Below are 110,866 nucleotides of genomic sequence, written 5' to 3' on the forward strand. Positions count from 1 at the left end.
GGACATTAGGAAAAAGTTCCTAACTGTCAGGGTGGTTAAACACTGGAATAAATTGCCTAGGGAGGTTGTGGAATCTCCGTCTCTGGAGATATTTAAGAGTAGGTTAGATAAATGTCTATCAGGGATGGTCTAGACAGTATTTGGTCCTGCCATGCGGGCAGGGGACTGGACTCGATGACCTCTCGAGGTCCCTTCCAGTCCTATAATCTATGATTCTATGATCTCTTGGCCTCATCATTTGAAGGATACCTGCTGAGCTCAAACATCTTCCTCATCATTTAACCATCGAGGTGGGGTGGTGTAGTCTTCCTGATGCCACTCTGGTATGTTATGCTTTAAATTACCTTCTGAATTCAAGAATTTCATTGCTATTGATTTCAAAGTCTTTCTGGCCTGTTTACTTGCTTTTGTTTAATGCTCCCCCTTTCTAATGTCCTTTATTTATCTAATGAACAAGTATAGTGCAGGAAGGGTCAGCACATGCTTTGTCTCATCCCATAAGCGAGAGCTCAAATGTGCAGGTCAGATTCCATTATCATTCTACTCTCAGCCATCAATTTATTCCAACTACATTCAATGGTGGTGGTAGTATTGTGTGATGTGGAAACTTGTCTGTTGGAACAACCAACCCATTTCACTAAACAGACAGGGTTTTGGTCACCATCACAGCGTGACTGGGCCCTGGGATTAAAGTAGGTCCAATGCCCTTGCGCCAGAGCAGGCATTCCCATTTGAGATGGAAGGTGATGCACAGACTCAAGCTGCAGGGAGAGAAGGTCTCCTGCAGTGGTCCCTGAGGAAGGGGGTTGGGTAAGAAGACTCAGCTGAAAGTTTTTTGGGGGGAAGGCAAAGAAGGTGGGACAGGCCATGCACCTTCTCCAGCTGCTCAGACAGTAGGAAGGAACAGTACCTGAGAGAGGAGTAGCTGTACCCAACTTTAAGACGGGGTGGAAGATTATGTTTTTTGTAACTGTTACAGAACCAGGTACCAAGAAGGCCTGTGATTGGATGAGAGATTCAAGTTATTACAAAGAATGAGGCAATCTCTGGCCACAAGGTGGTGTACAGGACGCTGCTACAGTCACTAATGGCCTGTATTAGATATTAAGAACCGGTAAACTGTTAGTGAAAAACTCCCCCTCCCATTGCTACTCTGGAGCCATCCAGTCCCTCACTAAGGTGATATTTTATGTATAATCCGGGGTGGCTCTAGGTACCAGCACAGCAAACACGTGCCTGGGGCGGCAAGCTGCGGAGGGTGGCCTGCTGGTCACCGTGAGGGTGGCAGTCAGGCTGCCTTCGGTGGCATGCCTGCGGGAGGTTCGCTGGTCCTGAATCGGCCTGAATGTAGAAAAAAATGCAAAACTATAATTTCAATTAGTATTCTATTATTGTTTAACAGGGCCAATAACTGATTAATTGTGATTAACTTGAGTTAATTGTGTGAGTTAACTGATTAATTGACAGCCCTACTAGGAAATGTAAATGTATTATATGTTAAGTGAAGATGTTGCATGCAGCCTTAATGCTCCACAAACACCAAAACATTAGGGTAATCTTTTTTTTTTTTTTTTTTTTTTGCTACCACTTGCTTTCTCATAATCTCACCTACCACAATCAGAATTTGTTTGTAACCTAGATGACTTTTGGCCAGGGACTGATTATTTTTGGTTACTTTATTATTTACAGGAGTGAAATGAGTGTTTATAATCTAAGGCTCCAAGCCCCTATTGAGCAAAGCACTTCAGCTTTGATCCAACCTCCCCTGAAGCCACCAAAGACTCCCATGGACTTCAATCGGCTTAGTGTAAGACCCTTAAGCAGTTGTTTAAGTCCTATTGAAGTTAAATACTACAGAAACCCCCGAAGGCCAAACACTGGAGATCAGGGCTGGAGTTCTAAGAGCATCTTAAAAGCAGTAACTTGTTTATGTTTTTTAGTGCAGGTGTCTCAAACCGTGAGTCAGGACCCCAAAGTGGGTCACAACCCCCTTTTAATAGAGTTGCCAAAACTTGTGTTGGCCCTGGGGCACCAGCAAGTCTGAAGCCCAATCCCCACTGCCCTGGGCTAAGGTTACAGGCTCCCCCATCCAGGGCAGAAGCCCTGGGGCTTCAGCTTTGCCCTCCCCACCCCCCAGGGCAGTAGGGCTTGGGCAGACTCAGTCATTGGTGTCCACCCCACCACCCCCCATCATGGGGTCATGTAGTAATTTTTGTTGTCAGAAGGGGGTCATGGTGCAATGAAGTTTGAGAACTGCTCTTTTAGGGTAGTGTGGTCTTGAAATCAGTCAATACCAGCACACTCTAGTGCATTGGAGCTGCTCTTTGGACCCGTACAAGAGGGGATATGGCCATAGCCTACTCTCCCCACTCCCATTAAGGTGTCTTGTGCTAGAGAGATGAGAATGAAAGGAGTTGCCTGCTCATGAGACTACAGTCGTGCCTAACTACTGTGCATCTGTACAGCAGATGGGTACAACCTGGTCCTATGCCAAAAGGTCATCTCAGCAATCTTTCAGTGTCAAGGAGATTTGCCACTTACTTAGCACTGCTTTTTAGGGCCCTGAGCAAAAGCAGCAGAGTGTGCTTGTTTCCAAAACCCTCAGGGTATGTCTACACTGCAGGTGGGAGTATGCTTCCCAGCCCAGGTGGATGGGCATGTGGTAGCTCTGCTTGAGGTACCATGCTAAAAATAAGTGTGGCTGTTGTTGCACAAGAGGTGGCTCAATAACCACCCAAATAAAAGCCTGCCTGACCCTCAGAGGCCTGGCCCATGCCACAACACCCACACTGCTATTTTTAGTATGCTAACTTAGACAGAAACGCACTAGCCCTGCTTATCAGGTCTGGAGGCACACTCCCAGATGCAATGTAGACATCCATACGGTCTTCCTACAAACTCCCTTTCCACAAAGCAGCTGGGCTCCCATGCTCTCAAGCAGTGGCCTTTGGAAAACAAAGACAATGGATCCCTTTAAGTGAATATTAAAGCCTTCAAACAATGACCAGCATCTCTGAGCCCTTCTTTTTAGGGTGAATTGAAAGCCTGTTAAAATAGGCTGGAATTCACAAAGACCTCAATACTTTTCTTCCTTCAGAGAAAGTGCCCTAAACAGATTTGAAACAATGGTTAAGGTTTCTTCTTCCCCCAGGAGAGATCCCAAAGCAGCCTCAAAGGGTTTGAGTGAGCAACCAACCAACCCATCCTCATAGGGCACTCTATTCCTTCTAGTAGCTTGACTGTCTAGCCTCTCCAGCAATCCCTAGCTGCTTTCCTTACAAATAATCCAGGCAGGGTTTCTGGGAGGCTGATGAACCTCAGTTGCTCCTGAACTCTGTCAGTTAACCCTTGCTTCCCCAGCCTGGAGTCCTGTGGCTTTGTAACTCAACTGCACTCCTTCCTCACTGTGCCAGCAGCCTCTGATGGATAATACATCCAGTCACACACACCAGGAAAAATGGAGAAACAAAAACCACAAAACAAAGGGAGTTAGTCAGTCCTCTGGGCTGGGGAGTTATAAATTCAAAAACTTTTACAATATCTTGAGTATTTAATTTTCTATATAAATCTTATTTTTCCACCAAGTGTTTATACGGATAGAGGAAATATAGTGAGTTTACACACACACTCCCCACAACAGGAATATACCTGTATTGATAGCTATCATGGACCCATTAAATTAATTTTATCTAATTTATGAATTTCAAGTGAGGATTCTCCTTTGACTCCTTATCTCTGCACTGTTTGGTAGTTGAGTAGATATCAGGTTAGAAGGACAAATCCTTCTGTCAGCTACACTGGTGTAAATCCAGAGCAGCAGCACTGAAGTGAATGTTTCATAGTTTCAGGCCAGGCAAGTCCAATATGATTACATAGGCATAACACAACCTCACCCATAAATTCCTGCATCAAGCCCTTAATCTATGCTCTAATTCAATTTGATCTTTTAGAAAGGCTTAAATCTTAATGTAGATCCACAGCAAATGAACTAAAGTTAATGCTGTTACTCCCGATTTACACATGGGTGACTAGGAGCATGATCTGGCCCAAAGTTTTTTAGGCCTCAATCATACAATCTGATCCATGCAGGCTGGTTTATGCCCATGTGAAGTCCCATTTTGGGACTCCATGTGAGTGCCAGATGGCAGGACTGGAGCCTTAGCCCTGGTCTACACTACGAGTTTAGGTAGAATTTAGCAGCGCTAGATCGATTTAACCTTGCACCCGTCCACACGATGAAGCCATTTTTGTTGACTTAAAGGTGTCTTAAAATGGATTTCTGTACTCCTCCCCGACAAAGGGATAGCACTGAAATCAACATTGCCGGGTCGAATTTGGGGGTAGTGTGGATGCAATTTGACAGTATTGGCTTCTGGGAGCTATCCCAGAGTGCTCCATTGTGACTGCTCTGGACAGCACTCAACTCAGATGCACTGGCCAGGTAGACAGTAAAAGCGCTGCGAACTTTTGAATTTTATTTCCTGTTTGGCCAGCATGGCAAGCTGATCAGCAGAGGTGACCATGGAGTTCCAGAATCGCAAAAGAGCTCCAACATGGACCGAACGGGAGGTACTGGATCTGATCGCTGTATGGGGAAGATACTCCATGCTATCACAACTCCATTCCAAAAGATGAAATGCCAAAATATTTGAAAAAAAAAAATCTCCAAGGGCATGAAGGACAGAGGCTATAACAGGGACCTGCAGTAGTTTTGTGTGAAACTTAAGGAGCTCAGGCAAGCCTATCAAAAAAACAAAGAGGCAAATGGCCGCTCTGGTTCAGACCCCCAGACATGCTGCTTCTATCATGAGCTGCATGAAATTCTAGGGGGTGCCCCTACAACTACCCCACCCCTGTACATGGACTCCTGCAAGGGAGTCTCATGTGACAGGGATGAGGATTTTGGGGACAAGGAAGATGAGGAGGTTGAAGATAGCGCACAGCAGGCAAGCGGAGAAACCGTTCTCCCCGACAGCCAGGAATTGTTTATCACCCTGGAGACATTATCCTCCTAACCTGGGCTCCCAGACCTTGAAGGCAGAGAAGGCACCGCTGGTGAGTGTACCTTTGTAAATGTAATACGTGGTTTAAAAGCAAGTGTGTTTAATGATTAATTTGCCCTGAAAACTTGGGATGTATTCACAGCCAGTAAAGCTACTGGAATGTAGTCAAGCAACATCTGTTCTTTATCTCTCTGTGTTATCCTCAGGAGAGTGATATCATTCATGGTCACCTGGTTGAAATAGGGGAATTTTATTAAGGCGACATTCAGAGGTGGCTGTTCCTGCTGGGCTGTGTGCCTGTGGCTGAAAATAAATCATCCCTGCTGTTAGCCATGTGGTGGAGGGAGAGGTGAAGTGATCATCCCAGAGAACTGGGTGTGAGGGGAGGTGGTTAGTTGGGGTTGTGCTGCATGTTAACCCAAAAACCACAGCCCCTCCTTTTAAATGGCCAACCCATTTTAAATGGTCAACTCAACGCTCCCTTTTTTCCTCCCGCAACTGCAAATGTTTCAACGTTCCTCTATCATCTCTGTCCCAGAGGCCAGTGCAGATAAGAAGGCAAAAACAAAAACGCACTTGTCCTTCCCTTCTCCACCACCCCACCCAGTGCTTCCCTCCTCCACTACCCCTCCCAGGCTACTTTGGCAGTTATCCCCCCATTTGTGTGATGAAGTAATAAAGAATCCATGAATTTGAAACAACAATGACTTTATTGCCTCTGCAAGCAGTGATCAAAGAGGGAAGGGGAGGGCGGTTGGCTTACAGGGAAGTAGAGTGAACCAAGGGGGTGGGTTTTCATCAAGGAGAAACAAACGGAACTGTCACACCATAGCCTGGCCACTCATGAAACTGGTTTTCAAAGCTTCTGACGCACAGCACACCCTACTGTGCCCTTCTAACCGCCCTGGTGTCTGGCTGCGCAAAATCAGCAGCCAGGCGATTTGCCTCAACCTCCCCACCATAAACGTCTCCCCCTTACTCTCACAGATATTGTGGAGTACACAGCAAGTAGTAATAATGATGGGAATATTGGTTTTGCTGAGGTCTAACCAAGTCAGTAAACTGCGCCAGCGCGCTTTTAAACATCCAAATGCACATTCTACCACCATTCTGCACTTGCTCAGCCTATAGTTGAGCAGCTCCTGACTACTGTCCAGGGTGCCTGTGTATGGCTTCATGAGCATTAAGGGGTAGGCTGGGTCCCCAAGGATAACGATAGGCATTTCAACATCCCCAACGGTTATTTTCTGGTCTGGAAAGTAAGTCCCTTGCTGCAGCCGTTCAGACAGACCACAGTTCCTGAAGATGTGAGCATCATGTACCTTTCCTGGCCATCCCACTTTGATGGTGAAATGTCTCTTGTGATCCACCAGTGCTTGCAGCACCATTGAAAAGTACCCCTTTCGGTTTATGTACTGGCTGCCTTGGTGCTCCAGTCCCAAGATAGGGATATGCATTCCGTCTATCGCCTCACCACAGTTAGGGAATCCCATTGCAGCAAAGCCATCCACAATGACCTGCACATTTCCCAAAGTCACTACCCTTGATAACAGCAGCTCAGTGATTGCATTGGCTATTTAGATCACAGCAGCCCTGTGACAATGTGGTTCTGGCGGAACCCAACTGAGAGTGCCAACTCAGGGCAGATTGCTTAAACAGGGCAGTTGCAGCCCAAGGCTGGGGTATTTTCCACCTCTAAGACAAACCAAACCAGCCAGACTAAGGGAACTTCGGTCTCACCCCACTGGCTAACCGCAAGTCTCTTAAGCAATCTCCTTAGACACTCCAGTTTCCCAGTATAACCACCAGTGCCACTCATACGGGGACAAATGGTTATGAAAACCAGTACCCAAGTAACAGAAAAAGGTTCTCCTGATCCCAAAGGACCAAGCCCCAGACCCAGGTCAATATACAATTGAGATCTTACCCATAAATTACGCTGTTGCCAATCCTTTAGAATCTAAAATCTAAAGGTTTATTTATAAAAGGAAAAAGATAGAATTGGTTAAATGGAATCAATTACATACAATAATGGCACAGTTCTTGGTTCAGGCTTGCAGCAGCGATGGAATAAACTGCAGGGTCAAATCAAGTCTCTGGAATACATCCCCCGCTGGGATGGGTCCTCAGTCCTTTGTTCAGAGCTTCAGTTTGTAGCAAAGTTCCTCCAGAGGTAAGAAGCAGGATTGAAGACCAGATGGAGATGAGGCATCAGCCTTATATAGTCTTTCCCAGGTGTAAGAACACCTCTTTGTTCTTACTGTGGAAAATTACAGCAAGATGGAGTCTGGAGTCACATGGGCCAGTCCCTGCATACTTTGCTGAGTTACAAGGCGTATTTGCCTTCTCTCAATGGGTCCATTGTATAGCTGATGGTCCTTAATGGGCCATCAAGCAGGCTAGGCAGAGCTAATCTCAGCTTGTCTGGGATGTCACCCAGAAGCATAGCATAAGTTTGCCATACAGACAGTATAGAGCCAATATTCATAACTTCAACTACAACACTGATACACACATATAGACAGCATAATCATAACCAGTAAACCATAACCTTGTCCTAGACACCCCATTTGACCCCCTTTATACCAGATTTGGGTGCCACTACAGGACCTTGGTTGCAACAATGATCTATACGGTTCCAGTTTATGTCAATAACGTCACAAGCCCACAGATTTGCCCACTCCAAATTGATTCCCAACTGACCGGTAGCTGTCTGGCGTTGCAAGGATGCAGAGGGCTATTGCCACTCACTTGTGATCTGTGAGGGCTGCCCTTATCTTTGTGACTTGCTTTCCCCTGCCCTGAAGCGCAAGAATATCAAGTTCCATGAAAGTGCCCTTACGCATGCGAAAGTTTTGCAGCCACTGGGAATCATCCCAGACCTGCAGCACTATGCAGTCCTACCAGTCTGTGCTTGTTTTCCAGGCCCAGAATCGGCATTCCACGGCATGAACCTGCCCCATTACCACCATGATGTCCAAATTGCCAGGGCCTGTGCTTTGAGAGAAGTCCGTGTCCATGTCCTCATCACTCTCGTCAGTGCACTGCCATCACCTCCTCACCTGCTTTTGCAGGTTCTGGTGCTGCATATACTGCAGGATAATGTGCAAGGTGTTTACAGTGCTCAGAACTGCCATGGTGATCTGAGTGGGTTCCATGCTTGCCGTGGTATGGCGTCTGCAGGAGAGCAGAGTGGCAGCGGAAGCGTGCTGATGGTTTGCAGCCCTACTGCACCATGTGCTGCCAACAGCACCCAGGACACAACAGTGGTGGTGGCTGAGCTGAGCGGGCTGCACGCTTGCCGTGGTATGGCATCTGCACGGAAAAAAGATGCGAAATGATTGTCTGCTGTTGCTTTCACAGAGGGAGGGGTGACTGACTACATGTATCCCAAACCACCTGCGACAATGTTTTTCCCCCTTCAGGCAGTAGGAGCTCAACCCAGAATTCCCAGGGATAACGGAGACTGCAGGAAATGTGGGATAGCTACCCACAGTGCAATGCTCTAAAAGTTGACGCTAGCCTCTGTACTATGGACACACTCCACCGACTTAATGTGCTTAGTGGGGATACACAATCGACTGTATAAAAATCGCTTCCTAAAAAAAAAAAATCAACTTCTATAAATTCAATCTAATTTCATAGTGTAGACATACCCTTAGTTTAATCATTCCATGATTTCTAGGTCCTTTAGTCAGCCAAGAGACAGAGAGCAGCTTCTGTTTTTAGAGTCCACAGAATAGTTTCTTCAGTGTGAACGCCTACCACACTGAGGAAACTATTCTGTTTGCTATATAATTTGTTTCAGAACCACCAGAGGGAGTTCAACCATTGGGTATGAGTTACTCTTACACCAAAAAGTGGTTACTTTAAAAAAAAGAAAAAAAAATCTTCTCTAGTCTTATCAAGCTATTTTAGGGCTAAATTCTTCTTTCGGGTACATGCATGAAATACAGTTTACTGCTTTCTGCATGAGAGCTGCATGCATGCGCATCTGAGAACAGAATATGGCTCTATTTACATGACTGTATCTCCCATTGGCTGTCTAAATGAGGCAGACTAGAGGCCAAAACAATTAAGAAACAAATACAACTAATTTTATATATATAGTAGCAAAGTGAGACTCACTGGTGCAGCACCTCCTGCTGGTCATCTTGGGAATTAGCTCTCCAGCACTCCAAGCACCCTCTGCAGGCCAGTGACTCACCTGCCTCAGGCCCCATGTCCCACCCGGACCCCAGTGCCCTTTACCTCAGGGTTCTTCCCCTGCAGTACCCCTGCTCTGGGTCTCCCCTCCCATCCTCTAAACCCACCTTGCCTCAGTGGCTACTGCCAGTCATCATCCAGCCCCTGCTCATTGGGGCAGACTGCAGTCTATAAACCACTCATCATTGGCAAGGGAGGGGTTGAACCTGCTACCTCTGCCTAACCCCAGGCTGCACCTTTGCAACCCCTTTTCCTGTTTTAGCCTTGAACAAGGCCTGAAACCTGAGCATTACCAGGCTGGAGCTCCCCAGTCCTGCTCTCTTCCCTGAGCTCCTAGACAGCCAAATCCTTCTCTCGCAAGAGCAAGAGAGACTATCACAGCTGCAGGCCCCCAGCCCTCTTATAAGGGCCAGCTGGGCCCTGATTGAGCTGGCCACATCTGTGGCTGCCTTCCCAATCAGCCTATTCTTATTGACTCTCACCCCAGCCCTCTCCAAGGGCTGGCTTTTAACCCTTTCAGGGTCGGAGTGAGGTAACTACCCCGCTACTATATAGATATATATATATATAGAGAGAGAGAGAGAGAGATTAGATATAGATAGATTTTCTGTAAGAAAAAAAAAAGCACACTTCTAAGTAAACAGCAGAATCTAATATTTTAATATGGTCAGCTGTATTTTTATTATGGATTTGTCTTACTTCAGTTTTATTAGGAAATTAGAGCAATAAAACTGCCTATTACAATAATGCATTTACATATTATTCACAACAGATAATATAAAGATATTCATAGAATCATAAAATCATAGAAGATTAGGATTGGAAGAGACCTCAGGAGGTCATCTAGTCCAACCCCCTGCTCAAAGCAGGACCAATGCCAACTAAATCACCCCAGCCAGGGCTTTGTCAAGCCGGGCCTTAAAAACCTCTAAGGATGGAGATTCCACCACCTCCCTAGGTAACCCATTCCAGTGCTTCACCACCCTCCTAGTGAAATAGTGTTTCCTAATATCCAACCTACATCTCCCCCACTGCAACTTGAGACCATTGCTCCTTGTTCTGTCATCTGCCATCACTGAGAACAGCCGAGCTCCATCCTCTTTGGAACCCCCTTCAGGTAGTTGAAGACTACTATCAAATCCCCCCTCACTCTTTTCTTCTGCAGACCAAACAAGCCCAGTTCCCTCAGCCTGTCCTCATAAGTCATGTGCCCAAGCCCTCTGATCATTTTTATTGCCCTCCGCTGGACTCTCTCCAATTTGTCCACATCCCTTCTTTACTGGGGGGCCCAAAACTGGGCACAATACTCCAGGTGTGGCCTCACCAGTGCCGAATAGAGGGGAATAATTATTTCCCTTGATCTGCTGGCAATGCTCTTACTAATGCAGCCCAATATGCCGTTAGCTTTCTTGGCAACAAGGGCACACTGCTGACTCATATCCAGCTTCTCATCCGCTGTAACCCTCAGGTCCTTTTCTGCAGAACTGCTGCCTTTTCTGGAGAACTGCCAGTTGGTCCCCAGCCTGTAGCAGTTCATGGGATTCTTCTGTCCTAAGTGCAAGACTCTGCACTTGTCCTTGTTGAACCTCATCAGATTTATTTTGGCCCAATCTTCCAATTTGTCTAGGTCACTCTGGACCCTATTCTTACCCTCCAGCTTATCTACCTTCCCCACAGCTTTGTGTCATCTGCGAACTTGCTGTGGGTGCAATCCATCTCATCATTCAGATCATTAATAAAGATGTTGAACAAAACCGGCGTCACGACCAACCCCTGGGGCACTCTGCTGGATACTGGCTGCCAACTAGACATCGAGCCATTGATCACTACCCATTGAGCCCAACAATCTAGCCAGCTTTCTAACCACCTTATAGTCCATTCATCCAATCTATACTTTTTTAACTTGCTGGAAAGAATACTGTGGGAAACCGTATCAAAAGCTTTGCTAAAGTCAAGATATATCATGCCCACTGCTTTCCCCATATGCACAGAGCCAGTTATCTCATCATAGAAGGCAATCAGGTTGGTTAGGCATGACTTTCCCTTGCTGAATCCTGAACACCTTCCTCTCCTCCAAGTGCTTCAAAATGGTTTCCTTGAGGACCTTCTCCATGATTTTTCCAGGACTGAGGTGAGGCTGACCGGTCTGTAGTTCCCTGGGTTCTCCTTCTTCCCTTTTTAAAAGATGGGCACTATATTTTCCTTTTTCCAATCGTCCGGGACCTCCCCCAATCACCACAAGTTTTCAAAGATAATGGCCAATGGCTCTGCAGCCACATCAGCCAATTCCCTCAGCACCCTCGGATGCATTAGAGCTGGACCCATTGACTTGTGCATATCCAGCTTTTCTAAATAGTCCTTAACCTGTTCTTTCACCACTGAGGGCTGGTCACCTCCTCCCCATACCGTGTTGCTCAGGACAGCAGTGTGGGAGCTGACCTTGTCTGTGAAAACCGAGGCAAAAAAAGCATTGAGGACTTCAGCTTTTTCCACATCATCTGTCACTAGGTTGCCTCCCCCATTCATTAAGGGTTCCACACTTTCCTTGACCTTTTTCTTGTTGCTAACATACCTGTCAGGTATTCAAACCCTGCCAGGTGAGCTTAGACAAGTCACATCCCTGCTCTGTACCTCAGTTTCCCCATCTCTAAAATGGGGATGATATTAACCTACTTTTGTTAAGCACTTTGAGATCTACTGATGAAAAGCACTATATAAAAGCAAGGTATTATTTGTAGTTTATCCATCTCTTTGGTGCCTGCTATTTTAGTAGCCATAAAGATAAACAATGGTGAATATAAAACAGAGATTTCTATATTGCTTCTGAAGCCCTGAGAAAAACCTACATTAAATGAATATCACTCCATGAATTACAATAGATGCTGTTGAAAAAGGAACAAATTAGTTTTTGTTTTGACGTTCAATGAAGTTGTGTAACTATATGTTTTGCATTTTGTAGTAGGACAACATTAAACTAATTTCTTTATCAATTTGCATTTTACCCAGACTCGCAAGTGTGTATTACAGGGTATAGTTGCTTTTAATATGTACCACTGTGTGTCACTGGGCTTGTCAGACTTCATTTCCCTCTGATAGTTTAAATTGTATTTAGATGAATTATGAACAAAGGCAGGCTTGTCTTTCTGAAAATGAAATTAATTTGAATTTAAATTGTCTATCTATATGCAGGAGAATTGGGTTCACTGTCTATTTCCAATCTTGGGTGCAATCCTGCAATCAGATTCAGTACTGTGGACTTCTGCACCCATTCGGGGGCCATTGAAGGCAATACTGTTCCACAAAGGTTATGCTGGTGGTCCCGGTTGTAGGATCAGGACTTTAGTTTTCTATATGACGACAGTATAGAATCTCAGCCTCAATTCTGTTTTAGCACTAGTTCAATAGTCAATAAGATAACTGTTAAAGTTTCATAGTGAAAGAAAATGTCTAATATTAAAACGGCAAAACTCTTCTTTTAAACTGGGAGCAGCTGTAGGTGAAAAGGCTACAGAATAGGGCAGGCAATGCAACCTAGAAGGAAGAGATTTGCCTCAAGCCTATGATGAGAGCAAGGATGAGTTCTGCTTTGGAAGAGCAGGCATGCAGCATTTAAACTGCAAAGGTGACTGCCTAAACTCGCAATACAACAAGGAACAATGTGGATATGCAACATGCATTTAGAGTTACTGTAAACTAGTGCATGAAGTCTCTTTTACTGTCACAGTTATGAAGTGGTTCTCAACCTGCGGCAAAATCAGCACCCAGCTGCAGTCTATGTGACATCCTCAGTGCCATACAGGTAGTATATATATATTGTGTGGCTACAGCCCACATAACACATAGAGAGAATCATAGAATAATAGAATATCAGGGTTGGAAGGGACCTCAGGAGGTCATCTAGTCCAACCCCCTTCTCAAAGCAGGACCAATTCCCAACTAAATCATCCCAGCCAGGGCTTTGTCAGGCCTGACCTTAAAAACCTCTAAGGAAGGAGATTCCACCACCTCCCTAGGTAACCCATTCCAGTGCTTCACCACCCTCCTAGTGAAAAAGTTTTTCCTAATATCCAACCTAAACCTCCCCAACTGCAACTTGAGACCATTACTCCTTGTTCTGTCATCAGGTACCACTGAGAACAGTCTAGATCCATCCTCTTTGGAACCCTCTTTCAGGTAGTTGAAAACAGCTATCAAATCCCCCATCATTCTTCTCTTCTGCAGACTAAACAATCCCAGTTCCCTCAACCTCTCCTCATAAGTCATCTGCTCCAGCCACTTAATCATTTTTGTTGCCCTCCGCTGGACTCTTTCCAATTTTTCCACATCCTTCTTGTAGTGTGGGGCCCAAAACTGGACACGATACTCCAGATGAGGCCTCATCAATGTCGAATAGAGGGGAACGATCACGTCCCTTGATCTGCTGGCAATGCCCCTATTTATACAGCCCAAAATGCCATTAGCCTTCTTGGCAACAAGGGCACACTGTTGACTCATATCCAGCTTCTTGTCCACTGTAACCCCTAGGTCCTTTTCTGCAGAACTACTTCCTAGCCATTCGGTCCTTAGTCTGTAACAGTACATGGGATTCATCCGTCCTAAGTGCATATGTGGCCCTCAATGATAAATAGATTGAGAACCACTAGTTTAGAGCAACTGTGCCTGTATTTTCCCTCAGCAGTCCATCAAACGCACCCAGTCTCAAGCTTCTAGCTCCCCAGCTCTCTCCTTCGGCCCAGACCAACGTTTCACTCTCTTCTGACCAAGGTATGTCCAGGCTGATTAATTCTCAATCCCTGCCTCTGCTATGTCTTTCCCAGCAGACAGGTTGCCTGAGCGGACCTGTGTGCTTTCTCTTCCAAGAGGAATAACATAGTGATTGCTACAGACATTAAGTTTCCACATAGCTCTTTCTAAGCAAGCCTACTTCATTCTTAAGGGGGAAAGCATTACAGAAAAACCATTAAAGACAATAAAAGAACCTACACACATGCTAGTGAACTTATAGAGTTCATCCTAACATGGATTCTGGAAGGTCTAATCCTTACAATTCTACCCTAAGACCTATGGCCCTCAATGAACCAGGAGTCCTGGCTGTTGACTAGATCAGGAAGAAGGCCCTGAGTTAGTTTAAACTGAGGCTATTTATCCAAAAGTCTTTGTCTGTTAGTCTCTAGAGAATCCAGTTTGAACTAGCATGTACATATCTCTGGAGGGCCAGGGGAAGGGGGCTTCAAAGGCTGTGTGGTGGGGTGTGCTACACTCCCCACACTGGCCCTGCAAGTGCTGAATTGGGCAGGTGGGTCCAATTAGCTAGTTAAGCTGCAAATGAAGGAGCTTTAGGCTGCTGGCAGCTAATTAGAGAGATGCTCACCTGTGAGGGACAGGCAAGGGTTCTACAAAAGACAGGAAATTGGAAGCAGAGAAGAAGTCTACAGTCACTCTTTGGAAGGTGGGCTACAGAGATGAGTTGCCTAAAGTTCCTCCTTGGGAGGAGGGAATGAAGAGACTGGCAAACCCAGCAGAGTGGAGAGATCAAGGAGGCATAGAAGTGGTGCACGGAAAGGACTTCGGCTGCTGTGCAGAGGGTCCCTGAGCCAGAACACAGGTTAGAGGGTGGGCCTGGGTTCCCTTGCCAGGGAGTGGCACTGTGAAGCAATGAAGTGGAAGACTACCGGAGACTGCTGGAGAGTAGGAACATTGGTATTCCCCCTCTTCTCCCAAAAGGGAAACCATCCATAGTGACCTGGCTGGAGGGCTGAGAAGAGAATACTGTGGTTCCTGGAGTGAGAAAGGGGCTGTAGAGGAGAAACTGCTGGGATGTAATTGCTGGAAGGAGCATTGGCCTGACCAAGTTAATTCCCAGAACCGCCAGGAGGAGGTGCCATACCTGCAGTGAGTAGAGCACCTGGTGACAAGCTGATAATGGAGGAAGTACATTAGCATCCCCTTCCCTACTAGAAAAGGTACATAATGCTACAATACCACAAAGATTATCTTTAAAATGCAATTGGATAACTTAATTCAATAAAGTTTAATTCCATAAGGTTTATTTAGGTTATTGTCTGTCACACTTAGCATGTCCACTCCCACAGTTTATCCTGCAAGCTGACCTTCCAGGATCCTTTTCCAAGTGGAAATGAGCCACCTGTGTCCTGCTCTTGGAACTTAGGAAGAGGCAAGCAAGGCAAGAAAAGAAACCAGTCCCAGATGAGTCACCCACTAAACTGTAGTAATTACAAAAATATGTATGTGGGCATTGAACTTCAAATGACCCAGTGTTTAGACCTAACCTTTACACCTCTTTTTAGAAGAGCCTCTCACCTCAAGGGGTCCAGGTGAAGTTTTTGCAATTGAGCATCCTCTCTGGTCATTGGGGTTCCACGGCAATCTGTCATTTTCCATAGCCTAGCCCTCCAGCCAGGTCATTACTCAGCCCAGTCCCCTTCCTGGGTAACAAAAGAGTCTCTAAAAGTAACTCAAAATCTAATGACTTTCAAGCTCATTTTCCTAGCGTCTCTTAACAGCCATGCACCTCCTCCAGGCTCCAGCCCAGGAATCCTGTTCTAGGCAGATACAGATTGTTTCTTCAGTCCCTCTGCCACATCCCTGAGCTGCTCCTACCTTCTCCCCATTTGTTGACATCTTCACCAGGTCTCTCAACTCTGTTATCCTGGATCTGTAGTTTTTCCCCCATAGACAGTTAAGAAGGTGCTTTCTTGAAGATTGCTCCCAGCCTTTCTCTGCAGCACCTAGGCAGTATTGCAAGCAGTCCTCTGTCTCACACCTTCAGAGCAATTGATATCTCCCTCTTCCAAACAGGAGTTCCCCTCAGCCTGGGGTTCCTATCTCAGGCCACTTGCCTTAGAATAGTCAGCTGCAAGGCTTTTGCCAGCTCCCATCAGCTGAACATGCTTTCTAATTAGCCTTCCAATCTGGAGAACTCAGCTGGCTGCTAACCTTCTCCCGTCAGTAGCAGTCCTTGCTGTGAGAGCAGAGGCAGACTTCATGCTGATCCGTTTTTCCCCAGTGCATTTCCTGACTGGTCAAGGAGGAGGGGAGCCTTGCACCATCCACTCTGCTGGGCTCCTGATCCCAGGCCTGTAAAGAAACTGTGCCTTTCTCCCAGCCACTTCTTATTCCTGGGACTGCTTCCGCTCTATATTTATTGGACCCTATTGAACTATTAAAGGGCATGCCAGGTGGCAGGGTGGATTGACCACTAGGTGATACTACCCTTAAGTCCACCACATCACACTCCAGTTTAAGGCAAAAATTGCCATGTCATTATTTTGTTGTTAATTAAATATGCTTATGCAGTGAGCATATTCGTTTCTGAATTTCAGATTAAAGCATTACATGCAGCTGCTTGCCCATATGACTGAGTTGGTATACATCCAGTATATGATGAAATATACAAAATATGGCAGTTTTAGAAAATGAATGATAACGCATGATGGAATAGATGTTTGGGTACTTGCTTAAGCTCCTCTCACCCCAAACATGACGGTGCAAATCCACCCTGAGTAGTAGTATCAGAGGGGTAGCCGTGTTATTCTGAATCTGTAAAAAGCAACAGAGGGTCCTGTGGCACCTTTGAGACTAACAGAAGTATTGGGAGCATAAGCTTTCGTGGGTAAGAACCTCACTTCTTGCATCTGAAGAAGTGAGGTTCTTACCCACGAAAGCTTATGCTCCCAGTACTTCTGTTAGTCTCAAAGGTGCCACAGGACCCTCTTTTGAGTAGTAGTAGTGACTGAAAGTTGTTAGGTTTCAGAGTAGCAGCCGTGTTAGTCTGTATCCGCAAAAAGAAGAACAGGAGGACTTGTGGCACCTTAGAGACTAACAAATTTATTAGAGCATAAGCTTTCGTGGACTACAGCCCACTTCTTCGGATGCATATAGAATGGAACATATATTGAGGAGATATATATACACACAAACAGAGAGCATAAACAGGTGGGAGTTGTCTTACCACCTCTGAGAGGCCAATTAATTAAGAGAAAAAAAAAAACAAGCCAAGCTCTAAGATATAACCGCATTTGCTCCAATCCCTCGGATAGAGACAAGCACCTACAAGATCTCTATCAAGCATTCTTAAAACTACAATACCCACCTGCTGAAGTGAAAAAACAGATTGACAGAGCCAGACGAGTACCCAGAAGTCACCTCCTACAAGACAGGCCCAACAAAGAAAATAACAGAACACCACTAGCTGTCACCTTCAGCCCCCAACTAAAACCTCTCCAGCGCATCATCAGAGATCTACAACCTATCCTGAAAGATGATCCTTTACTCTCACAGATCTTGGGAGACAGACCTGTCCTCGCTTACAGACAACCCCCCAACCTAAAGCAAATACTCACCAGCAACCACACATCACTGAACAAAACCACTAACCCAGGAACCTATCCTTGTAACAAACCCCGATGTCAACTCTGTCCACATATCTATTCCAGTGACATCATCATAGGACCTAATCACATCAGCCATACCATCAGGGGCTCGTTCACCTGCACATCTACCAATGTGATATATGCCATCATGTGCCAGCAATGCCCCTCTGCCATGTACATTGGCCAAACCGGACAGTCTCTACGCAAAAGAATTAATGGACACAAATCTGACATCAGGAATCAAAATACTCAAAAACCAGTGGGAGAACACTTTAACCTGTCTGGTCATTCAGTGACAGACCTGCGGGTGGCTATATTACAACAGAAAAACTTCAAAAACAGACTCCAACGAGAAACTGCTGAGCTAGAATTGATATGCAAACTAGACACAATCAACTCCGGTTTAAATAAGGACTGGGAATGGCTGAGCCATTACAGACATTGAATCTGTCTCCCCTTGTTAGTATTCTCACACTTGTTATCTAACTGTCTGTCTGTACTAGGCTAGCTTGATTATCACTTCAAAAGTTTTTTTTCTCTTAATTAATTGGCCTCTCAGAGGTGGTAAGACAACTCCCACCTGTTTATGTTCTCTGTATGTGTGTATATATATCTCCTCAATATATGTTCCATTCTATATGCATCCGAAGAAGTGGGCTGTAGTCCACGAAAGCTTATGCTCTAATAAATTTGTTAGTCTCTAAGGTGCCACAAGTCCTCCTGTTCTTCTTTTTGTGAAAGTTGTTACTGTACCATTATATGACTGTTTGGAAAATAAGCCTATGGGAAACAATGTGGGTTGGGGGGTCTTAGTCCAGTTGAGCTAGATGACCTGATATATCATTCTTTTCTATTTTAAATTCTATGATGGAAATGTTAATATACAATGATTAAACCTATTGCCAAAATACTGTAAAGAGCTTGTTGGCTTGTGACTGGTCGCTTCAACCCTTGAGATAGAAGGTACTGCTTGAACCACAGTAACCAACAGTGGGAAATGACCACATAGGTAAGTGGTAACCAGGAACAGAACCCTACAGAGAGGGCTCTGTGTGAGCAATGGGCTGAAAACAGTGATTCATGAGGAATGGGTGACTTGGAAGTGTATGGTAAGAGAGTCAAGAATGACACAAGTTTGTGACGTGGCCATTGAAGTCTAAGGGAAGTTGGAGCGGTTTCTAAACAAGATGCTTCTTCATCTCCCTAGATCTAAAATTTTGTATCTACTTACCACAAATTGTACTATCCTACTTTTAAAATGCAACTAAAACAGTTTAAGATAAACAATAATAATATTTCAGGCTTGGACTGAAGCACCAAAAATAATGTCATGGAAATTTTTTATATACCTTTATAGCATATATCAAATTATTTCTGTTTCTCTCTATAGGTATTGCACCCTGCAATGCTATTCTGGTGCTACAGGACAGATGTCATTTCCTTCTCTATTCCTACTCCTGCCCCCAATTTTAAGTAGACCTTTCAAAGTATCAGTTCTCCAAATCATAACTATTTAAAGAGAAACAAGTAGAGAAAGCAATGGGGGGGAAAACAGCAACACATGTCAGCAAAACACCATTTCTTTGTGCAGTATTACTAAAGCATGGCCTCTATATTACTTTTCTGCATTTTTACTTACTGCACTTGGCATTGTGTAAAAATTGTTTGAGGTCTTATTGTTCTAGCCAAATGAACATGAAGCTCTAGTTGAAAAGAGAAATGAAAATACATGGGAGGATAAGGGAGAGAGACAAGAGGCATATAGCAGGAGATATGCATACACACAGACAAATTAAAATGTGTATTATGCACTACTCATTTTACTGTGTTTGCCTGAAAGGTTATCATTTAATATCATATCCTTTGGAGAGAACAAAATAGATGCCTGGCCTTTAAAAGAGACATAAAATATAATATGACCACATTATTATCCAAACAAAAAGCATAGCATTTATTCAATATAGTTATTATTAATTTTGCAAAGTGATTGTGGGAGAGAGTCTTACTAGTCAACATAGATCACTCGTCTTAGATACGTTTTATAAAATAAAGGTACAAAGAAAATCAAAAAGGGGTAACACACCAAAGATAAGGAGGCAAAACCTACAGGGTAAGGCTGAAAAGGGAGTTGATTATGAAAGAATGAGGTCGGCACCTCATGCAGAAGGAGTGGATAAATGTTGGGATTTTATGGTGACAAATATGTTGGAGAGTTCTAAACAAGTTGTGTGTGAATCAAATGGGAAAACTTTTTATTCAAAAAGAAACTTGATGGTGGAACAAAGAAGTACAGGAAGTGACAAAAGATCAGAGAAAAAACTCTGGCAAAGGAGTAAGAGCAAATGAGGCACAGAGGAATATAAGGATGTGAAGAAATTGGCCTGGAATGTAGTTGCAAAAGTGAAAGCGAAGAGCTCAAGGAGCTTAACAGAAGACTTGTAACAAAGGAAGGAGCAAAAGAAGTGTATAGACCGGTGAAAACACAGGACAGAAGTACTAAAGACATAAAGGAAGTGAGGTTCATCAAAGAGGAAACTTTTATGGTATTGACTGATAATCACATAAAGGATCAATGGAAAAGGTATTTTGAACAGCTTTTAAATGAAGAAAACCTAAGAGAGCAATGCTACTTCAAAATGCTGAACTTTGGTGTATTGGCGCTTATAACACCAAATGAAATATCAAATGCTATAAGAGAAATGAAAAATAAGGTTCTTCTTCGAGTGCTTGCTCATATCCATTCCATTAGGTGTGTGCGCGCCGCGTGCACGATCGTCGGAAGATTTTTACCCTAGCAACACCGGCGGGTCGGCTGTGGAGCCCCCTAGAGTGGCGCCTTCATGGCGCTGAATATATACCCCAGCCGACCCGGCGCCCCCTCAGTTCCTTCTTACCGCCCCTGACGGTCGTTGGAACTGTGGAGCGCTGCTTAGCTGTTCTCCACTCTCCCTAGCTTAGTTCGTTATTCGCAGTTATAGTTATAGTTATAGTCCTAGTGTTTATAGTTAAATAGTTTTAAGAGTTGTCTAGTTGTTATAATAGTTCAGGGGATTAAGGGGGTCGTCTCCCCCTTTCTCCCCCGGCCGCGGGGCCGGGCTCATGCCCAACGCTCCCGGCTTCAGCTGTGCGCCTCCTGCGCTAAGCCTATGCCCACGAGCGACCCGCACGATTCCTGTCTGAAGCGCCTGGGAGAGTCCCATCAAACAGATAAGTGCAAGATCTGTAAGGCCTTCAGACCAAGGACCAAGAAGGAGCGGGACTTTCGGCTCCGGCAACTCCTGATGGAGGCGGCACTTAGTCCGGACGCTCCATCTACAAGTCAGGCCCCGGCACCTAGCGCCTCGGTGCGCAGTGCCCCGGCGGCACCGGCCATGACGACCACGCGAGTGGCGTCAGATGAGCCTTCCCGGCACCGGACCTCGTCGGCACCGAAAGCACAGCAAGTGCCTCGGCGCCGGTCATTATCCCCAGGGCATAAGAAAGCCCATAAGACGGGGACCTCCGTGCCGAAGACGCTGGCTCCCCCAGTGCCGGGGGTAGAGCCGCGTACGCCGGTGGAGCACCGGAAACAGGTGCCTCCAGCACCGTCGACTCCGGCGCCGAGGCCGTTGAGTCCGGTGCAGACGGCGTCTCCACCGAGGCAGGCGGTGATACAGTGCCTCCCGTCGACGCCAGAGACCTTCACGGCGGCGAGAGACTTAATAGCTCTCACGGAGCCGGCACCGCCTCAACCACCGGCACCGACGGCACCGTTGCCTCGCCCGGTCCAGTAGAGGGGGAAACCTGCCTTGATGCGCCCTCCATCGCAAGGGCTGGAACCTCGGCACCGATCCAGGTCCCGAAGCAGGTCCCCACGCCGCTCGCAGTCCCGGCACCGAATATCACCTCGGCACCGGTCGTACTCGCGGCCAAGATCTTCTTCGCGGCACCGCTCTACGTCTCGGCACCGCTATGATCGTCGGCACCGATCAACGTCGAGACGTAGTTCTCGGCACCGCTACGGTCGCCGCTCGACGTCGAGAGGCCGCTCCCGGTACCGGGCATACTCCAGGTCCTCGTCGAGGTCCAGATCCGACTCCCGGTACCGACGAGGTCATCGGCACCGGTCGCGGTCCCGGCACCGATCGCCGGCACCGCGTGGAGATAGATCATCTCCAGACCGGCACCGTGCGGCACCGCAGCCCACGGGAATCGTCTCGACGCTCTCGGCACCGCCATGGCCATCGAGATCGGGGTCTCGCTCCTCGGAGGACCTCTCGAGATCGGCATACCCCCCTCAAGGGCAAGCCGAGGAACAGGACTTGGGCCATTGGCAGAACATAACAGAGGACCATTCTCATGGCCCATCTCACTGGTCGTTTTGGACCCCGTGGGCGTACCATCAGGCGCAAGGGGCTCCAGTTGCTTCGACCTCTCGCTCCGGTCACTCCGTCAGAAGAGCCCCGGAGTCCACCATCTCTCGGCCTCCGCCAGGGGGCATGGAGGCTTCTGTGTCCGCACCACCTGACGCCCTGGTCTCAAGCGCAGGTGATGCTCCGGCCCAGGAGCAGGGAGCCCAGGACCCTCCCTTGGATCCTGTCCCACCGGAGGCATCTTCCTCTTCCTCTCCGGATGAGGCGGTGGCGGGCACATCGTGCACAGGTCCACCTCCAATAGATCTTCGGGCTCACCAAGATCTTCTGCGTCGGATGGCCCGTAATATGGACCTGCAGGCGGAGGAGGTAGTGGAGGTGCACGACCCCATCGTGAATATCCTCGGAGCGGATGCCCCATCGAGGGTGGCGTTACCCCTGATCCGCACGATACAAGCCAATGTATCTACGATATGGCAGACTCCTGCCTCTATCCCACCCACAGCGAGAGGGGTGGAAAGGAAATACTTTGTTCCGTCTAAAGACTACGGGTACTTGTATACCCACCCCCAGCCGTGTTCACTGGTGGTGGCATCAGTGAACGCAAGGGAGCGCCACGGTCAGCAGGCCGCAGCGCCCAAATCGAAGGAGGCTAAGCGCCTCGATTTATTCGGCCGTAAAGTTTACTCAGCCGGAGGGTTGCAACTTAGAGCGGCTAATCAACAGGCGCTCTTGAGCCGCTATAGCTTTAACTCCTGGAACTCTATGGGGAAGTTCAAGGAGTTGGTTCCCCAAGAGTCCAGGGAGGAGTTTGGAGCCCTGGTGGAGGAGGGTAAGAAGGTGGCTCGGACCTCCTTACAGGCCTCCTTAGACATAGCGGACTCTGCTGCGAGAACCCTGGCCTCAGGTATCGCTATGCGGAGGATCTCCTGGCTCCAGGTTTCGGGTCTGCCTCAGGAACTGCAGCAAACCCTGCAGGATCTGCCCTTTGAAGGACTAGGGCTGTTTTCCGAAAAGACGGACTCTCGCCTGCAGAGCCTCAAGGACTCCAGGACGATCATGCGTTCCTTGGGGATGCATGTTGTGGGCCCTCAGCGCAGGCCATTTAGACCGCAGCCTCAGCGCTTCTACCCCCCCCCCCGCCTCGTCAGAGACAGGACTCGACCCGGAGGCGAGGGCGAGGTGGTAGAAGAAGGTGGACCGGCCCTCAACCTGGTCAGAACCAGGGGCCACCTAGACCACCTTCAGGCCCCAGGCAGAACTTTTGAAGGTGCGGTCGAGGACGGCGCCCCAGTCATCCCACAGGATCCAGCCCCATCCTTTCGGGATCGCCTTTCCCATTTCCACCGGACCTGGTCCCTTATAACTTCGGACCGTTGGGTCCTTCGCACGGTGGACAGGGGATATGCTATCCAGTTTTCTTCAATCCCCCCTTCCTCCCCCCCTTCCCCGTCCCTCTTCAGGGACCCTTCTCACGAGCAACTTCTTATACAGGAAGTTTCCACGCTCCTTGCTATGGGGGCCATAGAGGAGGTTCCAGTGGAGTTAAGGGGCAGGGGATTCTATTCCCGTTACTTCCTCATTCCCAAGTCCAAAGGAGGTCTGAGACCCATCTTGGACTTGCGCGGACTCAACAAATTCGTAGTAAAGTTGAAGTTCCGCATGGTCTCTTTGGGGGCCATTATCCCTTCCCTTGATCCTGGAGACTGGTTCGCCGCCCTCGACATGAAAGATGCATACTTTCACATAGCAATTTACCCGCCTCACAGACGCTTCCTGCGGTTCGTGGTAAGCAAGGTGCACTACCAATTTGCAGTCCTTCCCTTCGGCCTATCCTCGGCCCCAAGGGTGTTCACGAAATGTATGGCTGTCGTGGCAGCGTACCTTCGTCGGCAAGGGATACAGGTGTTCCCGTACCTAGACGACTGGCTGGTACGCGGTCGCACCAAAGAACAAGTTCGAGATCACGTCCACATAATAGTGCACACATTCAACAAGTTGGGTATCCTACTCAACAAGGACAAATCCACTCTAGAACCTACCCAGAGAATAGAATTCATCGGCGCGGTTCTAGACTCCAGACGTGCACAAGCCATCCTGCCAGACAATCGCTTTTGCACCATCACGAGCCTCATTCAAGGACTCAAGGCCTTCCCAACTACCACGGTGAGGTCGTGCCTCACCCTGCTGGGTCACATGGCTTCCTGCACGTACGTAACCAGGCATGCCAGACTTCGGCTTCGCCCACTCCAGACCTGGGTGTCATCAAGATACCGCCCACATCGGGACAACCTGAACATGGTGGTCACGGTCCCGAACTCGGTCCTGACCTCCCTCACATGGTGGCTAGACCACAAGGTGGTTTGCGAGGGGATGCCGTTTCACGCCCCACAACCCTCTCTGCACCTGGTCACAGACGCTTCATCCCTGGGTTGGGGCGCCCATCTCAACGAACACCATACCCAGGGCCTGTGGACTGCACCCCAGATAGCCCTGCACATCAATGTTCGGGAGCTGATGGCGGTGCGCCTGGCGTGCCAGGCATTTCTCAATCTCCTACGTGGCTGCTGTGTGTTAGTTCTCATCGACAACACCACCGCCATGTTTTACATCAACAAGCAAGGAGGAGCACGTTCGTCAATGCTATGCCAAGAGGCCATTCGCCTGTGGGACTTCTGCATCGCCCACTCAATCCATCTCACGGCATCGTTCCTCCCTGGAGTCCAGAACACTCTGGCGGACCGACTCAGCAGGTCCTTTCAAACACACGAGTGGTCTATCCGTCCGGACATCATACATTCCGTTTTCCAGAAGTGGGGGTTTCCCCAAATAGACCTGTTTGCATCTCGAGACAACAGGAAGTGCCACGTGTTCTGCTCCCTGCAAGGTCGAGCTCCGGGCTCCCTCTCGGACGCGTTTCTCCTTCCCTGGAAGGACCACCTGTTTTATGCCTTCCCTCCGTTTCCTCTGGTCCACAAGGTACTGCTCAAATTGCGCAGAGACCAGGCACAGGTGATTCTGATCGCCCCAGCGTGGCCGAGACAACATTGGTACACCACGCTGTTGGAGCTCTCGGTTCAGACACCGATCCCGCTTCCATTATGCCCGGACCTCATCTCTCAGGACCACGGCCGCCTGCGTCACCCCGACCTGCAATCACTCCACCTCACGGCGTGGCTGCTCCATGGTTCACCCAGGCAGAGCAGCAGTGCTCGCACTCTGTCCAACAGATTCTGCTGAGCAGTAGGAAGCCCTCAACACGGACCACATACTTGGCCAAGTGGAAGCGGTTCTCCTGTTGGTGCGAACAACGAGCCACGTCCCCGTTGCAGGCACCTATTCCTCTCATATTGGAATATCTCCTCTCCCTAAAACAGCAAGGGTTGGCGATATCTTCAATTAGAGTTCACCTGGCCGCTATATCGGCCTTTCACCCAGGGGAACTCGCATCCTCGGTATTCTCTAACCCGATGGTCGTTAGATTCCTCAAGGGCTTAGACCGGACGTACCCACAACAACGTCAGCCCGTTCCGACGTGGGACCTCAACCTGGTTCTCTCCAAGCTCACAGGTCCTCCATTCGAGCCACTGGCCACCTGTTCACTTCTGTACCTATCCTGGAAGACAGCCTTCCTCGTAGCCATCACCTCAGCAAGGCGCGTTTCTGAACTCAGGGCGCTTACATCCGAGCCCCCTTACACGGTTTTCCATAAGGATAAAGTGCAGCTTCGTCCACATCCTGCCTTTCTCCCTAAGGTGGTTTCTCCTTTTCATATCAACCAGGATATATTTCTCCCGGTCTTTCATCCTAAACCACATGCTACTCGCCAGGATCAACGTTTGCATTCTCTGGACGTACGCAGGGCCCTGGCCTTCTATATTGACCGCACAAGGCACTTTAGAAAGACGACGCAACTCTTCGTTGCAGTGGCCGACCGAATGAAAGGCTCACCGGTCTCCTCACAACGCCTATCCTCCTGGATTACGTCTTGCATCCGGACTTGCTATGACCTGGCAGGTGTCTCAGCACCGCACCTCACCGCTCACTCCACGAGGGCCCAAGCTTCCTCGACTGCTTTCCTGGCGCAAGTTCCGATCCAGGACATCTGTAGAGCGGCGGTTTGGTCATCAGTCCACACGTTTACAGCTCACTATGCACTAGTGCAGCAGTCCAGGGACGATGCTGCCTTCGGATCAGCGGTTTTGCACACAGCAATATCTCACTCCGACCCCACCACCTAAGTTGGGCTTGGGAGTCACCTAATGGAATGGATATGAGCAAGCACTCGAAGAAGAAAAGACGGTTACTCACCGTTGTAACTGTTGTTCTTCGAGATGTGTTGCTCATATCCATTCCAAACCCGCCCCCCGTCCCCACTGTCGGAGTAGCCGGCAAGAAGGAACTGAGGGGGCGCCGGGTCGGCTGGGGTATATATTCAGCGCCATGAAGGCGCCACTCTAGGGGGCTCCACAGCCGACCCGCCGGTGTTGCTAGGGTAAAAATCTTCCGACGATCGTGCACGCGGCGCGCACACACCTAATGGAATGGATATGAGCAACACATCTCGAAGAACAACAGTTACAACGGTGAGTAACCGTCTTTTTTAGGCCCAAATGGAATCCCTATTTCCATCTGCTGACATCCCTGCCCAATTCAGTCATGGCAAAACTCCCATTGATTTCAGTGGGAGCTTTGCCTGAATAAAAACTGAAACATATGTATATGGAGATGGCCACGGCTGAGGAAGGAATCCAGCTGGGAGGACTGCAGTAGCATCACCGGGGAGAAGGAAACGACTCCTTCACATAAACAGTGCTCCATCCCTGCTCCCAACTCACCATCCATAGAGATTTAAAAAAATGGTACGCAGCCCTGGCACCAAGGGATGAGGAATCTTCCCCCAAAGATGGAGGAGGAGAAGCCATGTACCCCGAAGGCTGAGAGGATCGTGGCCACTGCTCCCAAGAGGAAATGAGGCATCCCTCTGCTGGCCCAATATGGCACCCCAGGAGGTATGCTGCCTGCCTAGGCCCATATCTGAGGCATTATGCAAGGATTGCCACGGATCATCCAGCCCTCTGACTACTATCCTGTGCTGCTCATCCATGCGGGCACTAAAGATACTGCAAAGTATGACCCTGAGCAGATCAGAAGTGATTACAGGGCTTTGGAAGTGAGGATGAAGGAGTTAGGGGCACAGATGGTGGTCTTCTGTTCAAGATAGGGACCCAGACAGAGACAGACACATCCGGGAGGTTAATGTGTGGCTACGCAGTTGGTGTCTCCAGGAGGGCTTTGGCTTTACATATAAAATGATGGGGGTTTAAATTAGCTGTTACCACTCAAGAAAGTGATCTTGGAATCATTGTGGATAGTTCTCTGAAAACATCCACTCAATGTGCAGTGGCAGTCAAAAAAGTGAACAATGTTGTGCATCATTAAGAAAGGGATAGATAATAAAACAGAAAATATCATATTGCCTCTATATAAATCCATGGTATGCTTGAATACTGTGTGCAGATGCGGTTGCCCCATCTCAAAAAAGATATATTGGAATTGGAAAAGGTTCAGAAAAGAGCAATAAAAATGATTAGGGGAATGGAACAGCTTCTATATATGAGGAGAGATTAACAAGACTAGGACTTTTCATCTTGGAAAAGAGATGACTAAGGGAGGGATATGACTGAGGTCTATAAAATCATGACTGGTATGGAGAAAGTAAATAAGGAAGTGCTATTTACTCCTTCTCATACCACAAGAACTAGGGGTCACCAAATGAAATTAATAGGCAGCAGGTTTAAAACAAACAAAAGGAAATATTTCTTCACACAACACACAGTCAACCTGTGGAACTCTTTGTCAGAGGATGTTGTGAAGGCCAAGACTATAACAGAGTTTGAAAAAGAAATAGATAAATTCATGGAGGATAGGTCCAACAATGGCTATTAGCCAGGATGAGCAGGGATGTTGTCCCTATCCTCTGTTTGCCAGAAGCTGGGAATGAGCGACAGGGAATGGATCACTTGATGATTACCTGTTCTGTTCATTCCCTCTGGGGCCCTTGGCATTCGCCACTGTCAGAAGACAGGATACTGGGCTAGATCGACCTTTGGTTGGACCCAGTATGGCTGTTCTGATGTTTCTCGACTATGGGATGCTGTTCCAAGAAGGACTGTTGAGCAGAGATGGAGCCACCTATCAAGGAAGGGAAAGAGTATTTTAGGATGCAGACTGGATAACCCAGTGAGGAGGGCTTTAAACTAGATTTGACAGGGGCATGAGGCAAAAGCCCACAGGTAAGTCTAGAACAGGGATCGGCAACCTTTGGCACGCGGCTCACCAGGGTAAGCACCCTGGTGGGCCGGGCTGGTTTGTTTACTTGCCACGTCCACAGGTTCAGCCGATCACGGCTCCCACTGGCCGCAGTTCGCCACTGCAGGAAGTGGCGGCCAGCACATCCCTCGTCCCGCTCTGGGGGAAACATGGGCAATCACAGCAGGGACAAAGGAGACACGAGGGAATATAGAAGGGCAATCTAATGCACATATTAAATGTCTGTATACTAATGCAAGAAGTATGGGGAATAAACAGAAAGAACTAGAAATACTAGTGAATAATCAGGATTAGAATATAATAGGCATCACAGAGAGTTGATGGGATAATTCACATGACTGGAATATTGACATAAAAGGACAGACAGGGAAAAAGGGAGGAGGTGTTGCCTTGTACATCAAAGATGGATATACTTGCATTGAGGTTAAGATAGAAGTGGGAGGCAGACCTGTTGAAAGTTTCTGGGTAAGGATAAAAGGGGTAAAAACCTAGGGTGATGTCATGGTAGGGGTCTACTACACCACCTAACCAGGAAGAAGTGGATGAGGCTTTTTTAAAACAACTAAAAAAATCTTGCAAAGCACAGGACTTGGTGGTGATGGGGGGACATCAACTACCCAGACATCTGTTGGGGAAATATACAGCAGGACATAAGCAATCCAACAAGCTCTTGGAATGCATTGGAGACAAGTGTTTGTTACATAGGGTGGAGAAACTTACTGGAGATAAACTGTTCTGGATTTGATTTTGACAAATAGGAAGGAACTGGTTGAGAAGTTGAAGGTGGAAGGCAGCTTGGGTGAAAATGATCATGAGATAATAGAGATCATGATTCTAATGAATGCTAGGAGGGAAAATAGCAGAATCTAGACAATGGACTTCAGAAAAGCAGACGTTAGCAAACTCAGAGAACTGGTAGGTAAAATCCTATGGCAAACAAGTCTAACAGAAAATAGCGTTCAGGAGAGTTGGCAGTTTTTTAAAGACATTATTAAGTGCACAAGGGCAAACTATCCTAATGCATAGGAAAGATAGGAAGTGTAGTCAGAGACCACTCTGGCTTACCCAAGAGATCTTCAATGACTTAAACCTCGAAAAAGACCCTTCCAAAAAGTGGAAACTAGGTCAAATTATGAAGGATGATTATTAAAAAAGACAATGCAAGCAAGTAGGGACAGAATTAGAAAGACCAAGGCATAAAATGAGATTAAACAAGCTGGGGACATAAAGGGTAATAAGAAAATATGTTACAAATACATTAGAAGCAAGAGGAAGACCAAGGACGGGCAGGCCCATTACTCATTGAGGAGGGAAAGACAATAGCAGAAAATGCACCAATGGCCAGTGTTAAATGCCTGTTTTTGTTTTTTCACCAAAAATGTTAGCAATGATTGGACAAGTAATCTACTGAACATTAGTTTAAATGGGATAAGATCTGAGGCTAAAATAAAGAAGTTGAGAATTACTTAAACATGATAGATGTCTTCAAGTCAGCTAGGCCTGAGAATATACAAACTAGAATACTTAAGGAACTGACTGAAGAGATCTCTTAGCCATTAGCGATTATCTTTGAGGACTTAAGGAGAGCTCCCCAAGGACTGGAAAAGGGCAAATGTAGTACCTGTCTATAAAAAGGGGAATAAGAACACCCAGGGAATTATAAACCAGTCAGTTTAACTTCAGTACCTGGAAAGATAATGAAGCAAATTATCAATTTGTAAGCACCTAGAATAAAATAAGGTGATAAGTAATAACCTACATGGATTTGTCAAGAGCAAATCATAACAAACCAAGCTATTATTTTTCTTTGACAGGGTAACAAGTCTTGTAGATGGGGGGGAAGTAGTAGATGTGATATATCTCAACTTTAGTAAGGGTTTTGGTACTGTCTCACAGGACCTTCTTATAAGCAAACTCATGTTTTGTTCCAATTGCTAAATAAAACACTTTGTTTTAAGAAGGCTGTTGGTCACTGTATCACTGATCACCGGTTCCCGAAGGAAGGAAATGCAGATGCCTGAAAGCCAGTCAGATCTGCAGGGTGATAAGTGTACACAGGCTAGTGTACTAAGGTCCTGGTCTAAGAGTAGAAGAATCAAAAGATTCAACCCCGAAACAGATAAGGGCAAGAGACTGAGCATTTAAGATGGCTGCGTTTAGAATACCAGAAAGGAAACTGAGGCACAGTTAACCCCTAACCATGGCAAAATGTAATTTCCAGGGAAGGAGCTATGGTGTGTGTGTGTGTGTGTGTGTGTGTGTGTATTAAAAAAAAATCTAGGATCAGTGAAGAAAACTCCACTCTTACTGGGATTCAATTTCATAAAATATTTGTTTCTTGATCTAGCAAAACTCCCATTTTTGAAACCATCAGTAATTATAGACTTAATTTTAATGATCATTTAAAAGTTTCCATTTTTTAAAATAAAATTTACACAGGATGATATTCCCTCGTGTGCAGAGAACTTGGCCATAGGACCTTAACATAGTGTTTAAATGGTACCCAAATGAAACACAAGTCTTGGGTGGGACCTTTGCACATTGGTGGTTTTCATCCATACTGTGTTCGTTGCATTTTAGCAATATATAGAGGGAGCCAACTTTCACATCTTTACCGAAGAAAGTTATTCTTCTGAGTAAGCAAGAGGAGGACTCAAGCACACACAATGCTTTGCAGACCTCACTCATATGAAATGGCATACCCAGCTTTCTTGGAGTCATGGCACACCTGATGGATGCTGCATGGACACTGCAGTTGTTTGCTTTAACAGTAACACATACTGACGAGAGAGACATTATGCTGAAACATAGGTAGAGCATTTCTTGGATGCTGTGAAAGAATGGAATATTTAAGAAAAGGTAACAACAATTAGTACTAATGGTGTGATCAAAACTGTGATTAATCACGATTAATTTGCTTTGACTTAATCGCTGAGAATTGCAATTGACAGCCCTAGTGCACACAATGTTATTGCAGGCACTAGAGGATCCCATGTCCAACTATGGTTTCTGTAAATCTCAGCTGGGTGACCAGGCTACAAAATGGCAGATGAAATTCAGTGTAAGTGCAAAGTAATGCACATTAGAAAACATAATCCCAACTATACATACAAAATTGGGTCCAAATTAGCCGTTACCACTTAAGAGATCTTGGAGTCATCGTGGGTAGTTCTCTGAAAACATCTGCTCAGTGTGCAGCAGCAATCAAAGAAGTAAACAGAATATTAGGAAAGGGATAGAAAATAAGACAGAAAATATAATACCACTCTAAAATATCCATGGTATGCTCCCACCTGGAATACTGTGAGCAATTCCAGTAACCTCATGGCCAAAAAAGATATACTGTATTAGATTTGGAAAAAGTACAGAGAAGGGCAACAAAAATTATTAGGGATATGGAATAGCTTCCACGTGAGAAAAGATTAAAAAGACTGGGACTGTTCAGTTTAGAAAAGAGACAACTAAGGGGTGATATTATAAATATCTATTAAATCATGAATGGTAGAGCCATCCCTTAGGTAGGGCAAATTGGGGTGACCACTCCAGGCCCTGCGCTTTGGGGAGCTCTGTAGGCTGGTGCGATTGGTCGGCGCGGTCGGTCCCGGAAGACATAGGCATGGGAAGTAGGTGAACACGGGGTGCTGCAGCACCCCCGGGCTCCCAGCTGCCAGCCCCGCACCTGGGGTCTCGGCTGCTGGCCCCTTGCCTGGGGTCTCGGCTGCCGGCCTGTGTACCCGGGGCTCCGCTGCCACCCCGCGCGTGAGGGTCCCAGCTGCCACCCTGCACACCAAGGGTCTCGGCTGCCGCCCTGAGCACCCAGGACACTACTGCCGCCCCGTGCCCAGGGTCTCTCCTGCCACCCCACACCCGGAATCTCTGCCACAGGGTCTTGGCTGCCATCCCACGCGCCTGGGGCTCTGCTGTCCCATGCCCTGGGTCCCAGCTGCCGGCCCCACGCTGGCTTTCAGCACCCCTATTAAAAATGTTCCAGCGCCACTGCCGAAAGATGAACCCGTCACTTCCGCAGTGCCCACCATCTTGTTGGCAGTTAGCGGAGACAGCACCCAGCTCGGCCGTCTGCCTTTCAGTGCAGCGAGTCCCGCGCCCCGGCCGGAGCCCTGAGCTGCCGTGGCGCTATGGCCAACAATAGCCCCGCAGTAGATATCAGCGACTGCCAGCAGCAGCAGGCGGCCCAACACCAGGCCGGATCCGTCCTGCCAGCCCAGCCGCTGATGCAGAACGGGGCCCCCAAGCCAACGGGGGCTGATTTGTCCCAGGCCCCGCACTCCCCTAGGGACAGCCCTGATGAATGGTGTAGAAAAAGTGAATAAGGAAGTGTAATTTACCCCTTCACCTAACACAAGATCTAGGGGTCATCCAATGAAATTAATAGGCAGCAGGTTTAAAACAAACATAAGGAAGTACACAGTCAACCTATGGAACTCACTGCTAGGGAATGTTGTGAAGGCCAAGACTATAACAGGGTTCAAAAAATAACTAGATAAGTTAATGGAGAATAGGTGCATCAATGGTGTTTAGCCAAGACAGTCAGGGACACAACCCCATACTCTGAGTGTCCCTAAACTTCTGACAGATAAACGCTGGGTGTGGATGACAGGGGATGGTTCACTCAGTACACTCTCTCTGTTCTGTTCATTCTGTCTGAAGCATCTGATTCTGGCCACTGTCAAAAGAAAGAATACTGGTCTAGATGCACTATTGGTCTGACCCAGTATGGCCATTCTTATGTTAGCAGTACTTATATCTTCTTCTTCTTCTACAGGTGCACTGAAATTCATTATCAGTCATTAGGTACTTTTCTGATGTCTGTAAATGTAACAGAGCATTGCTAAAACAAATAAAGGGAGAGGACTGAAAAATCTCAGTGAAAAAAAGGGGATTCTGTGGTACCATGAATTTCCAGCAGCTTCAGGTGGGCTGTTAGCACTTCCCACATTCTCTCTAGATTTTTAGCATCTCCAAGAACATTAATCATAATTAATAGATAACATGCTGCTGCAGAGAGATCAGTTGTGTGACGGAGGAAAATGATGTAAGGAGATTTGGGATGGAGTGTATAAGCCATACAGTGGGATTTGAGGGTAGAGAGAGAGTCAATCCAAGGGGACAGAAGAGCATAAGGATGGCCACACTGGGTCAGACCAACGGTCCCTCTAGCACAATAGCCTGTCTTTGGACAGGGCATGCATCAAAGGGAGTGAACAGAACATGGCAATTATCAAGTGATCCACACTGTCATCCAGTCCCAACATCTGGCAGTCAGAGGGAACTTGGGAGGTATGGGAAAGAGTAGCAATGTACTGAGATTGGGGGCGCAATAAAAGATGTACAGGGATTTGTCGGAGGATTCAGGAGGATGGAAGGTAAATTGGATTTGGGGACAGACTGGTTGCAAGAAAATTGCGGGGGGGGGGGAGGGCTGGGGTATTTTGGGAGATCTAAGAGATGCTGGGGTATTGGGGGAAAATTAGAGATGCGGGAGAACTGGGGGCCACCAGGGGGATTTAGAGAAATTGTGGGACATGGGGATTTGGGAAGGACTTGGAGATGGAGGGGCACTAGAGGCCAGGGGCATTTGGGGAGCGATTAGAGAAGCAGCAGATTGAGGTTTGGGGGGTGGGGTGGCGGCGGGGGTATTTGGGGAGAGCTCAGAGGAGCAGGGGTATGTGGGGAGGGCTAGGGAGAGGCCGGGATCAGCAGGGAGCGCGCCAGGCCCGACGGACGGGGACTCCCCCTCCCTCCTGCACTGCGCGCCGCGCCTGGCCGCCCGGGGAAGCCAATGGGAGCGGGGGATGTTAGCGGTCGGGGTGGGGCCGTGTTGCTACAGCAGCGGCAGCCGGAGCCGGAGCGCGCCATGGAGGAGCTGGAAGGTGAAGGGTGGGGCGCGAGGATCAGAGACCGCAGCGGGCCCCCACCCCGGGCCGGGCCTTTGTGTGTGTCCGGGGGTCTGGGCGGGGCGCGGGGGTGGGACGGAGGGACCGGGGTTCCTGGGGGAGGGGAATATGAGACCTCAGCTCCGCCTTGGGCACCGCATCCCCCGCCCCCTGTATGGAGCCGCGGAGTCGGGATGAGGGGCCTGGCAGCCCGGGCTGGCTGGGCTCCCTGTCAGCCGCCTCCTCGTTCCGGGACAGCAGAGCCCGCGGGCCGGAGGTGCTGCCTGCGCCTGGGCGGTGCCGGGCAGCGAGGGGCACTCTGCCCGCAGCGGGGATTGTCCGCGCCCAGGGACACAACCAGCAGAACAGCCTGGTTTCCTACCACTGAGAGCGACTTAACATCCGCCGGGGTGGCACCTTCCCCCCGTGAGTGCGGTTTGGCAGCCAGGCTGCGAGTGCTCTTCTCAGTAGCCAGGTCACCCCTGCTTTCTCTCTTCCCCCCCAGTGACCCTGTCGGGCCAGTGCTGGCTTCACAACTGAGCGCTCAGTGTTTGTTTCTAGTGTTTAAACATACCAAATCTCAAAAGTGGAGCAAGCCCCTGATTATCTCTGAAGCCTTTCAAGTTCCCAACATAAGGCTCCACCTTGCTGATGGGGATGACTACAGCATTGTTTTAGGTGGTGCGAGCATCCTTGTCTATCTGCTTTTTTTAACCAGAGGATTGTGCTGGATTGTATTACAAGCTTTAAATACTCACTTCGCAATTGCCACAGTGGCTAAATATTTCTCAGATATTGTAAATGGTTGATTATGCACTGGGCTACACTACAAACGTATGTTGATATAACTATGTCCACACTCCTGAGCAACATAGTTAGACTGAACTAACCCCCTGGTGTAGACAGCGCTAGCGCTATAGTTACTGCCTCTTGGGAAAGCAAAGTACCTACACCAATAGGTAGTGATCAATGGCTCCATGTCTAGTTGGCAGCCGGTATCAAGCGGCGTGCCCAAAGGGTCGGTCCTGGGGCCGGTTTTGTTCAATATCTTCATTAATTATCTGGAAGATGGTGTGGATTGCACCCTCAGCAAGTTTGCAAATGACACTAAACTGGGAGGAGTGGTAGATACGCTGAAGGGTAGGGATAGGATACAGAGGGACCTAGATAAATTAGAGGATTGGGCCAAAAGAAACCTGATGAGGTTCAACAAGGACAAGTGCAGAGTTCTGCACTTAGAATGGAAGACTAGGGACTGAATGGCTAGGCAGCAGTTCTGCAGAAAAGGACCTGGGGATTACAGTGGACGAGAAGCTGGATATGAGTCAACAGTGTGCCCTTGTTGCCAAGAAGGCTAACAGCATTTTGGGCTGTACAAGTAGGAGCATTGTCAGCAGATCGAGGGACATGATCATGATCATTCCCTTCTATTCGGCATTGGTGAGGCCTCATCTGAAGTACTGTGTCCAGTTTTGGCCTCACACTACAAGAAGGATGTGGAAAAATTGGAAAGAGTCCAGCGGAGGGCAACAAAAATGATTAGGGAGCTGGAGCACATGATTTATGAGGAGAAGATGAGGGAACTGGGATTATTTAGTCTGAATAAGAGAAGAATGAGGGGGGATTTGATAGCTGCTTTCAACTACCTGAAAGGGGGTTCCAAAGAGGATGGATCTAGACTGTTCTCAGTGGTACCAGGTGACAGAACAAGGAGTAATGGTCTCAAGTTGCAGTGGGGGAGGTTTAGGTTGGATATTAGGAAAAACTTTTTCACTAGGAGGGTGGTGAAGCACTGGAATGGGTTACCTAGGGAGGTGGTGGAATCTCCTTCCTTAGAGGTTTTTAAGGTCAGGCTTGACAAAGCCCTGGCTGGGATGATTTAGTTGGGGATTGGTCCTGCTTTGAGCTGGGGACTGGACTAGATGACCTCCTGAGGTCCCTTCCAACCCTGATATTCTATGGCCTAGTCTTCACTTACCGGCTGGTCCGGCGGCACGCCATCGATGTTCTGGGATCGATTTATCGCGTCTGGTTAAGACGCGATAAATCGATCCCGGATCGATCCCGGAAGTGCTCACAGTCGGCGCCGGTACTCCAGCTCGCCGAGAGGAGTACGCGGCGTCGACGGGGGGAGACTTCCGGCCGCGTCTGGACCGCGGTAAGTTTGGACTAAGGTACTTCGAATTCAGCTACATTATTAACGTAGCTGAATTTGCGTACCTTAGTCTGAAGTCCGGACTAAGTGGGGACCAGGCCTATGATTCAATAGGAGAAGTTTGTACATAGCATTTCCACTAAGCATTACAGTTCTGTAGCAGCATTTTAAGTGTAGACAAGCCCAAGCCTTGTGGAATATTTGCACCTTTTTATCTCCTACCGATAGATTAATGCAAATAATATTTTTGTGGGGTTGTAGCTTTTCACAGATAACAGAGGTAAGCAAATAACTTCACTAATGCAAGAATGACATCTGTAAAAGTTTATAATGTTGCTAAAAATAACATGAACAGAACTGTTTTGTGTAAATATCTGTAAATGATCATTTAAAAAAGCATTCATACTTTGTTTGTCATAACCAATTGAGTATTTAAGATAAGAATGATATGGGCAATCTAACCTCCTCTTCTTTTCACTTCTACTTCAAAGAACTAAAGCAATTAAAATATTTTTTATTGTATAGCAATTTTTATCTTTATAGCTAGGCAAGTCAGTCAATTGATTGGCTATTACTTGATCATGGTCAAATATTGTGAAATTTTCCAACAAGAGGTAGGCAGTGGCCTACCTTTTTGATTCCATCATGATGCCATTCTTTCATTTTTAGAACTTCATTTCATTGTGCTTCACATTTTTCTGTGTTATAATAACTCAGGCCTGGTCTACACCTAAAATTTAGGTTTACCTAGCTTTGTCACTCGGGGGTGTGAAAAATTCATACCTCTGACAGACATTGTTAATCCAGCCTAAGGCCTGGTGAAGATATTGCTGTGTCGAAGGAATAATGGTTCTATTGATCTTGCTTCTCAGGGTGAATTTACTACAGTGATGGAAAAACCCCTTCTGTTGTTGTACCTAGTCTCTACACTACAGCGGCATAGCTGCAGCACAGCAATTGGCCACTGTAGTGCTTGTAGTGTAGACACATCCTCAGTTAAGTAACTTATTTTTTGTAAGTAGGCAGAAGTATATATCTAAAGCCTATTGGAGACTATATAGTCTTATTTCAGAGTAGCAGCCGTGTTAGTCTGTATCCGTAAAAAGAACAGGAGTACTTGTGGCACCTTAGAGACTAACAAATTTATTAGAGCATAAGCATTCGTGGGCTACAGCCCACTTCTTCGGATGCATATAGAATGGAACATATATTGAGGAGATATATATACACACATACAGAGAGCATGAACAGGTGGGAGTTGTCTTACCAACTCTGAGAGGCCAATTAAGTAAGAGAAAAAAAACTTTTGAAGTGATAATCAAGATAGCCCAGTACAGACAGTTTGATAAGAAGTGTGAGAATACTTACAAGGGGAGATAGATTCAATGTTTGTAATGGCTCAGCCATTCCCAGTCCTTATTCAATCCTAAATTGATTGTATCTAGTTTGCATATCAATTCCAGCTCAGCAGTCTCTCGTTGGAGTCTGTTTTTGAAGTTTTTCTGTTGTAAAAATAGCCACGCGCAGGTCTGTCATTGAATGACCAGACAGGTTAAAGTGTTCTCCCACTGGTTTTTGAGTATTGTGATTCCTGATGTCAGATTTGTGTCCATTAATTCTTTTGTGTAGAGACTGTCCGGTTTGGCCAATGTACATGGCAGAGGGGCATTGCTGGCACATGATGGCATATATCACATTGGTAGATGTGCAGGTGAACGAGCCCCTGATGGTATGGCTGATGTGATTAGGTCCTATGATGATGTCACTTGAATAGATATGTGGACAGAGTTGGCATCGGGCTTTGTTACAAGGATAGGTTCCTGGGTCAGTGTTTTTGTTCAGTGATGTGTGGTTACTGGTGAGTATTTGCTTTAGGTTGGGGGGGTTGTCTGTAAGCGAGGACAGGTCTGTCTCCCAAGATCTGTGAGAGTGAGGGATCATCTTTCAGGATCGGTTGTAGATCTTTGATGATGCGCTGGAGAGGTTTTAGTTGGGGGCTGAAGGTGACAGCTAGTGGTGGTCTGTTATTTTCTTTGTTGGGCCTGTCTTGTAGGAGGTGACTTCTGGGTACTCGTCTGGCTCTGTCAATCTGTTTTTTCACTTCAGCAGGTGGGTATTGTAGTTTTAAGAATGCTTGATAGAGATCTTGTAGGTGCTTGTCTCTGTCTGAGGGATTGGAGCAAATGCAGTTGTATGCGATGGTCACATAAATACCACCCTATACCTGAAACCTACTGACCGCTACACTTACCTACATGCCTCCAGCTTCCATCCAGGACACGCCACACGATCCATTGTCTACAGCCAAGCTCTAAGATAGGATTTGTCATAGAATCATAGGACTGGAAGGGACCTCAAGAGGTCTTTTAGTCTAGTCTCCTGCACTCAAGGCGGGACTAAATATTATCTAGACGAGCCTTGACACGTGTTTGGAGATTTTAAAGAGCAGATTAGACAATGACAGAGATTCCACAACCTCCCTAGACAATTTATTCCAGTGCTTAACCACTCTGACAGTTAGGAAGTTTTTCCTGAAGTCCAACCTAAACTGCCCTTGCTTCACTTTAAGCCTATTGCTTCTTGTCCCATCCTCAGACTTTAAGGAGAACATTTTTTTTTCTCCCTACTCCATGTAACATTTTATGTATTTGAAAACTGTGATGACCCCCCCCCCATCATCTCTTCTCCAGACTAAACAAACCCAGTTTTTCAATCTTCCCTCATAAGTCATGTTTTCTAGATCTTTAATCATTTTTGTTGCTCTTCTCTAGACTCTCTCTAATTTGTCCACATCTTTCCTGAAATATGGCACCCAGAAATGGACACAATATGCTAGCTGAGGCCGAATCAGCGCAGTGTAGAGTGGAAGAATTACTTCTTGTGTCTTGCTTACGACACTCCTGCTAATACATCCTAGAATGATGTTTGCATTTTTTCAACGGTTTTACACTGTTGACTCATATTTAGCTTGTGAACCACTATGACTCCCCAGATCCCTTTCCACAGTACTCCTTCCTGGGCAGTCATTTCCCATTTTGTATGTGTGCAACTGATTGTTCCTTCCTATGTGGAATACTTTGCATTTGTCCTTATTGAATTTCATCCTATTTACTTTAGACCATTTCTCCAGTTTGTCCATATCATTTTGAATTTTAATCCTATCCTCCAAAGCACTTGCAATCCCTCCACAAACTTTCAGTGTACTCTCTATGCCATTATCTAAATCACTGATGAAGATATTGAACAGAACTGGACCCAGAATTGATCCCTGCAGGACCCTACTCAATATGCCCTTCCAGCTTGACTGAACCACTGATAACTACTCTCTGGGAATGGTTTTCCAACGAGTTCCAATCAGTTATGCACCCAATTTAAAATAGCTCCATCTAGGTTGTATTTCCCTTACTTGTTTATGAGAAGGTCATATGAGACAGTATAGAAAGCTTTAGTAAAGTCAAGATATACTACATCTACTGCCTTCCCCCATATCCACAAGGCTTCTTACCCTGCCAAAGAAAGCTATTAGGTTGGTTTGACATGATTTGTTACTGACAAATCCATGCTGAGTGTTACTTACAACCTTATTTTCTTCTAGGTGTTTGCAAATTGATTGCTTAACTATTTGCTTCATTATCTTTCCTGGTACTGAAGTTCATTAAGACACTTGAAAGATTATGTCTGTTGTGTTCACTCTTAAAGTATTGCTGTAATTCTTAAATATGATCCTGGTGTTTGAAAAATGAGTACAACCAAAAGATGGTGTCTTATGCTTTATCAAATGATGCCCTTTTGGGCACTAAAAAACTCATTAATAAGGCTAAGATTTTGTCATGGATATTTTTAGTAAAAATGGGCAATAGGTCATGGGCAATAAAGAAAAATTCACAGAAGCCCGTGACCTGTCCCTGACTTTTACTAAAAATATCCATGACAAAATGGGGAGCTGCTGAAGGGGGCCTGGCTGGGAGCTCCAGAGGCCTCCACCACCTGTGGGGGTCTCAGAGCTCCAGGGTTCCTCTTCCCCTGCGGTGGTGGGAGCTGCGAAGGCTGGCCAGGAGCTGTGGGGTCCCCCACCACGTTGCTTAGAGCCCCCCCAGTGCCCGCAGCGGCCGAGAACTGCGGGGGTCCCCCCCGCCACCCACAGTGGCCAGGAGTTCGTGGGAGCAGCGGGGGTCCCTGCTTCTGCCCACAGCGGCCAGGAGCTCCGGGGGTTCCCCCCTCTGCGATGGCTGGGAGCTCAGGGGGTCTCCCCCAGCTGCCTGCAGTAGCCAGGAGTTCCTGGGAGCTGTGGGGGGCTGCTGCCATTTGGGAGGGGGAGCTCCGGGGTCACCCCTGCTGCTCACGGAGGTGGGCAGCTTCAGGATGCCACCTGCAGTGATGGGGAGCTGTGGGGGGCGCCCCGCCGCCCACGGCAGCTGGGGTAGAGGGAGTCCCCCTGCTGTCCACAGCGGGGAGTTGAGTGGTACCCCTGCCAGGAGCTTGGGGGGCATCCTACAGCTCCCAGCCGCCTGCCATCTGACGTCGCGGAGGTTTTTGTGGGTCATGATTCCGTGACTTCTGCAACCTCCGTGACAAAATCGTAGCCTTACTCATTAAACCTTTCTCACAAATACTTCTATGGCCAGATTCTGTCTGTACTTACCCCTATGGCAAATTTGCACCTTCCTAATTTGTGAGCCAGTTGGGGGTTTCATGCAGTGTTAATCATGGCAGAACATTGCCTACTGTCCTCTCCATCCAAACTAGTTTGGGGTTAACCTGAAACAAAAATGTTTCGAATTTTTCAGTGACTTGGAAAAAGAATGATTTAGTCTGAACAAAATATTTCATTTTAGAGTTTTTTAATTTGTGTTTTAAATGCAGTTGAACCAAATTTCAAAATGAAAAGTTTTAATAAAAACTTTGTTGTTTAATAACAACAACAATCAAAACATTGTATTTAGAAAATATCAAAACAAGAGTTCTGATTATTTATTTATTTGCAGAATTTTTTTTTTCCCCCTACTGAAAACATTTGGCAAATTTGGGAAATGTTTCAGTTGACTCAAAACTGCATTTTTCAGTGGAAAAAAGTGTTGGCTGAAAAATTCCACCAGTTCCATCCTGACTAGTTGATTCGCGAGTCTACCAAGGCTATCCACATTCCATGTATGGGAAATCAATTTTGGGAGTTGAAAAGTGTAATATATCCCATGTTTACAAAGCAGGCCTTTTTCTCAACCCTGGATACCTTGTTTGCTGAAAAATAAAACATTGCTCTTATGGCATGAAGCTTATTTTCTTTATGAACACTCTAGGTTGATGTGAGCACACCAAAAGGTAGCTTAGATATTTAAAAAAAATTGAGTTGTGACCTTGTAAACTTTCTTATCTCAAATAATTTTAAAGACAAATTTTCCCGGAACTGTGAAGAATAAATTCAGTCACTTCTTGACTTGTCACTGTTGTGCATTTCTCTTAAGTGAATCAGTCCAGTAAGAAGCAAATACTTTCTTTGTTTTTTTCTGTTTCAAAACATGTACTAAAATGGCTTGTATTTGTGTTCCAACAGTTGCAGGGTAAACATAGGTAAACAAAGCTTTTATTTACTTGAAAGGGCAGTGCCAGCTTAAGCTGTACTTCTTTGGGGTGTGATGACATTAGATCTCACAATTTAAGGATCAGGTCTAGTCAACATTTGTATGGAGGGTAGTCTCCAAGGAAAATTGTGGGACAGAAAGTACTGGTATTTCATTAGGTAGCATTTTCCCTTTTAAGACATTACTGAACTAGTGACGCAATGTACTGGTGTTGGAGGTGCCATCTTGGATTAAATGTAAAATTGTGGTAAAAATTCTGGCAAAGTTCTCCCATCCTTGTAACTTGCTGCTTCTAACAGTCATCTAAAGCTTAATATTGTAATCTGTAAGATGCACCTGTTTAAACTAGCTTTAAATCAATCAACGAGCAGGGAATTTTCTGATAAGGAGTGCAGGGGGCTGATTGGGTAAGTTGGAGAGTAGTTTAGAATATGTGACTATATTGATTGAATCTTAGAGCAATGTTCATAACATTCAAAGGGCTTATCATATTTCTTGTATTGTGATTACACTCCTTAAGACATTTATTTAGTGAAATTGCAAAATAAATCTTCTCTATGTGACTTCTAATTTCCTTGGAATTCACTTCTGGCTTTCTTTTGAAATGACATCTAGTTCCATATTTACTTTACTACTTTCTGAGCTGGTTCTGAAGAACAGTCTTGGAACTTAGACTGGCTGTAGGAGGGTCAGGGCTAAAATATATTAATTAAAGTGACAAAAGCTGACAAGTTTTTAAAAGCTAATCTAAAACTTCCTAGCTTTTCTTAGTTATTGTGGAATCTATTTGCTGATTAGCTGTCTTCTTGAGAACAAATCTGGTTTTGTTAGCTTATTGTTAATTTTTTAAAAACTTACTTTTTGAAGACAGTATAAGACCTGACTTTTAGAGGTGCTGACTAGGCTCCCGGTAACTTCAGTTGGAGTTGTCTATGCTCAGCACTTCTTAAAAGAAGGTCCAAACTTCTTCACAGTCATAGATGGGAGTAGTGTTTGGCAGAACCCTATTATCAGCTAGGGAGCAAAAAGATTTTTATAATGGACTTCATAAAATGTTTTATGAATGCTGACATGCTTGCATTTCAAGAATTCTTCTGCCACCTTGAAGGGGTACTATCAACTTTAAACCTCATTAGATTTCAAATATTTTCAAATACGACACTGGCCCCTGAATCCTCTTCCAATATTTATGGTTTTACAATCATGTTTTCCTTTTTAAATCTTTCCCTCTTTCTGTTGCTGCATGAAAGACCCACACAAACATGAGAGGCTGTATGTACAAGAGAAACAACTAAATTGACAAAATGCTGTCAAATGCATAAAGCTTTTAAAACATAGACAATTTTTATTTAGTCTCTGGTTCATAATAATTGTTTGCAGCAATAGTAGGTAAAAAATTTTCAGATAGAAGTGTGCGTTTTGTTTGTTTTTTAAAGCTGATTTTGTACCTTAAGTGAGAGAGAAAAGTCTCTGCACTTTTATAGTGCAGTGGTAGACAGTTATGGAGTTCAGTTTCAACAGGAGTTTTAAACCGTTATTTTGTAAAAATCGAATTGAAGTAGCAAAATGAGCACTATATGAATTTTTCATGGATTGATAAAATTGAATTGATAAAAAAATAAGAGTTTAAAAATCACCAGTTTTTGCAATTTTTCATATTTGTCTCACTTTTCTTGCGAAAGGTTAACAAAGAAATATAAAACACTTATCACTGATATTATTCTACTGTGTAGTAAATAGTTTGTGTAACACACTGGCAAAGTACGTCAAGTTTTCCAATGGCTGGTGTAGAAAGGGACTAGCAGTTACTCCTGACGCTGAAGTGGTAAGGGCTTCTCAAACCCTGCTGCTGATCTCTGTAGGGGATTCATACAGTTAAAATAAATTCTGTACTGAAAAGCTATGATCTGTAAATTATGTGTCAACAAAATACACACTCTTGTTACACATCAGAAATTATACAAATACACATATCAGGAATCTGTCATGTATTTTGCTTGTATGACGCCATGGTCAGTTTCTATATTAGGCATCCTCCTCTGTGCCCAGTGCACAGAAGATGTGAGTCTGTGATAACTCTCATTCTGGCTCATCAGTACAACCTCTTTAGACACATGCTTCTAACTTTGGCCATCATTGGTTCAGTCCCTGATGTTGGACAAGATGGTGGCTGTTGCCCAGGTGTCCAAGATGGGTATGTTTGTATGTGTCATACTGTCAGGGTTGGCGGGGCTTAGAGAAATGGGGAGCACAATAGGCAGACCTGCCGGTGTAATGCAGGCACATGCACGCTGTTGCTGCAGCCACTTGTCTGTATTCAATTTCCAGAGGGTCATGAGAAGCTACAGAATGTTTTGGGAAGTGAGCGATGACATAGACTCCTTTGCAAAGGTTCCCTCCAACTCACAGGTTATATTGTTACTTTTAAATATGAAGAGTTTGTACTTGTTACCAAAAAAGCAATAAATATCCCAATTGAATCAAACTTTACACTCTGAGACAAAACATTAAGTGACCTCAGCTGTGTTAAGGTGGCATAATTCCTTCCTGTCACAGGGTAGCTGGTCTCTTTAAGGGGAGTCAGGGCCCAGTCTACCCATGATTGCCACCTTTTTATAGCAAACAACTCCATCTAGCAGTTAATTAATGAGTACCTGGACCTGATAAAATGTCATGAGAGCTCAGTTAGAAGGGTTGCCCTTAGAGAGGGGAGCACCCTGAGACTCTAGCAGCGGAAGGATAAAAGAGGCCTATTAACCCCTCCAAGCTGATAGGTGAAATGAGTGAGAAAAGGACGAGAAGCTGATTGAGGACTACAGCTGGCCTGAAGCATAACCCAGCTTCGGGAAGAAGGTTGGGGACTCCTGAACTTGGGAGAGAATGCTTGTTGGCATGAGCCTCAGAGCCAGAAGAAGGGTTGGACTCAAGGGGCTAATGAAGGAAGGGTTTTCTTGTATTCTGTAAAAGGAGTCAATAATGAGACCCCACGGAGGAGGCATCTTGTTCTCAGTTCCCAGTGCTGAGTAAATCATTGCAAGATCAAAAGAGGGGAGCAGCCTTGCAATGCCCTGGTATGCCTCAAGGGAGTGTGCTCGTGGGCATCAGCCTGTCTTGCTTCCCCAATGCATGGAATGTCTGACAATCAGATGTGCTGATTTGTGGATATAATTATTTTAAAAGCATATGGGGTCAATGTAAAGGTTTTGCACTAGAATGTGAAATATATGAAGCTGAGGTACATACTGCTTTTTGGTATCTGTTGGAGATGGAAAGAAAAGCCTTATGGCAGTGGTTCCCAAATTTGTTCCGCCACTTGTGCAGGGAAAGCCCCTGGCGGGCCGGGCCGGGTTGTTTACCTGCCGCGTCCGCAGGTTCGGCTGATTGCGGCTCCCAGTGGCCGCGGTTCGCTGCTCCAGGCCAATGGGAGCTGCTGGAAGCGGCGCGGGCCGAGGGACATGCTGGCCGCCGCTTCCAGTAGCTCCCATTGTCCTGGAACAGCGAACCGCGGCCACTGGGAGCCGCAATCGGCCGAACCTGCGGACGCGGCAGGTAAACAACCCGGCCCGGCCCGCCAGGGGCTTTCCCTGCACAAGCGGCAAAACAAGTTTGGAAATCACTGCCTTATGGTGTATTGTAGTGCATTATCAATTGAATTGGCAATATGAAGATGGAAAGGAATGCGTAAGTCTTTTTCCTCTTTTGAATTCCATTCTCTTCAATTTTGGGTGGATAAAGTATGTCCTGCTACTAACATTTTGTTTGCTAACTGTATTCTAAATTCAAAGAAACTGGCCCCTAACTAGAAGTATGTGAAAGGATGAGTATTGAGAAGAGAGAACTTATTATTATGTTTGAAGCATGCTGGCTCTTTGAGCATTTTGCATCTAACTTCTGAGGCAATCTAGTGAATAGTTTATCTAAACTGGAATATGGCCTTGATTAAATGAAGTATACACTTAAAATTTCCAGCAGCAGCTTAACTGTAACTGACAAACATACTTTAACAAGGTATCCACTGTTACTTACAGCATACAAAGGATTTTATATACACACCTTCTCCCTCTGACTTGATCGTATTCTACAAATATGAGCATAGATAGCATATGTCTATGCAACATTCAAATGGAGAATTTGCAAAATTGCCAACCCAGTTTATTAGGCCCTACCAAATTCACAGTCCATTTTGGTCAATTTCATGATCATAGGATTTTTAAAACCATAAATTTCATGACTGCAGCTATTTAAATATGAAATTTCATTGTGTTGTAATTTTAGGGGTCCTGACCCCAAAAAGGAGTTGTAGGGGAGGTTGCGGTACTGCTACCCTTACTTCTGCGGTGCTGCCTTCAGAGATGTGCAGCTGGAGAGTGATGGCTGCTAGCAGGGAGCCCAGCTCTGAAGGCAGAGTTGCCGTCAGCAGCAGCACAGAAATAAGGATGGCATGGTATGGTATTGCCACCTTTACTTCTGCGCTGCTGCTAGTGGGGCGCTGCATTCAGAGCTGGGCACCCAGCCAACAGCCATCACTCTCCGGCCGCCCAGCTCTGAAGGCAGCGTAAAAGTAAGGGTAGCAATACCGTGATTCCCCTAAAATAACCTTGTGAACCCCCCTGCAATTCCGTTTTGGGTCAGGAACGCCAGTTTGAGAACGCTGGTCTCCCCTGTGAAATCTGTGTAGTATAGGGTAAAAGCACACAAAAGAACAGATTTTATAGGGGAAGACCAGATTTCACAGTCCGTGATGTGTTTTTCATGGCCATGAATTTGGTAGGGCCCTATTTCTTAGCCACCTTTAGTATCATTTTCGTGTTTGTCCTATTGTGTTCTCTCACTTGATTTATTATCCCTCATTTTAGTTTTCTTAATCTTTTAAACATGTTTAAATATGCCTTCCCAAGAAGTGTTTCCCAGATGGCATATTTTACATGTGGTCACATTGTCATTTTTGTATGACCACTGTTTGTGCTATTTGTCAGTCTGTGCTTCTGTTAAATAATATAGTAAAAATATAAATAAAAATGGCATCCCAGACAACACTGATCAGTGGAAATATAATGGAAACTGTGGCGCTCAAGGGACTGTAGTCTGAATCATTATCACAAGATCTTTCCAAGGCAAAACAATCTGAAGTGTATAAGCACTGAGATTTTTTTTCCCCACAACTCAAGTGGCTGGAATACCAATAATAGCAGGGAAAAATTATGCGAGGAAGCAGTGAAATTTGAATTGTATGGGAACACTTTTGTCAGCTTTTGCATGAATGTTTGTGAATTTTTAGAGAGAAACTGATGTATCTACATCATATAAAAGGAAACGTTTATACTAGAGAGTTTCTGCAAGTTTGAATGGAGTTTTGGTTGCTACGAATGACCAAGATTTTATGTCAACACAGCAGATAAATTTTGAAGCACAACCTATGGCATTTTACAGGAATGTCAAACTGCTACTAATAAATATAGTACATGCATCTTTTTTCAGTTTATACAACAAATTTTATCTAGGTTTGCGCACACAACTTTAAAAAAGAGAAAACTTATAATACAATTTCAATTAAAAATTAGGGCTTTCAAGCGATTAAAAAAATTAATCGTGCAATTAATTGTGCTGTTAATAGAATACAATTTATTTAAATATTTTTGGATGTTTTCTACATTTTCAAATATATTGATTTCAATTACAACACAGAATACAAAGTGTAAAATGCTCATTTATTTTTATTACAAATATTTGCACTATAAAAAACAAAAGAAATAGAATTTTTAAGTTCACCTAATACAAGTACTGTTGTGCAATCTCTTTATCATGAAAGTTGAACTTACAAATGTAGAATTATGTAAATAAAATAACTGGATTCAAAAATAAAACAATGTAGAACTTTAGAGCCTACAAGTCCACTCAGTCCTACTTCAGCCAATCACTCAGACAAACAAGTTTGCAGGAGATAATACTGCCCACTTCTTGTTTACAATGGCACCCAAAAGTGACAAGAGGCATTCGCATGGCACTGTTGTAGCCGGCGTCGCAAGATATTTGTGCTAGATGTGCTAAAGATTCATACGTCCCTTCATGCTTCAACCTCCATTCCAGAGGACATGCGTCCATTCTGATGATGGGTTCTGCTCAGTAACGATCCAAAGAAGAGCGGACCGATGCATACTCATTTTCATCATCTGAGTCAGATAGCACTAGCAGAAGGTTGATTTTCTTTTTTTGTTGGTTTGGGTTGTGTAGTTTCTGCAGCCGAGTTTTGCTCTTTTAAGACTTCTGAAAACATGCTCCACCTCATCCCTCTCAGATTTTGGAAGGCACTTCAGATTCTTAAACTTTGGGTTGAGTGCTTTAGAAATCTTTAGAAATCTCACATTTGGTACCTTCTTTGCCTTTTGTCAAATCTGCTGTGAAAGTGTTCTTAAAACGAACAACATATGCTGGGTCATCATCCGAGACTGCTATAACATGAAATATATGGCAGAATGCGGGTAAAACAGAGCTGGAGACATACTATCCTCCCCCAAGGAGTTCAGTCAGAAATTTAATTAACACAATTTTTTTTAAAGTGTATCATCAGCATGGAAGCATGTCCTCTGGAATGGTGGCCAAAGCATGAAGAGGCATACGAATGTTTAGCATATCTGGCATGTAAATACCTTGCAGTGCCGTCTACAAAAGTGTCATGCAAATCCCTGCTCTTACTTTCTGGTGGCATTATAAATAAGAAGAGGGCAGCATTATCTCCCGTAAATGTAAACAAGCTTGTTTGTCTTAGCGATTGACTGAACAAGAAGTAGGACTGAGTGGACTTGTAGGCTCTGAAGTTTTACATTTTGTTTTTGAGTGCAGTTATGTAACAAAAAAAAAATCTACATTTGTAAATTTCACTTTCACAACAAAGAGATTGCACTACAGTACTTGTATGAGGTGAATTGAAAAACACTTTGTTTTATCATTTTTACAGTGCAAATATTGTAATAAAAATATACACTTTGATTTCAATTACAAGACAGAATACAATATATATGAAAATGTAGAAAAACATCCCAAATATTTAATAAATTTCAATTGGTATTCTATTATTTAACAGTGTGATTAAAATTGTGATTAATTGCTACTAATTTTTTTAGTTAATCATGTGAGTTAACTGCGATTAATCAACAGTCCTAATAAAAATTTAGTGACACCGAAGACACTCCCCACAAATGTCAGATCCAACCATATTCTAGAAGCAAGTATTTCTGGTTATTGTTGCGGTAGTTGGAGGCAACTGAAAATTTGGGGAGCATTCTCCAAACACAATTGACAGAAGATCTCCTGAACATGAACTTTTATTAACCAATGGTGATATAGCTGCTCTAAAACTATCTCTGATTTCTTTTACCCAGACAGCCAATGTCCAGATAGAGCTCAGCCAGCTTGTTCTTTTTCAAGATTCCATCTCTGCCAGATACTGGGAAAACCAGGTGACTGTACAATCTGGGTTCAGTGAAATGGAGATTTAGAGCTGTGTGGCATAAGCATAGTGGTGCCACTTCAACCCAGATCATCTTGCTATTTCTCTCCAGTGTCCTTCCATATGTCTTGAACAAAATGGGTCAGGATGGAACACTGTAATTCTCTACATGAGATTACTCCAGGTAGATAATTTCTAGTCCGTCCTCTTGGAGGGAAGTATATCAAGTCATTTAACTCTGACTCCATTTCCTGCCATACATTGCAGATGTGTTAACAGTTCATGGTCCGTAGTATCAAAGGAAGCTGACTGCAAGTTTTTTAAAAAAAGATCTAAGATGCTGGATCTTTATTCAACCCCTGGAGATTAACCAAGGAGACTATTATAGTCTCCATAGCATTCCCAGGCCTCAAACTAATCCGAAAGGAAAGCTGAATACTCTGGTATTGCCAGAATTGCCTTACCTATACCCTCACTGATCCTTTCTTTATTAAAAAAAAAAAAAAAGATAGTTTGCATAAGGAGTTGGTTTCTCGAGCAGGATTGTTCATTTGAGAGATTCTGCTACCCTCTCATCCTCATGCAAGGGATTGGTAATATTCAGCAATAATGAAAACAGTGTCTCCCTGCTTGATTTTGTCAATAAGGAAGAACATGAGTCTTCCATCTTTTTATTCTGTGTTTGTACAGTGCCCAGCACAGTGGGATCCTGGCCCATGACTAGGGCTCCTAGGTGCTACGTAATACAAATAATAAATTATAAATCTTAACTTATGGCAAAAGCTCAGATAAGGTGTCATAACTATAAAGGGAAGGGTAACAGCTGTCCTGTGTACAGTATTATAAAATCCCTCCTGGCCAGAGACTCCAAAATCCTTTTCCCTGTAAAGGGTTAAGAAGCTCAGGTAACCTGGCTGGCATCTGACCCAAAGGACCAATAAGGGGACAAGATACTTTCAAATCTTGGGGGGGAAGGCTTTTGTTTGTGCTCTTTGTTTGGGAGTGCGTTCGCTCTTGGGACTGAGAGGGACCAGACATCAATCCAGGTTCTCCACATCTTTCTAAACAAGTCTCTCCTATTTCAGACTTGTAAGTAAATAGCCAGGCAAGGCGTCTTAGTTTTACTTTGTTTTCTCAACTTGTAAATGTACCTTTTACCAGAGTGTTTATCTTTGTTTGCTGTACTTTGAACCTAAGACTAGAGGGGAGTCCTCTGAGCTCTTTAAGTTTGATTACCCTGTAAAGTTATTTTCCATACTGATTTTACAGAGATGATTTTTACCTTTTTCTTTAATTAAAAGCCTTCTTTTTAAGAACCTGATTGATTTTTCCTTGTTTTAAGATCCAAGGGGTTTGGATCTTGATTCACCAGGAGTTGGTGAAAGGAAGGAGGGGGAATGGTTAATTTCTCCTTGTTTTAAGATCCAAGGGGTTTGGATCTGTATTCACCAGGAGTTGGTGGAAGGAAGGGGAATGGTTAATTTCTCCTTGTTTTAAGATCCAAGGGGTTTGGATCTGTATTCACCAGGGAATTGGTGAAGGTCTCTCAAGGCTTCCCAGGGAAGAGAACTAGCCTTGGGATGGTGGCAGCGGACCAGAGCTAAGCTGGTAGTTAAGCTTAGAAGTTTTCATGCAGGCCCCTACATTTGTACCCTAAAGTTCAAAGTGGGGATACAGCCTTGACATAAGGGTTCTGTATTTGTCCTCCTTTCCAGGTAGAAACTCGATATCTCTCTGAATTTCTGTGTAACCATTTTGCCTCAGGCTGTGCTGGGAATAGAGACAGTAAAGATGAGATATTTTCACAAGTGAAAGTGCAATATTAATGGATTATAGTATATTATTCCATTTGGAGATAAAGAAATATAAACTGTAAGATATACATTCTGCTGGAGAAGTACTGCAGTTATGCCTTTTGCCCACCAGGGGCAGCTGTGGTGCAAGAACAGAGGGTAGCTGCTCACCAGCCATAACAGCCAATAGGGAGAGATCAGAGGCTGTGTTCCTCACTGTGCGCTGCCCACGGGATCAGGTGAGGAGGCACATATAGTGGGGGGACAGATAGAGCAGGGCACACAGGACTGCTGGGGGTAGTCACTGACTGGGTTTCAGAAGGGCTTGTTGGGAGGACAGACCGGAGTGGGGGTGCAGAGCCACATGAGGACAGAGTTGGGAGTGCAGGGCCACATTGGGACAGGGACAGATATGCCTGACTGAATGGGAGAGGTTAGTTAGGGTTTAGTAGCTTCCTAACAATCCCTCCCCCATGCCCTTCCCAAAAACCCTTTTCCATGTTTCTCCCACCTGTACTCAACAACCCTTCAGGTTCACTCCCAGGCTGCTTCTCAGCAATTACTTCCCTCTCCCTTAGCTCCTCCATTACCTCTGACTCTTAGTGCTTCTTAGAGGTGCGGGAAATTCATTTCTGTATAGTAGTTTAAATGAATTATTTCTCAAAGTTCTGTATTAGTATGCCTATTAAGGAATCTGTTTGTGAAAAAAACCATTTCCTGAATCTCTTTAGTTGTCTGTGTTGTTACAGGTTGTTGACAGGTATTTTGAAATAAATTACCAAAATAATTGAAACTGGTGTGATTATATTGTTACTTTGACAAAATTTGCAGAATTTTAAAATGTGTGCAGAATTTTTTTTTTGACACAGAATTCTCTCAGAAGTAGAGAAGATACAGTATCACCAGATAGTACTTTTTTTTTTTTTTTTTTTTTTTTTTTTTTTTTTTTTTTTTTGGAAGATAGCACAATTAATGTGGACTTCAATATAACACAGAGGCTGATTTCAGACCTTACTTGTATGTTGTGCTCTATGCTGTCTAGAAAACAGATCCATTGGTAAAGCATGTCAAGTGCCCTGATAGTGCCTCATGCTGCATCATTGAAGTCAGTAGAAGATTTGCCTTGACTTCAATAGAAGCAGGCTGCTAGAGAGTGGTCATGTAGCTGAGACACTCCTTTATATTAAGCGGTAGGAGTCTGTGCTAGGGATCTGAAGTAAGGGGAATTGATTTAAATTACCAATTTTAATCACTATTTAAATAATCATTTTTAATTTTGTTTTGCATTTTAGTTATGTTCCTAAAGAAAGGTTGAGTTTAATTGGTGGATAACCACTGAAACATATTGATTTGCAACTAAATACAGCCTTTACACTAAACTTGGTACTACTACTTGCTATCCAGGAGGTTACACTATATCAATACACATTTATTTAAGCAGTTACATTGCTTAACGTACATATATTCAGATTCTTAATTTTTACATGTTTGTATTATGTTAGAAAATGGTGAATGATGCATTTCTTTATTAGATTATTTTTTTACTTGTGATTTGTGTCAACGTCTATTTGGATGAAATTTGGGGTCTATTTGGATGAAATTTGGATTTCAATTAAAAATGTACAAAACCATAACCTTTTAAATCAGTTAAATAAAACTACTTTAAATGTGCAGATGGGAGTGTGAGGGGGGAGTTTATCAAACCATGTGTGGTGCTAGGCAAGTCCTAAAATCAAACTTACCATTGGTGTTCACTAACTGTGTGTTTCTCATTTTCAAGTGCCTGATTTGAGACCTGGGGCCTAATCTGCAGAAGTTCTTAACACTCACAGCAGCAATGGAGGTCAATGGGAGCTATGCTTTGAACATAGAAAGTGCTACAGAATGCTAAGTACTGTGAAAAATCAGAGTGTAGGCATCTCAAATTGGGCACCCAAAACATGTGGACATTTTCAAACTTTAATCTTAATTTCCTTGACCATAAAACCATGTGTATTACACCCAGTTGCATTTACACAGATTCTACACTGCAGCTTTTATAACTTCTATCATGCTTTAACTTTCTGTACTATTTTCTTTTATGCTATATTTTGAAAAGTGTTTATAAGCATTGATTATTTTGATTTGTATAAAATATTTAATAGACATCTTTAGCTTCAAATTGTAAATATATTGTAAATGGCAGGTAGTAAATCTGAGGTCCGTTTTGGCCAAAAGGCAAACAAAACAACAAGGGGCCTTATCGAAAACAAGACACAATTTTTGTATAAGACACCAGTTATCAAGATGATCTTTGCCTTTTGGAAGAGACAGAAAAAGCTTAAGATATTTGTTTTAGAAAGAGTCCTTACTTTAACAGAATGTAAGAATGTTTTTTATGAGCAAAGAGGACTGTGAGGTCTGTTTATTTAGCTTGTAAGCTCCTTGGAGCAGGGACTATCTACTTGTAGAGTTTTTCTATATACGTTTTAAGGTTAAGCTGTGCATTGTCTCCCTGGAACTTTCCCTAGAGACCTTTCTTCCCAGCAGGTTTCCCCAGTGCCTTGCCTCCCCTCCCCAGGGACTCTGACAGATTCTCTCAGGGGACATCCCTGCTTCTTGTAGGCCTCAGGGTTCTCTCAGAGTGTCAAACTTCCTTTTCCTGAACAAGCACATAGAGAAAAGCTACCCAGAAGCCAATTACAAGTTCATCTTATTGAAGCTAATACCATAGATCTGGCACATTCTGGAATCCAGCCAGGGCATGGCATCATTTTAGTGGCAATGACAGATGGTCTGTCATTGGATAGAGGGCAAACACCCACTCATATCCTCCTGGACCTCTCTGCAGCATTCAACATTCCATTAGTACAGAATGCTGCAGTGCATTTCCCCAGCAAGCCCATCACACATGTCCTCTGTTTTCTGCACTCGCTTCCCCTAGAACAGGAGTAGGCAAACTTCTTGGCCTGAGGGCCACATCGGGAAATAGAAATTGTATGGCGGGCCATGAATGCTCACAAAATTGGGGTTGGGGTACAGGAGGGGGTGAGGGCTCTTGTTGGGAGTGCGGACTCTGGGGTGGGGCTGGGGATGAGAGGTTTGGGATGCAAGAAGGTGCTCTGGGCTGGGACGAAGGTGTTCGGAGGGCGGGAGAAGGATCAGGGCTGGGGCAGGGGTGCGGAAAGGGGTGCAGTTTCCAGCTGGAGGTGTGGGCTCTGGGGTGGGGCTGGGGATGAGAGGTTTGGGGGGCAGGAGGGTGCTCTGGGGTGGAACCGAGGGGTTTGGAGAGCGGAAGGGAGAGCAGGGACATGGGGAGAGGCTCAGGGGTGCAGGCTCCGAGCGGCGCTTACCTCAAGTGGCTCCCAGAAACAGTGGCATGTCCCTTCTCCGGTTCCTACGTGGAGGCATGGCCAGGCGGCTCTGCAAGCTGCCCCATCCACAGGCACTGCCCCTGCAACTCCCATTGGAGCCTCTAGGGGGCCAATGAAGGGCATAGGAGCTGGAGCGGTGAGGAAATGGCTTAAGTATTGTCAGGTAACTGATTGATTCCCCAATTAATATAAATACTCTGTACTCAAATGGCTTCTTGCATTAGTAACCAGTTATAGCAAAATCATTGGGCTCCATATTGGTACAGTAAACACCTTACCGTTTACATAGCAGTGATATTGGGAAGTTCATGGGTTAGCTGCTTACAGTTAAATGAAATAACACTTGCAAATGCATAAATCTCTTTTGAGATATACTATCTTTAAGCATCCAAGGAGTTACAAGATTTGGACCATTGAGAGAAAATGAGTTAGCAGAGGTAAATGACATCTTCTGTAAAACATTTTTAAACCATCAAAGTTTTTCTTAAAGTTTGAAGGCCTTAGAGTGCTTATAGAAGAAATTATTTTCAATAAGAATTTTGTAAGGGTTTAATTAAGGTTTTCGTCTATGAAGGTGGAGGGTGTGGGCAGAAAGCCCATTTTTATGGCTTAGTTTTATAACTCTGACACAACTTATTAGTAATGATTAGTACAGTAGTGTCTAAGGGTCAACCGAGGATGGGGCCCCAGAGTACGAGGCACGGTACAAACCAGACTAGTAGATAGTCCCTGCCTACTAGTAGGGGTCCCCTGCCTCATTCATTACACACCTTTTGATTTCTCCAAGAGATGAAGCAGAGGTTCTTCAGACAACAGTCTCCTTTACTACAGAACCATGACTCATCCCTAGTGCAGAGCCATCCTTTGGCAGGGGTCATATGGAAAAACTAGTATGTATATTTAAAGTCTTCATCATAATGCATAACAAGAGGATGCAAATTAAGATTGCACAGGCAACCTTAATTCTAGCATTTCCTAACGTCTGAATGCTTGACTTTGCAATCTTAATTATATTCTTTTAACACAGCTATTTTTTGTATAATTTCTTAGATTTGTAAAAAGGCAAACTGAAAAAAAACAACAAATCCCATCAGGTGGCTTCATATTGACAGTCACATAGTTCCTCAGTAGGGTGGAACCTTTAAATGTGTTGCACAGACGTCTGCCACTTCAGCTAGTGGAATAAAAGATAACAATAAATAGTAGGTGGTCATCCTCTGTGAACTAACACCAGAAAACAATGAGACTTTTTATCAGTGAGTAGTACACACATTTGCTGACATCAGAGGAATGGTGAGATCTTGGGTTGCATTCCAGGCTCTGGAGGGGAGTATATTCTAGGGAGCACACTCTTCTGCCTGTTCCCCCTGCCAAGGTTGATGCCTTCTGCTCTGTCTCTTCCAACTTGTCCCTGCCTTGCTCCTGGTCCCTATCCCAGGCTCCACTCCTCAGGCTTCTTATCTCAGTGACAATCTCCTTGTCCTTCCAGTCCTAGCCTTCTGCTCCGGCTTCCTTTCCAAGTATGGTCCCTGCCATTCCCAGTCTCTTTGCCCAACCAGTCCCAGTGCCCTCTCACCTTGACTGCTTGTCCCCAGTCTCCTTGCCCACCGAGTCCCAATTCCTCACCTCTTGGCTCCTTGTCTGATCTGTCTCTCCCCATCTTCCTTTCCCCCAGTCCCACAGGTTCCCTGTCACAGTTTTTCTCTCCAGTCCAGTCTCACTCTCACACACTGAGGTGTAGGTCGTGAGATCTAGTGGTCAGAGCAGGAGTCTGTCCTAATGGTTGGAGCGCAATCAGAGGGCAGAACTGGAGGCGTGGTCAAGAGACAAGTCAGTGGTTGGAGCCAGGAGTTAGGAATCAGGAGTTCAGAGGTAGGCATGGACTAGGGCCGTAGTGGAGCAGGCAAGCGGTGGAGCAAGGGCTTGTAGCTCGTAGGATTACTTTGCTAGCTATTAGATCCTACTAAGCCAGCCAGCCGTATGAAATATGTTTCTTTCTGAATTAATCCATTTCATATACGATTCTTATATTTTATCCGTTTTAATTCCTATGAAATTAGGATGTGTTGAGGCATATGATATGTGTTTCCTAATAATTAGGCATAGAATAAGTTTTGCTGAAATGCAAGAAGCCTGCCAGCTTGTATCCGGTAAGATCCGCTAAATAGCTAAAAATATAATCAATTAAGGGTAAGTCAGCATAAAAGCTGGCAACCTTTGGCACAGATAGAAAGGGTCCCTAAACTTTGGGGAACCAAAGGGAGGAACTACACACAACAGTGAACAGATTTATTGGGCGTTTGCAACCGGTTGGTAACCGCAGGGTATACCACAAACCTGGAAGTTGCCAAGAAAGCCTAGGTTGGCAGTTTTTGGAATAAAACAATCCTTATTAATATGTAGAAAGGAAGTGTCATAATCCACTAACCTATAGGATAAGGGTACCCATACATTTTGGAAATAAGATTTGGGTATAGTAGGTTGGGTCTCAATTACATAGCGTCAGGATCCTATAACACACCATGTAAGGATATCTTAGGAAGCTCTTCCTTTTCTTTGTTCTCCTATATTCTATAGACTTTTTTATCTACCTATCATTCTATCTTCTATTATGCTATCAGCTCAGCTTGTGTAGTATAGTATAACTACTGAACATTCCTAACTACTGGGGAAGCCAGAACCATTGGGTTATCGGGTATGCCAGGAGTAAGGCTGGTCCTTCACCTCCTATTACTGGGTCCTCAAGGAAGGGTGTGAGTATGTTAGGTTAAGGTACTTACAATAAAAATGTTACCACCAGGAGTTTGGGATTCTTTTACTGTTTTGCGGTCATAAGTTTCATAGCATTTATTATTCTTTTGGTAATCTCAATAAAGTTTTTATCAATTTGATATTGTCCTCAGTGTAAGTGTTTTTGCCAAGCACCCCGAGAGTCCTTTCCCAATATAGAACTGTCTGAGTTCTCGGACCCTGTAGTCTGAATTGGACAAGAACCTATAAATCTTCTGGTCAGATGCGATCAGTGGCGAGCCATAACATATAACTCATAAAATTCAGGTCAACAGGCTGGACAGGAAGCAGGCCCGGCACACCTGCAACTGTGGAATGCATTGAGCACCCACTGTGCTGCTGTTGTTACAGTGCTTAAATGGTGATCTGTTGGCTCTTCTGACCAATCGTGGAGCACAGTCACTTATTGGTCCCAGTGAGCTTATTGGGTTTCTAGGCAACTAAGCAGCTGGGTTCCTGACATTTACTAGCAATTTGTCCCAATATGTTCTTTTCCCTTTAATTGTTGTTCCATGCCTGGGAGGAGCCAGGCATTGGAACTGAGGGGAGGGAGTCTGTTTCTTATTTGAGTGCTTGCTCATATTGATTCCAGTTAGGTGTGTGTGCGCCGCGTGCACGATCGTCAGAGAAATTTTCTACCCTAGCAACACCCGGTGGGTCGGCTGTGGAGCCCCCTGGAGTGGCGCGTTCATGGCGCTGGATATATACCTCAGCCGACCCAGCGCCCCCTCAGTTCCTTCTTACCGCCCCTGATGATAGTTGGAACTGTGGAGCGTGGCATAGCTGTTCTTCACTCTCCCTAGCTTATCCTGTAATTCTTATAGATAGTTGTAGTTATAGTTGTAGTATATTCTTAGATTGTTGTTAATAGTTCATTATTTCAATAGTTGTAAATAGTTAGCGGGGGTTAAGGGGGATATTTTCCCTCCCTTTTCCCCCAGTGTATAGCCGGGCTCATGCCCAAGGCTCCTGGCTTTAAGCAGTGCGCGTCCTGTGCTAAGCCTATGCCAACGGGAGATCCACACGACTCGTGTCTGAAGTGTTTAGGAGAGTCCCACCAGACAGATAAGTGCAAAATCTGTAAGGCTTTCAGACCCAGGACTAAAAAGGAGCGGGACTTTAGACTCAAGCAGCTCCTCATGGAGGCGGCACTTAGCCCAGATCCTCCCTCGGTGCGCCAAGTTCCAGCACCGAGCGCCTCGGTGCACAGCAGCCCGGCGGCACCTACCGGTACTACACCGCGAGCAGACGCGGATAAGGCCTCGCGGCACCGTCCTCCCTCGGCACCGCGTCCGCCACAAGCGCCTCGGCGCCGTTCCCTGTCCCCGGGACGTAAAAGACCCCGCAAGATACAGGAGGCCGCTGTCCTAAGGCACCGGCTTCCCCGGTACCGGTCATAGAGCCACGTCTGCCTCTAGAGCGCCAGAAGATGCAAATATCTTCTACACCGTTGACTCCGGCACCGTTAAGTCCGGTGCAGACTGGCTCACCGCCTCGGTCCGTGAGGGAGCCCTGACTTCCGTCTACTCCGGAGACCTTTGCGACGGCGAAAGACCTCATCGCTCTCACAGAGCCGGCGCCGTCTCAACCCGCGGCACCGCCCTCTCTTCGGACCGTGCAATCCAGGGGCAAGCCTGCCCTGGTACGCTCGCCGTCTCCGAGCGTGGACTCGCGGCACCGCTCCAGGTCTCGGAGCAGGTCCCGACGCCGCTCGCAGTCCCGGCGTCGACTTTCACCCCGGCACCAGTCGTACTCGCGGCCTAGGTCCTCTTCAAGGCACCGATCGACATCTTGGCACCGTCAGGACCATCGGTACCGGTCGGCATCTAGACGTAGTTCTCGACACCGGTACGAGCGCTGCTCCAGTTCGAGAGGCCGCTCCCAGCACCACGTCTACAGGCGGTCGTCTTCATCTCGGTCCAGATCCGGATCTCGGCACCGACGTGGCCAGCGGCACCGATCTCGATCACGGTACCGCTCACCTGCACCGCGCAGGGACCGCTCGCCTATGGACCGGCACCGATCGGCACCGTACCGCACCAAGCCAATGCACCCGCGTTCGGCACCGCCCTGGCCCTCGAGATCAGCGTCTCGCTCATCCGACGGGGCTTCGCGATCAGCATACCCTCCCCGGGGTCAGGCTGCTGCTGACTTGGGTCACTGGCAGGAGGGGGCAGAGGACTCCGCGCAGGACCCTACACATTGGTCTTTCCGGACCCCGTGGGTGTATCACCAGGCGCAAGGGGCTCCACCATCGGCCTCTCGCTCGGCACAATCCGAGCCCAGAGTCCCGGAGGCCACCATCTCCTGTCCTCCCCCAGGGGGCATGGAGGCTCCCGTGCCTACACCACCTCAGGCCCTAGACGCCGGGAGATCCTCCGCTTCAGGGGCTCTTAGAACCGGACCCTCATTTGGACCCCTTGACCCCGGAGGCATCCTCCTCATCTTCCCCGGATGAGGCGGTGGCGGGCACAACAGCTTCAGGCCCGCCCCCAATAGATCTTCGTGCCCACCAAGACCTGTTATGTAGGGTGGCACGTAACATGGACCTCCAGGTGGAGGAGATGATAGAGGTGCAGGACCCAGTGGTGAGCATCCTGTCCGCTGATGCCCCATCCCGGGTGGCATTACCACTGATTCGTACGATTCAGGCTAATGCCACTACCATATGGCAAACTCCTGCCTCCATTCCACCCACTGCCAGAGGGGTCAAGAGAAAGTACTTCGTCCCCTACAAGGACCATGAATACTTATACACGCACCCACCACCGTGTTCACTAGTCGTGTCCTCGGTGAACGCAAGAGAGTGTCATGGCCAGCAGTGGCAGCGCCCAAATCGAAGGAGGCTAAACGCTTTGATTTGTTCGGGCGTAAGGTGTACTCGGCGGGGGGGTCTGCAGCTCAGAGCTGCGAACCAACAGGCGCTCTTGAGCCGCTACAGCTACAACTGATGGAACTCCATGGGTAAATTCAAAGAGTTGGTTCCCCAGGACTCAAGGGAGGAGTTCGGGGCCTTAGTTGCCGCGGGAATGCCGTTTCACGCCCCACAACCCTCCATGCACCTGGTCACGGACGCGTCATCTCTCGATTGGGGCGCTCACCCGGAGAGCACCACACCCAGGGCCTGTGGACCGCACCCCAACTAGCTCTGCACATCAATGTTCGAGAGCTGATGGCCGTACATCTAGTTTGTCAGGCATTTCTTGGTCTCCTGCACGGCCGTTGCGTGTCAGTCCTCACAGACAACACCATGGCCATGTTCTACATCAACAAGCAAGGAGGAGCCAGTTCGTCTCTCCTATGCCAAGAGGCCATTCGCCTGTGGGAGTTCTGCATTGCCCACTCGATACATCTCATGGCATCGTTCCTCCCTGGAGTCCAGAACACCCTAGCGGACCGTCTCAGCAGATCCTTCCAGACGCACGAGTGGTCGATTCGCCCAGACATCATCTATTCCATCTTCCAGAGGTGGAGATTTCCCCAGGTTGACCTGTTCGCATCTCGAGCCAATAGGAAGTGCCACATGTTCTGCTCCCTACAAGGGCGATCTCCGGGCTCCCTGTCAGACGCTTTCCTTCTGACGTGGAAAGACCTGCTGTTCTACGCTTTTCCTCCATTCCCACTGGTCCACAGGGTACTGCTCAAGCTACGCAGAGACAAGGCACGTCTCATTCTAGTCGCTCCAGCTTGGCCAAGACAGCACTGGTACACCACGCTTCTGGAGCTATCGGTTCAAACTCCGATCACGCTTCCCTTGTGCCCAGACCTGATCTCTCAGGACCACGGCCGACTCTGTCACCCCGACCTGCAATCGCTCCACCTCACAGCGTGGATGCTCCATGGCTAAATCGGACAGAGCTACAAAGCTCACATCCCGTGCAGCAGATTCTGCTGGGAAGTAGAAAGCCCTCTACACAGACCACTTACTTGGCCAAGTAGAAGCGTTTCTCCTGTTGGTGCGCGCAGCAGGCTACGCCCCCCTTGCAGGCGTCAATTCCCTTTATACTCGAATATCTCCTATCCCTGAAACAGCAGGGCTTGGCGATATCTTCAATCAGGGTTCACCTGGCCGCTATGTCGGTGTTCCACCCAGGAGAACTCGGTTCCTCAGTCTTCTCTAACCCGGTGGTCGTTAGATTCCACAAGGGCTTAGACCGGATGTACCCACAGCAACGCCAACCCGTTCCGGCGTGGGATCTTAACCTGGTTCTCTCCAAGCTCACAGGGCCCCCATTTGAGCCATTGGCTACCTGCTCACTCCTGTACCTATCTTGGAAGACAGCCTTCCTGGTAGCCATCACTTCAGCAAGGCGTGTTTCTGAAATCAGGGCGCTTACGTCTGAGCCTCCATACACAGTTTTCCATAAAGACAAGGTGCAGCTTCGCCCCCACCCTGCCTTTCTTCCCAAGGTAGTTTCACCTTTTCATGTGAACCAGAATATATTTCTCCCGGTCTTCCATCCTAAGCCGCATGCCACCCGTCAAGACCAGCGTATGCATTCCTTGGACGTATGCAGGGCCCTGGGTTTCTATCTTGAGCGTACAAAGCTGTTTAGGAAGACGACACAACTCTTCGTTGCCGTGGCCGACCGGATGAAAGGCTTACCGGTCTCCTCACAACGTCTCTCCTCCTGGATCACGACCTGCATTCGTGCTTGCTACAACCTGGCTGGTGTCCCGACGCCGCACCTCACCGCCCACTCCACGAGGGCTCAAGCCTCCTCGACTGCCTTCCTGGCTCGAGTCCCGATCCAGGACATTTGTAGAGCTGCGGTTTGGTCATTGGTCCACACCTTCGCCGCTCACTATGCACTGGTACAGCAGTCCAGAGACGATGCTGCATTTGGATCAGCTGTTTTGCACGCAGCGATGTCTCACTCCGACCCCACAGCCTAGGTAAGGCTTGGTAGTCACCTAATTGGAATCGATATGAGCAAGCACTCGAAGAAGAAAAAATAGTTACTCACCTTTGTAACTGTTGTTCTTCGAGATGTGTTGCTCGTATTCATTCCAAACCCACCCCCCGTCCCCACTGTCGGAGTAGCCAGCAAGAAGGAACTGAGGGGGGCGCTGGATCGGCTGGGGTATATATCCAGCGCCATGAGGGCGCCACTCCAGGGGGCTCCACAGCCGACCCACTGGGTGTTGCTAGGGTAGAAAATTTCTCTGACGATCGTGCACGCGGCGCGCGCACACCTAATTGGAATGGATATGAGCAACACATCTCGAAGAACAACAGTTACAAAGGTGAGTAACTGTTTTATCTCTTGTGCTCTCAAAGGGTATGTCTGCACCACAGTTTAAGTCTGGGTGTGAGCCCAGGCTCAAGCCAAAACCCTGTTGTGTCCACAATACAATTGTACTAACCTAGGGCTCGAACCCAGCATCCCAGGACCCAGCAGGGTCTGAGACCCATGTTAAACTGGGACCTAGGGTTTCCTGTATACTCTCAGCCATGGCTTGCCTCAGGTCCCAGGAGTTGTCCACAGTTTCTGGCAGCAAAGTAGCAGAGCTGCAGGCAGCTAGTGCAGCTGGTTGGAAGTGCCATTAGTTTCTGGTCGAGCCCATTTCCCCTTCCTGCTCTTTCTGCAGAAGCAGCTCCTGCTGCTCCTCACTGCTGCGTGGCACTTGCCCAGAACAAGAAGCAAAGTAGCCAGGTGGGAGGCAGTTCCTGGCTGCTGGGGTGTTGGGGATTATCCCTCCCCGGGCAGGGCTGAGCCAAGAACTCAGGTGCTCCCATCAATAGCACTGCCGTAGTTAGGAAACGAGGGGGGGGGCAGTAGAGTTTTCCCACAATGCACCATGTTCCTAGGGCTAGAGTGTCAACATGGGGGTGGTGCTAGGCACTCTGGGATACAGTTACTTTGACTTGGGTCTGTGCACTTCAGTGTGAATGCCAGAGCCCTAGGTTTGAGCATAGGTCAGAAAATTCTTATCCTAGGCTTAAAATGCAGTGCAGATGCTTGGGTCCAGATTTCCATGACATAGGTCAGCTGACTTGAGTCCCACTAACCCTTGGCTTACATTGGGTAGACATAGCTGAAGGGACTAGCAGCCAGGATGCATTGAGGAAGAAGCCGTCTGATTTGAATGCAGAGGGGATGAGCCAGACTGAGGAAGAAATTGCCTGGTCTGCCGGGACAAAGTCACCTGGAGCGTGTTCCATCATTCTCTTGAGGTGGCATGTGTGCAATTCTTTTCCTGGGGGAAAGCCACACTCACATTTGGCACTCTTGATGGCAATTTCAGCAAAGAGGCTAAGGAGTACACTGGAATGTGGAGCCAACTACTTTCTCACAATTCCTTTTTGGTCATGGTTGAAGCACCTAGGCAGGTGATATGAGGAAATCTGAACTGTGACTAAACAGAGGACTTCAATGTTTTCTGCTGTCAATTAGATTAATTCACTAAATTAAAAATCAAAGGGAAATGAGGCTTGTATTTTCCATATTATTGATTGTCAGATTCTGGGGAATAGAGAAAAACCTATATAAAAATGGCTTAGCTGCCTAGCTCAATGTGAAAAATGACAAAGGCTGATCAAATCATCTAGACTGCATATGAGTAAGTAATGCACACGTTTAAATGTTTGCAGGATCAGGCCCTTAGAAAATTGACTAAAATGGTTTGATTGATTGATGTGAAAACAATTTTCATCTGGTTTGCAACAGTATTTTTTAATCAAAATCAAGCATCCTAGTTACTGTTGCCATTTAAGTGTTATCTGATGGGAGTACCATGCTACTGCGTGGCATTTGAGTGATTGTGCTGAAATGCAATTATATATTTTTTAAATGATGGAAAGGAAGTTTGATTATGACTTATGTCATTAAATATATCTCAAGATTACTGTCAAAATTAGTTTTACAATAGGAAATGTGGGTCACATTATGCCGTGATAAAGGACCTGCTCATGCACGGTGCTCAAAAATATTGTTTCTTTCCAAAAAGTGGCAAAAATGAATGAGCTAAAAATGTGAAATATAGAATCATAGGCATGCAGGACTGAAAGGGGCCTCAGTAGGTCATCTAGTCCAGTCCCTTGCACTGAGGCAGGACTAAGTGTTATCGAGACCTTCCTTGACAGGTGTTTGTCTAATATGTTCTTAAAAGCCTCCAATGATGCAGATTCCACAACCTCCCTAAGTAATTTGTTCCCTTACCCCTGTACACACCCCCACCAGGGGTAAGAAGGGCACGACCCTGAAAATGTTGAGGCCCACGTAGAATGTCTGGAACTTTCCCTGTTAGTTTAAAAAATAGCATTTTTTGTTTTCTGGGTTATTTTTGTCAGAAGAAATTGCTCTTGGGAAATATTTTTGTTAGTTGGCTGTCTACCAACAGCAGCAGTGAAATGTTAAGAATGCTGTAAGGAAATTCACTACTACAGATTCTACAGCTCCAATGAGGACTAATTGGTGTTCATTCTGTAGAACGATGTTATCATTTTGCCATGGGCTTGTAACAATACTTCTAGATTCACTGAGAGTGTCCAACCTAGTCTGTTATTTTTAATGGTGAATTTGAGCACCAATTTATGGTGAGTAGTTGGTTACTGTAAAGTATTTGTTCTGCTATTGGGAAATGTGGGGGAGAATGAGTGGCTCGGGGGATTGGTAAGGGAAGACACACTATGACTTCAGATTTACTGATTCTTACTTGTTCCTGCTGACTTATGCAGGAAAAAATGCTGGTTTTACTCCTTTTCCTGGGGTATTTATTTATTGGATGCCACAAAAGAAGGAAATGTGGGCCAATTTCTTAATCATAGCTGCTGTCCAAATCTCTTTGTACAGAGTGTCTTTGTAGAGACGCACAACAGAAATTTCCCTTTGGTGGCATTCTTCACAAACAGGCATGTGAAAGCTGGAACCAAACTCACGTGGGATTATGGTTATGAAGCTGGAAGCATGCCAGAGACAGAGATCTCCTGTCAGTGTGGGGTTCAGAAGTGTGGGAAAAAAATATTATAGACAAAAATGGGAATGACTCCAGGTCATTCTCTTCTTTAGGTTTTGTCTAATGGAGATTCAGTCCTGCCTGGAATATCATGCCAGCTGGAGGCTTCTGCGTTAGGCTGCTCTCCCAGTCGGCAGCATCACGCGGTCGCACCTACGCCAACCTACCCCTTGCTCCCATGGCTCATGAAGCCTGGACAGTAGTAAGGAGCAGTTCAACTGTAGGCTGAGCAAGTGCATAATGGTGGTAGAATGTGCCTTTGGACATTTAAAAGCTCACTGGTGCAGTTTACTGACTCAGACCTCAGCGAAACCAATATTCCCATCGTTATTACTACTTGCTGTATGCTCCACAATATCTGTGAGAGTGGCAGGGTGGGAGGTTGAGGCAAATCGCCTGGCTGTTGATTACGCGCAGCCAGACACAGGGCGGTTAGAAGAGCACAGCAGGGCGCAGTGTGCATCAGAGCTTTGAAAACTAGTTTCATGACTGGTCAGGCTAGGGTGTGAAAGTTCTGTTTGTTTCTCCTTGATGAAAACCTGCCCCCTTGGTTCACTTTACTTCCCTGTAAGCCAACCGCCCTCCCCTCCCGCCTTTGATCACCGCTTGCAGAGGCAATAAAGTCATTGTTGTTTCAAATTCATGCATTCTTTATTACTTCATCACACAAATGGGGGGATAACTGCTAAGGTAGCCCGGGAGGGGTGAGGGAGGAGGGAAGCACAGGGGTGGGGTAGTGATGGGGGCACCCCCTAGAATTGCATGCAGCTCATCATAGAAGTGGCATGTCTGGAGCTCTGACCCGGGGCGGCCGTTTGACTCTCTGGTTCTTTGGTAGGCTTCACTGCTGCGGGTCCCTGTTATAACCTCTGTCCTTCATGCCCTTGGAGATTTTTTCAAATATTCCAGCATTTTGTTTTTTGGAATGGAGTTCGGATAGCACGGATTCATCTCCCCATACAGTGATCAGATGCAGTACCTCCCGTTTGGTCCATGCTGTGGAGCTCTTTTGCGATTCTGGGACTCCATGGTCACCTGTGCTGATGAGCTCTGCATGGTCACCTGTGCTGATCAGCTCGCTATGCTGGCCAAACAGGAAATGAAATTCAAAAGTTCGCGGGACTTTTCCTGTCTACCTAGCCAGTGCATCTGAGTTGAGAGTGCTGTCCAGAGCGGTCAGAGTGGAGCACTCTGGGATAGCTCCCGGAGTCCAATACCGTCGAATTGCATCCACACTACCCCAAATTTGACCCAGCAGGGTCGATTTCAGTGCTAATCCCCTCGTCGGGGAGGAGTACAGAAATCAATTTTAAGAGCTCTTTAAGTTAACAAAAATGGCTTCGTCGTGTGGACGGGTGCAGGGTTAAATTGATCTAACGCTGCTAACTTTGACCTAAACTCGTAGCGTAGACCAGGGCTTTGGCAATTTTCCCATTGGCTTTCATAGTTTCCCCTACTGATACAATGGATAAAGTGATACTGTAAATCCAGACACCAAACCTCCTTTTTATTAAAGAGCAATGAAGCGAACTAGTGTTCTGACTTAAAATCTCTGGTATGTTTGTAGCTTGCTTTCTTTAGTTTCAGCTATTGGATTGCCAAAAAGAAAAATAAATTCAAAATATTTGTCTTGTAATTATAGTATTCTCAACTATTTCTCGACAATATTTCAGATGGAGATGTTTTTGTATAATGAAAATGTTGCTAAGTATATAAGGTCAGCAAGGTCAGGAAATACTTGGTGGAAGATAAGATTTTTACATAACTAAAGTTGGCAAAAGGTTGAAAAATTCAGTTTGCTTATAATAAATATGCATGTTTTATTTTTATTTTTGTTAGAAAATGATATTATAGTGCCAGCTGGAGATTTATTACCATGCAAGATTTGTGGAAGGACATTCTTTCCAGCAGCACTGGTGAGTAATGTGATGATATTTTCTATTTGCTTTTGGAATGGGTATATCAATCTGAGAACCCTGTGCTGATACCTCTGACATGGTCAGTGCAGCGAAGCATCTCAGTTTAAATTTTCAAACGTTACTAATGATATTGAGTTCCTGTTTTTTTAGCGTGCCCAGCTTGAAACACCTTAAAGGAATCTGATTTTCAGAGTGCAGTGCCCAGCACTTTGTGAAAATCAGGCCTCTTTAAAGGCACTTATAATTACTACTCACTTCTGAAAATGTTATAGCAGTCTCGGATGATGACCCAGCACATGTTCGTTTTAAGAACACTTTCACAGCAAATTTGACAAAAGGCAAAGAAGGTACCAAATGTGAGATTTTTAAAGATAGCTACAGCACTGGACCCAAGGTTTAAGAATCTGAAGTGCCTTTCAAAATCTGAGAGGGACATGGCGTGGACCATGCTTTCAGAAGTCTTAAAAGAGCAACACTCCGCTGCAGAAACTACAGAACAAAAATGAAAACCAAACTCTTTTGGTGATATCTGATTCAGATGACGAAAATGAGCATGCATCGGTCCGCTCTGGTTTGAATTGTTATTGAGCAGAATGGTGCTTGAAGCATGAAGGGACATATGAATCTTGAGCGCATCTGGCATGTAAATCTCTTGCAACACCGACTACAACAGTGCCATGCGAGCACTTGTTCTCACTTTCGGGTGCCATTGTAAGCAAGAAGTAGGCAGCATTATTTCCTGCAAACTTGTTTGTCTGAGTGATTGGCTGAAGTAGGACTGAGTGGACTTGTAGGCTCTAAAGTTTTACATTGTTTTATTTTTGAATGCCGTTTTTTTTTTTACATAGTTCTACATTTGTAATTTCAAAGTTCATGATAAAGAGATTGCACTACAGTATTGTATTAGGTGAATTGAAAAATACTATTTCTTTTGTTTTTTACAATGCAAATATTTTTAATAAAAATAACTTTACACTTTACACTTTGTATTCTGTGTTGAAATCAATATATTTGAAAATGTAGAAAGCATCAACAATATTTAAATAAATGGTATTGTATTATTGTTTAATAGCGCCATTAATCGTGATTAATTTTTTTAATCACACGATTAATCGCAATACATTTTTTAATCGCTTGACAACCCTAGTTACTTTTTGTTTGGTGATTGAAATAGCTGATAAGGAAGAACTTCATGTTGTTCTGTATCCAAATATAAATATTGCATACAATAGATTTTTTTTCCCTCTTTTTCTTACAGAAAAAGCATACACCTATTTGCCAAAAAACTGCTACCAAGAGAAGGAAGGCATTTGATTCCAGCAGACAGAGAGCAGAAGGAACTGATATTTCCACAGTAAAACCTCTAAAGCCACGGGTAGGTAAATAACCTCTTGAATATTATCATTTTTGACAAAATACCATACACGTGCATGTATTATGTGGTTAATTCATTGCTTATGTGCAAGGAATGCCAGTGCTGTATATGGTAAACATAGCTAAAACGTGCAGTTAGATCAAGAGAGAAGTAATAATTTTAAGGTCCACTATCTTGCAAAAAATTGAAATTTAGATAGAAACAGACCTAGCTTTCCAGTGATATAAAGTAGTAACCTGTGTCATTTAATAAGACATTGGCTACTAAAATCATATTGTGATCAAATATAGGAAGAAAAAGGTTGTAATCAGAATGACATCATTCTGAAATCTGAAGGACCAGTACAAATGTTTTGAAGATTAGTATACTATTCAAAGTGCAACAGCCTGTCCAGTTTCCCTCTGGATGGCCATGATTGGACTAACCACTGGGTCCTACATGCGTCTAAGCTAACTGGGTCTGAACCCTACCTTAAGATGTGGGGACTCTGTAATCCAGCTGCCCCAGACTCTGGAACCAGTGCCTCAGAGTTCCACCTAACTGTAGGTATAAACCTTTCAGGGATAAGATTACAGGAAAGCCAGGAACACTGGCTTAGCCAAGTCACTTTTCTCTTTAAAAGCACTAGAAAATTACAAATCTTTAAAAAAATAAAGTCCTGAGGTGCATCCCTGCTCTGATCTCCCCCTTCTACAAGTCCTGTCAGTGTTTGAGGTTAGGCTGCATCCCTCCTGCCTTCTCAGTGGATGTCCCCTCTTAAATACAGTCTCTCTACTTTTGCCATGTTCTCTGCTGGACTGCTGAAGATCTACTAGCTTTGCTGATGCTCCTGTGTAGAAAATCCATTGTTCCATGGAGTTGGACCAGCAGTTGAGACACAATTAAAATTGCTGCCCTAGATTGCTCTGTGATGGCTTCTCAGTGACAGTCGTTGAACAAGATGACAGCACCTTTCCTGGGCAGGGTACATCATAATAGACTTGCCTTGGGGAAAGTTATACATGTGTTTAGCACATAACACATAATAGAACAGGGGTGGCCAAACTTACTGGGCCGCCGAGCTGCATACAACAATCTTCAGAAATTCGAAAGCTGGAGCACACCTGCTGGGAGCCAGGGCTTGGACTTTCAGCCCCACTCCTGCTGAAGCCCTGAGCCCCAGCATGTGCACCCCACAGGGCTGAAGCCCTGAAAGCCTCCTCCCCTCTGGTCAGAAGCTCCTACCCTACCACACTAGTGCAAGGCAGAGATCCCGAGTTCCCTCCCACCCCAGCTGGTAGGTGGAGAATGCGGGGGCGGAGAGGGCTTGCGAGCCACACTTGAATGGTAAAAGAGCCGCATGTGGCTCGCGAGCCACAGTTTGGCCACCCCTGAAATAGAAGTTACATTATAAAATGGAGTTCATAGGTTGCTGCAGACATATCCCACTATGTCACACTAAGCATTGGTTCTGGACTAGGGATCAGAGATCAAGTTTTCAGGAAATACCAATCATGTTGCTGATAAAAGTAGTTGCTCTTTATATTTCTGACACAAAATCTTTTGCCATCCTTGTGCTGAGACTGAATATCCAAGTTTCTCTTTTTCTTTTTCTTTTTCTTTTTTTTGGTCTAAGGCGTCAGCCATACTCTTCTTTGCAAACTCTGAGAGCTATTTGTCTTCTTTAGCTTTAGGGTCAGTCAGGATTTTAAATATAATGGTATTAAATATTGCATAATAAAAGCAGAAATGTATTTATTGTCAAATGAAAGAACCCAAAACCCATAACGTTTTTTTTTCTGTTGGCTTCTTAGCCAGAACCCCCCAAAAAACAGTCCAACTGGAGACGAAAGCATGAGGAGTTTATAGCAACTATACGAGCAGCCAAAGGACTAGATCAAACTCTCAAAGAGGGTGGAAAACTTCCTCCCCCTCCTCCACCTTCATATGATCCAGGTATGTGAAATGGTGAAGTGCTGTAGATGTTTGTAAAGAATTTTGATATATTGTATGTGTTGAATTGATAAGGAATATATTGGAATAAAATGTTCATGAATGCGTACAGAGAACTGTCATCTGATAACAGCTAAGCAGCTGATGTGTTGTGGTTACTTATTCTGACTGGATAAGAATTGTTTATGTCCTATTATTTTTGTTATCCCATTTTCTCTGATTATTTTTTCACTTTTAACACATGTATGTCAAAGTGTTATTGAACAATCTGGCAGTTGGCTAAGGAGCTGAGGGAAATATGTAACTTTCATGAGATTAGTCAGGTTTTTGTTTCCTATTTTTGGAAAAGGAAATCTTCCATTAAAAAGCAGGGCCGCCCTACAAAATATGAGAATCATGCTGAGGGTCATACATAGATCTCACGCTGTTGTACCTTTTTTTTTTTTTTCTGATAGCTACCTATAGTCAAGTGAAGATTTCACATTTATCTGATAATATATGTCTATGTCCCAAGATTTGGACTGACATATACTCTTCTGGACTACTGTGCCAAATATAAAGTCAAGAAAACTAATTAACGTTATGGATAATGTACATCTTGTTTGAAATTGAGGTCATGCAGAATATCACTGGTATCATCCTGTACTAGTGTTTCCTCCTGTTGAATGCTCACTTTGACTGTCCACAAATAGGTTTTGTTGTGGTCCCTTCAGCAAGCCAGTGAACAATTGCCTGATGGGGCTGATGAAGCATCTTTATTTGAGCTATTTATTTGTAGCTGCATCAAATCTGGGGTGTGCTTTGCTGCATATGTTTGTCTGCTTGTTTTGATTAAGTAACATGTCGAAAACCTGCATTCAACCACTGCAATGCTACAGGACAATGAGGACTGTATTCCTCATAGCCAGCTGGCTTGGTTGTTAAAAACAGAACATAGAAGCCAGGATTGTCTTTCATTGTTATAAATTTTAGCGTAGTTCTTCCTAGCTTTTGCAAAGTTAATAAAAGTTGTTCATCTTGTAAAGTAAGAGAGACTGTAGTCATAAAGTTCATCCTGAATTACAACACGCCCACAAATTAGCCTGTTTAAGAATGCCTCTCATGTGAGCTAAATTTTCCCCTTTATTCAGTTTCCCCTGTTCCAGATGTGACCTCATTTTTTAGTATTGCCTTCAATATGCACGATGGATTGTTCACTTGCCTGAAAAGTATCAGTGAAAATTTGAAATTGCTGCTGTTATCTTTTGGGACTTAAGTAGTAAAGTTTTTGAAAATCTATTTCAAATCCCAACCATAACTAAGGTCCTTCAAATGCAAAGGGCCCTAGTGGCTGCAGGGCAGCTGTAGACATGATATATCTTGAATTTTAATTGGGCTTTTGACACAATCTTGTAGGACATTCTGATAAGCAAACTAGAGAAATATAGTCTAGAAGAAATTACTGTAAGGTGGGTGCACAATTGCCTGAAAGACCAGTCATTGTTCATGTCCCCTTTTTCAAGTTAAGGTGCTTTTTTGTTTTGTTTTAAGATTATATTCAATGCCCATATTGCCAGAGACGATTTAATGAAAATGCAGCTGACAGGCACATCAATTTCTGCAAGGAACAGGCAGCACGTATTAGTAATAAAGCAAAATTGGCTGCTGATGCGAAAGGGAAGCTGCCTGCTCGAACACAGGTGAAGTATAATACTTTCTTTGACTGCTGATTTCTTTTATGTCTTTGTGATTGTTAAGCCAAGTCAGTTAATCATTTTAGGTGTATCACAAAATGCCTTATAGAGTTAAATAATACAAGTCCAGAATAACATAGCTGTGGGAGAGAGAAATCAAGAGGCACAGACAAGGGGAAAGTTTTGGTTTTTGGGTGAGAGTTAATCAGGTGTAGAGATGCAAGAAGACTTTCCCAGATGATAGGAGTCAGAGAAAAGAAAGCTCTCTCATAAATATAGGTGGAGATTATGAGAAATGGCAGAGAAGTGTTCTCCAGACTTCTGCATATACAAATTACTGAAGGTTCATGGCGGCATTAGGATGATGAGTACAGAGAGGCAAAGTTTGTAAACTAGGTTGAAACAAGTTCATAGAACATCATAAAAACAAGAAATGCAATTTGAACTGGATTCTGAAACAACTGGGGAGCAAGTGAAGATACTAGAGTATGACAGTTATGGCTCTTCTTCATGGGACATATGCGAAGTTGGACAGCAGTATTTTGTATATCCATCGTCTGAAGAGCTACTTGAGCAGACTATTGAGATGGGAGTTGTTCTTCGTTATTGGGAGGAGATGGAAGACCTAGATCAGCATTTTAATAGACACACAGTAAGGAAAGTAACTTACATATCCACGGTTGCCTAAATGATGGTAGGCAGATTTCTGGATATCAGAGATGTAGACGGAGAAGGAAAATGCTAATGGTCAAGATTGATGCTAGGTTTATAGTACAGGAAGCAAATGGGAGATCAGAGTGTATGTATTATGTCTTGTTCCTTTCTATAGTACCCTCACCATGGTGGGTAGGTGCTTTAAGTTCATAGGGTAAAATACGGAACAAACACACAAACTAAAATAGTTAATAAAAAGCTAAATAAAATTAGTTAATCTTGCATTATGTCCTGAAGGTGACTAGGCTCCAAGTCTGTGCAGAAACTGGTCCAATGTCCAGCTGTGTGAATGGAGTTTGGAACAATGAAAAGAGACTACTTTCCTGAGCACTCTCCTAAGAGGAAAATTTTAGTTGTGGGGTGATATTAGGGGTTATTAAAAGAGATGAGCAGTGGGAGATATTGGGGGGTGGGGAGAGATACAATGGGATACAATTTAAAAGTTTCTACCAGTTAGAATTATTTTAACCTTTTCTACAGTATTTTAGATTATATGGGTAGGAAATGTCTTTCAAACCAGTAGAAACAATTTCTTCAACCACTGTACCAGAAGCAATGCTGACTGATGGTAATTTCAGGAGCTGGGGTGGGAAGACAGGCTAACAATCTTTCACATTACATTTAATTACTTGATTAAACAGCTAAATAATTAATTATGTTATAGTTGAGTTTTATGTCCCTTGTTATAGTACAAGCCTGCTACAGTTAAAAAGGCACCTTCTGCAGGATCAACACCATCCTCATCACGCTTACCACAGCCAAGTAATGTTAGCAAAAATGTTGTAGGTATGAACTGGTATTTTGAATTATGCATCTACTTTCTAAATAACTGATTTCCAACTATGAAATCAAGATTGTATAATTTTAGTAGCTGTAAAGTTGTACAAGTGGTGCACACAGAAAAAGACAGGACATAAAAGCTTCTTTTGGGGGACTCCTAGAACTCAAACAGTAGCACACGAGTGAGTTAAATGACGACTGGCTTTTACTTGCATACTATTTCCGGTTGCGTTTCCTATTTTTTTGTAATCTCAGGCCTTTGGCTACATTTGTGATTGGCGCACATTACAATGTTTATTTATAAAGTTATTTACTCAACAAAAAATCAGTTAAAGTAAAGATTTAGTAAATGTCCTAAAATAGGGATTTCAGTCTCAGTTCAAGACGCTGTAGTTCATGCATATCTTTAATCATAGTTCTAATGAGGTCCCTGGGACTTGCACATGTGGTTAAGTGCTTTGTTTAACTGGGACCTCTGTGTACTGATGAGTGCAACATTGTTTTTAATTTCAGCCTTTGAAGTCAGATTTTTCTTTTGGTTAGTAAATTCTCTAATAAATTTGTAATATTTCTCTAATAAACACTGCATATACTAGTAAGAATTAAAAATACATGTATAGTACAGCAAATTCTGTAAACATTGGACCCTGTTCTAATCACAAATAGGCTATCATTTATCCTATCATTTATCCTATAGACCTATCATTTATCTCTCTAAAATTCATTATTGTAGTTATGCTGGCCCTCTGCATTATAGAATTTTCTTTAAAATGCAGAACGCACCAACCCATACCCCTTATTTTAGAATACAATAGACCTTATTGTCTCACTGGACTTCTGTGAATTTTCTAGGCAATTATTAATACTCTTGCTAATGCCGTTATATATTAAGAAATTATTTCTAAGTAGTTTTCTAATGATTCCAATGTGGGCCGTACATGTTATCATACAAGAATACTATTTTTGCATCGAGAGGCAAATTCTAATATTAGCTTCTTTATATCGTAAGGTACACCTACGAGTAAAGTGTTATCTACAGGTGGGCCTTCTGGAAGCAAAATTCAGACCTTATCTCCAGCTCATAAAAATTCAGTGAGCATGACAAGCCCACAAGCAGGGTAAGTCCACATTCATTTTGTAGTTAACGTTTGATTTGTCCCTGATGATAATTTTAAAGATGTTAGTTGTTCTCTATGCTCTCGATATAATTTAAACTAATTACTATTCTTTCTATTAATGATAGAGATGAAATGGGCCAATTTCATCCCTGATTTAACTCTATTGACTTTTCTGTGTATGAACCAAAGATGAATTTGGCATGGTATGTTTACATAACATGCTATGATTACGGTTTAGGAAGTGGTAAGTTTAAGGGCCATCAAGCTTGACAAATGCCTCCTTGCCTATGTAAAAGGGTTTGATGTGAGAAAGCTTCGCTCCCCTATGGATCAGCTCAGTTCCCAATGATTTCCGTAGCGCCACCATCCTGACCTCCCTCAACCCAACTTCTCCTCCCCCATTCTGTGGCAGCCTTTCCTACTCCTTCCCTCCTCCAGCAGCTAGCTTCGTGGCCTTACTCCTCTCTAGAGTGCTTCTGTCACAGCTTCATGCAGTTCAAGAAGCAGGGTAGGTAGTTTTTGTGTATGCCTTAAGGGGAAGGATAAGCATGTACTGTTAGGAACATGATGGGCGAAGCAGGAAAAGATGCGTGCAAGAAAGAGATCAGAGGTAAAGCCAAAGAGATAAGTAGGGATACAAGAAAGGGTAAGAAAATAAGTGAGAATTAGAAACTGAAAACAGAAATATGAAGAGAAGAGAAGAAAGAAAGAAGTAGAAGGAGAAACAGAAAAGGAAGAAATGATGCCAAACTGTAAAGTTAGAAATTGTTGCATTTAGATTATTATTATTATTTGTATTACCATAGTGCTTAAAAGCCCCAGTCATGGACCAGGACCGCATTGTGCTTGGCACTGTAGAAACACAGAACAAAAAGATGGATCCCACCCCAAAGAGCTTACAATCTAAGAAATAAGATGAGACAGATGGATACAGACAGACGGAGGAGTACCAAGAAATACTGAGACCATATTGGTCAGCATGATAGGCAGTGGTATCTGCACACTAGTGGTCTAACTGTTGTCAAGTTTTTTTTGTAGGCATCATGGGAAAGGAAGGTTTTGAAGGATGGGCAACATGGGAGAAAGCACGAAGTTGGTTGTTTGAATACTTAACAAGTGGGCAGAGAAGGCTGATATCTTAGGCAATCAGAGACAGGTCTTGACATTTCGATAGTAAATGAGAAATGACATACTTAGAATAGTTATCAATGGTTTGCTGTCAAACTGGGAGGGCATATCTAGTGCAGTCCTGCAGGATCAGTCCTTGGTCTGGTACTATTCAATATTTTAGTTAATGACTTGGATAATGGAGTGGAGAGTGTGCTTATAAAATATAACACCAAGCTAAGAAGGATTACAAGCACTTTGGAGGACATGATTAGAATTCAAAAAGACCATGACAAATTTGAAAATTGGTCTGAATTCAAGATAAAATTCAGTAAAAGACAAGGGTAAAGGACTTCACTTAGGAAGGAAAAATCAAATGTACAACTACAACATCAGGGAATAACTGGCTAAGTCGTAGTACTGCTGAAAAGGATCTGGGGGTTACAGTGGATCACATATTGAATATAAGTCAACAATGTGATTCATCTGCAAAAAAGGCTATCATTCTGGGGTGTATTAACAGGAGTGTCATATGAAAAACATGGGAGGTTAATTGTCTCACTCTGTTCAATGCTGGTGAGGCCTCAGCTGGAGTACTGTGTCCGGTTCTGAGCACCACAGTTTAGGAAAAATGTGGACAAAACGGGGAGAGCAACAAAAATGATAAAAGGTTTAGAAAACATGACCTATTAGGAAAGGTTAAAAAAACTGGACATCTTTAGTCTTGAGAAAAGAAGACTGAAGGGCTACCTGATAACAGTTGTTAAATATGTTAAGGGCTGTTATAAATCAATCAATCAATTGTTCTCCATAGCCACTGAAGGTAGGATAAGAAGTAATGGGCTTAATTTGCAGCAAGGGAGATTTAAGTTAGATGTTAAGAAAAACTTTCTAACTATAAGGGTAGTTAAACTCTGCAATAGCCTTCCAAGGAGATTGTGGAATAGCCATCATTGGAGGCTTTTAAAAACAGATTGGACAAACACCTGTCAGGGATGGTCTAGGTTTACTTGGTCCTCCCACAGCACAGGAGACTGGACTTGATGACTTCTTAAGGTACCTACCAACACTACATTTCTATGATTTTATGACAATAAGTAGGGTGGCAATAGGCCATGTAGGGTCCAGGAAGTAAAGACAGGTAGCTTTGTCTGATGTGGTGGAGAGGGGATGTCATTCAGGAGATTCAAATAGAGGGTTGTTGGCATTGTTGAAGCAATGGGTGAGGAGAATCATCTTTTCAGTAGCAATCTGAAAGGATGTGAATGAGGCAAATTTGGATTGGTCAGAGCCTGAGAAAAGGGTGTTTGTTGTAGTGATCAAGACATGAAATGATGCGAGTCTGAATGAGAGTTTTAGCTGTGTGGATGGATAAGAAAGGCCATCTCTGAAAGATGTTATGCAGAAAGAATCAAGAAAACTTTGACATAGTCTATATGTGATGACCTAGAGATAGAGGTCCAAGTTGAAGATGACACCCAGGTTATGGGTCTGAGTGACATGCAGAAAGTGGTGTTGTCCACAGTGATTGTGAAAGTAGGTAGCAAGGAGGACTTAGGATAGGGGTGGGAATATTGGGAGCTCTGTTTTAGCCAAGTTGAGTTTGAACTGATGGCTAGACATCCATGAGGAGATGTCAAAGAGAGAGAGACCGAGATTTTAGTTTGGACGGAAGGAGACAAGTCTGAAGTAGAGAGGTAGATCTGTGAGTTCTCAGCATAGATGGTAGTTAAATTTATGTTTGCGGATGAGATTACCCAGCAATAAGATGTAGAGGGAGAAGAGATGGGGACCAAAGACAGAAGTGTGTGGAACCCCCACAGAAAGTTTGAGAGTGGATGGTGATGATCCTCCAGAGGACATGCTGAAGGAGTAATTAGAGAGATAGGACAAGAACCAGGAGAGGACAGAGTTACAGAAGCCAAATGTGTCAAAAGCAGCTGACAGGTCAAGGAGGATGGGAATGGAGTATTGGTTCTGAACTTCAGCTAGGAAAAGATCATTAGAAACTGATGAGAGCAGTTTCAGTGGAGTGGAAGGGGTGAATGCCAGATTGGAGAGGGTCTAGGATGGAATTGGAGGAAAGGAACTCCAGACAAGGATTGTATAAAGTGCATTCAGTGAGCTTAGAGGTGAAAGGTACATGAGACGGTGGTGGGAAAAGTAAGTGTGGTTAAGGTTTCTGTTCTTTTTTTTATTATTATTTTTTAAAGAAGGGAGAGGCTACAGCATGTTTGTATTGTGAGGGGAAAGAGACAAAGGGGTTGTGATGGGAGAGAGGGGCAAAATAGAGGAGAGTGATGCATGGAAAGACTCAACAGTCATGGAAGAGGTGGGGAGAGAAAGCAGAGAGGAGGGGACTGAGAGCAGACGACAAGCCATCTAATGCTGATAGACTGGCAGTCATGGAAAGGCCGACTGACAGGACATGAGGTGGGAGGGAACACTGCTGAAAGAGACCAGGTGACCAGTTTGGAGAGGGGGAACTCAGCAATGGGGAGATGAGAGAGAGAGAGAGAGAGAGAGTGCACCATGGTTGGTAAAAACCAAGTCAAGTGAATGGTGGTCTTGGGGACTGGAAGAGTTGATCCAGGGCTGCAGGAGGAATGAAAAGGTTGAGGCAACAGCCATGGGCTGGGAGGGTGAGGAAATGTGCAGCTAAGGGGTCAGATGGGCCATCAACATGGAAGTTGAAGTCACTGAGGATGAATGTGGGAGATTGTGAGGAGGAAGAGAGAGAGCCAGGAGTTGAAATTATGGCGAGAGGCTGAACATAAGAATGGCCATACTGGGTCAGAGCAAAGGCCCATCTAGCCCAGTATCCTATCTCCCAACAGTGGCCAATGCCAGGTGCCCCAGAGGGAATGAACAGAAGGGGTAATCAAGTGATTCATTCCCTGTCGCCCATCCCCAGCTGTTGAGAAGGAGTTGGGTCAGTGATAGATGATGGCAGCATAGAGGAGGGAGATAAGAGGAGCCAGAGAAGTGATGTTCAGAAGAGGAAAAAGAGTGTGAAAGGGGAGGAGGAGGGTGTTGGAAGTGGCAGGAATGGGAGAGGAGAAACCCAGTATTCCCCCACAGTCTGATCCACGTCAGGGAGTGTGTAACGAGGAGAGGGCAGTTGCATAGGCAGTACCAGTCAAAGGGATCCAGGCCCCTTTGAGAGCCAGGAGCTGAAAGGAATAAGATATAAAGAGGTGGTGGATAGCTGTGATTATTTTAGAGGTGGAGTGGGCATTCCTGAGAGAGCAAGAGAAGGGGACCAGTGGATGGGGAACAAGGGGCCTAAGTCTGAGGATAGGAATGGTGGTATGCGGGGGTCAGACATAGTGCCAGGAATGAGTGTGGGAGATGGAGGGAGGGCCAGGGTTAGGGCAAATGTCACCAGAGGTGAGGAGGAGGATGCAGATATGGGACCTGAATTTGTGGTGGTGGGAGGAAGGAAGAAACTTGGGATGGAGAGGGGAATAGGAGTAGCCAGAGGTGGTGGGAACTGTAAAGGAGGGTGGGTAATGAGGGAGATGGAGCCAGTGTGGGGAGGGAGGAGGAGGATAGATACTATGGTGCAGAAAAGTGGTATGATGAGTGGCAGATGGACAAGATTACAAAATAGAAACACCCACAGAAGGTATAATCTCAGCCAGGCTCTGAGTCCCTCTGTTTGCAATAATCCTCTGCTATGGGCAGAGCTTTCCAATTATAGTCTCTCTTGGTGATGAGGGAACAGGTCCAGGCGGTGATAGAGTGGCTATGATGGCTCCTGACTCAGCACTAAGCCCTAGCTGTCTGTCAAGGGGTCCTCTGCTGTGGGTAGAGCTCCCCAGTCAGTCTCAAATGGTGACATGGGGGTAGGTCTGACTCTTCCCTCTTTGGAATTCCCATATTGAACTAATTTCCCAGTTCATTTGCTCACTGAGCGGTTTCCTTCAATCTGTCTCTGCTTTAGAAAATGTAGTGGGGAAAGGAAGAAAATAAAGGAAAACATCTTCCATTTCCTCTTTTGATACTTAGGGCTTGTCTATACTTATGGCTAGATTGGCACTGCTGCGATTGATTCACCAGACCCGCTAAATTAATGGCAGTGCACTCTCCCATCGACTCCTGTACTCCAGCTCCCCGTGAAGAGCAAAGTAAGTTGGTGGGAGGGTGTCTCCCGTCGACACAGCACGGTGTAGACACTTCTGTAAGTCGACCTAAGTTATGTCAACTTCAGTTACATTACCGTAATATAGGTCGACTTACAGCTGTAGTGTAGACCAGCCCCCAGAAATTAAAGAACACCTGTATGGCCACTTCAAATGAGTGACTTAAGCAGCATCTTGCAGATGGCTTGGAGCAAACTTTATTGAGAGAATTGCATAACGACTAGACGTTATTTTCAAGCAGTGAAATTAATTTTTATCTAAAGACATGTTTTTAAAGCAGAGCAATTTAAAACTTGCACAAATATGCAGTGGTATTCCTTCCAATTTACTATTCCTTCAGTTTTTAAAACTTTTAAATATAATTTTCAGAAATGTCATTTAGCCTGTGGCTTTCCTGTTGGTTCCTTATTTTTCTGCTCCTTCCATAATCTTTCTAACTGTGGTTTGGATATTCCTGTTTAAAGTTGATTTTTCTAAATAGTTTTAAGTTCTAAAAGCACATCTGTACGGCTGGTCTATGGAGGATAACAGCCTATTACTGCTACCAATTATTCTGTTAGTTTAAGAGGTGGAGGTCTGTTCTCTGGATCTAAAAGTCACAAACCTGCTGATAACCCTTATGGATGTCAATAAGATGTTCCTAGATGTACTTCGTTTTTACAGAACGTTGTTTAAACTTAAATTACACTGGAAAAATACTACATTAAAAGAACATTATTAAGGTTTACAAAGTCAAGCATTCAGAAATTAGGAAATGCTAGAATTAAGGTTGCCTTTATTTGGCCGACTTATGTGGACACTTTTTAATTGCATAATCCCATACTGTTTTTTTTCCCCACGGTTCCCTGCCTCATTCAGTACACAGGATAGACCTGATTTGGGCATAAACCAGGGTTATACAATGAAGGAGACTTCACTGTAGGACCCCTGCTTCATTTGTTGCAAAGGAAGGTGTGTAGGGAATGAGGCAGGGGATGGCGGAAAGAGAAAGGATGGGCTCGTGGTTGAGGCAGTTGAATGCCCCTTCTGAGAGCTTGATTCTTGATTCTATCTGCTAAATAGTTCCTGTGTGATGCTGGGTAAGTCACCGAAAGCAAGTTTTTCACAGTTGGCCACTGATACTGTGTTCCTCGTTTTCTGGGTGCCCAACCTAAGACCCTGCAGATTGATTTGCAGAAGTGCTGAAGTACCCATAACAGCAGATGAAGTCAATAGCAGCTGTGCTTTGAAAATATAAAGGGCTATAAAAACGTTCCGTACTCTGAAAAATCAGGCTCTAGGCATCTCAAGTTGGGCACCCAAAATTAATGGACACCTTTGACAATTTTGGCCTTTATTCTCATTTTACAGATATGAAACAGGTACAGAGAGATTAATGTAGTTCTTTCTATGTAATATCCACATAAATCAGAACAGAGTATAATGAGAGACTCTAATCATCAACATTCTGAAAGGGTAAATTAGAATAAAGTTTCTATCAAGATGAAACATTTTTCATATTAAAATATTTATTATTTAAAATATAACTAAATTGCATCCAGAAATATAGAAGAATAAATCCCTTTTAAAAATTGAAAAGGAGCTTTAAGACCTTCAAAAATTACCTTCATAAGGCCAAAGCATAAGAGTTTATTCTCTTATTTACTTTGTTATGGATAATTTACACAGTAAAAGAATGTTAGATACTTACCTTTAAGTATACCATACTGCTGTGTGCTTTCATTATACCATACAAGATAAACAAGTTCAGGCATAGTTAGCACTATGGCAGGGGTCGGTAGCCTTTCAGAAGTGGTGTGCCAAGTCTTCATTTATTCACTCTAATTTAAGGTTTTGCGTGCCAGTAATACAATATAACATTTTAAAAAGGTCTCGCTCTATAATATATAACTAAACTATTGTTGTATGTAAAGTAAATAAGGTTTTTAAAATGTTGAAGAAGCTTCCTTTAAAATTAAATTAAAATGCAAATCTTATTAGTTTAGTGTGATCCTTGCCCTTGCTTTTTCTTGCTGAGTTTTCCAGTGTCTGGCACGTATTTGGATACTTTAAGCTGCACACAGGCTTCTGAGTGATCAGTGGTTAACTGGCTCCAAGAGGGACAGAGGACAGATTTCATGTGTGAAAATACCTGTTCACACAGGTATGTGGATCCAAATGCTGAAAGCATTGCAAACGCAATTTTCTTCAAACAGTTAAATTTCGCTGGCAGGGACGTCCAGCAGGTCAGAATAGAGGCCCCATGATCTCTCTTGGTAGCTTTAAGTGCACTCCGCAGATCTCCAAACTTTGATGCCCACAATTCTGAGCTTTTTAACTGAATGAGCTGCATATCGAAATCTTCAACACCCATCCCCTGAAATACAGACAAATCCAAGTCGCTTTCGTTGAACTTTTCAGGCTTAATTAGAAAAGCAAGCATTGGGCCAAATCGCTGGAAATCTTGAAATCTGTCAGAAAATTCTGATTCCAGTTCTTGCATGTACATTCCAATCTCATCGACACTGACAATGCAACGTGTCAATAGTTCTTTTATGTGTTGGAAGTAGCGGAAAGTCAAAGTTCGAATATCCCAAGAAAAAACTGCTAGTTTTACAACAAATGCCTTCTGGGTTTCATAAAGATCCAGAACCATTTGTCGTGGCTTGATTTTTACTTACACTTAATCATTTAAAAACACTGCTTTGTTTCTCATATCCTGCTACTGCCTTTTTGATCGATTCAGTCTTGTCTCCTTCGTCAAGAAAGGTTTTCTCATGTTTTGTTTGAAAATGTCGTCAAACACTTGATGTGCAACAAACAACACTTTCACAACAGAAAGCACAAACAATACGGTCCTTCTTTTGAATAAATCCAAATGTGTCTGTCCAAGAAGGCTGAAATGAACAGACATCTAACTTTGCTTTCTTAGGAGCTGACATTTTGTCAAATGTACCCCTCAACTTACAGGGGGGGGAAAAATCACGACAGACGGCACAACATCAAACGCAGTGCGCTGTTCCATGTGACGTGATAGTGATGTAAGCAGCAAATCAGGACTTAAAAATATCCCAGTACAGTGGTGCTGGAACAATTTTTAAGGTGGAGGTGCTGAGCTGTGCCCCCTCTTGCCCCTGTCTGCACCCCTCACTGTCCCAGGCTTGGGCCAGTGGGCCACAGCTGGGGGCGGCTGTAGAGTCCCGGACTGAGGCCAGGAGCAGAGCCCCCGGGATCGGTGGCTGGGACCCGGAGCCGGCAGCGGGCTGAGCGGAACCGGCAGACAGGACCCCGAGTGGCAGGGGCCAGCATCCAGGACCCCAGGATGGCACTCACAATCATCTCACATGCCGCAGGTTGCTGACCCCTGCACTAGGGTGTCAGACCTCCAAGTAACATGCTGCAGGAAGTGTCACTTTTCCCTCTGAGTCAATACTGAACCAATTATTGAGCATGGAGTTGTGGGACAGTGTGCTGTTTGAAGTAATATATTTCAAGTGAAACATAAAACTAAGGTCTCAATCACTTTTAGGCATTAAAGCATTAAAGAGTCCACACAGTTTTCATGAAAATAAGCAGATGAACCCCAGTGTCCTGGCCATATTCCAACTTGAATAATTGTATTCACTCTAACTAAATCATGCCTGAATTTTCAACTAAATACAGTGTTCTTCACATCCTATGATAAACTATGGAATAGTGTTTCTATATACTATTAAACAACTGACATCTTCCATTTCTGTGTTAAAGTGGTCCCATACCTGTTACAAAGATGGTGTGAGGCTTAATTGATTCACAATTATAAAGTGCTTTGAGGTCCTCAGATGAAAGATACAGAAATGCAATGTATTATTTGTAGTCCTGACAATATACCTCTCACTACTAGAATTAGAGTAGGTATTTTGTGTGGTGGAGGGAAGGAAGCACAGATATCTATGCACAGATAGCTAAAACTAGGAGAATCTACTAGCAGTTAAAAGTAAAACCATAATAATGTAGATTTACTTTTGCCCTCTAGGTGGCACTCCTTCACTGCTGCATGAGACTATTGTTAAAAAGAATTGCTATTCAGATAAGGCCATTAACCACAACTGTTTTAAAGGCGATTTCTAAATGCACTGTTCCTTTTACATAATTTTGTAATAAGAAAATTCTGTAGCTCCATTTTATGTTGTAATTCTAAACTGCAGAGTAAAAAGAGGTGGTTAGAGGCAAAAAGGCATTCTTTAAAAATTGGAAATCAGATCCTTCTGAGGATAATAGGGAGCATAAACTCTGGCAAGTCAAGTGTAAAAATATAATAAGGAAAGCCGAGAAAGAATTTTAAGAGCAACTAGCTAAAACCAAAAAACGAACAGCAATTACTTTTAAATATATCAGAAGCAGGGAGCCTGCCAAACAGTCAGTGAGGCAACTGGACAACTGAGGTGCTAAAGGAGTACTCAGGGAAGACAGACCCATTGCAGAGAAGCCAGATAAATTCTTTGCATCCGTCTTCACAGCTGAGGATACAGAGGGGACTCCCACACCCAACCCATTGTTTTTTAGGAGGAGGAACTGTCCCAGATTGAAATGTGAGTAGAGGAGGATTTGGAACACATTAATAAATTACTTAGCAGTAAGTAACCAGGACCAGGTGGTATTCAACCAAGAGTTCTGAAGAACTCAAATATGAAACTGCAGAACTACTAACTGTGGTATCAAGTATCAGAGGGGTAGCTGTGTTAGTCTGAATCTGTAAAAAGCAACAGAGGGTCCTGTGGCACCTTTAAGACTAACAGAAGTATTGGGAGCATAAGCTTTCGTGGGTAAGAACCTCACTTCTTCAGATGCAAGTCTGAAGTCTTGCATCTGAAGAAGTGAGGTTCTTACCCACGAAAGCTTATGCTCCCAATACTTCTGTTGTCTTAAAGGTGCCACAGGACCCTCTGTTGCTTTTAACTGTGGTATGTAACCTACCACTTAAATCAGTTTCTGTACCAGATGACTGGAGGGTAGCTAATGTAGTGCAAATTTTTAAAAAGGCTCCAGAGTCAATCCTGTCAATTACAGGCCGGTAAACCTAACTTCAGACCAGTCAAATTGATTGAAACCACAGTAAAGACCAAATTTTCAGATGCAAAGATGAATATGATGTGTTGGGGAAGAGTCAGTGTGATTTTTCTAAAGGGAAATGCCAATCTAAAGCCTTTGACAAGGTCCCTCAACAAGGGCTCTTAAGCAAACTAAAGGGATAAGAGAAAAGGTCCCCTCATGGATCAGTACTTGGTTAAAAGATAGGAAACAAAGAGCATGAATAAATGGTCAGTTTTTACAATGGAGACAGGTAAATAGTGTGGTAGCAGCAGACAGGTTCATATTTGGATAGTGAATCAGGCTAATGAGGCTGCAAGTTAGTTCCAGTGCACACTGGGAAGGAGCTCTAAATAGTGGTGTATTGTGTCAATTTCTTCATTTTAGGGGAGGAGGAGATTCCTGGTAAGATGCCTGGAATACTCAGATCTCCAGTAGAGCAAACTCCATTGGTTCCAGAGTTTTATTCCACCTCAGGGCTCAAATGCTAAGTCTTGCATGACAAGACATGATACCAGACGTGTGGGTGGCCAGCCAGTGGTTAGCTTATTCTACTGCACAATAAACTTTTACTGGATTTGTGAACCGGGGTTGGAAAATGAAATGGTGATAGGATTAAAGTTTATTATGTACATAAAATTAGAGCTGAGTAGGAAGCGGTTTTCCCATCCCATGAGAATTTTTGAGACTTCAAATATTTTTCACATCCCAAATCAGAACAAAAGGTTAAAATCTCAGTAATAGTCATGAACCAATCCTCTCCTTCCCCCCACCCTGTCCCCCGCAATTTCTGATATGGTCAGTAGAAACATCTCATTTAGATAATTTTGAAACATTTAATGTTGATTTCAAGCTTTTTTTATTGATTTTACCTTTTTTTTTTTTTTTTTTTTACTATACATTCACTTTGATTTTGAAACCAAAATTTGTTTCTGCCTAAGAAATGAAACTTTTTTGTTTAGAAAATGTCCTAACAGGATATTTCAACAGCTTGGACATTTTTTCCAAATATCTTTCAGATTGGGAAATTCTTCAAATTGATCCTTTCCGGCAAAGGGTTTCACTTTTGTCAAATTGGCATTTGCTGACCAAAAAAGTGTTATCAAAAACATCTGATTAGCTCTATTTAGCATTTCCATTTTATAATGGTAAAAGGCAGGTCTTTTGGAGGTCATGCCTTACGTTAACAATAACGCTGTTTGTTGTGACTAAAGTTTACTTGTGCGCTGATTCTGAAGACCTATCCAGTCCCAGAAATGCCTTCACAAGCAGTTCTGCCAGTCTTTTTAAAATCCCTTTGTTTCTGCCAGCTATTTTAGTTCGTCTTTAAAATACATTTATACACAATTCTTACACAGCTCTAATTCTCTATTGAAGACTGCTTAAACCAAGGGTTCACAAACTGGGGGTCGGGACCCGTCGGGGTCGTGAGGTCATTACATGGGGGGTTGCGAGCTGTCAGCCTCCACCCCAAACCCCGCTTTGCCTCCAGCAGTTATAATAGTGTTAAATAAATATATAAAAAAGTGTTTATAATTTATAAAGGGGGTCACACTCAGAGGCTTGCTATGTGAAAGGGGTCACCAGTAAAAAAATTTTGAGAGCCACTGGCTTAAACGCATACACTTCCTGATCAATTCCACACCTCCAAACATCATCTTTCTGACTATGCTGACCTCAGGTTCCCACCAACAAATTAAAGGGCTCAATCAGCTTGGATTTTTAAGGTCAGCTATATTGCCATGGCAACTGTATTTAGTATTGTTAATCGTGTTATTTATTGTATAGCCGTTTCTACTGACACTCTGTTGAGGTAATGTGAGTTTCAAGAGCTGTGCAAAGCCTTACTGCACTTCTGTAGTATCTTGCAAACCACATGAATTCAGCATCTTTAAGATGATGATACTGTAGAAATGATTGAAGGATAATATTCATGTTAGAGAGGTATACAAGGTAAATAACTAATTTTCATGGGTCATTAAAAGCCAGAGCAAATCTGAGGGTATGTTGATGAATTAAGAGGCTATGAAGCCAATACTAAAATTACATTTCAATGGCCATGAACTTTTATTTTTAAAAATCTTACGGCGTTTGCTGAATCTTTTTTGGCATATAACAAAAATAAAGTTCTCCTTCCTTTCCCCCATGAGATTTTGGAAATTAAGTGCTTTTGCCTTCTCAGGCTTTCCAGTGACATCACTTTGAGGGCAAGGCTTATTATAGACAGAGAATGTAGCAACTTCTGTACTAAGAAGTTATTTTCAGTTTTTTATTTTTTCCCCAGTCTTTTACTTCTATAGCTGAAGTTTAGGAGATATGTTCTCTGACTAGGAATGGCTTTTTGTTTTTTTTTTAATTTGGGCCTAAAAGCTTCAACCATTTTTGAGAATAAAGGAATGGTGATGGGGGAATACACTTTTTCATTGATTTTTTTTTAAAGCATGACTCTTTTCTAATAATTCTAGAACATTGTGGTAGATGATATCAACTTAAAATTTTGCAGGGACGTATTGCCTATGTCTGAGATGAGCCTTTTACTGATCTGGTGAAAATTGATTATGGTTTGTCAAAGATATAAAAGTTTTGCAATGCAATCTCTTAACATTCTAACAAGAGTCTATTCAAACTGGGAATGCATGCATAACTTAAGAAGAGTAAGTGATGTCTGTTTTCTCAGGGCTAGTTCTCCTATAAATCTGACTATTTGAATCTCTTAACACTTTGGATGGGAAGGCAGGAGACCTTATTCCTCTTGGGATGATGGGCTCCAGGTTTGCATGACACTGTGAGAGGGAGGAGAATAGCAGGCATATTGCATTGTTTTAGTGTCATGCTCAGGAACTTCTGGAAAGGGAGAGGGAGAACAGGCCACTTCTCCCTTTACAGGTAACCTTCGACTGGAAGAAGATAGCTTTTTCCTCATCCCTTCCCACCATCTTATCCAAGGGTTTGTCTACACAAATGTTTAGTTTGTGGCAAGCTGGAGTGTGAATCTACCGCGCAATAGCCAGCTGCATACTAACTGTCGTGCATTCACAGTTCCTTGGAGTGCTTTGATCTACTCCTGTTTCAAAGCAGTGTAGATCAAAGCACACTAAGGAACTGTTCGTGCACGGCAACAGGGTACATCTAGATAGTTAGTGAGCAGCAGGTGAATATGGGATAGATTCATGCTCCAGTTTGCCACAAACTAAATGTTTGGGTAGACAAGCCCTCAGTTAAGTTTGTATGAGTTCTGCCTGTAAGCTCTCTGGCCTGCTTCATTGCCATGATGAATTTTACTTTATAATGTTACAGTGTACCCAGTTTATTGTGAGATTGTCAATCATTAAATAACATCATTTGAGAGAACCTACTTTTAATAATCTGCATGACTGTTGGAGAAACTAGTCCCAATGAACTCTCTGATACTTGTGAAGGAAGTGCCTTTTGGAAGACCAGGATTGTAAATGACTTCCTGAAGTTAATGTGTTCACTAAAAGTTTGAGGTCTGGCTGTCCCAGATAAGAATAATTCAATTTCAAAAAGTTAATAGAGTTCCGATGAGGAAGATAAATGTTTAATTGTGACTACTTGTTTTAAATACTTGCAATAATATAAATAGCAAACTAGCCAACTCCTTATGGGTACACCTTTATATATTTTAATAGTAAGACGGACAAGTTAGGCCCACCACTGCGAACTGGAAGAGATGTGCAAAGGTTGTATGACAGTGATACAAAAGCAGACAGTACCATCAAAAGACCAAATGAGTTGTTGCCCATTAACAAGTAAGTATTGCAAATCAGTGTGATTTATCTATTTTTCAGATATGTTCCCCAAAAAGGGTTGGAATATTAAAAGCATCTTGTGACTTTTGAAATATGCAAAGCTTCCTAATGAAGTTGTTACCTAATGACATTGTAACAAACTTGCTGCCCCGTTTTTTGTGTCATTGTGACTGTCTTGATAGACCAAAACCAGTGTCTTATGGGAAGGAGGAAATTAATACATAACTTGACACATTATTCTGTATAAGTATAACTTTCATATTGGATACAATGTTTTATGGTAGGACAGAAAACAGAATATATTGTTTGTACCTGAATACCTTTTCAACCGTCATTTCTTCCTTCGTTGACTCCAGTTTATTATATTTACTCTTATTTCATGTTTACAATGCTGGTACAAAGCAGTTATATAGCAAGCATTTAAACATAGAGAACAATAAATTAAAAAAAAAAAGAATACAACCATAGGCATATCACATAGATAAGTCATTACAACAAGATAGCTTATCGGTTGCATTTAGCTTTCAGTAGCTATTAAAAGCCAACACATATACCATTGCTTCAACATGGTAGAGAAATATTCTATATTTCATATATCTTTTGAATAGAAAATAGATGCAGTGTCCTAGATATCACTTTGCAATAACTGGGCAAATGCTGATTTTTAAATGGCAAACACTTTATCTGTAATATTTTAAGGTAAATTGTTAAGGAAGAGTTAGTTAAAAATGGTGACACGTTGGGAAAATACACAAGAAATGAATATTACTTATTAAGGGGATACTTTCAAATAATAAAAACAATTTTCCTACATTAATTGTTCTAAGATGCTGTTTTAATTTTTAAAAAAATGTAAACTAAAACATTTCCAGAGACAATTTAGACTAAAATATTCAGACTTGAGTGCCTAAAGTTAGATTCCAATAGGGAAAAACAGTGGCCTTTTTTCCTGAGATGCACAGCATCTGCATCTTCTATTGGCTTCAGTTGGAGCTGGTAGAGTGCTCAGCACCTCTGGAAACCAGGACACTTTTTAAAAATTTATTTAGATGCCTAATATTAAGCATACAAGTTTGAAAAATCAGGTGCTAGTAATTTGCACAGTGAACATGCTTGAATGAACATGCCTTATATCAACAAAGAGGATGTGACCTGGAAGAGAACTACTGGCGTGAAAGGTATGGACTTTTTGGCAGTCCCAGGAGTCCTACCACTGACACTAATTTTTGACCTACACATGTACCCTTGTAGTCATAGGATAATGATCAACTGTTCTTACTGGAGAGCTTCTTTTGAGAGCTTGGCATCTAGACAAACACTGCCACTATAAGAGTTTTTATTGTCCTACTATGAATATTCTAGCCATATGTAGAAATGTCACTGTTGTGATTATGTCCTCTCAGCTACCCAAGCAGAGCATGTAATTTGAAGAACCTGTGGTGGCGAAAGTGGGATCCATAAATTCTAAACTCCTAGTGCACTGGCTATAATCAAGGTTGCCCAACAGTTCCCATTATAAGCCCCCTGTTTTCAGTTACTTATAATTTTGCCAAAGTTTAACCATTTGGGCTGAAATGTTCCATTAGAGGTGTCTGCCTCAGGCTGCACTTTTTTTTGTTTAATTTCAGCCAAAACTGTTCAGCTATTTCAGAGAATGAGGTTAGAGAAAATCACATTTTGCCCTTTAAAAAATTTGTTGGCAACCTTTTCTTAGAAAAAACTCCACTGCCTCCATGCTTTGCAACAAGGACTGGAAATTTGGCAGGGGGTGGCCTTTGTGATAGTGATGTGCTTTTGGACATCCCTATTAAAAATGTGCCCAAATTTGACCAAGTTAGAAGCTTTAGAAAAAAAATCACAGTTTGCACATGCTCAGTGCAGAATTGTTTAAGAGCAAGAATCTCCGAAGATTCCATCCTCACTGACCAACTGACTCCACTTGGATTGGGAGCTGTGGGATGGAGGGGAGATTAGAACTGGTTGGAAGAGAGGTTGAGGCTGGGAGCTGTGTGTAGGGAACTGGTTGAGGTTGAGTAAGGAGACTTGGAGCTTGGAAGGTAGGGGAATACTGAACAAGGACACTGGAAGCCATTGAGGGATAAGCTGAACAAGGACACTGGGAGCCATTGAAGGAGACAGCTGGAGCCAGTTGGCTGGGTTGGGGTGGGTGGGGAGCAGCAAGATCGGATGATGTGCTGGGGTGGAAAACTGGGACTGGCTGGACAAGGAGAACCAGGGTGTGGGGGGGATTGGGAAAGGGGAGACAAAACTGACAAGGAGCTAGGTTTTGGACTGGCTGGACAAAGAAAGTAGGTAGACAGGATGAGTGGTCTGGGGGAAGGAGACTAGAACTGGGAGTCAGTGGTCATGAGGAGGAAAGATACAGATGGGATGAGGAGCCAGGAAAGGAGAACTGAGACTGACTAGGCAAGGAGGGGGGTGGATCTAGGACTGGCATTGCAAGGAGACTGAAACAGAGATAAGAAGCCTGAATGGAGAGTGGGAACGGGTGGGCAAAGAAAACAGGACTGAGACAAGGAGCTGAGGGGGAGGTAGAAACAGGACTATGAAAGGTTGGAGGGTATAGGACAGAAGAGGACAAACTTGGGGGGAATGGGCAGAATAGTCTGTGCCCATTAGAGCAGAGAGGTCTATGCAGTGGATCTACAGATTCTAACTCTGTTGATGAACAATGTGGGTGTCAGTATGATGCTGCCTGATGAAATTTCATTTTCCAGTTTGCTGTTTTAAAAGCCTAGGAAATTGTGCACAAAAAATACATTAAAAGACATTATTGAGGTTGCAAAGTCAAGCACTCAAAAGTTAAGAAATGCCAGAATTAAGGTTGCCTTTGTCATTTTAATTTGCCCCCCTTGTGCATATGCATTAGTATGCAGTCTTTAATTATATGATTGAATACTATTTTTTACACAGGACCCTGACCTCATTCAGTTCACAGGAAGTACCTGCTCTGGGGATGAATCAGGGTTGCATGTTAAAGGAGGCTGTGGTCTGTAGGATATTGAGGAAGTGGAAGATGCATATTATTTGTAGTACTGGGGCAGGTGGGTATAGGCCTGCCCAGAACTATAAAGGCCTGCTCCCTCAGATAAAGAGGAGGAACCACTAGACCCAGGCTACAGCAGATTTCTGGGGACAACAACTGAAAGAAACAGGATTCAGAGTGAGGTCAAAGATTAAAATGAGAGAGCCAGAGGGGACACAAAGCAGAGAACTCCAGACAGCGCCCTCTGCTCTTCAAAGGCATACAGAGTAGAAGGTGTGCAGTGAATGAGGCAGAGGATAGCAGGATGAGAAAGGAGGGTCTTATCATCGAGACAGTTAAATGTTGCCCTGGAGAACTGGATTGTATCTTTGCTTTTGCCACAGAGTTCCTATGTGATGCTGGGCAAGTCACTTAAGCCAGACTTTTTGCAGGTGATCACTAATTGTGTGTGCATCGTTTTCTAGGTGCCTGACTTCACAACCTGAGTCTTGATTTTAAAAAGTGCTGAGCACTCTCTGCTGCAACTGAAGTCCATGAGAACTGTGCTTTGAACAATCAGGTCCCAGGTGTCTCAAATTGGGCACCCAAAATTAGGGGATATTGTTTACCTTAATGTCTCTGTGAATCAAGTTCCTTATCTATAAAATGGGGATAATAATTCCTTGTCATCTCAGAGGTGTGTTGTGGAAATATATTCTTTAGTGTTTATGAAGCACTCGTACTATAATGATGAGCATGGTAGACAAGCCCATGACGAAATACATAATTCTGTTTTCAGAGCAGGATTTGAATAGTGGGCAGTAAATGATGCCTGTGGGCACACACTGAATGATAAATAGTTGCTCATAAGTTCATCACTCATGCACTGAATGAGGCAGGGACCCTGTGGGAAAAAACGGTATGTGATAATGTAATTAAAGACTGTATGCACATGCACAAGGAGACTGAATTAAGGTTGCCCAGGCAAACAATTCTGGCATTTCCAAAATGTTGAATGCTTGACTTTGCAACCTTAATAATGTACTTTTAACTAACTTTTTGAGTGTAATTTGCACTTATATTGTGGCTTTTTGATTCCACAATGCTTTTATAAAGTAATCCTTACAATGCTGTTGGTAAGTAGGTAGGAAAGCAGCCCATCCTACAGACAGGAGCAATAAAGGAGAAAGTTTGCGACCAGCCTGATGTCACAAAGTCAATCTGTGAGCTGGGGCTATAGGCCAAATTACTCGCTGGCGTAAGTGGGAGGCATACTTGTGTGCTTAATTATTAGATCACTCCCCTCACTTTGGGTTTTTCACAGCAGTGTTCAGGCCACTGGGTCCAAATCGCAGGGGTCAAGAATCCTGTCTTAATCTACCCTTGGCTATTACTGATGAAGGTAAATTTTTTAAAAAAATAAATACATTCCTCAACACACTGTCCAGTGTGTGGTAAATTTTTGGAACAAGACAACAGAACTTTAAGCACTGGTAGTGAAGGGTGCTTCCTCCTCCCCATTCCTCTTGATGGTGGCAATGCTATTCAGGGATAACATCCATGCTATCCCTCCTCAGGAATAGCACAGCTTGTCAGTGCTCTGATGTTTCTCCATTTCTTCAAAGTGAGCAACTGTCTGGAGATTTGAATGGGACAGAACAATCCTTTAGCTGGGTATCACCACCTGACTTCCCTTCTTCTGTGTGGGGATTCTTGAGAGAGCTTCTGCCTCTGTGTTGCTGCAGTATTGAACTAAGGATTTGACAAGCCATAAAAGATGTGTACTCCTACCCTGTTGGATAAAAGTTATTCCCCCATCCCCATGCTTAGGAGGAAGAGGCTGGACCATGAGGGCATCACCATCCTTCATAAGCAGGGGAGTAACAGCCACCTTCAATGGCTGCTGTGGCTGGGTTCAGTATTATGGGAAAAAGAAAGCAGCGGCCATGGCTCACCTAAGAATTGACTGTGAAGGGGAGCAAGGCATCCATCTGCCTAAAGATTCTTCCACCTCTTCAAGGCCACCAGTCAGTTGCTTTTCACTCTTCTAGCAGTCCTAACAGAGCCATAAAATCACTTTTAGCCTGGCTGCAGAGGTGGAAATGTTCTATACCATGAGCAATCAATAGAGAGTGCATTTGCTCTATTCTAGTGTGATGCAGATTGAAAGGTTGGGAGTAGGAGTGAAATGCTTCTCCATTAGCCAAAAGGGTTGCAGTGTTACCATCACTGGTCCAGGTTCTGGCAATCTGTGGTCCTCAGAACTTGCTAATCATGCTACGGCTTTTCACTCTGTCATTGGTGGGGTTAATGAGGCTCTACCGTTTTTACAAAGTATTGACAATGTTGTGCCTGGGTGGTTTGTTGAACCTGTTTATTTAATTCACTGACTATCTACTGACTATCTACTCTCTTCCAGACCCACTGTGAAAACTCGAATATCAACCCCTCCAAGTATGGCAAAAAACGCGGGCACAGGTGCTCTAGCAAACAAAAGGAAAATCTATAATGCAGAAAGTTACTCAAGCAGGTAGTTTTTAACTTTGTAATCTTGTAAGTAAATAGAAACATTTTAGGGGAGTACTCTCTACAGGAAATGATGGGAAGGGTGGTACACAGACAGTTATGGGAATCTCTTAATTCAGTATTCTTTGGTAGATTTAACAATTTTAGTATGCTTTGACTGTAGATTTGGCATATTTAGCGCTGTAGCTTAGTGTAAAATTTCACCCATCCAAGTGTGTAAGGCTGAGCATTAAAAGTTTCAATAGACTTGTGAAAAGGTTATGAGAATGGCTCTTTCAACCTACATTTAAATCAATTGCTGCTAACTGAAGAAGAGAAAATAGGGAGTTTATAGTTCTAACTCCACATGATCTGAGGGTGATACGGTGGGTGTGATTTTCTGAGGTTCTCAGTGCCATACAGTGCTAATATTTCTTTGACTATATACTTTCATTTGTTAAAGATATATTTAGGGTTACTTTCCAACAAAACCTTTGATAACTCAGTGATAGAATTTCTAGTTAGACTAACTTGTGACTTGAATGTTTCTTCCTGCTTCTAGGATTCTGATGTTAGTTTCCTTTAGCATCTCTCTTTTCATTTCAAAGTAGGGAGCACTTTGGAAAAGGTGTACAATATGATATTTCAAGTAGGTAGGCTGCTTATCCCTTTCATGGCACAAACTTTAAAGCAGGGATTGGGAACCTTTGGCACGCAGCCTGCCAAGCTAAGCATCCTGGTGGGCCGGGGCGGTTTGTTTACCTGCTGTGTCTGCAGGTTCGGCCAATTGTGGCTCCCACTGGCCGCGGTTCGCCGCTCCAGGCCAACGGGGGCGGCGGGAAGCGGTGTGGGCCGAGGAATGTGCTGGCTGCCGCTTCCAGCAGCTCCCATTGGCCTGGCGTGACGAACGCCATTGGTCAGTGGGCGCCGCGATCGGCCGAACGTGCCCGGTGGCGGGCCACGTGCCGAAGGTTGCTGATCCCTGGTTTAAAGTATATATTTGTCAGTTCTTAAAAAATAGTAATTCTTTGCAAAGGATTAGAATGGATACTTATACCAAGTTGCACTGTATTAAATTATATTATGAACGTTTGTTATCTGAATTTTCAGGTCTGATGGTAAAATTGGGTATGATAGTGGAGACTACTCATCCTCAGTCAATGGAGGAAGTACAAAAAGCAGCGATGAAAATTCACCTGTACAGTTATCAAAATTTTGCCATGAATGTGGAACCAGATACCCAGTGGAATGGGCAAAGTTCTGCTGTGAATGTGGAATTCGAAGAATGGTTGTGTGATTGCATTCAGAAAGGCAAAGAAAGCAAGCAAACAAAAAAACGAAACAAAAACAAAAAAAAAAGAAAGAAACCCAGAGCTTCAGTTGCATATTGCAGCATGGAATGCTGGAGCACTCCTTCCCGTTGGATTTCATGCTGCAAACATCCTGAAATACCATGTTGTAGTAATTTACTGAGTGCAATCCTTTTGGTTACATAGTTATTTATATATAAATATATATACTGTATATAAAAATTACAGGTACCTAAAACTGTGCCATTCAAGGACATTCTAATCTCTGTTGGAAAATATTTTAAACTAAGTAGAGATGTGTTTGGCAACTTAGCAAATAGAAATGGATCTTTTTGTAGAACCCTGGTATGTAAAATATTCTAGCTATGAAACATTTGGGCTTAAAAAATGCTTCTGAGAAGGAATCAGATGTATTTATGGGACACTAACTAAGAAACTGTCTTTTAAGGAAGTATGAAAACTGCATGAGCAGCTCCTATAACTTTCTAATGAAAATATTAAAAGATTGTCTTTGGTTAAAGAGATTAAACCATACTATTCTAATGAGCTTCCATGGTTATTTTCTGGCACTGCTTCTAAAAGATTTGTTAAAGCAAATGGACTGAAGTGCTGTGTGAAAGTATTGTTCACCTATGTAAAGAATAATAGGAATTGAATAAGAACCAATGAAGGTTATTACATATTTATAGCCAGCAGTATGGGACCAGGCATTTTTTTTTAAGTTATGTTTTTCATAATGACATACTTTCCTTTCCATAACTGTCCACGTGAGTCTTATCCAACAGCTCCCATCTCTCCTTCCAGAGATGTCTGCAAGTTCCTGCTCCCTTCACTTTCCTCCTTTCTCCAGAAGGAAAGACAAAATAATTTACTCCAGAATTTTAAAATAAAGTTTCTTGGATATGTATTGAGATTTTCCAGTGGATGGCTTTAATGGATGATTATCATAGATGATATAAATAATTTGTACGTCCATTTTTTAAATAGTCCTTATAATGTATCTAACATGATAGAGGTCCATATAGTTATATGAAACTGGTACTGTAAGCTTTGATAGAAGTCATCACTTCCTTTATTCTTATCCCTGTGCAAAAGCACAGCCATATGTTTTATGGAGCACTTATGCTTCATGGGATAGTATGAATATTTAATTATTCTGTCTGCAATTTTTGCATTCTCCTGGGCTGTGTACTGCAGCCATTGAAATCAATAGCAAAACTCACATTGACTTCCAGGGAAGCAGGATCAGACACCTTAGCTGTTTAACTTTTGTAATATGACAACCAGCGGGGGCAGTTTAAATAACCAGGCAAAAGCTGAGTTTCTTAGTCTGTGTCTGAATTTAAATATTTCTGGTATGTGACGTTTGCTTTGAAGTGTTTTAAACTATTTTGGTTTCCCAGGGAAAAACAATCTGAAAGAATCTAATTGTGCCTTTCCCAAATTAACTGTGCTGACTTGTCCAAAATTGTTACTTTTAATTCATTGCTGCCACTAATATAGCAGATGTATGATTTTTGTTAAGGTGGTATATTGAAGCTTTTTGCCACATATAGTATGACATTGCAATATTTTCAATTAATGTAATCCAAAAGTACTATTAATATTTTTGGAGAATACAGATAATGGGGCCAAAATACAAACAAAATGTATTTGATATCCATTTTGTGGATACCTTCCTCTGATTTTTATGGATATCTTTAGGAACTTGAAGATGTCATTTTGTGGGCCCTAAACTAGTATTGCTATTTTAGGATGACCAAGTTCAGTGGTACAGAATTGTTTTGTAATCTTTCTGAGAAATTAAATGCTTTTAGGAATTGTCCCTTTACCAGGTGTATTGACATCTTTTCCAATTCTCCAATATGGCCACTGAGCTGCCCATGTTTAGTGTGTAAGAGTGGATAACTACTAAATGTGATGTTGTATAATAGGTAGCCAAAAATGGGCTCAGCCAAGGGATACTGAAGGTTCATAGGCCCAATATCTGATTTAGTTTCTGTTCTTATATATGTTGGCAAATTAAATGTTATCAGTTTTTTAAAAAATAAATGGTAGCAGCCCAGCACTCATCATGAGCAAACCTGTAATAACAGCAATGTGTGTGTACAGTATAAAGGGAAAGTTTAGTAAGGAAACAGATTAGTTTCAAACTTACAAGGATTTTATTGTGAATAATGAGAGGAGTGGAGGACTTCTCTACAAAATTATGAAAGCCTGTCCTTTGAAACCACAAATGCCAAGTTTCCCAATTCAATTCATGCAATCCATGGTTTTATATTCACTGCTTTTTGAGCTGTTGTGTAATGCAGTGCTTCAAAGTCAGGTTTTAGAAAATTGTCCTAGAGTTATGCACCATTTATTTTCTTTTAATTGAAATGTGTGTATTAGTCTAAAGTTTAATTCAGCATTACAACTCAGTAAATTTAAACCTTGATTATTGACAAAATGTAACATATAATAATGTGCACGTTTGAAACTTCTATAATAAAGACATGAAAACACTAACATAAAATTTGATTATCCAGTTTGTTACTGCATACTGAGGCTATAGTCAGTATGTTAAGGTTTGTTTATCAAAATGTTTTTATTATCTAATATTATAGATTTTTCATGTATCTAGTGCCATCTACAGAGGACTGCATTGCACACTGTAGCAGCACAGACTGCTGCCTTTCCATCCAAATGTTTGTTAGCAAACAAAAACGGAATGGTTTTCATAATACTCATTGCAGATGAAACACATAAGGAACATAATTAAGTATCATATAAAAAGCAAGAAATAAGCATGGTGATTGAAGGAAGATTAGTGAAGAACTTGAAAGCTCAGCGTACATCTCTCCAAGAATATGTATAAGCATATGTTCTGTGTGAACTATTCAAAAATTATCCAAAATTAAATTAATAAAGCTAAGCTAATCATTTTTAATTAAAATGGGAAGAACACTAGAGAAGGATTATGAACCCCAAAACTACTGAATAACAACATGCACTAACTGTACATTTTAAAAATCTCTGAATAATTTTGTTGGTGTAATTATATGGCCACAGTATTACTTTCACCTCCAGGACCTTGACAACTTTTATTATCTACTATATATATTGAGCTATTAGTTCTCTTGCAAAGGTTCTCTCATTCTGTAGGAGGGAATCAGTGGAGGGTTTTTGCATGAAGAGCCAGCTCTGAAGTGAAGGTTAATGGTAGGTTCCACAGTTGCCAACTTTCCTGTGGTAAATAAGCACCCGGACTTTCACAATAAGCCTAAAATCAAGCTAATCCCATATCAAAACAAGGCCAAAACAAGCCAGTCTCTAAGAACCCCAACACTCTATGTGACTAGATCCCACCCAGCGTGCAGTCTGGGGACTGGGGTGGGCCCGCTGTGCACCTCTGACTCTCTCACCCCCTTGCCCCTGCTTCCCACCCCCCCTTACTCCAGCTTGCCGGGAGCCAATCAAGAAAAAGAAGCAGCAAGCTACAAGCCCAACATGCAACAAGCTATAAGCCAAAAACTAGCCAACAAGCAACTCACAAGCCAATTAAGCCAAAAACAAGCTCAATTTCTTTTCTTTTTTTCATGGGTTTGGCCCTGCATGCCATCTTGGCTGCCATACCATCTTCCCTATCCTGAAGGTGTTGAGTGCTGCCTCTTTTTAGGATTTAAACCACCAGTACCTAGAAAAGTATTTCTGTGCCCCAGAAAACAGACACCAGACTTAGTGTCTTGCCTTCTCCTCTGCCTGTCCGTTTCTCCCTCATTCTATCTCACATTTTTCATTAAAAATTGAACTTTTAGGCGGAGCTTTTCAAAGGGATTTGGACTCCCCATTACATTTCCCTTGGTGGATTTGAAAATCTCAGTCTTTAAGGCTTGTTGCCCAGTAGTGAGACCCAGCTTGATGTTAGGAGCTCTCCATGGTGCTCTGGCACTGAATCTGCTCCTACAATGCATCTAATAATCAGTCTTTCATTGCACATGCTACAGCGAGTGAGGGAAACAGAGTGCTGACTGCAAAGTGCATTTCAGCAACAGCCCCAATGTTAGAACGTCATGGAGGGTTTCTGTTACTGAGAGGAAGTGGCTCAGTGTTGTGATGGTGCAGTGGTGGGCAGGGAAGAATAGATAAAAAAAATTTCCTGATGGAAATAGCAGAACAGTATCTCTCTGCAGTAGCTTAAATGCTGCGTGCTGGCATCCCGCATGACTAGTCTACTGAACATGAAATCAAATAATATTGTCTGAATGCTATAAAAATCCCCTAGAAATATTAGTTATCAGTCACATTGATTCTGTATTGTATGGGGAATAAAACACTCCTGGTAGAAGCTTTCTGAAATTGTTACTGGAAAAATTGTGTTGCTAGAAAAGGGGCTATTTTCCTACTTAATTTTATTGTTTTTGCTAAGCAGGGAAACTTAAATGGGAACAAGGTTTTGTGCTTGCAACTGTGTGTCAAACACTGAAAATAAATGTACATGAAATGATGGTTAATGAAATTGAGTGAATTTTATTTGCTTGCCCAAAAAAATAATTACTTGCCTGGGGGGAGTGAGTGAGTAGACTTTTTTTAAGGCTCATTTATTATTAATCTGTGGGTATGTATCTTTTTTTTTTAAATTCAAAACATAATGGAGTACAGAGTTCTATTGCATTTTGATAAGCACAGTTGATTCAAAACCAGACTAGCCTGTGGTGTGTTAGTTTCTTTTTAACCCACTAGTAAGGTTAAATCATGACCTCACTTTATCCATGTCATAAAAATAATATTTGGTAGGAAATTATTAGCAGTGTTTAGTAAGTTAGCACTCACTCAGCTCCCTGAGACTGTCTTCCTAGATGTATAATACGAGGGTTGGCTGGTACATATTTCCAGATGAAAAGTTAGTTTTTGGTTTTTTTATTGTTTACATATATTAAAGTGCAAACATGTTACCATGCTCATGGGCACTAAATAGAGCCATTAAATATGTCACGAGCAATTGAAAAACTTTACAAATTTTCCCTTTACAAATATGAACATTCTTCATTTGATATATACTAATTGAAAAGTATTTTTCCCCATGTAAATAATAGCCCTTGAGACTTAATCAGATGTATTTTGAAGTTTCATTCCATTCAAAACCACTAATGCAAATGTAGTTATAGAATAACAGCATTCTGGTGTGGCAGAAGTAGTGTGGGATTTGCGCCTGATCCAATGCTGAGCACTCAACAGCTGCTGGCCCTGTGTGTGTCTCTTACATGTATCTTCATAAGCCAAAGCACCCATGTATTTATTTATTTTTATGCCAGCGTTTCACCTGTTTTATATAAATGGTTCATTATTGTATCTGATATTATTAGAGTTGTCATTACTGGATCTGTCATTGTTTATGCCTGGCACTTTAATGCATCGAATACTCTCATATTTGTCACTATCAAGAGTCCGATTTCTATCAGATGGCTTGAGTTTCTTGATCACTTATTTGCTACGTGAAGTTTGAATTCTCAAGTGTCAATTCCATTTTAATTTGCAAATGTAATTTGTAACTAGCTCACCCTATACAATCTTGCCACTTGTTAACAATAAAGCAGATCTGCTGGATAAAGCATTATCTTGTATGTTTCTGTATTGTCAAGTGTAAGTTGTCTCAAAAAGTAGCCTAGCATTGTTTTGTTTAGTACTGTGTTTGAATCATGTACATTTTTGAATTCCCAAGGTCCAGAGGAAATACACTTCGGCCATGTATAATGCCTGCTCCTAACATTTGGGCCAGCTACTGTCTTCTCCTGTGAGTAGAGACAGCTGAAACAATGCAAGTAGAACTTTCAAAAGCATATACATGAATTTTATTGAGAATGAGGCTCCCAGGTGTGTCAACCCATTTTGAAAATGGGACTTACTCTCCTAAATCACTAAGGACTTTGGAAAAATTTATCCTGAATTTTAATTAGTGTTTGTACAACTCTTGGAAGATGTAAAGTTATGTCTAACTGAGAAGAGTTATCTTCATATTTATATACCTACTATTGAGTATGATTAGTTTATATAGAGCTTTTAGTCTGCTGTTTGCCTTTTTTCTGACAATGTAAAGGAGTTATTTTAATGCATAGCCAATCACTGTGATATGTGTTATAAATGTAAATCTCATCTATATTTTTCTTGTGTTAGATTCTTTGAAGTGAACAGAAGCTGTAATTCATAGGATTTTTTTGTCCAGTCCAGCTGAATTGAGACAGAGTTCCTCTTTTCATCTTCATTCCCCCCACACTGCCCTAATTACAAAGCTGCTCCAATTGGCATTTTTTTCGGGCCCCACCACACCCTCCTCAGGTCCTATTTTTGCTGCAGAGAAAAGCAGATACTTTCTCTTCTGTACTCTGGGTGAAACTCATTTCTGTATAGAGGTGTGTGGTGGGGAGACAACTCATCGGCACGGCGCCTCCTGCTGGTCATCCTGGGAATTAGCTCTTCCAGCCTCTGGAGCGCCCTCTACAGGCCAGTGTCTCGCCTGCCACTGGCCCCCATGTCCCTCCCGGACCCCTGTGCCCTTTACATCAGGGTTCTGCCCCCTAGCAGCAACCCACAATCTGAGTCTCCCCACCCAGGGGAACCTCCAACCCCCTATCCCTACCTTGCCTCAGTGGCTACTGCCAGTCATCGTCTAGCCCCCGCTCCCTGGGGCAGACGGCAGTCTATAAACCACCCATCATCAGCAAGGGGGGTTGGACCAGCTGCCTCTGCCTATATCTGGGCTGCCCCTCTGCAGCCCTAGTACCCTTCTGTAGGTCCTTAACTCAGCCTACAGCCTGGGGCTTTGCTAGGCTGGAGCTCCCCAGCTCCCTCTGCCCTTCCCCAGCACTGCTGCACCCTAGGTATCCTCCTCAGCTTCCCAGGCAGCCAGGTCCTTCTCTCTCAAAGACTAGAGAGAGAGTGGCCTCTACAGCCTCTGGCCCTCAGCCCAGTTATAGGGCCAGCTGTGGCCTGATTGGGACGTAGCCCCAGCTGTGGTTGCTTCCCCCAATCAGGCTAGCTTACCAGCCACAGCCCTCTCCAGGGCTGCTTTAACCCCTTCAGGGCCGGAGCGGGGTGACCACCCCGCTACAAGGGGCCACAGAGGCCTATGCAACATTTAGATCTACTGGAGCCCTATTTTGAGGATGTAAGTTTTGCATAGTCCATGGGTGCTCTGCATAAGGTGAATTTTACGCTGCCTGAGTGAGTAACTTGAAAAAGATTCTTTTCCCTGAGGAAATGAGTCTTTTTAAAAGTCTCCCCTAAGAATTTTGCATTTTTGGAATTGAGTGCAATGCTTGGGGTAGGTTTTGCCAAGTGCTCCCCCTTGCCTCCATACCAGTGAGTTTCAGCAGCTCCTCACCTGCTCTGGTAGCCACTGGCTTAGCTGTCTCATGCTTTGTTGCATAAGAGATTGGGGGAACAACCGGGATTTCAGTAAAGTGGATTTAGCACCTGAACATTGCCTTACCCTCCTTCAGGATCACTATCATGCTTCCATTGTGAGCCAGCCCTTCACTTTGCTAATGTGTGGTGGGGACAGCACCAGAGCTGCTTTTGAAACAAAACTGCCACTGTTCCCTACCACAACTTGCGTCATGCCACAAAGCCCGCAGGACAGTTCTAGTTAAGGGAAGGAAAATGCTCTCACTGAAGCCCTGCATAGACAATTACTACGCTGGCTTCTTTTTGTCCTAGGACTTCAGAGAGGACCCTCACCTTGAGACCAATTTCCTATCTGACCACTCAGTCTATCACCAGAGGAACCCTAACCAGATACCTTTTTTGTGCTGCCTATACTGCTCACCCAACCCTGCTAAATTACTAAAACCGTCTTGTGACAAGATCACTTCTTGTCATGCACAGGTTTAGTTTAAAAAAACCCAAAACCTGGTCATCCAGGAGAAGCTGCTTCTATCACCCTTTAACTTTTGTCTGAGAAATAGAAATCTGGAAATTGATTTGCTAAGTGGTCTTTGCAAAATTGCTATTCATAGCCCATTTATTGTTCATTCTTGCGGGCTAGAGAAAGTTATAAACTGAAAGTAAACAAGTCAAGGAATGCAAGTCATCGTGACAAGCAGCACGGGTGAATAAGAAGTGAATAATCTGCACTTGGCAATGAGATACAAACAGGCAGGATATTTATTAAGAAAAACACACCGCAAACAATTTTATAGTTTCTCAAGTCCGAATTATGACCTCCGCTTGCTTGCAGGCTCCTGTTATGTTAATTTCGATGGAGTAAGTGGACCCAGAGAGTCCAAGGTGCTAACATGACCCTGCCATTGTACAACACTAAACTGTTAAACAAGGTTTTAGGGTTCCAGCACAGAAACCTCAGCCTGCTAAGTCCGATTGAAAACGCCATTAAAAATCTTCATAACCTTTGATTAAAGATACAAACGAAGAAGGAGACAGTTCAAGCATTTGAAATGTACAGTATGAAGTAAGACTTTCATTTTAATGTATCGCTTTTTTCTTTTCCTTGAGAGAGGTTTTTTTTATAAAGGAACCCCCCCTGTTTGACAATCTTTTAGATGGTATTTAAGATGGTAATATCCTTTTTGGGGAAAAGAGAACAAGTTAATTGAGATTAACAGTAGCAGCAGCTCCAGCCTAAATCCAATCCTGCTTCCTTGAAGACTAAACAAGACTCACACATACACAAGGGGGGAGAAAAGATAGTAAATGCAGCTTCTGACTTTGGTGCTGATTCTTACTTTCAACTTTGCTGCTGCAGAAACACAGGCACAGTCCAATCAGCCACCCCGAGACCTGGCTAACTTGTATCAGCACCACAGCATTCCTTTTAGCTGTCTCATTGGTCACAGGGATCACAGCACTTCTGAAAGAAACATTCTTGACCAGCTAAGCCAGGCTTTTATTAAACAGAAGGCAAAAAAGAGATGGATAGGAAAGAGGGGAAATAGGGTAAGGGAAGAAAAAAGACACATGAGGGAGGGAGTACTAGCAGGAACCAAAGTCTGATATCCTGGCTGATGTTTAGGACTTAACCCATGCTGGTGGAGGTGGTGACATAATTGGTTTCCTTCGCTCTCTCTGGCTCTGGTCTCAGGATCAGGAGATTGAAGGGTGAACGGTGTGTCAGTGGCTCGTGGGCTCCCAGAAGATGGTAAGGTGACAACCATGATGGAGCAGCTGATTCCTTTTTGTCCTGCTGTCCTCTGACCTGTTTGATCCTCCTTTTGAAGCCTTTTTTAAGAACCCACAAAAGGGAGCGATAGGTGCAATAACCCATCGCCCCATTATTTTGTCCACTAGTTACACCTAATTTCTGGCAAACCAATTTTGGTCCATTAATTTCCGATTCCATTCTCTTCTTTGTTTGGTATAAGTAGACCTTTTTGTTCAGACCTCTTCAGTCTTTCTGTCTCTAAATTTGGCTAACTTTTATAAACAAGTTTATGTAACTGGTTGAGTTGGCCTTTTGTTACCATGGACAACGTAGAATACAGGCCTTGGCATACCTATATTTTGACTGCTACTGAGGACCGTGCCAAAGCACAGCACTTGGCCTTTCTTAGGATTCCAACAGGCTTATACTTTTTCCAGTTAGTCCCTGGTGGGTTCTCCTTTGCTAATGGCAGCGATTAGTAGGAAATTGGTCCTGGCTTTAGACTTGCTGAATTTTCAAGGAAATTCAGTTGCTCCTTCCTCAGAAAAACCAGCTGTAACTGATTTATTCTGAAAACTTCAGATTAGTTTTACAGCTATATCAGACAATGAATGATTGTTTGGTTATTTCATTTAACAAAGGTACTTGAAGCAGATATTTATGAAGTCATTGGGAGATAAACTTACAGGCTTACTTACAGACACAAGATAGGAAAAAACCCTTCAAACCTTGTAAGAGGACAAAGAATCCCTCAGCCACCCCTAGTTTGCCACATCTTAGACCTCAGGTTTGACTAGTTAGTCAAGAGCTTTGAACCAGTCTTAGCAAACGAGTTTGGAGACATTGTCCAGATTTTATAATAGTTGGACATCTTTCACCTTGGTTATAGGTTTTGGATACAATAAGAACTCTATACCATCCAATTCAGATCATTTCGCCCATACACCCCCCCCCCCCCCATCACTCCCTCACTCTTCAGGGACCACTCTCATGAGAGACTGTTAGGAATAGAGGTACAAGCACTTCTGAGCATGGGAGCTATAGAACAAGTTCCTGTGATAGCCAGAAACAGAGGCCCTAAAAGCATTTCTTCCACAGATACGCAATTCAGTTATCCAAGCTGCCATGGAAAACATGACTGCAGTTTATTATGTGAACAAACAAGTGGGGACTCATTTGATCCACCTATGCAATGAAGTGATAGAGAGATGGAATTTGGTGCATACATTACAACATTTACCTGACAGCTTTACACATTTTAGGAGAACACAACCAATTGGTGGATCGTCTCAGCAGACAATCATCACAGATGCATGACTGGTCTCTAAAAACCTCGGTAATTCAGGATATTTTCAAACATTGGGGGTTCCCTACTCTAGATCTGTTTGCCACCAATCTAAATACAAAATGCCTTTTCTTTTGCTCAGGAGCAGGAGCAGGCAGCCAATCTTTAACAGATGCCTTTCTCCTAAACTGGGGAATGGATCTAAAGTATCCATTTCCCCCATTCACTTTGATTTCCAAAGTTCTAAACAAAGTAAAGCAAGATTTGATCAGGATGATCTTAGTTGCTCCAGCATGAGCAAGACAACAGTGGAATTTACTCCACATACCCAAGGGCAACCACTGGACACTACCATTATTGACTGATCTTTTAAGACAGTAACAGGGGAAAGTGCTCCACCCACACCTCGAATCTTTACACTTAACAGCTTGGGCAATAGGACTTTGACAGAAATAGAAAATTCATGGTCCTTTGAGTTTCAGCAAATTCTTATTAATGCTAGAAAACACTCAACTAGAAGGTGTTATGACTGCAAATGGAAAAGATTCGCTATATTGGCAGGAAATAGGAATGTAGATCCAGTCTCAACCCCCATTCAAATGATCTTAGGATATCTATTACATCTATTAGAATACACTTAGCAGCTATTTCATCGGTACACACGCAGATTAGAGACAAACCCATTTTATCATATAACATGGTGAAGAAAATGTTGAAGGGTCTATTGAATCTTTATTCACACGCTAGAGATCCTGTCCCTTTGTGGAATTTAAATTTAGTATTGACTCAGTTGATGTCTGCCCCTTTTGAGCCATTATGAGATTGCTCCCTTTTTCACCTTTCAGTAAAAACAGCTTTCATTATAGCAATCAATTCTGCTAGAAGAATGTGTGAGTTGCATGCACTAATGGATGATCCCCCCTATGCTATTTTTCATAGGTACAAGATAGTCCTTAGGCCATGTCCCAGATTCATTCAAAAGGTTGTCTCCAATTTTCATATAAATCAATATAGACACCTGTATTTTTTCCAAAACCCCATATGCATAAGGGAGATGCTAGATCACATTCCTTAGATGAAAAAGAGTTCTCTCATATTACCTGGATAGAACGAAGGTCTCCAGATGTTCTTCTAAATTGTTTATCTCTTTACTGGTTCTTCAAAGAGCAGGGGTCCTTCAGCTTAGTCACTATCTAGATGAGTCAGACTTGGTATTGAGGAGTGTTAAAGGTGAATTTCGCTTTCCTTTCCTTCTTCTCTTAGAGCTCATAGTAGTTGGTCCGTGGCCATATCTACAACATTTTGCAGACATGCTCCTATTGTTGAGTTTTGTAAGGGTTCGCTATGTACTAGATTTAGAATCTGGGGCCAATGTTTGTTTTGGTAGGGCAGTACTTCAATGGTTGTTAAATTAGGGCTCCACCCCTTCTTCCTTATTGAGGTACTGCTCGCCAAACTTTCCCAGGAGTAGGAATATGCAGAGGGCACTGGAAGAAATGGAGGTTACTTGTAACTGGAGTACTTCGAGATGCACTCTGCATAGTCACACTCCCCGCCCACATTCCCTGCTTCTGCAGAGTCCTAATTGTATCTTTACTTGGTATTCTGCATTAGCATTTGGAAGGAACTGAGGCAGCAATGGCACCAAGGCCTCTCCTGTAGCCACGTCCCTCTAATAGGCACTGTTACTAGAAGGTTCCACCATCCTAACTGCACTGGATCGGCATATCACCAAGAGTGTGAATATACAGAGTACATCTTGAAGCACGCCAGTTACTAGTAAGTACCTTACATTTCCTATGACCCCACTTCAAGCTGGATCAGGCTGTGGATGTGATGTATCTCGATTTTAATAAGGCTTTTGACACAATTCCATGACATACTCAAAAGAAAACTAGGGAAATGTGGTCTAGATTAAATTACTATGCTATATACTCAGTGCTTATCAGTGGTTCATTGTCAAACTGGGAGGGTGTATCTAATCGGGTCGCACACAGGTCAGTCCTGGGTCTGATACTATTCAATATTTTCATTAATGACTTGGATAATGGAATGGAGAATATGCTTATAAAATCTGCAGATGAAACCAAGTTGGGAGGGGTTGTAAGGACTTTGGAGGAGAGGATTGGAATACAAAACAACTTTAACAAATCAGACACTTGGTCTAAAATCAACAAGATGAAATTAAATTAAGTGAAAGGATGGAAAAGTCAAAAGCATATATACAGAACGGGGAACAACTTTCTATGCAGTAGTGCTGCTGAAAAGGATCAGGGGTTATAGTGAATCATAAATTGAATATGAGTCAATAATATGCTGTTGTTGCTAAAAAGCTAATATCATTCTGAGGCATATTAACAGGAACGTCTTATGTAGGACACAGGAGATAATTCTCCTGCATGACTCAGATGTAAGTTTGGATTTCCAAATAGTTTTCAGTTTACAACAGCTTAATTTATCTAACACTATGATGATTCATACTTCTTGCAATAGGCTAGGAAGGCAATGTTGCCAATTGTTGCCTGTATTCTGTATACATTGGCCAGATGGAAAGATTATGCTTTGGTGAAGCTGCCGCCATGGAAGCTGGCGCCATGCAACCCTGAAAGAGTAGGAATATCTTACAAAGCAATTAGAATAGTCCAAAGTTGAAAGTCAGTGCAGGCCCATGCACTTTCATGGAAGTACCAGCTTAGTCACATATTGTGCCCTGTATAATTTTTAAAGGTGAATTATTTTTATTACATAATGACCACCCAAAAAACCTACATTAAAAGGAAGGTTAAGATTCTGAAGGCAAGTACTCAAAAGTTAAGAAATTTTGGAATGTGCATCTTTAATTCTGCATGCATATGCATTTTATTTGTTTTTAATGACATGATCACACACTATTTTTTCCATGGGATCCCTGCTAATCAATGAATGAGTTCTTCAATATTTTATGTTTATCTGCCTATTTCAAAGGGTGCCCCCAGACCTTATTTTACTGCCACCATCCCAATTCTGCCCTGAATACAGCTTTATTCACTTCTTCAGGGACATTTCTATAGCGCTTTTGCAATAGGAACTGAGTGCTTCGCACACAATAATCAATTTGTCTTCACATCTCTTCTCTAAGATTTGGTAATAGTATTATATCCCCATTTTATAGCTGCATAACTGAGATACTTTAATGCCCAATTTGGGGGGGACAGAGTCTAATTTTTCAGAGTATTTAGCATTTTTATAGCACGTTACATGTTCAAAGCACAGCTTCAACTGACTGCAGTTGCAATTATGAGTGCCCAGCATTTCTGCGAGTCAGATCCCTGGTGGACCCTTAAAACAAGAAACACAACTAGTGGCCAGCTGTAAAAATTTTGGTTTACTGATTTGTCCAGTATCACACAGGAACTCTGGCAGAGGCAGGTGTGGTGTTCAGATTGAAAATCACTCTGAACCAAGGAATCTGACAGTGTTCCACTTCATTCAGTGCCTGACTTCTAACTGACCAGCATTGCACATGAGCCTCTGCATAACACAACTGACTCCAATTAGCTCTTGCCAAACCCTCTTAAAGGTACACTTCCCAACAACAGGAACAGAATCCATTTCTCCAGGGTGGCATTCAATTTCCATTACCATAAGACTACAGAACAGGGCAGCTGGAGTGATCCATCCTGTCTTTCCCTTCCAGCTTCTTTTTTGAACCCAGTTATACTGTTAGCCATCACAACATCCCATGGCAATGAGTGCCACAGGTCAATTGTGCATTATGTGAAAAAGTACTTCCCCTTGTTTGTATTAAACCTGCTGCTTATTAATTTCATTGGGTGACCCATGGTTTTTGTATTGCAGAAGAGTATACTTTTCTCTACACCATTCATGATTTTATAGACCTCTATCAAATCTCCTTTTAGTTGGGTGAACAGCCCTACATTTTTTAGTCTCTCCTCAGCTGGAAGCTGTTCCATATCTTTCATCGTCTTTGTTGCCCTTCTCTGAAACTTTTCCAGTTCCACTGTATCCTTTATGGGATAGAGTGACCAGAAATGGACACAGTAGTCAATGTGCGGGCACACCATGAGTTGCGGCATATATGTGCCATATAGTGGTATTATGATATTTTGTCTTATTTTCCATCCCTTTCCTAACAGTTCCTAACATTCTTGTTCTGGTGCATGGAATGCTAGTGTTTCTCAATGGAAAAGTTGCAAGAATTTTTTTTTAACAAGGGCAAAACAATGTAGGCTTCCCTAATTTGTTCCTTGAAATTACTCAAGCTTCCAATAAATAAACATTAGCCTGATGTAGACACCTGGCATTGAAAATTTCAGCCTGAACAGCGTGGAAAAGTTATAAGCAACTGAAAACAGGATCTTGTAGTGGGAAGTGTGTGATGGGGTGTGCACCCTACATCAACCCTGAAGAAATTGAATTAGGTGAAGTGGGCCCAATCAGCCAGTTAAGCTGCAAATGGGGGAGATTTAAGCTGTGGGGAGGCCACTAATTCGAAGGAAACTCACCTATAAGGGAATAGGTGGGGCTTCTATAAAGTCAGGAAGCTGACAACGGTGTGGGAGGCTGCACGGAGGAAGCTTGTAGTCTCTCTCCCTGAGGTAAATGAAGTGGGGGGGGAGGGTTAGGGACCCTCTGAGAAAGGATTTACTTAGTAGGCCTAAGGGAAATGGGTCTGACTAGGAAGGCTGGAGAATGAAAAGCTTGGAAAAGCACAGTAGGAAGTAGTCCAGGGGTGAGAGCAGTAAGGATGATGTAGCCGCAGACCTTAACTGTTTGCTACAGGCCCTTGGCTGGAACCCAGCATA

The 110,866-nt window shown here is 43.7% G+C and overlaps 1 protein-coding gene across 2 annotated transcripts; it reads left to right on the top strand.

Annotated features, from left to right (window-relative positions):
• Positions 1–34,032: 34,032 nt before the first annotated feature.
• Positions 34,033–98,155, top strand: ZC2HC1A (zinc finger C2HC-type containing 1A). Of its 2 annotated transcripts, XM_005301538.4 has the most exons (10): positions 34,033–34,178; positions 67,097–67,173; positions 68,435–68,551; positions 70,345–70,486; positions 72,014–72,162; positions 73,560–73,656; positions 74,660–74,768; positions 88,720–88,839; positions 94,245–94,355; positions 95,441–98,155. In XM_005301538.4, exons 1-10 carry the CDS (start codon positions 34,088–34,090, stop codon positions 95,625–95,627), a joined length of 1,200 nt encoding a protein of 399 aa, XP_005301595.1. In that variant the 5' UTR covers positions 34,033–34,087; the 3' UTR covers positions 95,628–98,155. The 2 variants fall into 2 exon arrangements, with proteins under 2 accessions (XP_005301595.1, XP_042700699.1); XM_042844765.2 differs by lacking the exon at positions 88,720–88,839.
• Positions 98,156–110,866: the final 12,711 nt, after the last annotated feature.

The sequence above is a fragment of the Chrysemys picta genome, chromosome 2 (assembly GCF_011386835.1).
Source record: "Chrysemys picta bellii isolate R12L10 chromosome 2, ASM1138683v2, whole genome shotgun sequence".
In the NCBI taxonomy this organism is placed as follows: domain Eukaryota; kingdom Metazoa; phylum Chordata; order Testudines; family Emydidae; genus Chrysemys; species Chrysemys picta.

Excerpts from the sequence above, each read along its gene's own strand:
- ZC2HC1A (XM_005301538.4), top strand. The coding sequence starts at position 34,088 with ATGGGAGCGGGGGATGTTAGCGGTCGGGGTGGGGCCGTGTTGCTACAG. Across the intron at positions 68,552-70,344 it reads TAAAACCTCTAAAGCCACGG|CCAGAACCCCCCAAAAAACA; the intron begins GTAGGTAAATAA and ends TTGGCTTCTTAG. Across the intron at positions 88,840-94,244 it reads GAGTTGTTGCCCATTAACAA|ACCCACTGTGAAAACTCGAA; the intron begins GTAAGTATTGCA and ends ACTCTCTTCCAG.